The sequence below is a fragment of the Patella vulgata genome, chromosome 3 (assembly GCF_932274485.2).
Source record: "Patella vulgata chromosome 3, xgPatVulg1.2, whole genome shotgun sequence".
Classification (NCBI taxonomy): domain Eukaryota; kingdom Metazoa; phylum Mollusca; class Gastropoda; family Patellidae; genus Patella; species Patella vulgata.
This window is the reverse complement of record NC_065881.2, coordinates 24215527-24330821: the sequence shown is the minus strand read 5'-3', so window position 1 is coordinate 24330821 and position 115295 is coordinate 24215527. Positions and strand designations below refer to the sequence as shown.

The 115295-nt window shown below is 34.4% G+C and overlaps 3 protein-coding genes and 1 long non-coding RNA gene across 6 annotated transcripts; 2 read left to right on the top strand and 2 right to left on the bottom strand.

Moving 5' to 3' along the window:
* The first annotated feature begins 3782 nt into the window (after positions 1-3782).
* Positions 3783-55177, top strand: LOC126816626 (protein FAM53A). 3 transcript variants are annotated; one of them, XM_050543326.1, is made up of 6 exons: positions 3783-3897; positions 23970-24233; positions 47637-47700; positions 48438-49156; positions 49787-49846; positions 51115-55177. In XM_050543326.1, exons 2-6 carry the CDS (start codon positions 24030-24032, stop codon positions 51436-51438), a joined length of 1371 nt encoding a protein of 456 aa, XP_050399283.1. In that variant the 5' UTR covers positions 3783-3897; positions 23970-24029; the 3' UTR covers positions 51439-55177. The 3 variants fall into 3 exon arrangements, with proteins under 3 accessions (XP_050399283.1, XP_050399284.1, XP_050399282.1); XM_050543327.2 differs by lacking the exon at positions 3783-3897 and adding an exon at positions 4076-4168; XM_050543325.2 differs by lacking the exon at positions 3783-3897 and adding an exon at positions 21221-21337.
* A 1284-nt stretch (positions 55178-56461) lies between these two features.
* Positions 56462-65181, bottom strand: LOC126816632 (synaptobrevin homolog YKT6). The gene is made up of 9 exons (XM_050543333.2): positions 65013-65181; positions 64041-64166; positions 63749-63831; positions 63023-63123; positions 62438-62496; positions 61108-61153; positions 60640-60705; positions 60343-60444; positions 56462-59921 (listed from the first exon to the last, which is right to left on the bottom strand). Exons 2-9 carry the CDS (start codon positions 64145-64147, stop codon positions 59886-59888), a joined length of 600 nt encoding a protein of 199 aa, XP_050399290.1. The 5' UTR covers positions 64148-64166; positions 65013-65181; the 3' UTR covers positions 56462-59885.
* Positions 65182-66432: 1251 nt separating this feature from the next.
* LOC126816627 (protrudin) lies at positions 66433-83057 on the bottom strand. The gene is made up of 12 exons (XM_050543328.1): positions 82731-83057; positions 81297-81438; positions 80691-80761; positions 80022-80193; positions 79661-79756; positions 78629-78741; positions 78352-78437; positions 77371-77421; positions 76535-76661; positions 75642-75691; positions 75096-75177; positions 66433-73374 (listed from the first exon to the last, which is right to left on the bottom strand). Exons 2-12 carry the CDS (start codon positions 81425-81427, stop codon positions 73259-73261), a joined length of 1095 nt encoding a protein of 364 aa, XP_050399285.1. The 5' UTR covers positions 81428-81438; positions 82731-83057; the 3' UTR covers positions 66433-73258.
* Positions 83058-87802: 4745 nt separating this feature from the next.
* Positions 87803-105289, top strand: LOC126816633 (uncharacterized). Its single transcript, XR_007678481.2, has 4 exons — positions 87803-87953; positions 100259-100313; positions 103359-103513; positions 104822-105289. It is a non-coding gene; the product is annotated as an uncharacterized LOC126816633 (long non-coding RNA).
* The last annotated feature ends 10006 nt before the right edge of the window (positions 105290-115295 follow it).

Sequence of the window (115295 nt, the reverse complement as noted above, 5' to 3'; positions counted from 1 at the left end):
GGCAACCCAACAGCTTATTGTCTGGCAGTTTAACTTAGGGTGCCGTTGTTTTTTCTTGGTCGAATGGTTAGGCGGTTGGGAACTTTGAGGTGTGTAAACGTATAACAGACTCTGCAATTGAACAGCGCAGTAGAAAAAGAAGTTGGCGGTAGAATAGTTCAAGAATTTACATAGGCCTTAATATGTATGGTAAATGGACAGTAAGTAATGACAAAAACATTCTGCAAAATACACCCTACCTCAACAGATTTTTTTATAGCTTGGAGAATCTCCTCGCGATTATATGTTTTAAGAGGGATTTGAAGCAAACTTTTAATAGATTGATTAGTTTGAATATGTTTTAGTCCATATATATCATTAAATCACACAGTTTCTACTCGGAAAGGTATCTTTAGAGTTTGTCTTGGATCAACTTGAATAAGAGTGTACATTATATGCAAACCAGACCTTTTCTACTTAAGGATCTTGGCTCTCAATTATGATTGATTAACCTCGAATGTTAATCCGATTGATCAAAACGTTAAATAAAATTAATGGGTGCATCAATAACAACTATATAAATTATGTGCATTTAGCCACGAATACTTCAATGAAATAAACTTTTTATCATAAGAATTCAATAAAATTATCAAAGATTTATGCAGAGATAATATAACTGATTTTCTTTATCATTATCCCTTGCAAACTTTGATATTATAATACTTTAATAGGATTGTCATTTACGTATAATATAAATCTTATCTCTAATTATTGAAACTTCTTTAGCCGACGGATTAGAAGAGTTTTATTATAATAATATCGGTTTGAAGAACATGCCACTGCTTGATCAAACACATAAAACAACAAGAATGAGGCGAAAGTCAATATTATAAAACGTTTTTATATCGATCATAAATACCAGAAAATGTATGGAAATTCAAAGCTGCAAATAAAGCATTAAACGTCGTGTAAAACTCTTTAAACGTTGGTTTCTTTGCATGTTGAACATTAAAGAACTATCTCTTCGGTATGATCATTGTTCTTGTGCGACGATCTCGAGGAAATTTTATACATGTAATATAATTTTAATAGGCTATAGATACCAATATCTTTCTTTTTTTGCGGAAAATGAAAATCGCAAACGTGTCACAATGCCATTGAAGGACCAGGATAACAAAAGAAAGCTCTACTGATATTTGGAAGTCGGAAATCTGTCTGTCGTAGTACATTTGGAGGTCACCGCCTTTTTTTTTTTATTTTTTTTTATTTTAGACATGTGCCCCATAAATCCTGTAAATAGCTACTCCACAGAGTAACTACTCCACAGAGTAAAAATACTCTGTGAGCTACTCGTAGGTCGACCACAGGGGAGGCGCCTGGATTTTCAAAACCTCTCGGCGTAATACACGATTTAGCATTGACCAGAATATTTTTCGTCAGGACGATTTACCCAATACTAATTAAATACTATTCTACCCAATACCACCGGGTGGCATACAGCCACATACACACTATAACCTCATCATTGTGAATAATGAAATGAAATGGGGTTTAACGTCCTATACTGTTTGCTCCGGACTGGGCTAATGAAGACAGGCATATGACATATACAGTGTGCTATGAGGGGAAATTTTGCTCGGACAACGGCGCTACGGCCTACTCTTATATCGAATTCCAACTGTCAAGGGATCTTTTACGTACACGCCAATGTGTACCCATGACCTCGTTTTTTCATAACCATCCGAACGACTAGTCCTTGTCAGACCCTCCGCCCTGCATCACTGACAAGGGAGGACCACGCCGGAAAATCTTGATTATGAAAAACTAACTTAATACTTTAATATTATATTTAACAAAATTATATACGTAATCAAAACTGGGTGTCTGAACGTTATTCAAATCGATCGTTTCTAAATTAATTGTGGCCATTTAAAGTTTACACGGTTTTAACACAGTAATGATAATTCTATCGTTTGTGGATGTTTGAGAAGTTGGAGTTCCGGTCCTTTAACTTTTTAGCCTAGTATAATTTTCAAGTTTGGCTTTAAAAGTTCGATTCGCTGCGCCGTGCAAATCATTTACTTTATATTTATTGGGAAACATTGTTGAAAAATAATGCCTTCCAACGCCTAGCCATACGGATCGATGCTTATCTTATAATATAATATTGAATAACTCAGGTTTTATGAACGCACATTATATTATATAGCCGGTTTGTTATTTTACGTGAAATACGACGACTGGGAATCAGCGCATGTTTTTGATTTTTTATTTTTTTCGATAAATGTGAATCATTTTTTATACATTACATAATATATACTTAGGTCAAGCTCATTGATTTGGAAATGAAATGGGGTTTAGCAGGCAATCAATCGTATACTCTTCATCGAATATGAACTTTCAAGGGTTCTTTTACGTGCACACAAACGTGTAGGCTACACGGTACTCGTCCCATGCGAATAACTATAGATTCAGTTCCTTGCCGTACCCTTTCGTTGTGGCAACCTGCAACACTGACATTGTAAAACCATGCTGAAAAACCCCGAGGATTTTTTCGGCCTTCGGGATCAAAACAGCTAGGGACTTTCTGGTTTACTTATTGACTTGATTTTATTGTAGGAATATTTTATTAACTTTTTGTCACCTCGGGGTAAACTATATATAAATGGCCTGGCAAAGAGCCCGAATGGTTCCAGTTAGTTTGTTATCTCGTTCAAAGAAAGACAACTGAATTTCCCTCAGGATAGATACAATTGTTTAGATGATACCCTCTGCCAAGCGTGAAACCCGAGAACATAAATAATAGCAGTGCCAATTAAAAACTACCGGTATCTTTTATTTTGTCGGAGACGGCCGTATCCGATGTAGAAAAATATCATTATTGTTTATTATGTTACACTATTTTTCAGGTAAAACGTGTCTTCGAAATAATAAACAAAACACTTAGCGTATGTTCATTGCCTTGAGCATTGATCGAATTGATTACTTTCCGTGAAATGAAATAATGGTGCCTACACGTGCAGACTTTTTCCTTTCTTTAATAGCACATTCTGATTTTTTATAGTAGTACCCGCTACATTAATAATATATATAGTGCTTGTTATATTTCGGAATAATTTCACACAATGACATCGGCTATGTAAAATTTGACAATTAGGACAAACATTTGAATGGCATTATAAATGTTTGAAAATACGCGTAGACAGTGTAGGCCTATTTGTTATTATGAGAAGTTGCAATCCAAATAAACAACAACAACAACAACAACAACAAAAAAACAAAAAAATCCCCCCACCCCCAAAAGAAAACCCCAACCAATAAAAGCATACACTTTGACTTTGACCATGACATTTAAATTCATTTCATATGGCACAGATCTTGATCAGACAAAAAAAGGCGCGCGCGCGTGTATTTTATTTGTGTAATTCGTTTTTCTTTCATTTTACGACTTCATAATGAAGTTACAAACATAAATTATGTCATAGATTAAAAGAAACATTAAAAACTATATTCAAATAAAAAAATAAGTTTTCGGTTAGCCATTGTGCCTGCATGAAACAGTTCCGCAAAAGAGCGTAAACATTTTCGCGCGAATTTCTCATAATAGAATTAACAAATTCATTCCGTTCTCGAAATGTATTTGTTTGAGGTGAAAAATAGATATATGTAAGTGATTCATCGTGTAAAATTCTAAAGAAAATAAATATTTGGAGTTTGATGTAAAAATTCAATAAAATGTGATCGAATTTCGATTGAATTCGGCGGCCAAGTTTTGTAACCTAAAATCTTATTGGTTGTTTCACCGGACGTAAAAGTCGATTCTGAGCACAGCTTCTGAGAAAAAAAATTATAAAAGGGCAGCAAATTGACGTAAAATTGTGGCATTTTAGGCATTGCTTCAACATTTATTTGAACAGGGTGAGTAGATTAATCATTTATCTATCAATATATGTCGTTGTTAGAAAGAAATTCGTCGTAATTTGTCTAAATTCGGTGAACTATAATTGGTCCTAGCCTCAACACTGAACAAAACCCCATTCAATGAATCTGCTTTTTGTTACTATAAATAGCCACCGGTATGTCACTGGCTGAGTAGGCCTGGTGTACTATAAACTACACTATAGTGATATTCAAGTTCTGTGAGTATAGTAAAGGGGTTTTGTTGTGAACCTGACTGAATGCACTCTCGGTACGTTGTTTACAAAACAAAGATTATTTGTTTTTGTCTTATTTGTTGATTTTATCATGATCTGGAGATTTTCCTTTTGGGGGATTTATTTTGTTTTTTAGCAGGCTGCAAACTGCTACAGATGGATTGGATAGGTCTGCTGTTTACTATCATAAGCCAAGAGACTAGTGCTCAAGAAATATTGATTTTTAGCCAGTGCAGTGTAATGATCAAATAGTATTACCTTGTAGAAATAGCTTATCAATTATTATGCTTCTATACTATTACTATTAAGTGTTATCATACCAACCTGTTTTCAGGTTAAACATTTTGGCTTGATGCCATGAATTGGGTTTAATATGATTGTGGGCCTATATCATTTAATTGATGAGAAGGCAATAATTCAAAGGTTGATACAGTGCCAGGGTATGGTGGTCATTTTTAAAATCTGGTTGGGCCAATATTTTTATGTGTTAATTGAGATTTTTTTTCCAGCTGTTGGTCTCATAATTAGGTACCGGTAGGTTTCATGTCTTATTACAGTCTACCAGGAAATTCTAAATGGACAAAAAAATGTCATAAAAATTGTATTATGCTGTAATTGTGATGTTTTTCCCTCTATTGGCACTGTTGGTATAATCACCAGATATTTGATTGTCATGGTGTCATTAAATTTCAGTAGGCCTCATGTTTTAGTTGATAAAATTGTGTCTTGTTGTCTCTTTTTATTATAAAATCTTACTTTATTAAGCTTATACTTGGTCGTACATGCAGAAATTTGTCTCACGTTTCTTATCAAATTATTAAGATGCATTTTGTTGCATCTTTTCCACATAAGTGTATTTATTATACAGTGCCATTGAACACACTCAGGTCCTCTCACTTCCGAGTAACTTTTCAGTTCCCACTGCGAGTTGACCATGTGTACTTTTATTTACACTCACTGCAGAGTAACCTTACCAGCTAAGAATTTCATAACTCCGGTCATCTCAAACGAGAAACTGAACCCAGAGTCAAACGCTCCCTAGGGATAAGTTGACCCTTTACCGAAACGACTCAGATAGATTTTACGTCCAGAACATGACTGGAGTATATCTGCCGATCAGAAAGCAAGCGTTTTGTTCTGCCTTCAGCCATTATACCAGAGTAAAAAAACCTCCATAAATTGAACAACAAATTTATACCGTTATACCGAAGTCAAAATTCTCTGAAATTTGAATAGCAAATTTAGATGATTTTGATTCCATGTAAATCACCATAATTGTATAGACCGAAAAAATATTCTGGTCCTTATACGCTTATAAAAATATGAACGTTCAAAGCTGAGTGAAAATTATTTTTACCTCGCCGAAATGAAATTCGATCGTTTATATAACGGTTTATAACCCCACCATTGTTCAATTTAGTAAGCCCTCCCAAGAGAAATGGCATCTATTATCCTATTCAGAAATAGCCCATGCCGTGCACCCTCCAAAAAAGCCAATCAAATCATTCAGAAGGCTGATATGCAAGTAGAAATGTTACGATACAAATAATTGGGCTTTCCATGACTGATCCCGACTGAGACATAAATGATGCATGTATGTCACGTTGGATAATATTTGAACCATTTTAAATCGAAATGGATTCACACTTAAGAACTTTAACAACAGACGGCTATACAATTTCATAAGATTTATTCCCGAAGGGTCCCCACATTCTTTATATTTATATCATGTGTAATTCTAGTTTTATTTTATGTCTGTATTTTATTATCTCTAGCAGATCTGTTTATCGTAAATATACACAAATTGTAAATAATGAAAATTGTACAGATTCCAGTATAGCATTATGCAAAGTGCAGATCTTAAATTGTACAAAGAATATCGGTTCAATTTATAATCTTTATGCCCTATAATAGTACGTGCAGGAAGACAAAACTACACACAAAGCAAAGAAACCTGAGGACAAGACAGAAACTACAGACATCACATTGCTAGCAATAAACGACAAAAATCAAATTAAGTGAATGCATCGAGGGGGAAGCCGTAAGGGTCCACTGTTCTGTATTGATACATGCTTTACTCAAATGAAAAATTGACAATAAAACAGGGAATAATTTGGCAATGGATACAAGAAAGATGCAATAGAAATGATGTGACTTGTTTTGACAGTGGTAATCTGCTGAATAGGGATAGTCTGCCAATTGATGTCATAAATTTAAAAAAAGATTTATAGAAAAAACCCAATGATAATAATTGATAAGAGTGACAATCCAGATATAATTGATGAAAATGCTAAAATAGTTAATAATAATATTTTAATGAAAATAGATAAGGGGAAAATAAATAACGTGTAGTGAGTAAACAGGAGCAATAACAATGTTTATGATTATGTGTGACTATAAACTACCATAATTGTAGTCGTACATTTAAATTGTCGTCACTCCAGTCTGTCGTGGGGGGGTTGGATGACCGAATGGTTAGTACGTGTGCGCTGTATCATAAGGTCTGTCATTGAGTCAACCGGTGTGGTTTCGATTCCCCAGGAGTAGGGTCACATGTCCAACCTTGTGGGTTTTCTCCGGGTCCTCTGGTTTCCTCCCACTGCTAAAGACCCCTACGCGCAAGCGAATTATTGAAATCAAACCATATGTTGGTCTCGAAATGACCTAGTTTGTGTCGAGTGGACGTTAAACCCCCATTTTTCTCTCTCTCCAGTCCATCGTCCATGATTGCTTGTTTGAGGTACCGATAGTTGCTTTTTTTGACTGCACATCTTGTTGACATTGTAATAAAGTGGACAACAGCTTTTTCATCAGTCTTTGAACTCTAGCTAGCAAGGGATCTTTTATGTACACTTCAAATTTGTACCAGCGACCTCAGATTTTCCCAATGATTGTACATTAATGGTACACATTCCTTCTTTGTCTGCCTTGCAGATGTTACTAGATTGTGACAAGTTGGAAGCAGGTTTAATAAATACTTGAAAGGGTCTTCTCGACCCACATAAAGGATATGGTACACTGTTAGTATATCGAACTGTTTATTGTGACTGAGGTAGATTTACATACATATATCAATAAAGTGAATGTAGATTGTAAAAGCTATTAGAATTGTTCATACAAGCATGACTAATTATCTTGACCTCTTTAGGTATGGACTTGTCAGTTTGAGAATATTGAGATTCTTATTGAATAATAATAATAAATCATTATTTTCTGACAATAGTTTGTATGATATTATTTTCTCCTCGCCATATGGTATGAACACATTCATTATAAATCACGACCCTTCAAATTTATGAATTTTAAATTTTCTGTATGATTTAGGTGTATATATTTCATGTTAGATCCTAATTCCAAATTTTGATGTCCTATTATTAGATTCAGCATTTCCTTTGAAGGTTCAATAAGCTCTCAAATCCAAAAGAAAACTGTTTCGCAAAGGGTGGGAAACTTTCCGGGAATTTTGGAAAGTTTCCAGGGAAACTTTCCGGGAATTTTCAGTGTCGGGAATTTTCAAATCTATTTTTAGAACTGATAAAAACCCTAAAATTATAATTATTTACTAGAATTTCCCTTTTCTCTTTTACTTTCATCTATATAAACTATTAAAACTTATTTAACCATGTCAGTTGTGTTCCAAATGGTAAAACTAAAGAGATAAATTTATGTAAATTCTGCTCTAAAAGGTATACAAAAAAATGCCAGTGTTGGGAATTTTCAAATCACATTTTTTAGAATTGGAAAGTACTAAAATTATAATTAGTTACTGGAATTTCCTATTTTCTCTTTGATTTAAAGAAGTCCGTACTTGGATTTTTACAAAAAAGAAAGCAATGTTACCGAAATGCTTTACCTCTTGGTGATATGGAAATTGATGAAGCATATGGATTCATTAGTTCCCTTGCATCACACTACAAACTTAATGAAGGCAAAGTGTTGGCTAGTTTGGCTAAATATCAGTCAAAAGAAGGATTGTGGAAAGGAGAAAGTATTTGGGCATCATCAAAATATATTTCTGCATCAACTTGGTGGATGGGACTGTGTGCATCAGAAGCTGTTTCGAGTATAGCTTCATTAATTCTTGCAATACCACCTTCATCAGAACGCATTTGATCTCTGTTTGGTACAACTCATACAAAAGTTAGAAACAGATTAACAAATGAACGTGTTGAAAAGTTGGTCTGTATAAGATCTAATTTGAAACTCTTCGAAGCTGACAACGATCCTTCCAGCACAGAAATTTCAGATATTCATGAGGATTCATCTGAACCTGAAATCTCCCTTTTATCCAGCGATGATGATGTAGATAACGATTTTGAAGATAATGATGAAATGGCAGGGTTACCTAACCTTGAGCATTAATTATAGAATGTGTAACCTGTATATAAACAATTTAACAGAACTATCTCATTATTAGTTATTAGATTTTAGTATAAATGACATATCAGATAATATGTTTCTATCTTTTAGTTATTAAAATATTACTGTCACTTGCAATTCATTAATAGCGACACAGGTTTCAATTTATGACACCAAATTGAAAATTCCCAAAATTCCCGGGAAATTTACCCTGTTTGAAAATTCCCGGGAATTTTGCAACCCTAGTTTCGCTATAACTATAGTTTCTGTACTAAATATTCAGCAAATGACATTGTGATCTTCAATGAAAACGTTTCTGTTCTGGCACATACTGCCTACTGGAAAAAAATGGGGTTGAGTGGCCGAATGGTTTGACAGATGCACTTTACATCATAAGGGGTGTCATTGAGTCAAATGGCATGGTTTCGATCCCACACTTGTATTTGACAAGGAGTGGGGTTGCATGTCTAACTTTGTGGGTTTTCTCTGTTTTCTATAGAGCTCTACGCACAAGCAAGTGAATTATTTAAATAAAACTCTGGATCATTATAATTATATCTTAGTCCCAAAATGACAACCTTTTTGTTGTGATCACCGCCTACATCAGTACACCAGTCGTTTCAGGGTTATTCTGGTACACATTACCCTTGAGATAATCAGGGAAATCTCCAAAGAGGAATGTGTTTGAGTAATTGACAATTTGGTGCAAGTTTGCCTCCAACGTCGTGGATGCCATTTGGAGCATATTTTGGAAAGAACCTGACTTTTATATAAAGTGACCAAGATAACTGAAACTTTAGGGAACGGTCGTACACTGACTGAAATTTGCTAGACCTTTGTAAGATTTAATGCAATTATTAACACAACTTTGACAGGTTATAATACTACAGCTGTCTTAAATAAATTAACTATACAAAGAAATATAACTATAGTCATAAGATGCATTGAATATATACCATATTATATTCAATAAATACACACCAAGACAGCAATTTACCTTATTTTACACAATAAATACATGCACACACCTAGAGCAGTATAAAACAGAGCAATTGACTGTATTTTACACATAAAAATACACAATAAATACACACCAAGACAGCATTTTACTGATCTGATTTGCTGTGATGACACGATTTCTCAAGGCCAAGGTACGGATAAATCGATCCTGGGCTTGAGTTGTCGCCCTTGGTCGACCTGAGCGTGGTCTGTCCTGTACAGATTGTGTATCACGGTATCTGGACCATAGCCTGCTTATGACAGACTGAGAAACATTCATCGTCCGCGCCACAACCGCCTGTGTTGTGCCGATCTGTAGCATGCCAAGGGCACGTAACCTTTCATTTTGGGTAAGCCGACGCATATCAAAATTTGTTTTCTGGTCACTAAAACAATTAAACTGATGTTTCCACCCTGGAATTCAATGCCACAATGACTGTAACATTCAAAGTCAGAGTCGTGCAAATCTTGGGTTGGACCCCCATGATGATCCCAAGCATCACCTGCATTCCATGCGGTAGCTATTGGTGCGTTTGGGCGTCACATGTAACTGGAAATGTTTCTTCTGTTAGGTTCTATAGTGACTTTTTTCGTAGTCATTTGCATATTTTAGTATTATGCCCCCAAAATCAAATATCCCCTACTTTTTTTGAATAGTATATGTCACTTCCGGTACCAATGAAACCATTAAACAGGTTTCCACATAAGCATTGCGCACATCAAATAAAATGGACGCCGAATCAACCAAATCCAGCGATATCAATTCATTTTATATATTTGTTACATGTAAGTGTACAGTACTTCCGGTGATAATGAAAATGTTCAATTAGTTTTATGAAATCAGAAATGGCATAAGGCATCACATGGTGAAAATTTTATGTAAATCAAATAATAATTGCCACTTTTGTAGACCAAAAACCTTGAAAAGTGACTTGTAGAAAATCGTCTATTTCTCTGCAACCGTACAAGTTAGAAACCATTTTTTGGTATCTGTATGATCGTGTGGGTTCAATCTATTTGTTGATTGTAATCAAATATCATAATTTTAAAAACATTATAAATCAGACTCATTTGAATAAAATATTTGTTTTGAAGGCTAAAAATACAGTTTTTGCCAATATGACGTTACTTCTGGTGACAGTAAAAGTGTTAAATTACTTGTGTGGAATCGTAAATGGCATTAGGTATCACACACTGGAAATTTTATGAAAATCGTATAATAATTGACACTTTTATGGACCAAAAACCTTGAAAAGTTACCTGTTGAAAATCGTCTATTTCTCCGCAACTGAACAAGGTAGAAACCATTTTGTGATATCTATGTGATCGTATGGGTTCATTCTATTAGTTGATTTGAATCCAATATCAAAATTTAAAAAAAAACAACGAATACGACTCATTTGAATAATTTATTTGTTTCGAAGGCTATAAATACAGTTTTTTCCCAAATTACGTCATTTCCAGTGACATTGAAAATGTTAAATTGGTTTGACCTAGTTAAAATTGACATTACGCATCAAATGGTGTCATTTTTTATGAAAATCCAATAATAATTGACTCTTTTACAGGCAAACTAGCGTAAATAGTGACTCATGCAAAATTGATCATTTCTCGGCAAATACTCATATTACAAACTAATTTTGACATAGATTCTCTTCATATGGATTAATGCTACAAGTTTATGAAAGTTGTGAAGAAATATTTTAAAATATAAAAAGCCTGAATGGGTTGTAAATAGCTCATTTTTACATCTTTTTTCACCTTTAAATCGAAATGGCGCAAATACAAAACCAAAATTAAAAAAAGCGAGTCCGAGATTTTTCGCGCCTTTTGTAGGGGCATTTATCTTGATCTATCAGGTTTGCAAAAATTAACATTTGGTAGTGTAAAGACGTTCCGACTCGACAAAATTGGAGTTTTTTGCAAAATTGCCGATAGAAAACTTTACTGGTAATAAAAAAATTGAGAATTTGCACCATTGAGCATATGAAGTTTGTTTTATAAAAATTGGACAATAAATAATTAACCTAGAACCGATAAACTGAATTAGCCAATAGCGGCCAAGAAAAATTATCAAGACAAAAAATGTTCACATTTTTGCTCAAATCAGACGACCCCTTAACCCTGGGTAAAATGCCATAAAAAATCATTCATTAATAAAAAAGTTTTTTGTCAAAATTTAAATTTTCAAAATTGGCGCCTAATATCTCCGAAGATTCGTCGAAAATCAAAAATCTAAACTACCGTAGCAATGTGCCCTGTCTCAGGCTATGTCAAAATGTATCCAATGTTAAAATCCAACGATTATTGTTAATATTAAGTCAATATTTAAGAAAATGACAACTTCGGCTATTTCGGACATTTAGCATTGTCGCAGAACGTTTGAAATAGCTTTAATCTCTAAGTCACACCCATTTTCCCAGGAAAACCGAAGACATCCAATCGATCCGACAAGTAGTTTCTGAGATATACTCAAGTGGAAAAAAAAAAAATAATAATAACTAGATCTGCATAGCAGATATCAAAGCTTTCATATAAACTTCAAAAGGGGTTATTAGAATCTATGAATCAACAACCACTCTGACGGAAGATATTCTCTGGGCTAAAAAATCTTTTTTCTCTCAGCTACGAGAGATACGTAGAATTAAACCGGCCCAGAGCCGACCGTGTTGATACGAAGCCGCTTATTTGACATTGACACATAACTGAAGGTGAATAGGCCTACCCGTCCAGTTAATACAATGGTCAATCTCACATCGGTCGACTAAAGAGAGGCACATGCTAGTCGCCCCCTACTTCCCCAAGACATTTAGTCCAAACCTTGACTCTCATACATATAAACCATTTGGTACTACATGTACATGTATTTCGTACTTATATCATATTAAACCCCTCGGCCGCCATGTTGAATCACACAGTATTTAACGTTCTATATCCTAACATCTTTATGAAATCAACGACAAATCTAAACTTGGGCACTCCAACCATTTTTATTTTTACATCATTCAGTTTTTTTTAAATAAGTAATTCTATCACAAATTATAGTGAAGACTGGACCACTAAACTAGTTACCCATCAGTTTTTCTTTGTGTTAATGCGTTCTACATTTTCAAAGCAATGATTCTTATAATGTGCGAGCCGCCATGACACCGGCGGATATTATAACTTCGATAGGCGAGAAACTTCAGGTAGCAGTTGGGTTTCATCAAATCATATAATTATGCGGTACGGCTTCACCTTTATTTCAATGGGAATTAGTTTATTATATGTGCAGTGCAGTTTTAGGTCAGTTTATGTGTAAATTAAGGGAGCTATACATAGGCCAGTAACCTTTTTGTAGTCATTTGACTAAAAAAAACTTGCGGAAAGGAACTCCGTAGGACAAGCCACTACTGTGGCAGGAGTAAGGCGGAAGACATCAGTAGTGGAACCATTTCTAAGTTAATCCCGAAGTGCGTTGCTATTGTAAGAATATATAAAATCGGGTTTCCGTTCCGCTTTTTTTTTGCTGTAGTTTGAGTAATGAGTTAGAACGTATATTTTGTAGTCAAAAAATCATTGCAAATAGAAGACCTCATCCCCCCCACCACCAACCTGTAATACACTAGCTAGCTTGTGTATTTCCATATTCCATTTCCGAGAGATAGATAGAGAACACGCGAAATATAAAGTGATTTTTCTTACAATCAGGGACCATAATTCATGAAGTTACGATTCGATATGCGCAAATATCGAAAGGAACCATATCTTTGGGTTATAAACATGCATGTCAAGTTTCATCAAAATCTTTCACTGTGAAAAACCGGGGCTAAGTCATCTGAAATCAAACAAATTTTACAATGTAGGTAGTGAAAACAAAATGTTATGTTAAGCGTTGTTCGAGGGTGGGGTGGGTGCATAAAATTCCAAATGCAAAGGGTTATTTTTCGTGCACGCCAATATGCACACAGGATTTCGATTTTTCGTCCTACCTAAAAAACTGCACGCAAAGTTAGTTGTCGGGCCTTCGGTCAAGAACCACAGACAAAGGGAGAGAACGGGGACCTCTGTTTTGCATACCATCCAAGCGACTAGGCACTAATCCTTGTACCATGGACGAGGGGACGGGCGTTTTTCGTCCCATCGAAACGACTAGACACAGATCCTTGCTAGGCCTTCCATACTTCACCACTGCCAACGGGGAACCACTTTGACCTCGGGTTTTCGTACCATCCAAACGACTAGACACTAATCCTTGCAAGGCCTTCCGTTCTGCAGCAAATGAGCCACGCTGGCCTCGTTTTGTCGTCACATACAAACGACTAGACAATGTTTCATAAATTAGTCATGTTCGCGTGGGTGGGTTGGCAGCAGAATTGATATGTACATGATAGTGACACGAGGAGGGGGGGGGAGCGGGGTGTACACAAATCACACAAATCAGAGCTTTGTAATACACGCATATACTTGATATACTAAATACACAAATGGCTGAATTTCGAGACATTTCTGGCACTCTTTTATCACATAATGAGAACACTGCATTAATTTCTATATATCAATAAAATATGCCTCAGACCCATTGTTTATTTTTAAATTTGAATTAGACTCGTAACAAAATATATTTTCTGGCAACAAATAGCATATAAATAAAACTAGATTTACTTTCTGATTATTTTTTTTAAATGAAATCATTCCAGGGCTTTTATTGACATTTCAGAAAATGTAGAGTTGGTCCCATGCACTTGAGGCCCAAGGTCCTTGAAGTTGTACAGCTGCACCCGGTGACCGATATTTATTTAACGGGGAATAAGTGATAATTCATATTATAACAGTAAATAATTAAAATATCCCATAGGGGATTATAATAATATGTATATCATGTAGGTGTGCATGTAGGTTAAAATTGTGACCTCTGTAAATAGGCCCGTTCCTTGCATTTAGTTTTAGAGTTAGGAGTGCTAAAATTGGAGAGCGAAATGGGGTTGATCGACCACTCGACACAAACTAGGTCATTTCGGGACTAACGTATGGTTCAATTTTATTTCAATAATTCGCTTGCGCGTAGGGGTCTAGCAGTGGGGGGAAACTGGGTGATCCTGAAAAAATACACAGGTTGGACGGGCGACCTACTCCTTGTCACGTACGGAAAGATACCCCAGCAGTCAAAATAGGTCAAAATAGGCGATTTCGGTTTCTAGTGTCGATGCATCGTTACGGTCAGTTTAAAAAATTGTCTTTTAAGGATAATGTGTATAGTACCAATACCTATCACATACGGAAGAGGCGATAAAATCTCTTTGCATTTCCAATTTCAAAATTAATTAAAACCAATATTAAATTCCGAAAATCCTTTTTTTGCTAAAACTCTTTTCTTTTTAATGTGATCAAAATGGGGGTAAAGCACAGAGTCAGGGGTGGTAATGGGCGTATGGTGTCCTAATTTCATGGTTTTCGGACAATCGGTGCCGGTGTCACGGCGAAATTCCACTTTTTTCCCCTCATGGAAGCCGTAAATTGACGCAAGGAGTAGGGTCGCCTGTCCAACCTTGTGGGTTTTCTCCGGGTCCTCCGGTTTCCTCCCACTGCTAAAGACCCCTACGCGCAAGCGAATTATTGAAATAAAATTAAACCATATGTTGGTCCCGAAATGACCTAGTTTGTGTCGAGTGGACGTTAAACCCCATTTCTCTCTCTCTCTCTCTCTCTCCGTAAATTGACTTGAGGCCAGTGTCCTTTAAGTTGTACAGCGGCACCAGGTGACCGATATTTATTTAACGGGGAATAAGTGATAATTCATATTATAGAAGTAAATAATTAAAATATTTCATAGGGATTATAATAATATATCATGTCTGGGTATTACAGGGTTAAAACCAATATTTAATTCCGAAAATCGTTTTTTTGCTAAAACTCTTTTTTTTTAATGGGATCAAAATGGGGGTAAAGCACAGAGTCCGGGGTGGTAATGGGCGTATTGTGTCCAAATTTCATGGTTTTCGGACAATCGGTGCCGGTGTCACGGCGAAATTCCACTTTTTTCCCCTCATGGAAGCCGTAAATTGACTTAGAAAAAAAAAACGACGAAAGGCAGGTGACAAGAACAAACGACTTGAACGAATGCAGGTATCACCTTGAAATTTTCAGGGTGCCTAGGTACCAACGTGAAAAGTTGCTCGCCGGAATTTAGTACTCATGGTACCGTTGGTTCCTGTGTAGCGCATGCGCGAAATCAAAACCAGCTAAACTCGAAAACAACCTTGTCGGCACGGAAAACATCAAAGGAGAAATTCGAATTTTTGAAATATTCAAATACCAAACATTCGACCATGATCCAGGCTATCCTCAAATGTATTAATTTCGGTAATAGGAGACAGATTCTCTAAGCCACGACCAATTGTGTATGTTTTCAAGCCCATAAATGTGGATTTTTCACTAATTTTCATTTTCATTTCAAAATGGCGTCCATCAGTTGACCTAAATCAAAATTCTAAACCGATAGATTTTTAGGCTTTCCTTCAAGCATTCAGAAAATGTAACTCTTATGTCTTTAAGTAAAATATTGCAAAAGCCGTATGGACTTTTCACATTTTGAGATGGTGGCACTTCCGGTTTGCTCGACAAACTCCATATTTTGTGTACTCATCAGTACTGTCTTAGCTAGTACAGAAAAAAAATTTCAAGGCAATCTGACCTATATTTCGTCGATTTTTTTGAAAACTTTGATCCTTAATTTCACCAAGGGGAGATAATTTAGAAAATTTCCAAGGACATCATTGAAGTCGCATTGGCAAGATCTACTAACATTCTAAATTTCACGAAAATCGCACAACTATTAAAGAAGTTGTCAAATTGGTAATAACTTCCGGTTCGAAATGACAGCGACGAATTTTCGAAATGCCAAAATCCGAAATTGCAGATTTGAAGTAAATGTTTCAAGATACTCAAAGAAAAAAGAATTAGTAAAATAGGTCAAATAGTCACAGAGTTACAGCATTGTAGGTCAAATGCATTCCTTCGTAAAATTCGGTGATTTCGGATTCGTAAAACGTTTTGAAAATATATTTAATCAACAGCCACCACCCATTTTTGGGGGGATAGGTAAAAGTTTCAGAACGATCCTATGGTTAGATTCTGAGAAATCCGATTTGTGGACAAAACACAAAAAAAAAATAACAATAATAATCTTAACAGAAACAATAAGCTTTCATATGTAATATGAAAGCTTAATAAGAATAATCCGAACAAAAACAATAGTGTTTCACACAAGCTATGTAGTGTGAAACCCTAATCAGAGCAATTGACACTATTCTACACAATAGATTATAATCTACAATATTGTCGAACTGTTAAAAGAACATGAGGCTTGTAATTTTAGTGTGTAAATAAGATGAAAAAGTAAAGTCTCCATACATGGAGCCTTTTACCTTATTTTATACACAAAATGCACACATTAATAAGTAGATTATAAATGCTTCTGAATATTTTAACTTAGTCTGGAGAAAAGAAAAGTAAACCCAATATATTTCAGATTAGAAATGACCTCTCAAGGGAGTTTATTCTCTTAAATCTGTTTTTAATGGAATTTATTCATATTGGTAGGAACAAGCGAGTCATATTTATAATTCTCTGTGTTAAGAACTTAAATAGTTTGGAATGTCAGGTAACCTCAGTTAGTGATAATGAGAGTCACAGAATTCACTGGGCACCGCAAGTAAAGTGGATGAAGAAATGCCTATTTACTTTGTCTAAAATATTAAGTACTTCGGAAATGATTGCTGGTTTTGCTTCAGGGTTATGTAACTCATTTATGCAATTTCATTGTTTAGTTGTGAGTGACTTGATAATTGCAATCTCATTTCATTATCAAGTACCGGTATGCTGACTTTTGGGACTTGTGCCAATCTCACTTGGAAAATTGAAAGTTAGTATTTCCTTTAAAAAGTATCACAAGGCTTGGTATAGTTACAGTACACAGGAGTCCTGTGACCTTACTGGGACAATGGTTTCTTTGACACAGAATTAACTATACTATAATGATATCTGGTAGAGCTACTTTAAGCTTAACACATGACTGTGTAAAGAATGTAAAACTTATTATTATTTTATAACCATTAATTGCTATTATTATATACGGTCAATAGGTGCTTTTATTTCTATCAACTTGTTTATTTAAGCCATCTTTAATATGGGGTAATACATTATTTATAGTCACTAGTCAGCAAGGGTTATTCAAAACTTGGGCAAAAAATAGTTAAACCTGCTTTCTTTGGTTGTTTGTGAATTGACAGTTAGCATAAAGATCCCACACTGAATTCCACTCACCCATCACAATTAGCGCAATATTATTAATTAACAGGTAGGTGGTACGCATTTAAAGGTACCTTTATTTAAAAACATGGAGCATGCGTGACTGAGAAATATAGAGTTTCCGAAAGGTTAAGATGATGAAATGAAATGATGTGGTCTTATGTTCTACTGTTCTGCATCAACTAATTGTATGCCTGTCTTCATTATCCCAGTCAGAGCAGAACAGTAGGATGTTAAACCCCACTTCATTTTATTTCATACAATGTGCTTTGAAGGGAGAGTTTACCTGGACATCAATGTTTCCACCCTATCGTCACATTCAAACTGTCAAGGGTTTTTATATGTGTAGGCCAATGAGTACACTGGTGGATCCTTGACAGTTGAATATTGGTGAAGAGTAGTTGGAAAAGGGTGTTAGTTTCAACACGGTTGAAGAAATGTGTTGACAATCCAATTCCTTTCTTGACATTTATGTTCTCATAAGTGGATCCAAGGAGGGAGATAAGGGGCTGGATCTCCATTCCCACTGTACAAATTACTATTTTTTGTCAACTTACTTTAAAATACAAGTTTTAACCATATTAACAGGTATTGAAGGGCAAATAGCTCTTTTCCAGGGAGATTTATCGCTCTCTTGCCCATTTTATTTCATATGTCTTCAATAGCCCAGTAAAGGAGCAGAACAGTAGGATGTTAAACCGCATTTCATTTCATAATTCTGTGCTAATTTTACACACAAAAAACAATTTCCTAAGAACAAAAAGATAATTGAAACATAATCTTATATTTTTGTATTCTCAAGTGGAAGAAAGCTGTCTGGATATCTTGGTGATATATATATATATATACATGTAGGGATCCCCTTATAGTAAATCTGCATGAAATAATCTCTAGCAACTAACTAGACAAAATAAGATTTATGTAGAGAACCTTCTCAGCATTATTTCTTGCTCTTATCTACCAGGTCATGCAATTTATGCTTAGTGGGAGATTTAGGTGGTTTCCGGAATTAAAGATCCATTCTTTGTCCGTGTTCTTGGTCAGAATTTCAAAGAATTAATACTGTAGATATTTAGCTAAGATTTGGGAATAATAGCCATTAATCAAGAATAATATCTGGATTTTTAAAACTCAAACTGGAAGTGGGACTTTAATATACTTCACTTTGAAAAATTAATGTGGTTAGAAAATTCATCTAAAATTAAAACTTATTTTAACTTTTAAATACAGTATTGATATGGTTATGATTACTAGTAACTATAACTATACTCTAATTTTCAAACCCACTAATTATAGGTTTATGATATTGTACAGTGCATAGTAATGTTTAAACCTACATTATGCAAAAGCTAAATCTGCCTATTGCAAGTCTTTCTTTAGGCCTGAAATGTTAACTAAAATTAACTGATCCAGACCATAATCAACTCTCAATGCCATCGCTAGCCTGTGATATTTACTGAAATAGTATCCGATCTGCTGCTTAACGATCATTCATGATTAAATCAAAAAATAGATAATTGAGACTATGTTTTTTTATCGTACCGAATTTAGTAATGACGATCGAGGCTAGGTCCAAAATTCAATCGTTAAATTCTCGGTTCAGAATGGATCAATTTGACAGAAATTTTCATGAAATTTCCTTAACATTATCTAGTTTTTAACTATTATAGTGAGAACTGCCAGCTCTTTATCAAATTTCCCATAATGTATCTTTAATATTATGTTCTCAGAAATGTATAGAAATATAGCACTGTGTACAACTTCACTATGGCCCCAATATAGAATATTATCAAGGTTATCAAATGATCTGCTTGTAATGTGCATCTTTCAGATTAGTGGGACAAAGAAGTCTTAGAAGGCTATCAAGTAGTAATTTGCAACTGTATAATCTTGTGAACGTTCTTCTTGAATTCTTAACTTGCATGAACTGCAGAGATGACTATTGGCTGTTTTTATTTATTGTCTGGAAACCTATCTTTTGAAACTAGGTCTACCTAATTTGTTGACATTGATTTTAGACATATCAATCCTGGATGATTTTGCTGCTGGTGGGTATTAAATCTTGTTTCAGTAATCTTGCAATTTGATTGGTTGAATACTGTTTGATTCCATACAGTCCGGATTCTAAAATATGAAATAAATATAAATAGCCATAATCTTGTTGTACTGTTAAGATGGTTTGTCTTGATTCAAATGAGTTTTATTTGTATCTTATTCAACACCTTAAATATTGAAAAGAATTCTTTAGGAATAGTTAGCTGTGTGATTATAGATTATGTTAAACAGAAGAAAGGTCAACTTCTATGTTTTCTAAAGTGTAAATTAAAGAAACATGAATTAGATAATTTAAATGTAATTTGAGTAAAAGTCTAGCATTGTATGTAAAAATGTTTCTAGACTCCCAGGCAGTATTACAGTAGAAAACACTGGGATCAAAAGTGATCAGATTTCAGTAATTAAAAATATCATCTATTAGTTGTAGGCTTTGGTTATGGGCATGGAGAATTTTTATACGCCCACAATAAACCAGAGTATCTCTCATCCTTTCACACAGAATTCATTCTGGGTTTGTCTCTGTCATAACATTTTATTTGTAAAGTTGTGTATTAGCCAAATACTTACTAGAATTGGAATAATACAGTAAGAAGAATTGAAATTGGGCTATGGAAATGTGTTTTACAATTCCAAAAAGAACACAGTAGAGTCATTTCCTATGCCTACAAGTGTACATTTTATAAGTATATTAACTAAAGATAATGGTTATGTGATAAAAACACATCAACACCATCATGAAGAATAGGCTGGCATGTACGGTAAAAGAAAAGTATAGACTTAAGATACAACTGGTATATTAAGATGAAAGTATGAAATCAATGTAAATTTTAAAGCGTTCATATTTGGACCAGATTTTTTAACATAAATTAAAGTAGAATCTTTTATTGTGTTCATTTCCGAACAAGCTTTTTGGAAAAAAGAGCATAAATCTTTGTACGGAAGGTCGCAGAAACAATTGACGTACGGATGGACAGACGTACAGACTATCTGACGTACAGGGTGACAAATATATATACACACCCAAACTCTTGTGTGGGCGTATAAAAAAGTAATTTTTTTCATCTGTATCAAAATTGTGTTCTTTGAAGCTTTGTCAATTTTTAAGATATAGATTGAAAGATACCCTGTCAGAGCATAATAAACTTTTGTGTCGGGAACCCATTGAATATTGTATTGTCATAAATTATATTTCCTAAAGATTTAAAAAAAAAGTATAAATAAAAGTTGGATGTTTGATTTGTGTAGGTGTTACATGTATAGTCTACATACTTGTATACATCAAGAAGCATGTACTATATACATATCTACTACTACTAGGTAATATAGACTGCTAGTGGTGGCAGTTTTATTGGACTGGTGCCAACATACCTAAGGAACGACTGAGACCGCGAACTACCTTTACTCATTATTGATCTGAATTTTTATAGAGTCTGGCAACAAAAACTTATTGAAAAACGTTTAGTGCTAATATTGGATTTTGATATTTTATTTCTAGTAGACAGGTAAAGTAACCTTTTAAACTGTAGCTGATGTTTTTTATTACACATATTATCTCATTTAAGCCCATAAAAAATTCTTGTGTGTATCAGTGGAGAAATGAAATGAAAATGTGTTATGGCTCATCAAGACTTGTATGTAAGCTTTCTCACGCTTTTTGAGCCAAAAATATGGTTATATTTGTTAGGAGTGCAATGATGGGAGAATTATTTGGCAGTTGGCAGACGTGATTATAGATTTCCAACTGTCTAGGAGACTTTAAATTACACATCCTATTATACACGTCGTGGAGTTCTCCGCCAGATTTGTAATCAAATCTATATGACTGGAATTTCTTGCTGAACTAGTTAGTTAAAAAGGAAAAAATAACAATAATATTTATTGACAAAAATAAACTGAAAGCGGAAATAGTATCTTTTGTTTATTTATTTATTTTGATATAATGGAATCTGGTTCTACTCCATTTTGTTTATAGAATTTAAATTTTAAATCGGTAAATCAGTTCAGTAGTTGTCTAGAACATTTTTATATGCTCATATTTAATGTGGATGTATGTTAATGTTATTGTCAACTTTATCACTTTGTTTTTCCTTCACTACTGACAAGGTGACTGAGGAACTTACTACTAGTAAGAATGTCTTTGATGCTGGTGGGTGGTAAAAGATGGACCTGACAGAAAACCCCCAGTCTATGTTTATGCTCTTTTTAAAAGTGTTATGAGTTGGAGTAGCCCCAATAAACATTTTCCTTAAAGATACATTATGGTAGATTCGATAACGAGTTGGCAGTTCTCACTATAATAGTTAAAAACTAGATAACGTAAAGGCAATTTGCTGAAAATTTCATTCAAATTGATCCACTATGAACCGAGAACTAAGCGAATGAAATTTCTGCCTAGCCCCGGTCGTCATTACTAAAGTCAGTACGATAAACAGCATAGTCTTGATAATCCATTTAATTGTTAAATCGAGAAGGAAAGTTATTCAGTAAATCGGCTCACAATCCACTTAAGATGCAGGCTAGTGATGCCATCTAGAGTTGATTATGGTCTGGATGATTTAATTAATGTCTAATTAATAATTTAGATAACATTTCAGGCCTAAAGAAAGACCTGCAATAGACAGATTTAGCTCTTGCATAGTGTATGTTTAAATTTTAATGTTAATATTCTCATCCCAATGTTTAGATTCTGATTGAAACACTTTAGAAACAGTGTTCTCGATTAGGTCATACATAATCAATCTTGACGGACTGTTACATGTAAGTCAATTTACTTGCAATAAGATCAGGTATTTCAAAGAATTTATCCTTTAAAAAGACAGGAGTTCCAGTTAAATTTTTAGTTTTTATGTGTAAAAACATATTTGGAAAGAGAGAGAGAGAAATGGGGTTTAATGTCCACTCGACACAAAGTATTTGTGTTTTGAATGTATTCTTTGAGGAAAAATGTCTTATCTGCGTTCATACAAACTGCATTGACCAACTGACAAGTGTGGTTTCAGACTAACAGATTCTCCCCAGATTACACTACATGTATATTACATTATGACTAATATATACTAATATTATTTTGTAAACAAATATATAAGAATTTCAAGAATTTTATTTTCTTCTCATTAGCAATTTGTCTAGAAATATTAAACATAAGAAAAGCACATGTGTGAATGTTGAAGAATGCTGTGAAAAGAATCTAGTTTAAAATTGTTATTAGAAATTATACATACCAGTATTTTAAAATTGTGGTTATTTTTTGTCGTAGCCCCCCTCTCTGCAAATCCTTGTGGAAACTCTAGACTGAAAAGTTATCCAACTGACTTGATTTTCGATAACTTGAACAGCTAGACTTCGCTGATTACCTGTATATTTTTTGTTTGAGATTTGTTAACCAAGAAGCCAATCAAATATTTAATCATTCCTGAGATAACTTCATGTTTTGTTACTCTTGGTCGTTATATTTTTTAGTGTTGTGTATGCTCGTGTTACCCACAAAAGTATAAATATGCAAAATCTTTGTTGACAGCTCAGATGACTTACCTGTAGTAGGTGTATGTTTTGTTGCCTGTCAAGCTATCTTATCATTTACCAAATACTTTTTGGGGCTACTCCCACTTTTAGACAAAAGGTGGTAAGGATTGACATTCTATTTCAACCATTAAGACAGTTTACATTATTTGTTTTGTTATGCCAAGTTTCTTTCTATAGCTCATCCTAATTATTGAATTCTTTCTACCAAAAATACTGTCTGGCAACATTTTATGGGAGTCAACTGTAGTCTGTAGGAACTTTGTGCCAATCACATGACTTGTAACTTCTTAGTTCTTATGCCAACTATGGACTGACCTATTTGGTAATGATCAGCCAATACTTCTTAAAGTCTTGCTAGAAGAATTAGAAAATGGAATCAGATTTCGAAACCAAGAAATGGAAGAGGTATTACATTGTAATAGAAACATCATGTGAAAGTTGTAATCTCAAGATTAGCCCTAAATATGTGAAAATATTTGACAGAAATACTCAACAAAGTCTACATTGCAAAAACTTGTTGATTGTCTTACTGACTGCATACATTAATGTCATCAGATGAAAACAAGTGATTGATTACTAATATTTTAATCAGAATCTTCTTTTTTTTTTCAGTAAAAAGCACACGAAGATGATTGATTTTAATGGTATAATGAGTTGCCTCCCCAAACCTCAATGAGACAGGTGGCAGTAGAAGTAAGTCCAGAAGATGGGGGACTACATCATAATGGCCGCATTCTGAACTTATTGTCTCTCCACTGGTGGTTCTTGGCAGGGCCACTTTTGTGTGCTATTAACATGCTAGCGTTAATAACAGAAAAACTTCAAAAACAAAGTCTCGATGAATCTGCTACAAATTCAACCAGCATCAAAATACCAGTAAGTATTAGAAAGATTCAAGGTACTTTCATTTCCTTTACATTTCCTGACAATTTAAAAAAAAAAGTCAATTGGAGCAGAAAACATGATTCACCTGTGTTTTTGCTTGTGGACGCTCTCGAGGCTAAAGTTAATATCCAATTGACCTTAAATTTCTACATAGTGTTTAAGGTTATGAAACGAAGAATCTGTTGATTCGTGATCACGTAGAAATATCTTGTGTACACTCTAGAGGCTAAAGTTAACATCCTATTGACTTTAGATTTATTCACATTGTTTAAACATACATTATGAAAGAGCTAAATCTGATTATTGCAAATCTTTACTTAGGCTTCAGATGTCATAGAAATTATAAATTAGATCTTTATTTACACAACAAGCACAAAATCAACTCTGTAGACCCACGGATGGCTTGGATTCGGCTTGGATTTAAACGGGATTTCGTTGATTGATTAAATTTTTAAATGGCGTCGTGAGCGGAGATTAACCGTTACGTTGAATTCATACTCCCGGAAATAATTTTAGATCGAGGCTAAATGATAGATTGTACGAAGCGAGGCCGCTGTTGAGCGAGGCCGCATGTCAGTCAATTTGATTAAAGTTCGATATATACGGCCTTGATATTATGTTTAGTTGTTGTTAAAATGAGTTTGGATGTCGGTATTATACACTCTTTTGTCACTTGCGTTTACAGAAAAATTATAGCTAACATCACCCCAGTTGAATTGCAGCTCCATTGGATCACTGTTCGTGAGTTACGTAGACCTACCAGTTACAGTCCAAGAGTACATGCAGGCTAACAAGAAGTCGGCTATAATTATGCCTCATTGATTTGGTCCATTCCTTTCAAACTTTCGCTTCTTATCTATATATTAAAAGTCTTATTTTTAATTTGTAGTAAAAATAAATGTGATACCAATTGAATTGCAACCCCGTTTCAAACCACAGCCATTGAAAACGTTACTTGATAATCGAGATTATGTAGGTGGAGTTAACGCCTGTCAATCAAATGATCGGAGACGGTGAAGAGAGATTTGACTCCTATTTCTAGTCAAAAGTTACAGCAGTGATAACTTTGTTCAGAATAAAGTAATTTGACTGAAATTTTCAATATATTCTTCTTTCATCATCTATTTTTGAACTGTTATAGCAAGAATGGCCAACTCTCTATTAAAATCTCCCATAATGTATCTTTAAGATCATAAGACGAAGAAGCCTATTGATTTTCAACGATTTCAGAAAATTACTGCCATAGTTCTGGGCCTTGATCACTTTGAAATATCTTGTGAAGGCTCTAGAGGCTAAAGATAATAACCAATTGACTTAAAATTTTTAAGGTCATGAGATGAAGAATCTTTTCAATTTTCAACGATTCTTAATGATTATGGAAATTGGTATTAAATATATACACAGTGTTTAAGGTCATGAGACAAAGAAGCCTATTCATTTTCAACAATTTTTGATAACTACTGCCAGAGTTATGGTCCTGGTAGGAACTGGGTTATAAAATTTTAAGCTTCCATTCCCTTTAATATAACCAGAATTCAACAAAAATAATTCTTGGTAATTTCTGAGGAATATCATATTTTACTGTATGTAATTACCACAAAAAACAGCCAATTAAGATCCCTGGGAGTCTAAAGTTTATAACTAATTGACTTTAAATGTATACACAGTGGTTAAGGTCATAAGACAAAGAATCCTGTTGATTTTCAACGATTTCCGATAATTACTACCAGAGTTATGGCCCTTGATCACTTTAAAATATCTTGTGGATGCTCGAGAGGCTAAAGTTAATATCTGATTGACTTAAAATTTTTACACATAGTGTTTAAGGTCATGACAATGATTATGGAAATTGTTATTAAATATTGTGTATGCTAAATGTTTGTATAGGGTGTGTTGTGAATGTTTTCATTTCTAACAAAAGAAAATAATTGCGACAACCCTTGTTGACTCCTTGGACAATTTAGCTGCTGAGGGCATGTTTTGTTGCCTGGCAACCTATTTTAAATAATGCAAGTAATTATGTCAACATATCCTTTCCACAAGTATAACACGATCCCGAATGTCAGTGTTACCTGCCACAGGTAAATTTCAGCGTTAGTGATTTCCGCTGTTCTCCGTGAGAATTCGTAACTTACCGCCAGTAGACAAACCGTGACATCATTTTAGTCCTTCTACTCCGAGAAATATGAGGACTTGTGTAAGACTAGAATATGAGCAGAAGGACTAAAATGACGTCACAGCTTATTATTAACAGAAAGTTATAACTACACTAGGAGAGCAGCGGAAATCTACCTGCTGCAATTTACCTGTGGCAGGTAACATTCACATTTGGGATCGTGCTATACGTATGGAAAAGATTTTTGACAAAAATATCTGCATTATTTAAAAAAATTATGAAGCTTTTCCGGTGACCTTTAAAATATATGATTATGTCCCAAAGATCTTGGTTTCTTTTGCTATTTGCACATATCACACCGTAACTTCCTGGATTATGGCCCCTGATTGTACGAAAAATCACGTTTTTAGATTGTGGATCCTCCAGAGGTCACAATTTTTATCCGATTTTAAAAACCATTTATATATACTATTCAAAAAAAGTAGGGGATATTTGATTTTGGGGGCATAATACTAAAATATGCAAATGACTACGAAAAAAGTCACTATAGAACCTAACAGAAGAAACATTTCCAGTTACATGTGCCGCCCAAACGCACCAATAGCTACCGCATGGAATGCAGGTGATGCTTGGGATCATCATGGGGGTCCAACCCAAGATTTGCACGACTCTGACTTTGAATGTTACAGTCATTGTGGCATTGAATTCCAGGGTGGAAACATCAGTTTAATTGTTTTAGTGACCAGAAAACAAATTTTGATATGCGTCGGCTTACCCAAAATGAAAGGTTACGTGCCCTTGGCATGCTACAGATCGGCACAACACAGGCGGTTGTGGCGCGGACGATGAATGTTTCTCAGTCTGTCATAAGCAGGCTATGGTCCAGATACCGTGATACACAATCTGTACAGGACAGACCACGCTCAGGTCGACCAAGGGCGACAACTCAAGCCCAGGATCGATTTATCCGTACCTTGGCCTTGAGAAATCGTGTCATCACAGCAAATCAGATCAGCGCTCGTCTTCAAACAGACACTGGTGTGAGAGTGAGTGGCCAGACGATTCGGAATCGACTGCATAGGGGTCACCTTCGCGCCCGACGTCCTCGCGTGATCCCTTGTTTGAGAGATCATCACATTCAGGCAAGACGTCGTTGGTGTAGGGATCGTCAACACTGGGATAATCGACGCTGGAGCAATGTGATGTTTTCAGATGAGTCATGGTTCACTGTTGATTTTTTTGACAGACGTAGGAGGGTGTGGCGTTGTCGAAACGAGCGCTTCCAAGACGTTAACGTCATCAGACATGATCGATTTGGGGGTGGTTCTGTTATGGTGTGGGGAGGCATCACTGTTGCTGGAAGAACGGCTTTACATGTTGTTGCAGGGCGTGTTACAGGCCAGTACTACCGGGACAACATCTTGGCAGTCCATGTTGTGCCGTTCGCACGACGTCATGGCCGCCGTTTCATCTTCCAGGATGACAACGCAAGATGTCACAGGGCCAGGATCGTTACAGGTTACCTCCAACAAGAGAACATCACCACTTTACCTTGGCCAGCACTGAGTCCCGACCTCTCCCCCATCGAGCATGTCTGGGACATGCTTGGACAGAGGTTACGTCAACGTCAACAACGTCCTGCCAATGTCCAAGAACTTGCTGCTGCGTTGCAACAGGAATGGGACAATCTGGACCAAAATGACCTTAGACGTCTCATTAGGAGTATGCCACGTCGGATCAATGCTTGTTTGGCAAACAGAGGAGGATTTACCCGTTACTGACTTGGTTGTGATGCTGTGGTAACTTTGCTGTTTGACCCCGGGTATCATTTTACCCTTATAATGGTCAGTCTGTGCCTTACTTAGTCTAACGATCATTTGGAATAAATCGATGAATGTGAACTTCATTTCATTTTGTCATTTGTTTCTTCGTCTGTTTCATTAGGTGACTTTAATAACACTTAAAAATCAAATATCCCCTACTTTTTTTGAATAGTATATAATACCACCATTACACCATAATGACAGTTGAGTTTGAATTTCGGAAAAATTAGATCGAAACTACCCAAAAAAATTACCTCTCCCTGTATGCAAATAATGTTAAAGTATGTAAAACCAAGGTTGTGGACCCTTTAGATGTCACAATTTTTATCAGATTTTGATGAAACTTAAAATATATGTTTATGTCCCAAAGGTCTCGGCTCCTTTCGCTATTTGTGCATATCACGTCGTAACAAAGTGGCCACCCCTTTACGCAAATAGTGTATTAATACATGTATATGGTATATCAAGGTTGTGGACCCTCTGGGGGACACAATTTGGATCCGATTTTGATAAAACTTGAAATGTCTGTTTATAACCCAAAGATCTTGGTTCCTTTTGATATTCGTGCATATCCGATCTTAACTTTCTGCATTATGGCCCTTGATTGTATGAAAAATCGTGTTTTTAGATTGTGGTCGCTCAGGGGATCACGGTGGCTAAGTAGGTAAGACGCTGGCTCGCTAGCCTGGAGGTCGGGTGTTCGATCCCTGCATTGGCCGAGAAAGTTCATCGCGACTTTCCGGCGTGGTTCCCCTTGTCAGTGATGCAGGAAGGAGGGCCTGACAAGGACAGCTGTCTAGTCATTCGGATGGGACGAAAAACCAAGGTCCCATGTACACATTGGCGTGCACGTAAAAGATCCCTTGACAGTTGGAATTCGATATAAGAGTAGGCCATAGTGCCGCTGTCCGGGCAAAATTTCCCTCATAGCACACTGTATGGCGTATGCCAGTCTTCATTAACCCAGTTCGGAGCAGAACAGTAGGACGTTAAACCCCATTTCATTTCATTTCATTTTGTGGTCGCTTTAATGTTCACACTTTTTATCTGATTTAAAAAAAAAAAAATGAGAATATGTCACCGTTGCACCCTAATGAACCAAAACTGCTGGACAAAATGGCTGCCCCTCGTATGCAAATAGTGTAAAAATATGGCATCAAGGTTGTGGATCATCCAGAGGCCAAAATTTTTATCTGATTTTGATGAAACTTTAAATTTATGTTTATATCGCAAAGATCTTGGTTCCATTTGATAATCGTGCATATCCAAACGTAACCTCATGGATTATGGCCCCTGATTGTTCAAACTGCCGGACAAAATGGCAGCACCTTGTAAGCAAATAGTGTAAAAATATGGCATCAAGGTTGTGAACCCTCTAGATGCCACAATTTTTATCTTGATTTTGATGAAAATTTAAATTGATGTTTGTATCACAAAGATCTAGGTTCCATTTGATAATCACACATATCCGAATGTAACTTCCTGGATTATGGCCCCTGATTGTTAGAAAAATCGCATTTTTAGCTTATGGACCCGCTAAAAATCACAATTTGTATTCAATTTTCAAAAAAAAACGATTAAATATATCATTGTTACACATCAATGAAGGTTGAATTTAGTAAAGGTCTGATAGAAACTGCCAGACAAAATGGCCGTTCCTTGTACGCAAATAATGTATTACCAAGGTTGTGGACACTCTAGTAGAAGTCACAAATTTTATCTGATATTGATGAAACTTGAAATGTATGTTTATAATCCAAAGATCGTGGTTCCTTTTGATATATGCGCAAATCAGACCGTAACTTCCTGTATTATGGCCCCTGATTGTACAAAAAATCACGTTTTTAGCTTATGGGCCCTCCAGAGGTCACAATTTTTATTCAATTTTAAAATACATTTCAATTTACCACCATTACACCCCAATGACTATTTCGTGAAATCAAATGTCTGACATCTTGGGTCAAAAGCCGCTTGTATGACCCCTGACGCGACCTTCTACTACCACCGGTCAGATCTTCATGTAGTAGAGGCCATCAAAAGTATAAAAAAACGAAATAAAGATCTGTATTTTAATCAGATTGATCTTGCTTGGGATGAAACTTAGTGTAGAGTTTGGCTGTTTTCGACAAATGCTGCATGAAACCAAACAACACTTGCAATTGAGTGAGATTATTATTATTATAATAATAATAATTGTTGCATTTATATTGTGCAACATTTTAAACTAAAGTCTTTGTACGTGTGAGAACTGTCTTAACATTTAAATCTATCTAGAAAAGATATGTCTTGAGCATAGTTTGGAAATTCTGTACGGTTTTAGCTGATTAATATTCTCTGGTAGGTTGTTCCATAAGGAAGTATCATTAATGTGACTAAAGAATAAGTTTATTTTTTGGTAACAAATTTTCCCAGTTTATTTAAAATAAATACTTGTTTAAACTACATATGATCATAGTAGGAGATTGACTTGAAGTTTTAATCCTACCTAGTCAGGGTTATGATAATCTGTCATTTTCAGTCTATTGCATGCTTTATTACCGCCATGTAATTTTATGGTTCAGTAAAGAAATTTTAAGTGCAATATGAATTTTTAATATCTAGTCTCTTCTATTCTGGCTATTATATCAATTTAAGATAACTATCATTACGGATGGGGTAGTTTTATATAATCTGATTTTACTTTTGTGTTGTACATCACCACAAGAATCAAGTACATTGTTCATGGTCTACATGTACCCTAACTACTTTATGTCATTCATTCTCTTTGTTGACTATATGTAGATAATTGGATAGGATGTGTAGGATTAGAAATTGGTAAGCTTATTATGGAGGAGTTGTTTAATATTGGATTTATTAAATAAAGCAGGATAACTGCACAAAAAAACATAGTTTGAACAGTGTTGGATCATGGATGCCGATTGAATTCACGACAACCTAGCATATTTTTATATGCCCACATTTCAGTGTGTCACAAAGCCATCTTTTATAGCATCTAACAGTTAATAATTGTAAAAAACTAACTTCCACAGAGAACACAACTTCTGAGTCCTTTCGTACCAGAGTTATGCCCCCTCTTCCGAAAACTTTGTGAACACTATAGAGGCTGTAGTTTTTAACTGATATTTTTCAAATTTGGTGGGAAGCATTAAGGTTATGAGAGGATGAACCCCATCGATTTTCAACTATGTTCCAATCAGCGATACCTTTTTTGACACTTATAAACCATTAGTCCTAACAAAGATGCATCCTTTTTGTCCCCCGCCTTTCGAAGAAAGCAGGGGACTATTAAAATGCGTTCGTCCCTCTGTCCGTCAATCTGTCCGTTCAAACTTGGTGGAGATGTTTAATAGGTCAGTGCCTTGATGGAGTTCGATAATGAGCATTTTCTGCTCAGGGTAAGCAGAGCGATAAGCAATTTGATTGGCCAAGACTTTGGAACACAAAAACTCTCATCCTAATTGATGTAGAATGTTCAAACTTGGTGTAGGTGTTTATTAGGTCAATGCCTTGATGGAGTTTGAAGATGAGAATTTTCTGCTTAGAGAAAGCAGAGATAAGCAATTTGATTGGTTGATTCTCTGGGACACAATAACTTTAGTTCTAATTAAGTGAGAGTGAGGACACTTGATGTATAGTTTTAACACATCAGTACCTTGACTTAGTACGATAATAAACATTTTGTGCTGAGGGTAAGCAGAGCGATAAGCAATTTGAATGATCAAGACTTTGGAACACAATAACTCTCCTTCTAATTGAGGTAGAATGTTCAAACTTGGTGTAGGCGTTCGTTAGGTGAATGCCTTGATGGAGTTTGATGATGAACATTGTCTGCTTCTGGTAAGCAAAGGAAAGCAATCTGATTGGTTGATGCTTTGGGGCACGATAACTTTGGTTATAATTAAGTGAGCGGTTCATTATATCATTACCTTGACTTAGTTCGATGATGAGAATTTTCTGCTTAGGCTAAGGAGCGATGAGCAATTTGATTGGTCAAGACTTTGGAACATAACAACTCTGCTTTTAATTGAGGTAGAATGTTTAAACTTTATGTAGAGAGGTAGAATGTTTAAACTTTATGTTCATTAGGTTAATGTCTTGACTGAGTTCAATGATTAACATTTCAAGCTAAAGCTAAGCAATTTCATTGGTCGATGCATTGGGACAAGATAACTTTGATTCTATCTGATAGAGAGTGATGAAACTGTATAGTTGATAATCAGTTTGATTGCTCGATACTTTTGAAAAAAATAAATGTGCTATTAAAGATACATTATGGGAGATAAGATAGCGAGATGGCAGTTCTCGCTATAATAGTTAAAAACTAGATAGTGTAAAGGTAATTTGCTGAAAATTTCAGTCAAATTGATCTACTATGAGCCGTGAAAGAAGCGGATGAAATTTTGGCATAGTCTCGGTCATCATTACTAAAATCATTAATATAAACAGCTTAGTCTCGATTATCCACCTTTGTTGATTTAATTATCAACGGCCGTTAGCGGCATATAGGAATCTAATCCAGCCAACATCGAAGGCTAGCCTTGACATCGAGAGTTTATTATGGTCTGGATAAGTTAATTAATGTCTAATTGATAATTTAGATAACATTTCAGGCCTAAAGAAAGACTTGTAAAAAGCAGATTTTGCTCTTGCATAATGCATGTTTAATTAATATGTGTCATCTATTTATTTTGGGATTTCAGCAGGGGACATCAGCCTCACTGTTGGCTTGTTTAATCTATAGATCAATAAGTAGTATGATAAATTTCTGTTGTTTTTTGTGATCATATTCATGAGTGTTTAGCTTAAAATAACGTTGATTGTCATTTGCATTTCTCAGACAATATCTAATTTTTCACAGCTTTTATTAAATTACTCAAATTGATATAATCTGGAAAACAATTAAGCGAAGATTAATTAGTATCTGTATGGCACTGGCTTGTTTTGACCATATTGTGTTTATATTATCTGCAGAGGATACCAAGTGTTGACAAATTTTCAATTCATTATATCTCAATAAATATTAAACAAATTTGAACCATTCTATTCCTATAGATTCAACTGTCCCAATATTAAAGTTTACAAGGGTTTAAAAAAAAACTCCAATTTTTATGCACCTACGTGGTAATATTTATATCGACCACAATTTATTAGGGATTTTAAAATTCATATCTGCTGTGGGCTGATGTTTTGTAGCCTGGCAACCAATCTTTGTGATATATGAGAAAGATCTCACTATTATGTTCAAGATAGAATCATTACAAATATTGTGGAGAAATTTTTAAATAATGTCACTATGTACATGTATGTTTTTGGCATCTTGAATTGTCACTATAATGGGATAATGTACACTCCTGTTACCTACATGTAACTCATTTATCATCAATTTAAATCATAAGTAAGAGTAGTACTTTGTCAAATAAATCTTAATACAAAATGTATTTCCTTCACTTATTTAGCTATTTTTAGATCGACATATTCTGAAAAGATTGGTTTTGATGTTTGCATCTGATTAATCTAAATTATGGCCAAGCCAACTTAGCTATTTTTAATATGACACTTGCCAAACAAATAGGTTTAGATGTGCTTTGTAAAACATATCTGATCTTGGCTTATTCTAGCTTCTTGATAAAAAATAGAAGTAGAAAATAATTTCGATCCATTCTACAAGTAATCCTTATAGGACTAATTGACCTGTCAGGGCCAACAGTTGAGTAATTTGTACGGAATAACCTTCTAACTCCCACTACAATTTCTAGCAAAATATTGACACAATAAAATGCAGCTTGTCTTTACTCCTGGTCTAAGCACAATATTTTATAGTTAGGCTATTTGTTATACAGACATTACCTGTTATTAAATTAATGAATCCATGATGATTAGGTTATGTAGACATCCATACCAATAAAACTGTCTTCCCAAGTAGGAAATAAATCCATTAGATTATTTGACAATTCCAGAATATTTCTACTGTGAATGTGATGCATAGAATACCAGGCCCCGAGTTCACAAAGCATTCTCAGACTTAAGTTAAGAATTTACTCAACTTTCAATCACTGATTATGAGAAATATCTTTGATCCAGAAACACAAAACTTTACACATAGTTTCTTATTGATGTATTTAATGCATTAATACAACATAAGTTTTATAAAGGGATGTATTTGAGTTAAAATAAGGCAAGCAATTTTGAGTAAATTCTTAACTTAAGTCTGAGAATGCTTTGTGAACTCGGGGCCAGAAAATGTGGCCATTGCTATATGATTAAAACGAATAAATCAATGTGTTGTAGTGTCCTCACATCCTTAATGACCCAGATCAAGTTTAGCTACATAAAAGAAAGATTTAGAACCTTGTGAACCCTCTAACGAAAATTATAATCTGATCTGTATGAAATTGTCTTGTAAATGCCCCCAATTACCTACAAAAGAATAAATATAATACAACCCTTGTCAACTTGACGGACGGTTTAACTGCAATGGTCGTTTGTTTGTTGCTTGGCAACCTATCTTTTTGGTAAGGAAGAACTCTATCATAATTCAAATTTTCTAAATTCAAGAGTTATCAGCCTTTTTATACGCCACAGTGGAACTGTGGTCGTATATTGCCTCCGTCAGTTGGTTTGTTGTTCACAATTTCTTGTGAACACTCTACAGACTACATTTATTATTGGATCAGTTTGAAATTTATATATATATATATACATGTATATATATATCGTTTACATTAGTGATATGAAGAATACTATTTAATTTCAATAGTTTCCGTTGATTACTTCTAGAGTTATGGTCTTGTCACTTTGTTGAACCTTGTGAATGCTTTAACAACTAAAGTTATTAACCGATCTGTATTAAATTTACATGTATTATTTGAATTAGCAAAACAGAGAAGCCTATCAAATTTCAACAATTTCCGTTTATAACTGCTAGAGTTCTGGCTCTTGTTTCACTTTGTTGAACCTTGTGATTGCTCTAATGACTTAAGTTATCATCCGATCTGTATTAAATTTATATGCATTATTTAGATCACAAAATCAAAGAACCCTGTTGAATTTCAAAAATTTTCATTAAAGTGCACATAAGATGGGCTTGGAAACTTTTCGGTTCGTGTAGCCATGGTTACTATATCAACTTTACGGCAAGTTCACACCAATCACACGTAAAAACGACTTTGCCAATTATCGAAAACACTCTTAATCCCCTCGGACGCCAGTGACGTCACAGTGACCGAATGCATATTCGGAATGTTTATTCCTTAATTACCTATATACAGCCGGCTTGTGTATTCATTGACGCCTTACTGATTCCTTAATCCCCCTAATTAAATAAAACAATTGACTACGGAATGATTTGTTTTGTAATTCATTTTAATTTAAGATCCAATTAGAATTTGTTTCATAATGTACGGTCGCTCTCGTTTCTCACGACAGCAATTTTAATACCCTCTAACATCGTGTGAAGACCAATCGATTGGAGATACATTTTTGTCAAAAGAGTATTGTGGTTCACATTTTCGTCAAGAGTATTTTGGTTCTAATTTCCCCGAGTAAAAGAGTACAGGGGTAAAAAGATGTGGTCATGCAAATTGTATCATAAAAGTCAAACATGATTGAAAAGCGATTTGTAAATGACGATCCGTTACCATCGTACGGCGGATTTGACTTCATTGCGAAAAAATATCTCAATATACATTAGAATTAACAGTACAAATAAATTTTGTTGGTAACCATCTAAATGGAATAACAGGCAGATTGAGAAGGGTCATCTAACTATCTTTGTGTATTGATAATAATATGACAAGTACATGTAGTGTCGTTAATATCTGTCATTAATTAATCAATCCGACTAAAGTTATACAGACTTGGGGGTCATAAATTAATTTACATCTCGGTATTGTTAGTGGGATTAAGAATGCTGATTAGGTAATTATCTTTTTTACGCCGGCCAGATCAAAGACATCACTCTAGGTGGAACGTGTGCGTAGTACCCGTAAATGAACTAATGGTAGAATCGTACACACACGTATAAAATAATTAAGTTTTAATCATCAGTTGTTTATAATTATTATTTACCCAATACTTATTGCTCGCCGGTGTTTTTGTAATCAAGTAGCCTCGTATTATTTGTTGACTGGCTTTTAAACAACATTTAATTGACTTGATATGAAATCTTCTTTATAATAAAAGTATTTTACAATTGCATTGACAGTTTAATCACTCACCAAACGGCATCAGGAACTCTGCGTATGATCAAGTGTATTTGATATATGCATGTCCGTGAATCCCATGGAATTTTCGCGCCAAAGTTTAACCTCAGTTACTACGCCCGTAGTGCATGGAACCGTACATGGCAATAAGATTCCCAACGTTGATTGGCTGAGAAATGAGGGCGATCTATGCATGGTCATCGGAAAATTCCATATTCGCTGTGAATTTCAAAAATTGGAGTTACGATAAAAGTTGTTCTTTGTGTAAAGAAATGGCTATTATTATTATATATAGCTAATAATGAATATATCGACAATTGACTGGCACCATTTGTATTTCTGTACTTATAGAGAATAGTTTGGGATATCAAGTATTGCGGGGTTATCCAAATTACCGGTAAATGCGCTAATTGCTTAGGTCTTCTTCAGTTGTCACAGGGCCTATTTAAACAATGGCACCTTAAATGGATCTACGGCATGATACGGCATTTTAAATTCACCTTAAAATATTCCAATCACAAATGTCTAATCTATATCAACGCAAGACGATAATTCAGTGATTATGATTATGCCAGTAATATGTTAATTGGACCAACACGTACATACTTGTCAACTGGTGGTGTGTATTGCATAGATAATGTATATAGTATGTGTAGTGCCTGTGACGTCACCAGCCAATCAACCGGATTAAGGTTGTAATTGAAAATTTGAAAACCGTTTTTGGCTTTCGGATACTTAAACCTCAATAGCTGAATTAATTTTAATCAGATTGGCTTGAACTTGCCGTAAAATGGATATAGTAACCATTGGCTATAAGTACATTCAATTAAGATTTTTAATCTTATGTGGTCTTTAATTACTTCTAGAGTTACAGCCCTTGTTTCACTTTCTTGAACCATGTGAATGCCCTAATTACTAAAGATATCCTCCAATCTGTATGAAATGGATATTCATTATTTAGATTAGTAAAACGAAGATTCCCATTGAATTCAGCAATTATTTCACAGAGTTATGGGCCTTGTCTCACTTTGTTGAACCCCTTGTGGAAGCTCTAATTACAAAAGTCATCATCCGATATGTATTAAATTTAAATGTATTATTGAGATTAGTAAAACGAAGAATCCTTCTGTTTCACTTTGTTGATCTTTGTGAACATCTGTATGAAATTGATATCAGTGTTTTGTAAATGCTCCTATTACCAACAATAGCATGAATATAAAACAACCCTTGTTGACTGATCGCACGATTTAGCTGCTGTGAGTGTATCGTTTGTTGCCTGGAACCTTTCTTTTATGTCAACATTGATGTGTGTTTTATATTCTCTTCATTTCACAGTTTCATATATGTGAGGATTTCACATTTTCACGATATCACAGCTGACTCGCAATTGAGTCGATTTTCACATAGGGTTCACAAGAATTGACAAAGTTCACTGTTCACAAAAGTTAGATTAATAGTTCACTCACACATTACACTAATTCACATACAGTGTCTTGGTACAAAAACAATCTCACAATCCCCGTTTAAGGAGACAGCCTTACACGTGTTTCTTTTGGATGGCCGAATGGTTAGCATGTGCACGCTGTATCATTAGGTTTGTCATTGAGTCAACTGGCATGGTTTTGATTCCCCAGTTGTATGTGACAAGGAGTAGGGTCGCCTGTCCAACCTTGTGGGTTTTCTTTGGGTCCTCCGGTTTCCTCCTATAGTAAGACCCCTACATGCAAGCGAATTAGTGAAATATAATTGAACCATATGTTAGTCCCGAAATGACCTAGTTTGTGTCTAGTGGAAGTTAAACTCCATTTCTGTCTGTCTCTCTAGAGAAAACTATTGTGGTCCGTTTTGAACATTACACAACATAATTGAGAAGACTTTTGAATTTCAGCTATTTTTGAAATAATTTCCATAGTTATTATCATTGAATTTGTGAATGCACTGACAAAACTTATATTCTGATTTATTTGAAATTTATATGCATTGTACAGATTAGTAAGACACTGAAGGCTGATAAATTTCAGCTATTTCTTTTAATTAAGAGTTGTGGCCCTTGTGAATGCTCCAGCAACAAATTTATCACCTGAACTGCTGCATATTTAATTTCATAAATTTCCATAATTCCATTATGAACCTTCTGTTACATGCATTGTCAAATGTTTAGTGATACCAAAAAGCCTGTTGATTTCAACAACTTATGTTAATTACTTCAAGAGTTATTGCCCTTGCAAACTTTATAGAATCTTTGAGCACTCAAGCGATAGTCTAAAAGGGAGAGAGATGCTTAGCAGAATTTGTAATATTATTGTACAGTAGGGCTGGCAATCGATATCAATTTTAAATATCGATATCGGCAACCATTTCGGCAATATCGATAATCAGAAAATTTGAAGTTTGAAGAAATAACTGTATGCTAATAATGCATTTAAATATTATTCATCAAATTAAAAAACAATTATGATCCTCAAACTATGTTTTCTTAATGTTTGTTTCGTTCACAACTTATCTGATGGTGTTATTAACAAAATAGTATTCCCAGCTTCGCGCTTGCCATCAATTACTGTTGACAATTTTCCTCGGGCGCTTATCACAATAAATAAATTTCTATTAAAATCGAGGTATTTCCCCTGAACATTAATTATTCATTGTCAGTGTTGTAAACGACCGCAAAAATTACCGGCACGGTGGTTGTAACTAAGTCACCTTCCACCTAAGTACCACTAGGATTTTAGTGTGTGTGTGTGTGTTTAGCTTTAGCGTGTTTTCAATGATATGACAGTGATTATTTGACACAAAACATTCCGTTAAACATACATTATGCAAGAGCTAAATCTGATTATTGTAAGTCTTTATTTAGGCTTCAGTTGTCATTGAAATTATAAATTAGATCTTTATTTACACAACAAGCACAAAATCAACTCTGTAGACCCACGGATGGCTTGGATTCAGCTTGGATTTAAATGGGATTTCGTTGACTGATTTAATTTTAAATGGCGCGTGAGCGGAGATTAACTGTAAGTTACGTTGACGTAATACTCCCGGATTAAGGCTAAATGACAGAGTGTACGAAGCGAGGCCGCTTTTGAGCGATGCCTTAACAAATGACATCTAAACTATTTAAAGTGCAATAAACTAAACACAGATAATGATAAATTATACAATTCCTGGAGACTGTGTGATTACTAACACAGACGGACAGGTCTTCTGTCTTAATATCAATAAAAATATTGTTATTTCCCCAATAGGCACGACGCCACTGGTGTATACCTATAGATTTATCATAATTGTATTATACTATTATGTCCTATATTCAATTGATTTAATGCATGCCCAAAATACAAGTAAGAATGAAAATTTACCCTCTCACTCATTTTGTCCAATTGTTATAAAAATCCAAAAAGGTAAAACACAAATTCGGATATGATGACAGCAGACAATAGACAGCAGAGATTATGTAGGTGGAGTTAACGCCTGTCCATCAAACGATCGGTCATACTAAGAATCACTGAAGATGGAATTCAATCTCATTTCTAGTCAAAAATGACACTGGTGATAACTATGTTCAGAATAAAGTAATTTGACTGAAATTTTTAATATATTCTTCTTTCATCATCTATTTTTGAACTGTTATAGCAAGAATGGCTAACTCCTTATAAGAATCTCCCATAATGTATCTTTAATTTCATTTTATTGAAGCTCCTTTATTTTTTATACGAGTATCGATATCAAAAACTGAATATCGATATTTACCTGTAGTCACCGACGATTATCGAATATTTTTTCGCCAGCCCTATTGTACAGTAAATACTATCTCAGATTTTAGAATCCAAATTCCCCCGTAAATAATGGTATTATCATTAATAATTTTTTGCACCCTCATAAAAATGTAGCCTTGAGATAAATATGCATATGGAGTGGGCTTGTGTACAAGATAATTATTACAATAAGCCCACACTAAATTTGTTTTTGGTTTAAATTTGAAAGCGTGGGTTAAGTTCAAGGATGTTGAAATTCATTTGATTATCTAGGCCTTGATGTAGGTTTAGTGTAAGAGAAGGCTATAAAGGTTATAGATTTAAGGTGTGACACATCAATAGGAATCTGATTATCGAATATATAGCTTAATAATTGTACCAATTACATTATGGCTTTACAGGTAAAGTGTATTAAAATTTGGTGTTGTGCAAAGATATATGTCTGATTGTTATTTGTGGGATTTGTAATCACTTGCAAACTTCAATATTGTAAAATTTGAATCTCTGGAAGAAATCAATTCTATTCAGTATTTACAAAGATATGAATAATATGATGGATTGAAAATTTGTTAACATTCAGCATTCTCTGCAGACGATATTAATGGGATATGATCAAAACGAGCCAGTGCAACCTATAATTTTCACAGTCCTCTTTAGTAAATTAAACAGTTTGCTGAAAAATGTAAATGGTGATCAGTAGCCTATAGATCTGTTGTCTTGGTCATTGAAATCTATGCAGGAATATAAGTTAGGTTAGGATGAAGCCTTTATAAATTTTGCAACGATGTCACAATCCTGGGTGGATATGTAGCACTTGTGACTGAAACCTTACTCAACAACCTTTATGTGAATGTTTGGTTAACCATAATATGAAGGAAGCCAGTCATATAATTATTGCCACTGTTCATGATTTCTTTCAAAATTAAATGGTAAAATTATATTTGACTATTTTCTGTCAACGTTATGGACACTCCAGAGGTATAATGTAATCATCCATTATAAATTTAAACAGTGAAATGAAGAATCCTATTGATTTTCACCAATTTCTGGTAACTACTTTCAGAGTTATGGCCCTTGATCGAAAAATCTTGTAGACACTCTGTGAGCTGTTATCGCTCTCTACTTCAATCAGTAAGATAAAGCACTTTCTTTTATTTGTGTCACTTTTCCAATTCTTCAGTTAGAGATCAACCGTACAAAAATTATTTGTTTGAAATTGTATTTGGATTGTGTTTACTGGTAACCAGTTCTATCACATGTAAAATTGGTGGACACCAGGGCATATGATAAGAAAAAAAATTGATTCGCAATTAATGAATGTTTATAAAAAAAATAAAATCTGAAAATTGATTAGCAGTTCCTCTTTGTTTGAATAGTAAGTAAGTAAATTTTCTTAGTATTGAAGGATCTATAAAGGTCATAATTTCTACTGATATATGTGATACCGCTTGTCATATTCCCTGGTGGACACCAACATTAACCTTGTGTCAAATTATTGGAGTTGTACTGTGTAAAAGCATGTGAAATATGATTTGATATGAAACAAGTGAATTTTATCAAGGATAGATCAGTACAGTAAGATTACCTGTTTACAAACACAATGTAACCTAAGTATTTCCTATAATGTTGTTGACAGTTAATAAACATGATACCGGTATTAATACTTCCGTGAAATGTTTGCATAAAAATTCATTACATTTCATTTTCCCAATTTTATCCAATTTTTAGCTGATTTCAATGCATATTATTATATATTTCCTGTGAAATGAGATATTGATTGACATTGAAAAAAGAATAGTAAAATATCAGTTTGAAAACCTTTGAAAAACAATTTTAGAGTATTTTGCATGAGCACTAGTAGGTAATAAGGAATAACTACTAAAGGATTCAACTTTCCAAATACACGCTGTTGCGATGGTGAAAAAAGGAATCCATATTCCCCATCCTTTTTATGAATCAGAAAGTTCCTAAAATGGCCTAAGAAATTAAATCAGTTTTGTCTGATTAACCGGGCAGTCATAAGATTTGAGAGAGAGAGAGAGAGAGAGAAATGGGGTTTAAGTCCACACACAAACTAGGTCATTTCGGGACTAAGATATGGTTAACTTTTATTTCAATAATTCGCTTGCGAGTAGGGGTCTTTAGCAGTGGGAGGAAACCGCAGGACCCGGAGAAAACCCACGAGGTTGGACAGGTGACCCTAATCCTTGTGACGTACAACCGGGGATTCGAAACCACGCCAGTTGACTCAATGACTGGCCATCCAACCCCCCTCATAAGATTTGAGTTTGGCTAGAAGATTGATTTTGACAATATTGTAATTGTCATCTTGATATATTGTCCGACCATACTTGCATGTAGGATTTATGCCATTTCTCATATGATATTGATAGATAAATTATCAATGTTACTCACATGTCTGGAATATATTGTCTGACAAATAGACAGTACGTAGTAGTACTAGTAGACAGTCAATTTTATCTATAGTATTAAGTAAATTTGGGTTAAGAAAAGTATTGATCCTAGCTTATAATGTCAGTAATAATATGCATGAATGCATATAACTATTGTTACTTTTCTGTATTCATAGAATTTTTTGTCTCGATATATAGTTCTAATTAACTGCTCTTAATAATAGTTTTTAATCACCAGAAAGTGGTCTTTCATACTGCCTATTAAAGACTCTATATTAATTATTTGTGCCAGAATCGGTTCAGTAACCCACAGGAAAAGAGAGAGAGAGAAATGGGGTTTAACGTCCACTCGACACAACTAGGTCATTTCGGGACTAACATGGTTTAATTTTATTTCAATAATTCGCTTGCGCGTAGGGGTCTTTAGCAGTGGGAGGAAACCGGAGGACCCGGAGAAAACCCACGAGGTTGGACAGGCGACCCTACTCCTTGTCACATACAACCGGGGATTCGAAACCACGCCAGTTGACTCAATGACAGACTTCATGATACAGCTCGCGCACTCTAACCATTCAGCCCCCAGCCCCCCCCCCCCCCCACAGGAAAAAAGATTAACCTTAAAATAAAAAGAATGCATCATGTTTACAAGGATATAAAAACAGATACAACATTGAAATGTAATTATTGTTGTCACCCAAGTCTGTTGTCCACAATTGCTTGTGACCACCCTAGACGTTATCATAACTGACTTATATATAACTGACTGAAGGAACAAGTGATAACAGATACACGTTCAAATTTCAGCTTAGAGAAAAATAGAAATGGCCTGTACATTCCCTTGTTTTTATATGCCCACATTTAAATGTGGTTGTATATTGTCGTCGCCCCCGTCCGTCCGTCCGTCTGTCAGGCCGGCCGGCGTCCACAATTGCTTGTGGACGCTGTAGAGGCTAAAGTTAATATCTGATTGACTTTAAATTTATACACAGTGTTTAAGGTCATGAGACGAAGAAGCCTATTGATTTTTAGCAATTTCCGATAATTACTGCCAGTGTTGTGGCCCTTGATCACTTTGAAAAATCTTGTGGACGCTCTAAAGGCCAAAGTTAATATCTGATTGACTTTAAATTTATACACAGTGTTTAAGATCATGAGACGAAGAATCCTATTGATTTTTAGCAATTTCCGATAATTACTGCCAGTGTTGTGGGCCTTGATCACTTTGAAAAATCTTGTGGATTTTCAGCGATTTCCGATAATTACTGCCAGAGTTATGGCCCTTAATCACTTTGAAAAATCTTGTGGACGCTCTAGAGGGCAAAGTTAATATCCGATTGACTTTAAATTTATACACAGTGTTTAAGGTTATGAGACGAAGAAGCCTTTTGATTTTCAGCGATTTCCGATAATTACTGCTAGAGTTATGGCCCTTGATCACTTTGAAAAATCTTGTGGACGCTCAAGAGGTCAAAGTTAATATCCAATTGACTTTAAATTTATAATCAGATTTATAATCAGAGGCCAAAGTTAATATCCAATTGACTTTAAATTTATAATCAGATTTTAGTTTATTATAAATGTTTCATTACCGAAAATTCAAAATATGTAACAACTCTTGTTGACTGCCCGGACGATTTAGCTGCTGTGGGCGTATGTTTTGTTGCCTGGCAACCTAGCTTTATTCATTCTATACAATACTTAATAAAAACATGGTAATACACAGACTTTTTCTATTTTTTTTTTTTCGTTTTCTCTTATCTAGTGACAGTCAATTACTTTTATAAATTGTCAGATATCTTCTCACCGACTCATTTAACAACTTTCAATCTTGAAGGAATTATCAGTGAACTGAAATTCGACTGTGTTATCCTTGTTACTTCAGTCAGTTATATATAATTTATGCTACAACTCAAACACTGATAACTTCTATTTTTGAACTATTGTAGCAAGAATGGTCAGCTATAATTGCTATGATAATGCTCATTGAATCAGATTTTTATATGCCCACATTTTCATGTGGACGTATTATGCCGTCGCCCCTGTCCGTCATAATTTTTATCCGATTTAAAAAACCGTATTATTATATCACCGTTACACCATAAAGACGACTGAGTTCGAATTTCTTGAAAATTGGCCTAAAATTGACAGACAAAATGGCGTAAAAATATGGTATATCAAGGTTGTGGACCTTATAGAGGTCACAATTTTTATTCGATTTTGTTGAAACTTGAAATGTAAGTTTATAACCCAAAGATCTCGGGTCCAGTCGATATTCGCGCATATCAGACCGTAACTTCCTGAATTATGGCCCCTGATTGTGGACCCAACAGAGGTCAAAATTTTTATCCGATTTAAAAAAACGTATTATTATATCACCGTTACACCCTAAGGACGATTGAGTTCGAATTTCGTGAAAATGGGCCTAAAACTGACAGACAAAATGGCTGCCGTTCGTTCTCAAATAGCGTAAAAATATGGTATATCAAGGTTGTGGACCCTATAGAGGTCACAATTTTTATCCGATTTTGTTGAAACTTGAAATGTAAGTTTATAACCCAAAGATCTTGGTTCCTTTTGTTATTTGCGCATATCGGACCGTAACTTCCTGAATTATGGCCCTGATTGTACGAAAAATCGTGTTTTTAGCTTGTGGACCCTATAGAGGTCATAATTTTTATCTGATTTAAAAAAACATATAATTATATCACCGTTACACCATAAGGACGACTGAGTTCGAATTTCGTGAAAATCTGCCCAAAATTGACAGACAAAATGGCCGCCGTTTGTTCTCAAATAGCGTAAAAATATGGTATATCAAGGTTGTGGACCCTATAGAGGTCACAATTTTTATCCGATTTTGTTGAAACTTGAAATGTAAGTTTATAACCCAAAGATCTCGGTTCCTGAATTATGGCCCCTGATTGTACGAAAAATCGCGTTTTTAGCTTGTGGACCCTATAGAGGTCATAATTTTTATCCGATTTTAAAAAACGTATTATTATATCACCGTTACACCCTAACGACGGCTAAGTTCGAATTTCATGAAAATCTGCCTAAAACTGACAGACAAAATGGCCGCCCCTCGTTCTCAAATAGCTTAAAAATATGGTATATCAAGGTTGTGGACCCTATAGAGGTCACAATTTTTATCTGATTTTGTTGAAACTTGAAATGTAAGTTTAATTGTGCATATCGAATTGTAATTTCCTGAATTATGGCCCTTGATTGTAGGAAAAATCACATTCTTTTTAGCTTGTTCTCTATCCATCTCTCGAAAATGTGGGCGTATTCTGCCTGGCAGCCGCTAGTTTGGTCTACAAGCGTCTTTGATTCGCATTTAGTAATTGAACATACTAACACATGGTACAATTTTAGGGATTCACAATTACTGAGTTTAATACTAAGCGATGTTTCAACGAGGGTAGTCTTGTCTTTATCAAGCAAATGATCTGAATCAGATGGCTTGAAGAATTTTCATTAATTCAGATTTTAGCTCTACCAGAATCTCATGGCGAAATATGTTCTGAAGTTCTCACTAATTTCTATGGATCTGTTATTGTTGTTTGTAAATAGTATTGTTTATTGTTTTATTTATCAAGATGTAGATTTCTGTGTATTAATGATAGGTAAACATTAAACAAAGTACATTCCAGTTGTAACAAGGTGCCAGAAAGTTACATGTATGACATATGACTAATACCAACAAACTATATCCACATAGCTTTTTATAGCATTTGTCTGCATACTTTTATTAGGGCATCCGTTTCCAGAATGTCAATTGTGCAAGAAAAGTTAGAACCATACATGCATATGATCTTCCTTCCAACAATCATAGTGTTGCTAACATTTACAGGACATTTACCTAATCTTTATATAGGACATTTAATCAATATAGGACATTTAAACAAAGGTAATCGGTATAAGACATTTAATCAAAGGAAATCGGTACAGGACATTTAATCCAAGGAAATTGACATTTAATCCAAGGAAATCGGTACAGGACATTTAATTGAATATAATCCTTAAAGGACTATAATCGAAGATAATCTTTAAAGGACTATAATCGGAGGTAACCTTTAAAGGACTTTTTTCTTTGAGGGTACTCTTTTCAGGATTTTTTGTCAATTCTAATCTTCCAGGACAATTAGTCAAAGTTTATCTTAATAGGATGTTTAGTTGAATGAAAGTCTTAATATGAAATTTAAAGGTTATCTTTACAAGAAAATTAGTTACAGGTATTTATTATAGGACATTTAATCCAAGGAAATCGACATTTAATCCAAGGAAATCGGTACAGGACATTTAATTGAATATAATCCTTAAAGGACTATAATCGAAGACAATCTTTAAAGGACTATAATCGGAGGTAACCTTTAAAGGACTTTTTTCTTTGAGGGTACTCTTTTCAGGATTTTTTGTCAATTCTAATCTTCCAGGACAATTAGTCAAAGTTTATCTTAATAGGATGTTTAGTTGAATGAAAGTCTTAAAATGAAATTTAAGGGTTATCTTTACAAGAAAATTAGTTAAGGGTATTTATTATAGGACATTTAGTCAAAGGTATAATTGTCTTTATAGGACATGAAGAGTTATCTTTATAGATATTTAGTGAAAGTTAGTCTTTATAGAATTTATCCCTACACCCTATGTTATTTACATTTATGTAGGTACTACTTTGTTGGCAAGGATGTCACATATTTCAGTCATTTCTGCCAGTCATTGTGAAGCTCTCATGAAAAATGTCCATCTGAGGAATCCATCTGTAATTTTGCATTTCAAGAAATTAAGATGATTAACTCGAAACTCAGATTAAGACAGCCGGCAAATATAAAAGGCAGTTTGCCTTTTTAAAATGGATTTTTTGTCTTAAGAATTTCAGTGTTGTAACTTGATATGTGTAAACCTGAAAGGTTAGCACAATAGATCAGTATGAAAATATTACAACAAGCTTTGTACATATGTATAGTATGAAAATACATATATTACCATTATCATCAGCAGTTTTCAACAAGGGTGTATATTAACTAATAATATTTGAAGATATTTTATAATCTTGTTTCTTATTTATTGATTTTTAATGTATTTCAGATATCTAATGATGACAATACAATAAAACCGGTGACTACAGCAGTGGATAGTTTATCAGTCAAAGGTGAAAAGATATTTTATTCAGAGATCTAAAGAATAAAACATAAAATACTGTTGGATACTGTGCAAGCATGCCTGTACTGTAATCATTGTGCAAGAGTGCGTTGGGTGGCCGAATGGTTAATGCTTGCACGTTGTATCATAGTTTCGATTTGACGGTAGTATTCCTCCCACTGCTAAAGACCCCTATGCACAAGCGAATTATTGAAACAAAATTGAACCTTGTTAGTCCCGAAATGAGCTAGTTTGTGTCGAATGGATGTTAAACCCCATTTCTCTCTCTCATTGTGCAAGCCATGCAAGTTAGTTTACATGGGTTTGTAAAACTATGACATTGACAGGAAAGGTTTCTGTGCAGTAGAAGTTCAGTCTTTTTACCAGTATGGTCATGGCTTTGTTCCCATGATTGTAACAGGGTGTTCGAAATTTAAACAAAGCACTTCTGTGATGAAGGCTTAATGATACTTTTGATTTTTATTAGACGCCCAATTAAATGTCTGGATGATAAAAGCCTTTCAGTAGATTTCATGAAATTGTTTCTTTATCGCACGTGGGTTTTGATTGGGAAGCTAAACTATAGTCAACCAATCTGAACCTACACGTTACGGACTGTGCCATGTGAATCAATCAAAACTGAAAAGTTCCAGAATATTGGTATAATTTTACTGATGGAATCGGCAAGAGGATAATGTAGAATGTAAGTAATGGGAATACTCAATAATTATGTCTGTATCGTTTCAGGTAAAAATGTGTGGACATTATCGATAGATACAAGTAACCATGGAAACAATAAACAAGATGGTGGCAAGCGGGGAGAAAGAAGAGGAAGTAAAGGGATCAAATGCATTTCGACCAATCAGAATATTGTCTGTGATACATCACCGAGCACACCAAATGCACCACCACCAAAAAAACATTGTCGTTCACTCTCAGTTCCCCCCAATCAGGGGGATCCGTATTTCTTCGGAACAACTTTGTGCAAACCGATACCAGTGTATAAAGACTTTCAGGCTCTGTCCGCTAAATTCATGGCTCAGGTGCCAGGGGCTAAAGCATTTACGAAAAACTTTATGAGTTCTGCTTCACCAGTCAGTGTTGACAGTGGCCATGTGACATCTTCAGACTTTCAGACACCCCCTGGGTCTCCTGTTCCCCGACCAGCGTCCGCCATGAGTGAAATATCTCACAGCTCCTCATGGTTTGATCACAGTCCGTATAAATTTAACCGTTTTGAAATTCTACAGAACCGAAGTCTTTCTTGTGAGGATCGAATCTCGAGCAGACCACTAGGGGGTATTAGTAGTCCTGGCCCAGATTCCCTCCGTTATTCGTCACCTCCCCGTATCCACAGAATTCCTCGATGTAAATCACAGCCATGTGTTCTACATGATCGAAAATATGGTAAAAAACGACGTCACGACTATGACAGACCTACTCTGGATTTTACTAAAATGACGCAGGTTGGTTATTTTTATTATACACCCATATTTTATTTGTGACATTGTTGTAAAGCTATTCCAGGGGAGGAACTCTATTGAAACATTGTAAATGCTCGACAGGTCAGAGTTTTTAAAATTCTGACTTGTCTATCATTCTGCACAAAGCTATCCATCTACTTCATACATCAAGAACAAATATCTAGCATGGATACATTATAATTTTCTGGATTCCTCTATCCTTGTTTCCCTCTTTATACGCCCACATGAAAATGTGGTTGTACTTGTATATTGCCGTTGCCCCTGTCCGTGCATGAACACTGTACAGACTACATTTATCATATGATTGTTTTGAAATTGATATATGTTGTTTACATCAGTGAGATGAAGAATCTTCTTTAATTTCAATAATTTAAATATGTGACAACCGTTGTCAACCGCTCCGATGATTTAGCTGCTGTGGGCGTATGTATCGTTGCCTGGCAACCTATCTTGAATGAAGATTAAAATTCCAAGTATTTAGTGATTTGTAGAAGGAACTTGTTTTACTTTTAAGTTATCTACAAATATACCTAGAAATTAGAATTTAGTATTAGTCTTAATAGTTGTCTTAATCCTTTATATCACTGTTCCTCTTTATTTCATATATTTTAGACTGCGTATGGTCAGTTGGGTATATCTAAACCAATACCATTTTCACCTTCCATACTTCAGGTAATTATTTCATGCAAGATATTTAAGTGAATACTAAATTACTTAAACATACTATGCAAGAGCTAAATCTGCCTATCACAGTCTTTCTTTAGGCCTGAAATGTTATCTAAATTATTAATTAGACATTAATTAACTTATCCAGACCGTAATCAACTCTCAATGTCAAGGCTAGCCTTCGATATCGACTGGATTAGAATCCTATATTATGCAAACGCTCATTGATAATTAAATCAAAACAATGGATAATCCTTTTAAACGTACTAACTTTAGTAATGATGAACGAGGCTAGGCGGAAATTTACAAAGGTGATATCTCGGTTCATAGTGGACCAATTTGACTGAAATTTTCAACAAATTACCTTTACATTATCTAGTTTTTAACTATTATAATGAGAACTGTCAGCTCTTTATCTATTCTCCCATAATGTATCTTTATTAACAGAGAAATGAAAATGAAATAAAATAGAGTTTAAGGCCCTACTATTCTGCACCAACTGGGTTGATAAAGACGGGCATATGCCATACAGTATGCTATGAGGGAAATGTTGCCTAGACAGCGATACTACATATTCCTGAAGCAATGGCTTGAGAAATCCCTCTCTGGCTTTGCTGGATTAGCTTCTGATACTTGCGTTTTTGAGGGAGTGTGTCTATTCTTTCCGTTCAATCAAATCTATCCCCAAGCACAGCAACATGACAGCCCTTTGTTTAATCTAGGGTCTTCCCTTAAACTTTGGACAGTGATTTAAGGTATTAAAAACGGTAACAGTGTTGTTTGTCTCAAAACAATATTGTTTACATTATATCCGTGTTGATAGCCTCATTTGTCACACAATTAGTTTTTCTGCAATATTCTGATATGCACTGGTTAACTGGGCATAATAAAATCGTGAGTCATGACGTAACGTTATGTAAACATATTTGGTCCAATTTGGAGATCTGTTGAAAGCGTAATTATATTTTTACGCAGTTAGCTATTGGTTGTTAATCAGACTATTGACCAGTCATAATTTGGAACAAGAATTTGCTTTCTTTACAGCAGTGACTAGTGGGATTGGCTCTAATCAAACGAAACACTGCGAGGAGTATGTGATACTACGGCATACTCTTATTTCAAATTCAGACTGTCAAGGGTTCTTTTACGAGGAAGCCAATTTTCTTCCAAGTATTTCAACATTGCAGTAGATAAATTCACATGGAGAGATGTCGGAAAGACATCCTATGTTTTCATAGCTTCTCTGTTCATGGCCCTTGTGTTTTATTTTATAGAAACGGTCACACAGAGATAGAGATGATAATGACCTTGTAATGAGACTTGTGCCAATTGCCAGTTCACCACTGGATACAGACATTCCATTTAAGGGACTTGATAATTTTCCTACAAGTCCTATCGATGAAGTCTCACAGTCTGAACAGCAACAAACACCAACGGGAAGGGGTGCATTTCAAAGTGCAGCTTACCAGGAACCTGTCGATTTCTTAGCTGACAGTGGATTGGATGATTGCGATTGTCATGACAACCAGATTGATGAAGATCGTGAAGTTATTTTCCCTTTAAAAGACCTCGACATGGATGAAATTGAAAAACATTAAGTTTAATTTTTCTACTCAGGGAAGAGATGTTGATTGTTTTTTGATGACATAAGACTACAAGGGAGGAAAGATAAAACAATATTTTTACACAAAAGATAAAAGGAACAAAGAGTTATTTTCGAATTATACAAAAAAAAATCAGATTTTATCCTGAACAAAAATATATGAATTAAGATTTAATTGAAGAAACTATATTTTACTGATTGGAGTTCAATGTTTGTTTTTTAAAGGCAAGTCTTGGCAGCATGTGTTAATAGCAAGTTGTCATATCTCAATAATGCATCTCTTATAAAGCAGCTAAATCAAATGAATTTTAACTCAAGCCGATGATTTTTGACTTATTTGTATTTTTATGAATTACGTCAAAGAATGCTACATGTAAATTGCTTGACTTTTCTCAGACAGGGATTTGAATATTTTGTTTTATGAAATTAATAAAAACGATCTTTGAATTATTAAGAAGTTCTTAATGAAATATTATGAATTATTGTCATACAGTGATGACCTTATTTAAACTGCAAGAAAAACTCACAAACAATTAATACCTTGTATGTTGCTTGCCATGTTGTGAATTACCTCCCCTTATGACTCTAACATCATTGTTGTACTTAGTGTTATATCAAAATGAATTTTGGAGAACATATTTTCCATGGCTGACAAATACTGTATGATATATTGGTATGAAAGTTTTCGTGGAGGGATATGTTTTGGAAAAGAATTGTAATGACTTGAATACATTCAAACAGTAGTATAGGATTTTATTGATTTGAATTTCATTATGGCCATTGAAATCAAGGGAAGGTAACTAGAAATAGTTGTGATATCTAAAAACCAATTTACTTGTACATGCTGTTAATTAACCAAGTTTTAATGGTTTTTATTTTTTTTTGCGATAAAACTACTTACTTTTGGTATTAAAATCAAGGCATTATTAATTACATCCTTGTACAAAGGTAGCTTTGTTTGTTTAGTTCGGTATTTAAATTGTCTATTCAAAGCTAACTTTTTCACTTGCATATAGCCATAGTTTGGTAAACATTTTCTAATGTTTTTAGATCCTTATCACAAATATTTGTAGTTTTAGAATTAGCAATTTGTTAAATCAGCATTTTAACATCCATCTGTAGATGTCACCATTGCAACAATACCACTATTTTCATAGTAACAAGGTCATATTGTCCTTTTAGCCAACTGTGATTCCTATATTCTGTAGAAATTATTCAGCTCAAAAATCTTTTGTCAAGGAGATTATGAATTTTATCCTAAATGTTTGGTATTTGATAACTTGTACTGCCTTGCATGATGGCTTTGACTAATACTGGATTGCTGATGAAAAGATCTGATCAGTCAATTTACATGCATGTGTAAGAGCATTGTAAATACATAGATATTACTAAAATGTATTTTCTATGTAAAACATATTTACCGGTGAACAATAATAACCTTGAAACCCTTTCTGACAATTTAACAATATTTCGTTTCTCTGAAGGACATTGTTCTTTAAACTTTTCCTGCATAAATCTGAGGTTAAGTTGATAAACACCTTGGTTGGACGTTTTGACAATAATAGAGTTGTTGTGTTTCTACAGAGTATATGTTTATTTAACCCACCCTACACTCATCATATTGTAAGATAACTTATATATACATCAGTCAAATTAAATTGTAAATATAATTCATCCATTTATAAACCATTTCATGTCTTCTAAACTACATAGAGGCTCCATTAGGGTGTTGAAATAGTTGAAAACCAGAACCATTGATATTGTCATTTGGACATAATTTATGAAAATCCAATATTCATGGTAAATGAAAGGTTGCAAAATTTGCAAAAAGAAAGAAACTTAAAAAGGTACTATTGGAATTGTTAGATAAGTTCAGATACTTGAGGATTGACATCAAGTGTTCTAGAAGAGTAAGGAGAAACTATTTGGTGGAATGAGTCTTGGCTTGATTTATAGCCTCATTAAAAATTGTTTACCCGTATATGAATTTAGTATCTGATCGGTTATCCTTGATCTATTTTCTATTATGTTCACTCTGACAGAGCCTCTATATGTATATAGTTATTATTATTTACTATGATTAAATAAATCATGCCTGTATTATATTATTATTGTTCATGGATGAAAACATATGTAATATGTAGATCTACGTGTACATATGGTCAGGTACTAGGGGCAATTTTCATTTAAATATGTCAAAGAGATATAAACATGGAATCTTTATTTAATCTCATCAATGAATTTGAAAAATTGAATGCATTTATGGGGTTCCATAATTTAATAAAAAAAATGTCATGTCAGAAAGAGACAGTTGGATCGTCGGCCATAATTTTTATTGTAGGGAATCCCTGGTAAAGCAAATTAATTATTTTTAAATGAAAATTTCTCCTTTTACTTAAAGTTGTTAGAATTTTATTAAATAATGTTGAATACTTAGAATAAAATAGTTTGAAAAAAATTGTAGTTTACAAAAAAAAAAAATCTTAAAAAATGTAGTTAAACATAATTTACAAACTTTTTTAAACTTCTAAAATTCTGACAAATTGCTGAAATAAATACTGCTTAACAATACTTTGACGAAGCAAAACTTTAAGTTGCTTATAAATTATCGTATGATACTGGAAGAAGACATTATTTAATAAAGTTAGTTTAGATTATAATCAGCCTCAGGTGTCCTTGATATGGACTTATATCACTCAATCTGTCTGTCTCTTAGTTTATAATGCCCAGGCTAGTTTCATCAAAAATATTGATATGGATAAACCAATTCTATCTGTAAGCATAAATCAGAAAATACCCAGTTTGTTTGGCCTTTCTAATACTAAAGCTCTAATATTTTATTCTTATGATACATGGTTGGATTCCACCAAAGAAATTTTAGACCAAGCCCTGTAAAAAAGCCCAAGTACATGTAGTTATAATGAACAGACATCATTGAACATAGCCACAAATGATATAAACCATTTTCAATAACATTTATTTTCCATCATACAAGCCTTAAAGGCTCGATGCGTCATTTGCATTTTCACTAAAATATGAAATTCTCACGGCCTAATATACGCTAAATATGTACTCAGATTGATTATTTAACATTTAATTATGAAAACGAAATCAAAATACCAATGCTAATCTCCTGGCTTGGATTCAATTGGATTTTAACTAGGACTGTCGGGATTTCTCCACTACCAATTAAAGATGGCGGTGTCTTGTTACATTAATGCAGCATAAATAAATGAAATTTGTAAATACTGAACAGAAATAAACTATTTTTGCACTGATATTCCTATTAGAGATTAAACTTTCCCAATACTGTAGTTTGCAAGGGATTCCTATAACACTAAAGGACGCATTGAGCCTTTAATATAGCTACAAACGATCTGAAAAGTATTTAGATTAGTTTCAGCAACGATTACAAACTTGTCTGCATACATGTTACCTCAATATAAATATTTGATGAATAAACTATTTTATGAAATGGTGTTCATATTTTAAAAATGATTATGGTTAAAAAATAAAATGGCAGTAAAAAATTAAATATTTTTGTAAAAATGATAAAAGTTACGATATTTTCACCCATTGTTTCTTTTTGTTATATTATGTGTCTTATTAATGAATTAGATTAAAATTAAACAGTTCGTGTAATTTAAATGTTTCCATCCAGTCACATATGTCTTATATCTGTGGTCGGGAGTAAAAACAGATTACAAGAAATAAAGAATTTTTTCGTTACTTGATTTTTTGTTGGATGTTTTCTGTATCCTCAATTTTAAGAGCGATTTACGTAGAAAAATGTATTGAAGAACTGTAGAATGGAATGGGATTTAATGTCTCTTCAACACAATACCTCGATCATATGGTAATATTTGGGGGAGTTGGATGGCTGAATGGTTAGCTCGTAGGTGTAATTCTCCGGTTGTTCTTGACAAGGAGTAGGGTCGCCTGTCCAACCCAGTGGGTTTTCTCCTGGTTCTCCAGTTTCCTCCCACTGCTAAAGACCCCTACGCTCAATCGAATAATTGAAGTAAAATTGAACCATATGTTAGTGCCAAAATGACCTAGTTTGTGCCATGTGGACGTAAACCCATTTCTCTCTCATATGTCCACCACCTGTCTGTCAGACTTTTAGAACACAATAACTCTGCTTGTAATTGAGGTAGAATGTTCGAACTTGGTATAGGTATTTACAATGTATTAAGTTAATGCCTTGACTGCATTAGATGATAGCACTTTCTGCTTTGTATACGGCCATGTGGAAATGTGGTGGTAAATTGGCATGTGGTGGTAAATTGTCGTGGCCTCCGTCTTCCATAATTTCTTGTGAACACTCTACAGACTACATTTATCATTTGATCGTTTTGAAATTGATATGTTAACATTAGTGAGATAAAGAAGCCTATTATTAATTTCAATAATTTCTTCTGTAGTTATGGTCCTTGTTTCACTTTATTGCACCTTGTGAACACTGGAACAACAAAAATTATCAGTCTCGCTGTTGGCTTGTTATTTCTATTGTGAAAGGAGATATTTGCCTGGACTCCTTTGTTTTTGAACTGCAAATGTGTATTCCGACATTCAGAGCAGATGGAATGGAGAGAGGTCTCTGATAACCTGCATGTATGGAGAATACTACTGGTGTTGTGGTTCTTTATAACCATGTATAAATGAAACTTACAGAAATTTGACTAAAATCAATGTTAGAGTTGCAATAATGATGAATTTGTGTCTAGAGGAGGGAACCGTTCACACAGAGCATATCTTTTTCTCCAACATTTATTGAAATAATGACAAATGTGCAAGGCATTGCCACCGTTTTGGGCTTGCTCCACTCGAATCATATACATGTACACACCCCTTCCCCAGCTCAAATTCCTGAATACACCCTTGACATGATAGAAATAACTACACACAACCAATAATATCAGGTATGTAGAAGAACTTAGACCAAAGTTATTTTGTCTTTTTTTTTTTAATTGTTCTTGTTGTTAGGCATTTCATCCATCCAAAATGTTACAAATGAATTTGACAAAGACAATTTATTACAGTATTTACAAGGCATACATTCTGTATTACACAATATTACATTTAAACAAAACTTTTACATATTACATGTAGCAGTATGTTGGGGAATAATAAAATATAATTTGGGAATATAAATAGCTCATACACAAAGTCATAAATATCTACAATACCCAAGTACATGTAAATGTGTATCTTAACAATTTCCTGATATTATGACATACCTCTGATGCCTTGAGATTAGTGAATATATCAAGAAGTCAAACAATAGGTTGGGTCAATAGCCTGATTGGGTCCAGACTAATTGGTTAATAAGCTCTGCATGCCCCTATCAAGCCACAAGCAGGTTCACTTTTCAAGTATGTCAGCTAAAGTATGTGATAATACCTTGACATTGTGAAAAACTAACTTTCTTCAAATGAATTACATGTTTGAAGATTTTTGTAATATTTCTAAATTGTTGATTAATGTATTTTCAGATGTTAAAAGAAATAGAATTCTATTATACAGCATAGGTTGATCATGCTCCCGTGGGTTACACTTGTATTCAGATTCAAAATAAATAGAAAAGTCTACTATTATGATAAATTAATATTCAGATAGTTCATTGCCTTGTTGGCATTACTGAAATGAAATTACTATTTCCCACATGGATTCATGGAAAATATAGTTCACATAAAATACCATCTTCAGAATATCAAGGTATTGTGTCATACATCCAATATCTCTGTTACCGGTAATCGATTTGGATCTATCACAGAAATTGTGTGAATGTTGTACAATTAGCAATTTCAATCACATCATTGATAGTTATGGTACAAATCAATGCATATGGATGTTCTTGCACATAAACAGTTTTCATATTTTGTAATACCATGTACTGTAAAGATAATAAAATACACTATTCTTCAGATTTACAAATAAAATCGTCATGCTTCATTATTTCTAGTAATACAAACTGGCATATTATATTTGGACGTCTATATTATATTTACATGTAATGTAATCACATTCTCGGTATAATTCACACTTCTGCTAGCTGTGAAAGTGTACAACTTACTCTTAAGATGAAATAACATGTTGTAACAGACATTGCCATACAAAAGGGACATCATCATACACAGTGGCTACAAGAATTTCGTTTCCCAAAAAAATGCGATAATTGGAGGGTTTTTTTTAAAACTTAAAAATAGGATCCATTAAAATTATCTGGCAAAGAAAAGGTATTTTTGTATACAACCAATGACTGAATATTGTGTTCTCGTCCAATGTCACAAAACTTTTTGCGGGAGAATCATAAATTACACCAAAACTTTCAACTGTACGTACACATGCAGACAAGCCATAATGATACATTTAATAAGATTATTGGATGCATGTAAATCACACGTACATTTGACAAGCATATTGTAGTGATTTTCAGCACTATGATATATTAAATTCAAACACATGCCGTATTACCCTCATTTCAGACATATAAATAGATGTAGAAATATTCAATTTGTTCATACCAGACATTAAATGACAAAGTATTAACATAATTATTATGTATATAACTTACATAATTAAATATAATTCTACAATGTCAAGTGTTCATAATACATTTACTATATTTTACTGAACTTGACTGGGTGTCGAGACAATTACATAAGATCAAAATTGACCCTTATAATTTTAGTACAGTTTTAGTTGTATTACAAAACTGTTTCCCATTTATTTATCAATTAATAAAGTCTCTGATTGTCATGTGAAAATTGAATCTCTAAAGGGAATTTCAGCCAGAGCAACCTATGATTTTCACTTAAATATTATGATTGGTCTCATTTTTAATCTGACTGAATTCAAGCCAGGAAATTGTGTACTATTGATATTTGAATACATTTACGACAATATTCCTAAAAATGCAAATGGCGGACAAAGATTTTAAGTCATTATTTGTTTGTTGTGAAATTATAAGGATAATGTGAATAATGCTAAATATTGTGAAAATGGCAATTACAGTGTATCGGTTAAATACATATATTAAATAAATTTATTAAGAAACACAAAATGCAAATAATAATAAAGAGATAATGTTAAACAAAGTTATGAAGAAACATAAAATTAAATACTGAATAATTTAAAATAAGCAATTACACTGTTAAATGTTATTCATGTAGTTGTATTTTTAAGAAATGTTAAGTGGCTACTTATTTTGCAGTCACCTGTATAATCTTAAGATGGAGTCTGAGACTATGGAATCAAACGTTAAAATCACATATAAACCTAACTTGTACCTACTGGAAAAGGAACGAATATATTTAAATTTTAGTGTTCCAAAACACATGGTCACATAATTTAACTAATCATGTTAAAGGGGCATTATGGGAGATTATAATAATTATAAAATAGGTAACGTAAAGAGAATATGCTGAAAATTTCACTCAAATTGCTCTACTCTGAACCAAGATATTAGCGATTGAATTTTAGGCCTAGTCTCAATCATCACTACTGAAGTCGGTACGATAAAAACAATGTCTCGATTATCCATTTTGACGTTAAATCATCCATCACAAAATTGATTCAAATCCAGTAAATAGGATGGCATCCAGAGTTGATTATGGTCTAGATAAGTTAATTAATGTCTAATTAATAATTTAGATAACATTTCAGGTCTAAACCAGTAATTGATATTCTATATCAACTTCTAGTGTGCAAAAATGTTTTTTTTCTAAATACAAAGAATTTAACAAGCAATGTCCTAGCCTTTTAATCTGTAACCAGACAATTTCCTCTTATTTTGTGGAATAATAGTTTTAGAAAATATCACCAAGACACAAAATAATAGTCTTAACAATCAGATGAGAAATATAACTAAGGTGAAAATGTTTTGATTTTAACAATGAGTCTGAAAACTTGTTATAAATATTAAAACAGAAAAAAATTAAGAAAAAGAAAAAATTATATATTCTACAATTATTACATATTTTGGATAATTTTTGTCAGAAAAGATAGCGTGGTAAAGTTTTCAAATTTGTAAGTTTTCAAATCAGTTCCAATAAAAATTGCTACAATTTCAAATGAAGTCAGAAGAAAACACTATTTATCAAGACGACAAACCTAAACACAACTGTGTTCATTCTATATTTAACTCGTACATACATACTCTATGTACACAAACATTGCAATTCAATGAAAGATTTGGTAATATGATCATACTTCAAAGCTTAGTATTAGCAAAAAGAGCAATTTGAATACACCAGGGTTTTCAAAAGGCTTCTAGTAAGCCACGATTATTGACCTGTTTGTTCAACTAAGCCAAGATTGTTGACTTGTTTGTTTTATTAGTTTTTGGTAATTTATAATATATTTGTCTGATACAGACAACTACCAGACATGATATCTTAAACTTGATAGAGAAATGGAGGAAATAAAATAATCATAGGCTCATAATATTACACAACAGGAATTTGTCTTCTTGGCCTGAAAGAAAGAAAATTATGAAATATTTAATATATGTAAAAAAAAAAAAAGTGACACTTTACTCAACAAGTCAGAAAAGGGTCATTTTAATTTCTTTTAAAAATTGGAATTGAAATAAGAAGACTTCGTCCTCAACTCCCTGCACAGTTGGACATGTTTTTGAAGGTATGGGGATAGACGATAATCAGATACCCCTCGTGTACTTATAATTATATAATATATAGCAAATAGTATCAGGATCCCAATTATGAGATATATGTGTGAAAAGATCCATGTCATACAACATTCCTATAGATTTTGTATGGAATATACATGGGTGTCCACTTGAAAGGCATACACTTCAGTACCAAATAGGTACAGTATCGAATCAATAATGGTAATTTAATATACTGAAAAAAAAAAGTGGTAAAACTATACTTACTGTTTTATAGAATGTTTTTGACTGGGTGCTCAAACCTTCAGATTTTTCTACTAGATCATCCAGTTTTTCACCTCTTTGTAAAACTGATTCCATCGTATTGTACTGAAAATGACAACATAGACAAGCTTATTGAAGAATACCATCATCAATTACAATATAATCTTATGAACAATTTCTTAGTTATATACTTGAATGCTCTTTAATTGATTGGCGAAACAGATGTTTTACATTTTGTTGAGAATGATGCTCATATTCAGACTAACAAGGTTAATTTTTCGTTTGTTTTGATAAACTTACCAAGATAATTTTAGTTTCATCCAGATCTGACTGTATTCTAGTCATAGCATCAGATTCTTTAGGATTCTACAAAAAAGAAACAATATAGTCATATTTATCATTGTATTTTATACATAATGAAAAGGTCTCCCTGCTATTTCTTTAGAGAGAAAATCTGTGGGGGAATCGTCAAGTATAAAGAAACATTAATATTTTTGGTCTGATGCAATCTAACTATACCAACATATCGATAGTCTCTTGTTTATCAACATAAGTTCATGGATATCGCATTTATCTTTTATCCAGAATGCAAAGACTCAACAATCCTAAGTGGATTTTAAAGTGATATAATAGTCATTCGGAGCTTTGACCCAATTTATTTTACTGATTCTGGGAAAACAGATTTTTTTCAGCCCAAAAGCCCACCTGGGGAACTTCATATTACTGAAGACCTACCATAGAATTTTTAGATTTTAATGTTTGACAGACCTGATATTTCTGTAAGTAGTCTGGTAATGTGGTAAAATTGACTTCACTTAAAAAAAAACATGAACAAAATTAAATCAAAATTGAGACAACAGATTTATTTAATGTAAAACTACTTCAAGCATTCAATGTAATAAATGGATTTTCAAGAGGAATAGCATTAACTAGTAATAAATCAGCAGATTCTATCTCTGTAAACACAACTTTAAAAACAAAAACAGCACTGAAATGCAAAATATCTTTAGATTCACCAAAAAGGATGCGAAAAGATTTACAAATGGTAATTAAGTCATGCACTAGTTTAGATTAGAAAATGGTTATTAATCTACATAAACGCTAGATTTTGTTAAGACTTTTTCTGGACAAATTAATGAAGGTATCTTTAAATAACATGACCTGTGATCTGGCGATTTTGTTTTGAGACATGGTTTATAAGTCTATATGCTTTCTTAAAATTTTAGACCAATAGGTAGACCTGGGCCGGTTGCTCAAAACTAAGTTATTTTAACGATCCGTTAAACTCTAACCGATCGTTATCTTGGTAACTTGTCGTTTGTTAACGGTCCGTTAAATTTCTGTTGCTGGAAAGTCAATTTCATTATCCGTTAGCTAACGGATTCATTAAAGTTAATCCAAGAGAACACTGTTTGTTCATTGGCTGAATTTTAAATTTTTGAATTCAATGTACATGTATAACAACTTCATAGAAGTTAGTATTAACAAGAAACTGAAGACAGTGAGACAACAAACTGCAGTCTGTTCACAAAACTTGATTAAAGACAAAAAGATAACTAGAATTTACTACAGAATACACCATAGAATACTTTAATTTTTCATTTAGAAATTTTAGCATAAATCTGTAGGAAAAATTATGGGATTTGCACTACAGAATTATGGGGCCATTATTTCCTACAGGCCTCCAAAATTCTGTAAAATAGTATAGAATTTCATCCTATAGAAAATGAAATAGGCCCGCATCGCCCAACCCTCTAGAATTTTATAGAAAATTACATAGGTACAATGTAATCTATGACTTTTTGCTACAGCCAACTAATGCCATCATTAAACAGATAACGTAGACCAACACCTCAGTTAAATATAACGCGAAGTTAACTACATGTTCAACAGTTAACATTTCAAAATCAATGTTAAATTAAAATTAGTAGAGGTCGACATCCATTGAACCTAGAGAAAATGGTTGACATTTCAAAATTCAGGTGAAATACAATTAGTCAAGATTAGTAGAAATCAACATCCATGAAATGAAACTTTAAAAGATTAGCCATTAAAACCAGAAAAATTAAACAAAAGCATAATTAATCAATCTAATCACCTTTCTTTTAAAACTGGCCATTGTTGTTTGGAAATCTTTGAACTAAATTCATCTAAAACCTATGTAAATTAAAAGAATATTATACAAGTTACACAATAATTTTATCAAGTCAGAGAATGGCAATGTCATTTACTTCTTGTAGCAAAATGTTTATCATAGGTGTAAAACAGGTGTCAAATCTTATACTGATAATTGGTATAATATACCATATTATATGGTGCATAAAAAGGGTAAACTCAGCCTTATGTATTCTGACATCAACAGACTTATCAATAAGAGCTTTGTCTTAAAACATGTATTTGGGTAACAAATGTTTGCTCTCTCTTTTCTATTCGTTTTCTTATTGTAATGGTTTTTGCTCTCAAGTCTGAATTTTTTAGGTTAATTTTAGGAGTAGACCTTATCTGACAAAACCTTATATTTATGTTCTATAGTTCTCCCTGTCATCCAACCATTTACATTTGCTAATAATATCAATCATTAGAGACAGTGTGTGTCCAAATTGATTGATTTTTGCTCTACTTGTCGTTTACTGCATAACAACTACTTTACTAAATTCATTAAATTAATGAATATGTTTATTACCTTATTAATTAATGTATGAGCAACACGCTGAGGATATTCATGATCTGCTATAACAACACCAGCTAAATTATCACTGCGGACTGATACATGACATATATAATCTGAAACGAATAATTAAATATCATTTATTTATAACAAAAACAACACGTAACTTAGTAGTTGTTTCAGTGATCAATAGAAAGCTATTAATATTTTCTTATATTAATATGCAGTTCTATACTGTTCTTTTAATTCAGAGTTACCCAATCAGAAAGTATTGGTATGAATTTCAGCAGCTGATACCAACTTGTTGAAGTGCCCCGTTATCATGATGTGTTATCAAAATACATATTCCATTCATGTTTGTTTCATAACTTAATGTTTCAGATCAAGATGGTCCATTTTAGAGTTTATCATAGATTTATGTGAATTGTGACCAGTTTTAAAGCCCTTTATATTGGAAATCTGACAGAAAAGAGTAAATACAAATGTTTAAGGCCCCCGTAAATTTGTACAATGTCTGAATGAGTCTGCTAGTGGAAAAAGGTGGGAAACCATTGCTCTAATTTGTATGTAGTGAAATGCTCCAGGCTCTAGTCTACAGGTGTCATGTAAAGAAAGAAGTATGCTTACACTTTGTGGAAAGCACAACATCCCTTGGGAAGCCGACATAGATAATAATTTTTGTTGTGCGTAAAACATTCACAGTTTTCTTTAATATGTTTTTTAAATGACATAATGCAATACCTTGTTCCTTAACAGATGCCCTTGAACAAACTGCTGTTCTTTCAACTATAATCTTACTTGTAAATTCCATAAACTCCCTGATGCTAAAAATACACATGTTAAAATTATACACTTATTGGATTGCTAAAATATGGCATGATCAATTCAACAGTAAGTGCTTTTAATTAATACGGTGAACCAATTCTTGATAAGTAAGCTTACTTTTTTAATAACACATACAGTTTAGATTGCATTAAGTTTAATGTTCTGTTATTTATCTCATAATTGTATTCAATAATTATCATAACCTTACCTTCCTCTCTGGAAATAACCAAAGGAAGAAAGTTCATGGGCACATTTAAGTTGCTGAACTTTTCCATCAGGTGATTTATACGATACAGATAAAGAAAACAACTTCATATCTTTTTGGTTTATTCAACTATAAATGAAAACATTATGATAATATTAGCATGGAGAATCATCAATCCCTGTTTGACTGTCTTTGAACTGAAGGGTACGCAGTCCAGACTTGAACATATCGACATAGGTCATACTTGTCTGTCTGTACTACTATAGTGAAATGAAATGGGGTTTAACATCCTACTGTTCTGCTCCAACTGGGCTAATGAAGACGGCTGGAGCATTATAGCTGACAGCGACCCCTTGTTTGTGAAATAGCTTTATTTCAAATGTCCGCTTCCACTAAAGTGATATCGCAATAACAACCCCTTCAGCGGTACTGAAATATATAGGATATCTATGGTAGTCTACAGAGATGGTACTATGTAGGCAATGCTGATGCGTTGCAATTTGGTTAAAAACACTGCTTGATTGATAAACTTTACTGAAAATATTTGCAGATAAACGAAAGTTATGTCTCACTAATTTGGCCGTGTATGTGTAAAGATACTATTAAATTAATAAAGAAATTTAGTTTGTCAAGTGGAACTGAAGGCAGTAAAGGCATCCAATCATATTAATCATAGCTAAAAACAAAAATCAGTTATAACAGTTTTTAGCTGGCCGTCAAACTGACACTATGAGTATGACAGAACACGCAGAACAGCTGTCGGCTTACAATTTCCGATTGAAGTCATTTTCAAACAATGATAACTGAATTCACAGAGAAACAGATGTCGATGTTATGATTTGGAACTCGCGAGGAGTAGATCTAAAGAAAGCTTGAAAACATTTTTTTCTTCTGAAATTGAGATTGACTGAAAAGTGAAATAAAAAAAAATGAACCCACACATTTTTCAATGAGATTACCAAACCCTTTACTTACACGGATAAACAATAGTTTAATTTTCCTATTGGGTTAGCTCCAGCTTTTATTGAGAACAATATGACAACGTCTGTATGATATTTTGTAATATAACAAAAATAGATTTTAGTGGATGTTATTTCGATACAGCTTGGCGATCGCCACACAAACAGGATATGACGTCATTGTCAGTTTTGTAAAATTTGTTCTTCATAAATGAAAGGAAAAACGATTGTTAGTTGTCTGATGATTGATTCCAAAATGGAAAAACAAACTACCATAAGCCTTTTTTTACATTGTTGAAAATTATATAATCCATATGTATTTTAAAGCTGAATGTGTGTGTGACGCGATAAAACAACGCCTAAAAAAAATCAAAACATCTGAGAAAAAGCCGCATACCAATGATCTAGTTAATAATAGACGCTAATCATTTAAAGGGAACTAACTCGATTTTCTTATCCCAACCCACTGGTTCAGACTAGCAATTCTTTCCCCATTGACTTCAATGTTAAACTATTTATGACATTTCTTGGCCTATAACATTCATTTGAAAATTCGGATGATCACAGTCTATATAATCACAAAATGTCATAATCATCTGATAGAAGTATTAAAGGGGGTTGACCATCTTGATTTTTTGCTGTGTCCAGTCAAAGAAATCTATAGGCTCTGTACATGATTTCCTTAATTCTTGTTACCAGTATGTTTCATTCCAGATCCTGCCACCGCAAAATCATGAATATTCACCAAAACCTGACAGTGAATGTAAATTCAAAAACTCTTCTTTGATCGTAGATCTTAAAATCAACAACCATTGTTATGGAAATTGGGGAAAAGGGAGAAAGAGAGAATTGCTATAAACAGTGGATAAGGGGAAGCAATTACTAGTCTTTGATTAAAATTAGTCATCAAAAAAGCTACAGTATTAAACAGGAGCTTGTCAGACCCCTATTGTGTCTCGAAAAATACAGCTGGCCATGCTAGGTCTAAAATTAGTGTCAGCAGTGTAAGTTTAAAATTGGAGCTGCAGCAGGGTCTTTACTCAATTTTGTGGAGGCGTGTTAAGTGGAAAACCAAGGTTCACTTGTGAACAAATCTGTGTACACTACAAGAAACGTGTGACAAAAATAAAATGTGGCTTAGTGTTCTACTTTTCTGCACTAGCCTGGCTAATGAAGGCTGTTATACACCTGGACAGCAGTGTTTCTACCTACTCTTCATTGAAGTTAAGAGTCCTTTAATGTGCATGCCAACATGTACACAGGAAATGGTCATATGTCCCATCCAAACAACTAGACACTGTTGCACGTCACATCCTGCACCACTATCATGAGCCATTGTGGCTCCCCAAATGGCTGATGGTTGGAATTCAAAAATCAACATATGTAAAATATCTGCTGTCCTTATATATGATGAAAAAAAACCCAAAACAACAATCCATGCTTGAAATATTTATATTGTGATTTTATAGGATAAAAAACAATACCGGTATACATTAGATCATATAACATTAAACATACTGACAAGTTTCAGATAACAAACATATAAATAGTAAATAAACTGGTCAATTCAACCAATCAATGGCTATCAAAATATGCTAAAAACAAGAAAATAAACATTCAACATTACATAAAGGGTGTAGGCGAAAAAATAACCTGGCCTGTTTTCGTATGACCTTGACATTATATACAAGGGTTAAAATATTAATCTTAAATGGTGATAACCCTGACCTAAATGTGACCATTAACCTAAATAAATATATTGGGGTATTCCTTATTTCAAAATGCCAATATGTCTTGCTGTCACATCAAAATTTATGCCACAAAGTAATGAAATACCCAGTGCTTTAATATTCCTCATATAAAATATTAATTTACTCTAAATTGCTAATAACTATCAAATTGAATATCCAACACATAATTACAAAAATGTAAACTAATATTTCATTTACACTAACAGACTAAAAGACCACCAGTAAGGACTTTATTAGCAGACTAGACATTCTAAAACCAAAACCAAAGAAAACAAAACAAAGAATAAAAATCGAAAGATCAATGTTTTTCAATACAGTACAACAAAAAGTGTTAGCTAAGTAACTCCCAAAATAAATGTAGTATCCGGTATTTGGAAAAAGAGAATGCATACCCTGCCTTGAGCAAGGGTACAACAAGAATCTTATTTTAGATTTTCTCTAAAAATAAATCTGCTGAAAAAACAATATGATAGTCTAATGTACATTGGCCTTTGAAACATCAAAGTAACACATTTTAATAAGTTTACAAAACTAAAAGGTTTTCATAAATAAAATCAAATACATTTTGTGTACATGTATTTTCTTAATATATTAATAACACATACTTATGGAAAAGCAGCTACTTTATTATTTGGGTGATGTTTCGAAGTGTATTCTCTCAACATTATCAAGCTAATACAGTAATACAAAAACATGAGGCAAATATAGTAGCTGTTTTTCCATCAGTATGGGTTATAGATAATTGCTCTACTCAGTTACTAAATGCCTCTAAAAGATTATAATATATTAATATTGTAGCTAGACATAATAAATTTATCACAGAGATTAGTTTGAATTAATTGAACTAAGACTAATATAATCTATCTTAGTAAAACATTATCTGCAATCACAGTTTGATTTCAGTTTGATTTAAAACTTTTCATATACTTAAAGGTGCTGATCATCCTTTGCAGTTTTCATGGCTTAATCCATTTTAAAATAAACTCAAATTAATTATCTAACATAGCAAAATCAAAAGGTGTATTCGCATATCGGTGTTATTTTAAAAGTACAAAATGCGCAAAAAGGTGTAGTGTGAAATCCATCGTCATTCTTTGATGAACACCTGTTGTCATTACAAGCCAATTAATGGTGTTAAGAGGATCTTTTCCTAATATTTCACTTAAATTGCGTTTATAATTTTATTTGGTTGGTTTATTTCTTTTTCCCAGACTAGCGACAAATAATGTGTATATCTTTAATCAGGGGACAAGATATAACAGAGATAAAGATTCTCAATGCAGTACGGGACAGCCACCATCCAGAAATGTCACAAGTATATAAGAATCGAAGACTGATTATTGGAATTGAAAAGGCAACTCACGCAAGAAGAATTGGGGATAATAAAGTATGCGGATACAGTGATTCACCTCTTGCACACAGACTAAATTGCATGCAATGCATGTGCAATATGTATTGTATATTCACTGTTCTTAATAGGCTGAGCCCTGATCATTTTACCTATGGTATTATGTGAAACTGACAAGATGAAGTGGACATATAGTTATATACATATTAGCATTAATATAAACTGCAACACCATAACATGTATCTTATTTAGCAAAAATAAATCAAGGCTTTTATTGTTATACAAAACAAATGTATAATAATAAAACTGTGACTGCAATTGTCAGGTGTATAGCTTTATGACTAGAAAGCAGCAAAATGTCTGTAAATTTATAAAAATTGACAATTAAACAGAAAATAGTAGCTGCACAATGTGCCAACTAAATTATCATCACAATAAAAATTATTAAAATTAACAATTCGTAAACAAATACACAATCAACTATCTAGTTGTAACAAAACCATACGAATAACTAGTTAAATATTTCAAATTCTTGTTCCCACAATTTTTATTTTTACTCTTCGCCCTCCACCCCCCAAAAAACCCAACATTACCCTTTGTATTTATCAAACTTGTTCCATTAGTGTAAGAAAGCATGGCCAATTAAATATTAGAAGATAAACATTTCCTATTTCGCATTTAGAGGGTTGTTATGTGCAATTGACATGTCCTGCGATCATTAGGACCCAAGACGCGTTATTCACTTTTTAAATGATTTCGAACTCCTGAAGTGACTAGTAGGTTCGGAATAAATAGCATATTATGTTTGATAAATCTCCATACACTTGTGTCATTGTGTATATGCTGTGTAGCGTACTGATGCGGTTGCTACGCTGACTGGACTGTAAACACTTGTCATTTGGACAGTGTGATTTTTTCTTCGCCAATTAATATCTGTCCTCAGTCATATCACTTTCACCATGTCTTGTATTTTTTTTAGAATATATCATCATCACTTATTAACGGTCCGGTAGAAGTTAAACGAGATGTAGCTTTGAGGTAAATAATTTTTTGCCCACTGCAAAGCAATTCTAATACCCAGCAAATTTAGAGGGGTGGTCAAAATGCAAGCCCTATTAATAAGCCCTAAAAGAGGATCAAATCATGTTAGTCAGCCATTTATTGAAGGCTCTATTAACCTGAACAAATGATGCTTCATATTTCCTAAATATATCAATATAGACCTTCAGCAGCATCATTCCCTTTGATGCTTAATAATACTTTTTACATTGATATAGGTTTAAACTTAACTTAAATAAATACAGTTTGATCAGTATTCATATTATTAATAATATAATGAGCAATCTTAACATCTAAGCTATACCATATTTTACATGTATTTTGATATTTATTAAATTTGTCTTTTTACTGTAGACTAAAACAATACATTATAGATGTCTCATGTTTGTTATTTAAAACAAATTATTATTAGGTTTGTTATTTAAAAAAATCTGTAACAAATTATTATCATTTTTGTTAATTAAAACAATCTATGATGACAAATTATTATCATGTTTGTTATTTAAAACATTCTATAACAAATTATTATAATGTTTGTTATGTAAAATGTTCTATAACAAATTATGATCATGTTTGTTATTTAAAACATTCTATAACAAATTATTATCCTTTAGACTGTGCAATAGTATGACTATATGTAATTATATTGAATAACAATATTGTTTGAACCAAAACATTCTATAACAAATTATGATCATGATTTTTATTTTAAAAAAACAATCTATGACAAATTATGATCATGTTTGTTATTTAAACCAATCTTAGAATCTAATCAAGAAGTAATTAATTGTCATGTTTGCTGGTTTAAATATTCCCAGCATGGTCCCAACTCCCAACTTGTTGGAGACAGTTTTAAAATGGACAAATAAATAATATACAAGATTAATTAATTATAAAAGCTGTATGAGTTTTTATATATTCAAATATTAAATAACTTATATTTACAAAACAATACCGTGTGAGTATAGAAAAACCATAGGTTACTGTCATGTTTGTGTAGTTCTAAATAAATACTATAAATAAACTTTACTAATGACACCAGTCAAATTTAACTGCTGGTAATATAACTGCAATTGTATGCGCCTTTCATTGAGCAGACCTAGAAATAAATATTAGTTAGTACAGATACAAACTTAAAGATATCTCCCTGCATACAAATTGGGTGATTTGATGATATATTTGGACTAAAAACATATTCAAACTAATTAATCATCAAAAATTTGCTTCAGTTATCTCCCAAAACCTTGTATTCGCAAAGAAATACCCCTAGCTATAAAAAATCTATTTAAAAAAAGTCACACTTGTGTCACATGAATTGGCTGTAGCAATAACTAGCAATGGGTGTGAAGCCAGGGAATTCATTGCATATAAAAGACGATGTTGTCTTTAATTGCTGTTCTTTTACCATAAATATTGAAGTCTAAGTAAATTCTCAGATTATCCCCTGCCCGCGTCTTTTTCTGTGGTTTTTATATCAGAAACTGTTGTACGTTTAAGTCTCTCACTTTGTCCACGTCCGTTTTCCATCAAGTTTATCAACATATACACCAAGTGCTCTTTAACGCCAAGAGGTCACAACCTTTGACATCACTCGAGCAAGCAGCCCTTAATCGTCAGGCTGCCAATTAGTGACACCCTCTAATTTTTGTCCTGTGCACGCTACATGGGTGCTTTTCAAGGAATCCAGTATTTTTTTATTAAGATTGGATGTTTCTACTTTCCATATATACCAAAATTACTATACTTTTATTGGAAATAACCACCCGATAAATACTTTTATGGGAAATGGCAAAATTTTTAAACAGTTTGCGGAGGATTCCGAGAAAATTGAGAGTAAGATATTCTTTCCATTGACTAAGAACTAAGCCAATACAAAAACAGTATTCTCGACATATCAGTTTAAATTTTCAAAAACAGTCTTAAAAAATATATATGGTATTGGACCACTGAAATATGCATGTCTGAAATTAAACATATCTTACTTAACTAGTTGTGGTGCAATAAGACTGTAACCAAACAAATGTTTTTGTGCTAAAACAGTGTGTAAATATTTAAAATATAACTTAAGTAAACGTGGATAAAAATTCATATAGTTTGCCATATAAAGAATACAAACAACATCTTAACAATATAAACACTCATAAATAAATATACAGTCTCTAAAAACACATTAATAGACCCTTTATTGTTAAAGTCAATTTGTACATTTGAATTTTCAAACTTAATAAATTAAAGCCGCGTTTAAACGATACAATCAATCCATACAACCGTCGGATGCAACATATTGGACGACCGTTTACACGATACAATGGTTCTATTCGTTGCATGGCAACATTTATTCCTTCTTAGTAACTGAATAAAATGCCAGTAAGACGACACTTCTCATACCCGTCTTCGTGTAGTGTTGATGCCGCAGGTTCAAAAGAACCTTGCTTCCTATACAGAGTTATTAGATTTTCTAATTCAGTCCAGGATAGGTTTAGATCCATTTTAGAGGACATCAAAGTACCCGAAGCGACAGGAGAAGACATCTTTCATCAGGAATTCTGGTTGCCAAGTCAGATATGACGTCATACGACGTATGACGTTGTCTAATATAACGTACTTTGATTGGCTATTGCATGAGTTGGTCGGATGAGAATAGAACTGATCCTATCCATGCAATAAGCCGTCCATCCGACCATTTGTCTGATCAGTTGGTTGGATGCGACGGTTGCATCCGACGGTTGTATGGATTGATTGTATCATATAAACGCCGCTATAATCACAAAATTGTTTGAAAATGGCCAAAAATTCAAATTTTGAGATTTCTTAGTTACTGTGTGTATTTGTATATAGTATACATACTACAAATGAAACAAATATTTGATTTAAAAAACTTGTGACATATACAAGAATCGTGGATTGATGGTTGTGTATACATGTAGGTCGCAACAATATACTCCCACGTCATATGGGTGTATAAAAATATCTCCATCATATTAATAAAATTAAAATTGGACCATGTTCACCAGATGAAAATATAAAACAAAATTGTGATGATAAATTCTAATAAAAACCAGGCACCAAGCTTAAGTGTATATACTGGAATAATCATATGGATTGGTTTACAGCCTTGTTTAATAGGAATTGTTCAGCTTAATTTCAAAATATCTGTTGATTAAGTCAAGCAGATACACTTTGTCTAATAGATTCCATTTTATAAAGCACACATAAGACGATTTACTCTACTGAAATTACATTAAAGATACATTATGTAAGATTTAGATAAAGAGCTAGCCATTCTATTTATAATAGTTCAAAAATAGATAATGTAAAATGAATAATTTGAAAATTTCATTCAAATTACTCTATTTGCGAGCGAAGATATTAGCCTTTGAAGGTTTGACAAGACGTGTGCAATAATTTCAACCACTGTACTGGTTGTTCGAAGCTAAGTCTCGTGCCTCCATTTTTAGCTTAAATCAAAATATGATTGAACGGTTCTAATCTATTTAATATTCGAGAAATCTGATGCCATCGAGAGTTGATTATGGCCTGGATAAGTTAATTAATGTCTAATTAATAATTTAGAAAACATTTCAGGCCTAAAGAAAGACCTGCAATAGGCAGATTTAGCTCTTGCATAATGTATGTTTAATTTAACTTTACATACTGTTTGTGAAACACATCCCTGTTGATTAGTAATACAACTACAGTAAAACCTGGTTAATCTATCACCCTATTAAGTCAATATTAGAGAACCATAGAACAGGGCTATATTTTATAGCCTGGTGTCTGTATTGTTATTATATCTTTTTCTGGAATAGGAATCCATCATTAGCCTTGTTAGCAGGCTTTTCATGTTGTAGCAGACACAATATGAAAACAAAACTGTTAATTATGTGAATTTCCCATATAAATGAGAAGTGGTATCAAGTGTTCTTGAGGGAGAAGACATACCCCAGCCTCATCTCATTTTGACAAATAAATCACATAAACAACATTGACAACTAGAAACAAACATACAATATAAATTGTAATTATTGGGACTTTTGTCAAACAGGCAGTATATAATATCACTGGTTTAAGTACATATATTCTATACTACTAGTTGTTGGATGTTTAACTGACTTTATCTTTGTCTCCACTACCACCACCAACACCACTATCTTTACTAGAGGACAACATCTTGCAACATGTATTACATACTAACACAGTTTCTGTTTGAGCAGCAGGGGCTGAAAATATAATGGCAGAGGAATGGGTTAAACATTCAATCATTACCAAATTTGGGACTAACATGGTATTAATGCAGGGTTTTTAGCTGTGTGAGGAGAACTCAGAGGAAGCCCATAAGTTATGCATGCACACAACCTTACTCCTTGTTACCCAGGGCTGTCGGTAATTTTTCACAGTTGATTAGCAGCACTGCTAATCAAAAAGTCCAATTTCGTCAAATTTGATTAGCAAATTTAAAAATTGATTAGCAGTTTTTCAGTTTCAATGTAAAACACCTAAATAACAAGATATTACTTTAATTCATAACAAATATGATTAGATTCCATTCTGACTATTCTTAGATTATTTAGAACTGCCACAAGTACTTGTGACAGTTTGTGAATGTGATGTAGAAATTTAGTTAGGTCTTATGTCTGAAGCCAATTCTTGACAGTGACTTCCGAAGCCCCACTCATTTTAATTGTTATTTTTTTGTTACGTTAGAAATCTTCGTTAGAAAACAATTTCGTCTGCTTTTTATCGTGTATTACTATTTTTCTTGAATCGGACACACCTCGATTAATTAGACACACACCATATAAACAATAATGTTTTACGGGAATTTTTACTTTGATTTATCATTTTACAATACGTTAACATGTATTTATTTTTTTATATTTTATTTACAATACGTGGGGGATACATTGGATTTATTTCTTTCAAAATGAATATGATATAATTACTTGATGTCTCGCAACGTGAGTGGTACTACTTGATTCCCTATTTCCGGTTTAATAGTCCCTATTCATAGAGTTATGTGTTATATAGTATTGTGTCTGGGTAGTTTGAGAAGAAAATGTCACACGGAGAATTGAGTTTTGTTTATAAAATTTTATTCAACATTTTATACACGTTGAAAGTGTTGAGTAAGCCTTCTAGTCTTTAAAATGTGGATTATTCTTGTGTCAATATCCAAAATGACAGGCATATTGATGATTCGCAGTAACTGCGAATCAAAAATGTTAGATTTTAATTTTTGGTTAGCAACGGACAAAATGTGTGGTTGTCGGCAGCCCTGTTGTTACCTATGCCTCAGATCAAGACCACAACATTAGTGCATGCGTTACACCACTTGCTAATAACAGTTTTTTTTTTTTCAATAACATTTAGTAATTAAACTGGACATTCAAAGAACAAAATGTATTTGACTGCTATTAACAGTAATACACAAAAGAGAGAGAGAAAGAGAGAGAGAGAGAGAGAAATAGGGTATAACATCCACTCGACACAAACTAGGTCATTTCGGGACTAACACATGGTTCAATTTTATTTCAATAATTCACTTGCACGTAGGGGTCTTTAGCAGACAGAGAGAGAGATGAGATTTAACGTCCACTCGACACAAACTAGGTCATTTCGAGACTAACACATGGTTTCAATAATTCGCTTGTGCCTAGGGGTCTTTAGCAGTGGGAGGAAACCGGAGGACCTGGAGAAAACCCATGAGGTTGGACAGGCAATAAACAATAGACAGTAAATGTATTTATCAGAATGGTGTCCTGTGTATAATATATCATTGATATAATACAACAACATTTTATTATTCTTATTAAAACTGACTTTGGTATAGCTAACCATTTAGAATCAGAAATGTATGTAAGCAAAAAAGATGAATTTCCCTCTAATAACCGGGAGACCGACGGAGATATATGCTTGGCAGAAAACAACAAAATGTACTTACAAGTAGCTCCAAACACAGATCTTGGTACTTTCTGATTACAACATTTATTACAGAAATCTTTACCACAATGTCGACAATAATACTATAATATAAAAAACAATGGGGGGTCATTAGTACGGAATCAACAATTTATTATGTCTTTATCATGGTGAGCAACAAAAAACACAAAATACATGCACATCATATCACTCTAGGGTTTACAAATTTGTTGAAAATCGAAAAATCCTGACAGTCAAGTAAACGTGCCAATAGAATGAGACCTTATCTCCACTGTGTTTGATCATGGCTTTATTCACACTATATCGGGTATTGATAGGGAAAACACAGACATGGGACTGGAAACATTGTATTAAAGAACCACCATTTTCAACGGGATCACTTAATTGGTTCATTTCTGATCAAAAGAAAGTATTTAAAGAGTGTATCAACTAGTAGTACTAGTAAAAAGTTCCAATTCCACGACCACAATGGTTCCACATTGTTTGGAAATGGATTATGGGCCTTGAATTAGTATATCAACATGTAATTAGTAACTTGTTAACTTACCCGTCTTTTTAAGAAGGAAGAAAATGACACCTTACATCCAAAACAGCTTTCTATAAAACAGATTAGATGAGATTAAATCAGTTGATCTATCAACTTATGTCAATAAAATTAAGATTTTGATTCCTAAAATGCACTTTAAAACCTACAGTTTGTCACTGAGTCAAATGATGTGATTTTGATCATATGCATCAAGGAGTAGAAGAATCACCCGCGTAAGCTTGTGGGTTTTCTCTAGGTCCTCCAGTTTCCTCCCACATCTCAAGATCAGTATATAATATATTAGTTCCAAAATGTCCTAGTTTGAGTTGAATTGAAATGGTTTGTGTATAATCATGTTTGACCCATTGCAGAGATGAAAGTTTTAAGAGGACCGGTCAATATGATCTGAGGATTCTCAGAAGACAATCATTTTAATAAGAGCAAAAACTCTAATAAGTTTGCATTTGAGTTAACTTTAAGTGTTGATAATATAGTAATGAAAAGAAATGGGGTTTAATGTCCTACTGTTCATTTCCAATCTGGTAAATAAGACACAAATATGTCATGCAGTGTGCTATGAGGGGTAATTTGGCTGGACAACAATTCCGTCTACTCTTCAGTGAATTCAAACTGTCAAGAGTTTTTCTACGTGCATGCCCACATGTACATGGTACCATGGTTTTTCGTTCAATCTGAACGACTAGGCGATTCTTACTTGTCTGCCATTCTGTCTACGTGAAACAAGGCTGGAAAACCGAGAGGATTAAAACCAGGACCTCATGGTTAGTAAGCCAGTGTCATACCCACTGAGCCAATTTGGCTCTCAATATATAGCAGTGTAAACAGAAGAGATTGTATGTGGCAATTTAGAGATATAAGCTTATAATGTATATTTGTGATCAAGGTGTATTTACCTGCAGTAACTTGCTGCCGTCTACGTTTTAGTTCTAATAATCTGGCCACCATACCCGGTTTAGTAGGTTGTGGTTCTAACGGTATCATAGACTCAGGTTCAGGATACGATCCATCACATGGCTCTGTCTGTTAAAACACGGAGTTAATTTGATTCAAATTAAAAGTTATTCATGTATCAAATTTAGGCTGCATTCAGAATTAAATCTATAATTAATTGAGCAAGTCACTGACAGAGATAAAAATGTCAAAGTGGTAAAACGCCAGTGAGAGAGAGAGAAATGGGGTTTAACATCCACTCGACACAAACTAGGTCGTTTCAGGACTAACATATGGTTTAATTTCATTTCAATAATTCGCTTGCGCGTAGGGGTCTTTAGCAGTGGGAGGAAACCGGAGGACCAGGAGAAAACCCACAAGGTTGGAGAGGCGACCCTACTCCTTGTCACGTACAACCGGGGATTCGAAACCACGCCAGTTGACTTAATGACAGGCCTTATGATACAGCATGCATGTGCTAACCATTCGATCATCCAACAGCCCATAAAACGCCAGTAATAGCACATTCATTACTATTAAAGTGTTATGAAGACATATAAACCGGGGATTCGAAACCACGCCAGTTGACTTAATGACAGGCCTTATGATACAGCATGCATGTGCTAACCATTCGATCATCCAACAGCCCATAAAACGCCAGTAATAGCACATTCATTACTATTAAAGTGTTATGAAGACATATAAACTGTTTGATAATAAAAGGTACTGATGTCGTCTTTATCATACAGGTTTTGTAGATTTTTGGCATTATTTCCCTTTAAATAATAATAATACATACATCAGTGGAATCTCTTCTCTCTCCATTCACTTTACTTTCTTCTAACTCCTCCTGTTAAATTATATACAACATGTTAGAATTATTCTAACCATAAGGCCACACAAAAAATATTCTGGTTCTCAGATACCACCGCATAATCAAAAATGGGCCGTGTGACACTTCTTAAAAAAAAATAAAAAATAAGTCAACAATTTCCACTCGTTCATATTTTCTGTGATCAAGGAATGAAACTCTATTGATGGTTTCTTAACAACAGGATATGAACACTAGACTCAGCTATCAACCACGTAACCATGGGAAACACTATCGACAATCAGGAACGACACTGGATAATCAAATGTTTATTTATCGATCGAAAAGATGGTGACAATTTTACGGTCATCTGTCTTTTTTTCTACGACCAAAATGCCTTTCCTTTCCCCGAGAAATATGAAAGTGAGAGAGATGACCAAAAATATTCTCTGAGTGTAGATTGACGGCACAGTAAAATACATTCTTTAACAATAAGTACAGTTTTGATACCACGTTGATCTACTATTACTAATGGTCGCCAAAATAAAAACCAACGGATTTGAAAACATTTTCCCAGGAGTTAATGTAGATAGATGAAGTCATAGAATTATTTGGACGTTATTTCAATTTCTTACCTATTTTTTTTGTTTTTCTTATTAAGCAATTTATAATAATTTATTGTGTTTCTTAAAAATGAAAAACGAGCTAGATTTTGACAAAAAAAACCCATAAAATGCCCTCCCCAATCAATTTTTTTTAAAAGGATTGTCTGGGAACCAGAATATTTTTTTGTGTGGCATAATATATTTTTTACTGATGTCAAGTTTTACTTAATTTCATACAATATTTTGTAGATCTGAATTTCCATTGAAATATACAATAAAATGTCCTGTGACTATATACACCTATTTATATATGTCTTTGTCATCTTGTCTGATTAACCTAAAATAAATGAAGACCAGACTTTACCTTTGTTTTTACATGATCAGATTTAATACCATTTGATTCCGATGTTGTGGCACTTTTCTCATCCGCTAAGAATTGTTTTTTCACATCTGAAAATAGTTATAATAATACTGTTTGATATTTAGAATAAAGATATTTACAGGGCAATAACACAAAATATGCAGAATATCCAAATCATTGTGATCAAGGGCAGTAGGATTCTTCATCTCATGAGCTTAAACAGTGTGTATAAATTTAAAGAGAATAACCGTCTATATGGGCATATTAAACAAGAACTTACAGTTAATAGTATCCTGTTGACAGAGGAAGAACCAGTTAAAAAATAGAAAGAAGTTCCATCTTGTCGGCATGACAACCAGGCTCAAGATAAACACACATACTTCAGCATGAAATCTAACAAAATACAATTGAACATCAAATTATTTCAGATATAAGACTAATAAACCTACAATAAAACAATTAATGCTATATGTGTCACAGGTGAATAGTTATAGGAAATTGTGCTTTTGTAACATTCTAAATAATATATTATAACTAGCATTACAAAACAAACACCAATTTCTAATAAGAGGTTTATATTCCCCTTTTTTCTCCACTGAGGTGTTTGTCTACACATGTACATATACAATACTTTTGGGTGTGTTTCATGGTACAGCATAGAGAACTGGGTTTTGAATTTGAGCAGAAAAATATTAACACAGAATCAGTATCGCTTTGATCAAACATCACCTGAATCTATTGCGCATTTGCTGGAAATTCATAAAATACCCCAATGGGGAGTGGTCAATCAAAAGACATTTTGATCCATTAATAAATCAGTGAATAGACTTGTATGTTTTTGTTAATAGTGATAATCAATAGAAGATATCTTCTATCATTTAATCAAACCAAGACTCACTTTCTTAAATGGTCATGATCCAATTTAAAAAGAGAGAGAGAGAGAAATGGGGTTTAACGTCCACTCGACACAAACTAGGTCATTTTGGGACTAACATATGATTTATTTCAATAATTTGCTTGCGTGTAGGGGTCTTTAGCAGTGGGAGGAAACCGGAGGACCCGGAGAAAACCCACAAGGTTGGACAGACGACCCTACTCCTTGTCACGTACAACCGGGGATTTGAAATCACGCCAGTTGACTCAATGACAGGCTTTATGATACAGCGCACACGTGCTAACCATTCGGCCATCCAACCCCCCACCAATTTAAAAATAGTGGATTTAAATAATTTTCAGATTAAACATTTTCAGTAGAGAGTAGTTGCTTGAGATTTAGTATGATTTTTACTATCACTCTAATACATTTACTTACATGAGAGATGGTATTGTTTGCTCCCATTTTAATATTGTGAAAAATGACGACAGATACTCGTTACATTTTATCACAAAATCATGCATCTCAATCAAACTGAAAAACAAATAAGGTTAACATTTAATCAGTCAAACTTATTACTGGTAGTCTTTTTTATTAAAAGACACTAAAACAAAGCTCAAGTACTAAATCATTAATGCTGAGTAGGCAAGTGCTTAAAAATAGGCCCTAAAATTGAACAACTAAAAAAATGTTTTAATCCAGAAAATGATGAGATATGAACTAGGTTTAAACATAACCTTATAGCATTAACAAAACATCGAGTTGATGGGTACGGTACATGTAGAAAAGCGAAATTTACCTGTATCGAAATTTTCGGACAGTTTGAAGAGTATCTATGTCTTGTCCATTATAAATGCGAGGTAAACGTCTAGTTTCCGGTAAAACTTTATCTAATATTCGTGTATGTACGTGAAATAAAGACACAGAGGCAACAATTATCACAGCTAACGAGGCAATCACAAAAACACATCCTGAAATAAAAAATATTTAAAATTTTAAATGTTATTTGTTCATATTTATTGAAATCTACAAACAAATATTTAAAGTTAAGAACATGCACTAATTTGGGTCAAAATCAAACAAGCAGTTTAGGATGAATTGAAAATACATAAATTTACCCAATCAAGCTGCCCCTGTCCTGTTTTATTGTCATAAGTGGATTAGGGTACATGTGTTGCTGACCAGACCTTGGCCGATATCTATTTAGACCCTGTCCGCTGGAAACGATCCACGAGTCTCAGGATAGCAGTAACGGTACATGTATGATGGCATCAAAACCCGCGGGCGATGACTATGGTACTCATACCCTGTTGTATTAACACAATTTTCCACAGAACAGTAAGTGATATACTGAGCCTACATGTTTTAAATACCAGTATATGAATTTAAAGTTTTATTATCTTTCTGGATTTTATCTTATCTTTGACTCCTGTTAAATCTAAAGAAGATTTATTAAAACAGTACAAACCTTTAGTTAAAAGGAAACAAGATAAATTTAAGACAAGGAGTAAAACTACAGAAACCATTGGGTAGCGCCATCTGAAAAACAATAGAAAAATATTTAAATATTAACTGAACATATTAGAATGCATGATAGGTGATCAGATTAAAATAACATACAATGTACATACACACTCAAATCCCATCAAATGGTGTGGCCAATGCATGGGATAACATCATCATTCTGGACCCCTCTGCTGTATGTCAGATCTCATACAAGGTATTAATTCTATCAGTTTCAAGGATGACGCTTCACTTCCTACACATGAGCTGTTAGAGTGGAATCCAGTTTCAATCCATGTTAGTGTTTTATGCATGAGTTGTAGGATCTATTCTTGGACATGATAATGGATTGGACATAACTTGCACCACCCTCACTCAAGCTTTAATTTTTGGGCATTAGACTTGTTGAAACCATCTAGGGAAGCTTAAGTAAGGACATCCAATTAGATTTAAAGACTACTTGTATCACTTGGGGAGAATCAAAGAAAGTAGTTTGGAACATAATCATTGGATATTTACTGTTAAGGTCCTATATTCCAAAAGAAGAAAAGACTGAATATTATTATCTCACCGTCTTATGTCATCAATAAAGTAAAAACAGAAGGCAAAAGGTTCAATAAGTTTAGAAAATCGATCAACTTCAAAAACAAAATCAGCTAAATCAACACAAGTTTCTGATCCTTTCTTGTCCTCTTCTTCCATCTTTTAATTTTCTGAAATAAAACAAATAGTTCAGATATTAGCGATGTGAGCTGTGAAGGTAATAATTAAGTGGATGGATGGCAAAACATTATACATAAAATATACCATAGGAACATTTCAGTAAATGAAAAGTAAAAGTCAAGTAACATATAAACTTAAAAGATAAATTTCAAAAGATGAAAGTAAGACACAAATAAATTATGTCATACTACATGTATGTTCAAGAAATAATTAGTTCAGAGAGAGTACATTGTATTATACATGTACATATACAGGCCTGGAAATAACGGTTTTAGATGCACCTGACAAAATGTCAGACATTAATGAAATAGTACCTGACATTTTCAACTTAGTGCCAGACATGTATTAATAATGTCAATAAAAAAGACAAATCAGTGCCGGACAAAATGAGAGGCACCTAAGGTTTTATGCCTGACAAAGCCTGAATCTGTGCCTGACATTGTCTGTGACAGGTGCATTATTTCCAGGCTTGATTGTATAACTATAAGCTTGTTTCATCCTAATTTTATCCTCACTTTTATCCATATATATTACTGGATCGTTATTGTTGTTTCAGAAGTATTTAAAATTATAAGTAGGCTATATTATGATAGGACTGCAGAATAATCCTTCGGGTTATAAACTTCCTCGTAAAAGGCTTATCAACAGTTACAGCAAACATAATTTTGTTTTCTTTATAACATATTTGTGTTTGAGATTGGTATCACAGTGTTTGTAATTTTACAATTGAATGTCATATCAACAATCCTTTTTATTAGTAGCCTAATACATTTTATTCATAACCAAGCTCAGAATTATGAGTGGGATAAAATTACACACTGTATTTATAACAAAAAAGGGACCTGATAGACCTAAAGAGTGTTTCTCAAATGAAAGATAAATAAATTCTCTGCTGTTATAAAATAGGTCCTATAAATGAAATGACATGGTTTCACTATGCACATGAATGACATGGAACGGAGCCAAACTAAACTGGCCACTGGACAAAACGCAGGTGCCTTCAGAAAGAAGATACCCAATTCATTATTCCACACACGGCTAATCTAATAAATATACAATTTCAACAGACATGACTTAGAGTAAAGCAAACAATAGGCCTACTTCATTTGTGTTTTAGACAGTGCAGAGTTGGTGTTTATAAAGTTTATTCCATTTTGTACTTTTTTTTAATCATCATTAATAATATAAATTTATAATAAGCTTATTAAAAGCTTATAATTATCTATATTTATTCATAACATTTCAATAGCTAATATAACATTAACATAAACAATATACTAACAATAATAAATCAAACAATTTGACAGCTTCTGACAGTCAAAATCCAATTTGTCAATTATATGGAGGTTTGTCGTGTCGGTGTGTAAACAGGATCTCTGTGTATAGTGTATCCGATTTACTTTTTCGTCGACAGTTCAGCGCTTTCGGCAATAGGCAAACACACTATAAGATTCGTTTCCCCAATTATTTTTATATCTACGAATTCTTCAAGAATCTATCGTCGTTATGCATCATCTTACTCATTCACATACACGAATATATTAATTAAAAAAGGTAAATTACAACTTTTTGCTGGAGAAAATATCCAATGTTTTGATCCGTGTTTCGTCAGCGCCCTCTGTTTCACAAAGGGGAGGTAATCGGGTGAGGGAGCAGGTCGTTTCATCCCACTACCGGTTTATCTCGGGCTGTTTCATCCCAAATTTACACAGGTCGTTCAATCCCACTTATATCCGATCCTTTCATCATACAAATTAAAAAAAAAAAACCCCAGGTATTACGTATTTTTAATATTTTATTTATAATACATTAATAACAATATCAAGGCACTTGAGAGAATACTCTTCGAAACATCGCCTAAATAAATCAGTAACTTTTCTTCCTTACTTATATAGTCTATCTTTTCATCTACGTCCAACTTAAGAAAACCACTTGTTGTTATCGACCGCTACGAATATCTCTCCCATGCATTAAAAATCTTTTCATTTATTTTGCAATATGTTTTTCTACAATTTCAGAAATTGAACTCCTCTTCGATCATCTGCCATTGGATGTCAATTAAATCTCCTTCTTCTTTTAATATCGGGATCAGTATGTAAAAACGGATACCTGCTCCCATAGACTTGGAATTCAAACGTTTGTGCAATCCTGAAATACATTAATGTCATATTAAAGAATGTCATCATGGAATATTATTATATTGAATGTCATCATGTAAATAATATTGAATGTCATATGTAATAAGAATATTTAAAATAAACTATTAATGGATTTAAGTAGTTAAATTAACTCACCTTCACAATCATTATTCGTTCTGAACGCCATCACATAAAAACTTATTATTTAACGTATATACAGACGACTCGAACCAGGTCTGTCTGATATAGGAAACAAGTTTCCTTAAAGGATCTGTGTTTGCCATCAGACACAATTTCTCGAAGGCAGCTCTCGCACCCGATTAGATTTTATTACATACTTCGAGAAGGTATTTGTTGAGTAATAAAACCTTCTAGTAGTTTATCGATGGCTGGCCGTCCTTACCGCACGGTACAAATAAAACCTTCTAGAAGTTTATCGAGGTTCGGGTGCTTCCGGAGTCCAAAATGGCCGCTTTATATAAATGAGCATTTTGGGGATAACTAACCCGAACCCTAACCCTAACCCTTTTTAAAAGATTGAACTTGGGTCTAATTTAGTTTTTACTTCTCTTAAAAGGGTTAGGGTTAAGGTTCGGGTTAGTATTCCCCTAAATACTCATTTGTATAAAGCGGCCATTTTGGTATGAGCTCTGGCTTGTTCTGGAATTTGTTGCTTCTAGTGGTGATAATATTTGTACCGTGCGGTAAGGACGACCAGCCCTCGATAAACTACTAGAAGGTTTTATTACTCAACAAAAACCTTCTCGAAGTATGTAATAAAATCTAATCGGGTGGCTCTCATGTGGTCGGCGGATAGAAAGGGTAGAGCCATCAAACTATCCAAGGAAAACAGAGCCCTTTAATTTCACACCGGGGAACACTTTCCTGATAGCAAACCAACAACTTGGTTCGAAGTCCAGCATGCCATACTCCACTGCCGGATGAAATTTATCTTTTATCTTCAACAGTGTCCTGCAAGAACAAAAGATTGATATTATGTAAAACAATAAAAATAAGAGATTAAAATATGAGATAATATTAATAGTTACCATATATGCTATTTATTAACCTACCTCTTCATAATCTGACCCACATCCAAAGAGTGACAGCCATATCGTCCATAGGTAAAACACGGCCAAAGTTTCCAGGTGGATGGAATACCCTTGGAAATGTTCGTGGTTAGGCAGATACATATTTTCTAGTAAACTGACCGGGGAACGCGAAACAGACAAAGGGCTAAGGAAAAAAGTAATGTTTAGGTTCAAACAAAGGGGTAAACGTCTATAAATCAAATGTAGGCGAAAAATAATAAAAACAAAACAAAGATTAAAAGATTCTTTTGATGGTGATGACCCTGTTATGAACGCGTGTGTGTGTGTGTTAGTTGTATTTTACGCCCGCTTCCACCGAGGTGATATCGCAGACAATTAACGTGGCGCGGGCGAAGGCGTGGCGAAGGCGTGATCTTTTTGGCAGTATATTAGACTCAAAATTCTAACATGCTATCGTCTAATTTCTAACTTCTATTCATGTAATTTTTAACTTCTATTCATGTAATTTCTAACTTCTATTCATGTAATTTCTAAATTAAGACAATGTATAATCTAACTTCTTTTTTTGTTCAGTTTAAATTTTAATTCTGTTTCGTCTTATTTCTATTATTAAGACGAAAAATGTCTACTTTGTTGTCGCTTTACACGTTAAGCATGAAAGTCAAACAAATTTATAATTTTGATACTTCTACTTAGCAACCATCATTATGACGTCCTTTGGTGTCGCCACCGTGTGATCGGCACCATTATGTTGATACCAACGACTCGCTCTTCGTCAGGTTGAATGGTTTGGCGGAGTGTTGAAATTGAAAACAACATCGAACGTGACATGGTCTGCAAATTAAAATACTATTTCAAATATAAGCTAAACCACAATGTTGTTTAGCTTGTATTTGAAATAGTATTTGCCAACCATGTCACGTTCGATGTTGTTTTCAATTTCAGCATCGATTCCCCGGTCCGGCGGTTGTACGTGACTTACATGAATAGAAGTTAGAAATTACATGAATAGAAGTTAGAAATTAGACGATAGCATGTTAGAATTCTGAGTCTAATATACTGCCATAGATCTTTATGGTGACTTGCCTCTGCAGGTCAAGGAAGTGGAGAGATTTGTTTACCAAGTCTACTCTTCACTTCATCTGGTCCATTATAACCTACCAGCACTGAGATGGCAATTGTTCAGGACAAAACAGACTTGGAGAGATGCTGCCCCGACTAGTGCTGTATGGTTTCCCCATATCACAGGAGCAACCTTCCTGCCACTGAACAAACTGGCTGGCAGTTGAACAAATGCATTTATGTTCATGTGCAGGATCTTGCCCTGCCTGCCCCTTGTGCTGTAACTGAACTCACAAAATGTGTTTGTAAAACAGGCTGCACGAGGCGGTGCTGTTGCCGCAATAATGGTCTGCCTTGTACATCTCTCTGCAAGGGTTTTGATAGGGACTGGTGTAGTGGACTGTGTTGTATTTATTTCGTTTCTGGCTTGTTATGACTTCTTTTTGTTTTTGATATTAAACTTGTTTACTTGTAACAAATGTCAAATTTGTCTTGAATCATCTCATAACAGAATATTCCAATCACCCAAACGTGACTGTATGAAACATTTTACCATGCTTCAGAAGCCACAAAAAGTGGTACTGCGAGATATATTTCTTTAAGTTGAAATCGATCTGAGTTTAACACCGGAAATTGGTATTTCCCACCGAAAGTCAATGAAAACTACTTCCATTCGCTTTAAGTGTATCATAGATGGGATCGGCATGATGAAAAAATTCCAGAATAAACTGCAAGTCGTGAAAATCCAACTATTATTGGCAGAGATAGCCATGGCCTCGGTCAAAGGGTCCCGATTTTGCTAAGATGAAGACTTGCAAGATGCATATTTTCATTTAATGATGCCTTATTAAAATTCATTTCAAAGACAGATATAACAATAGCACAAAATTATATATACCGACCCGAATCTTCCTTTACAGCTGATGTACAGACCAAAAAGTCTTTTAACAATGTTTTATAAAAATTGGTGATTATTTAAACAGGTAAAAGAGAAAAGTTCTCTAGCATGATCTTCGTCTTGTAAAATATTTAAAAAAAAAACCCTGGTAAAAGAGAAAACTTGTCTGGTAATTATAAAAAGCTTGTAAAAGAGAAACTTGTCTAGCATATACTTCGTCTAACATAATAATGAATGAAAACGGTAACCACGTGACGTCGACGTAGTTTAATCACCGTTACTACGCTAAAATTCAACGCTTTCAGAACGGTTTTTAAGTTAAGGCTTAAAATCGTTTATAACAACAGTCCGTTTCATTTCTTATGATAACAGTCATTCACCAATGAAAGCCGATGGATTTCCCTACTAAGGCGCACAATATGTCGGGCTCATTTTTTTTTCACTTTCATATTTGTGCCATTTCGATATTTTTAAATATTTCTTCGTAACTTTCATAAACTTGTAGTATTTATCCATACGAAGACAATTTATGTCAAAGTGAGTTTGTAACTTGAGCGGTTGCCAATAAACAGGCTTGTTTGCATGAGTCACCTTTCAAGTTATTTTGAATGTAAAAGAGTACATTATTATTTGATTTTCATAAAAGTGACACCATTTAATGCCTAATGCCTATTATCTCTGACATCAAAATGATATGACGTTATTTTCATCATCTAAAATCAATATTTTGTTCTTTTTATTTTAAGAAGAGGACAGGGTCCTACAATATTCGTAATGCTTAAACATTGAGTCATCTATCGGTCCGAAACAACTTTTAGGAATAAAAAGGATTTTTGCAAATAACGAAAAATAATGGATGACTCAATGTTTAAGTGGCCCTCAGATATATGGAAGGTCACAGTCAAATGTTAGTAAGCTACACTAGTAATACTCTCATGCTATATTTGACTGTCAGGGGGGAGTAGTGAAACGTGATACAGTGAAGTAAATAAGTAGTCTAGTAAGTTTTAAATGGTCGTCAAATTATATTGGGGCCGATTTGAGAATGGGTCAATGTATTTTACCAGTAGAGAGAAAAAAAACCCCAAAACAACAAAAAAAACCCAAAACAGCTGAATGATATTCAAACGAGTACGGATATGTCAAAGTGTCTCGAAAAGTGGATTGCGAAATATTTTGCAGTAACCACATGATTCAGTGATTTTCATTGTATGATTTAGCCTTAAGTATAGAGCATTGAACATTTGTATTACTTTAAAATAGCAAAGCTATAAAGTAAGGTGTAGAAATGACAAGTATTACAATGTTGTGGATCATGCAAATATTTTGGGTCTTTGCAATCTTTCTAATAGACGGTAGGTACAAAATTTTATTGTTTCCAACAGCTCTTTTCTGAAATGTCTAAACGTCATTTGAACATTCTCTTCGCCCCAGATACCATACATAAAAACATTCCTCATAGGCGTTATGTTTAGCTGTTTGCATGAAGCTTGGATTCGCCCGATTAAAAAAAAGCTTTCGTATCTTTGGAATTTAAATGGAAGGAAATTTCATGTTGAGATGTAAAGTTAGTTGTAAAGTTAGGATAGCGAAGAAAATAATGACCGCTTCTTCTTAGATATGAATTGTTGGATTATCAGAAATATGCATTTATAATCGATGAAAATTTAAAAGACTTGCAGTTACGAATTGTGGAATGGATAATCTGATATATACGTTTATTTAGATGCGAATACCTTTGCACGTTGCGATATGATAAATAGTCATGGACATTTATGCTTTGAGATTATGTTCACAGATGAAGAATTTCTTACTTCAAATATAATAGATTTTTTAAACTCACGAAATAATGCCCCTTCAATACTTTTATTACAAAAGCCATCTATTAGCGAACTAAAGATGCTCTCCCACCGAGAAGACAACAAGCGGACAGCCTGCCAGTTTGTGACACCCTTACATTTGTGGCATGTGCCTGCAACATTTGTGTTTTTCAGAGAATCCAGTATTTTTATATTTCTAGTTATTGAAAATAACTGTCTTTCATAGAATTGACCTTAATAAATAATCCCAACCAGCATCATAATAGAAGTTGGTAAAATGTACAAAATTTGTACACGCATAATTCTAAATAGTACGCTTAAAACTGTAACCTGGTCGCATGCAAAATGATTAATCTAGTTTTACTGGAGAACGGTCAATTAAATTGCATCAAGCGCTTTTATTTGTTTTATAAAAGCAGATAACAATATCAAGACTTAAGAGAATTGACAAATAAGTAGTAATGCGTGAATCTATTCTTTGACATCTAGACATGGACACAAATGGGTAGCAACGCATATAATAATATAATATGAATGTATATAAACTGATTTACAATTTTTTCATATATAATAGATATAAAAAGTCCATCTTTTCACGTAAGATAACAACATCAATGTTGATTTAAATTGAACAATAAGTCGTGTTTGCAATGTCGATAACTGTGGATGATATTGAGTTAACTATCCGAGTAAAGTGGATAACTAGTTAAACCAGCGGCTGCCAGGCAGGATACGCCCACATTTTGCAAGAGATGGATAGAGAACAAGCTAAAAACAAACGGGATTTTTTGTACAATCAGGGGCAATAATCTAGAAAGTTATGATCTGAAATGCGCAAATATCAAAAGAGACTGAGATCTTTGGGATATAAAGATATTTTTTAAGTTTCATCAGAATCGGATAAAAATTGTGACCTCTAGAGGGTCCTCAACCTTGGTATTGCATACTTTTACACAATTTGCGTACAAAGAGCGGCCATTTTGTTGGGCAGTTTCATTTCGATTTTCCCGAAATTCGAATTCAACCTTCATTATGGTGGAATGGTGAAATATTTAAACGATTTTAAAAATCGAAAAAAAAAATTGTGACCTCTAGAGACTCTGCAAGCTATAAATGCGATTTTTCGAACAATGTAACACTATGTCGTACAGATAACAGAATATCATAATGTATATAAGACCTTTATTGAGAACATGAAATAGACACAAATCGAGAGGAGCTCTATTCCAAGTCTGACTTGCTGTCAGTAAACGTCTGCTTATAAAGCCTCTAACAATTAGCTGAGGTGGACAAGAGTGATAATCATATATGGTATTGTTTATTATCAATTATGGTGTTTGTAATTAAACTGCATATTTCTTTGAAAGTCATTGTCAGGTCAAGGTACAATGAACTGACCACTAATACATTCTCTTTGAAATTCAGTCTAGTGTTACACGCGGATCATGTGTAGCTTGTTAAAGAACATCTTGAATAAACTAGATGATTATTAAGAACGTGTCTTCACAGAAGTTGTCGAGAGTTTAAACGTCAACTTCAGTTATAGATCAGTTTTGTCACACCAGGTTACTTATTAAAAATAAATAACGAACATAATATAAACGTCAACTTCAGGTATAAATCACTCTGTTACAACAATCAGGAGCCATAATCCAGGAAGTTACGTTCGGATATACGCGATTATCAAAAGGAACCAAGATCTTAGTGTGTAATGGTGATATATTAGTGTTTTTTTTTTAAATCGGATAAAAATCGTGAACTCTAAAACAAGCTAAAAACATGATTTTTCATACAATCAGGGGCCATAATTGAGGAAGATACTACCCGATATGCCTGAATATCGAAAGGAACCAAGATCTTTGGGTTATAAACATGCATTTCAAGTTTCATCAAAATCAGATCAAAATTGATATACCAGATGTTTACATTTATTGTGTACAAGGGGCGGCCATTTTGTCCGGCAGTTTTGGTCCGATTTTCATGAAATTCGAACTCAACCAAAATTACGGCGTAACAGTAATTTATTTGAACGTTTTTTTTTTACATCGGATAATAATTGTGACATCTAGAGGGACCTCAAGCTAAAAACGCGATTTTTCGTACAATCAGGAAGTTACTATCCGATATGTGCGAATATCGAAAGGAACAAAGATCTAGAGGGTCCACAACATTGATATACCATATTTTTTTTACGCTATTTGAGTACGAGGGGCGGCCATTTTGTCTGTCAGTTTTGGTCCAATTTTTACGAAATTGGAACTCAACCACCCTTAGGATGTAACGGTGATATATTCACACGGTTTTTTTTAAATCGGATAAAAATTATGACCGCTATAGGGTCGACAAGCTAAAAACGCGATTGTTCGTACAATCAGGAGTCATAATTCAGGAAGTTACGGTCCGATATGTGCGAATATCGAAAGGAACCGAGATCCTTGGGCTTTAAACTTACATTTCAAGTTTCAACAAAATCGGATAAAAATTGTGACCTCTATAGGGTCCACAATCTAAAAACGCGATTTTTCATACAATCAGGGGCCATAATCCACGAAATTACAATCCGTACATGCCAGCATCGAAAGGAACCGAGATCTTAGGGAGATTATGGTATGGATGAGTAAAAATACAGACGACATTAATACAGATTATGTTTATTCTTCGACGTATAACATTCATACATGTTGGAGCCATCGTACTATCCTCATTACGTCACAACCGGTATACAGTCACTAATAATAATTGTAGTTACCTCCCTTACACCATTACATAATAATACATCAAGACACCACATTTCCCCTCTCCTGAAGAAATGCTTTTTTCCGACATGCAAATAAGACAGTGTACTATTTCTTATGAACAACATAATCCTTAAACCAAACAGGGTTTGATCTTACTCTTGTACTAGATCTAACTCTTGATGGGTTATTAACAAATGAGTCGTTTGGAACATTGCGTGGAACAAATGGTACATTATTCGGATTAACATTATTTCTATTAATAGCATTATTAGGTGTATCAAAATACATATCAACACCATTTTCCCCCTCTGTTTCAAAATAATTCCCATAGAAAGGTGATATATATTTAACATTCCATTTTTGACCATTATCTAAAATATATGTGTAAGAACCTATCCTAGATCGGATACGAACTGGATCTGTATATTTAGAATGACCTTTTGGAACATACCAAGGTTTCTTTATGCGAACAATGTCACCTATTTTGAAATTTCTTGTAAGAACACCTTTACGTTTATCAGTGTAAGTCTTTCTTAGGTTTTGCTTATGACAAACTCTATTATTAATTTCATAATCAGACAAAGGAGTAGGAGGTTGTGTAACAAATGGAATATCTAATAAAGTTCTCATATGTCTACCATGTAATACAATAGATGGAGATTCACCAGTAGTACAGTGACGACTGGAACGATAGGTACCCAAGAATTCTGTAACAGCAATACTAATATTCTTATGTTCAAAACGAGCTGCCTGAATAACTTCAGAAAGAATTCGATTAAAACGTTCAATTTCAGAATTTCCTTCCGGATAATAAACGGAAGAAAAACGGTGAATAATATCTCTCTTTCTTACGAATTCTTTAAATTCGTGGGAGGTAAAGTGAGGACCATTGTCTGTAACAATTTCGTCAGGATAACCCTAAAGACTAAAAATACGAATAAGAAAATCAATAGTAGTAGATGTAGAGATATTTGAAGTAAAAGCTAATTCGGGCCACTTACTACGATAGTCAATTAATGCAATAACATATCGTTCATGAGCAGACGCGGAATAATCAGGTCCAACGAAATCTAACCCAAGTTTGGACCAGGGTTTGTCTGGAATGCGAACCGGTATCATAGGTGAAGAACGCGTTTTAGCAGACTTGTCATTAAATTGGCAAGTTTGACAACTTTTGATAGTTTCTTGGACATGAGTATCCATTTTAGGCCACCAATACAAATCGCGGAGTCTTTGTTTGGTTTTAACAATTCCTTGATGGTCGGTATGCGCCAAATGAACCAAGCGATTTTGAAGAGCATCTGGAACGACGACACGTGTACCACGAAATACCAATTCATTATGAACCGATAACCTTAACCTTATGTACAAAATCTTTAACATTACCCAAGTTATTACTAAACAATTCGGGAAAATCAATAACATTTGGATCAGTAGATGTACAATTTTCAAAAACATTACAATTGTCAACCACGTTACGCTTATCTTCGATAGGAATAACATCTGTTATAACTGTACTCATGTCAATAACAGTATTTGGACTTTTAGAAGACTGGGTAGTACAATTACATGTTAACGTAGAACCATCAATATTAATACCTAAAGCTTGGATAATATCTTTGCCTAGCAAATTTGTACCATTCTCGACAATATAAAATAAACATTCTGAACTTTTACTATTATATTCTATAATTGTGCGAAAAATACCAAGAATTTTAATGGAATGTGAAGTGTAACTTCTAATAGAGGTTGCAGCACAAGATTCGATAGATTGTCTAATATAAGACTTGTCAAACGTATTCAAATTCATTATAGAAACATCGGAAGCAGTGTCTACGGTCATTTGATGAGGAATTGAGTTGATAAATACTGTACACTCAACACTGCGTTTCTCGGAGCTATTGGAATCAGTAGACAGAACCTGAATTCCATCTTCAGTAGTAGATGAAACGGTAGGGTCATCAATCTGTATCATGTTGACACGGGGATGTTTACATACGTTGGCGTAATGTCCTTTTCGATTACACCGTTGACAAGTAGCAGTCTTGCCTTGACACTTTGGGTAATTTGCAAGGTGTTGTGGGGAACCACACCGATAACAAAAAGTACTGGAAGATTCGGATTTACTATGTGGAGTGTATTGAACAGGAGCCGATGGAAGCTGTCCAGATTTATGTTGAAATTCTGTAGATTTCTTCACTCTCCTATCTATCTTGGCACAATTTGGTTGAAACTGTGGAATGTATTGTTGAGTTGAACGATTAAAAGATTTAGCTTCACGCACCGCTGTCTCAACTTGTGTAGCTAGTTCTATCGCCCTTGGAAGCGGAACATCAAACTCCATGAGTAGACGTTCACGGATACGTGAGGAATTTGTTTTCTCTACTAACTGGTCTCGTATGTTTTCATCACACTGTGCACCAAATAAGCAGTTGGATGAAAGGTCACGAAGTGTAGCAACATATGCAAGAACGGACTCACCGGGCAGTTGAGCTCGGTTGCGGAAACGATAACGTTCAGCTACAATGTTGATTCTAGGTCGGAAGTAATGACGTAATTTGTTGAGGCTATGTATGTAGACGTCTGCATTAAAACTTTGATGGTCGCCTGGAAAATCTGGCAAGGTGTAAAATATTCTCTGAGCTTCGGCACCAATAGAATGTAATAAAATTGCTTGCTTACGTTCAGAATTTAGGGTATCGGATCCGGAGGCTACCATGTAATTTGAAAACAATCTTTCCCACTGTACCCAAGGCATAACCAAATTGCCGGGATTGGCTTGAAAAGCTGGAGGCTGTGAAATCGATGAAAATTGGGCTGGAATTGCCACTGGAACGGGAAGATTTTCATTCTCAGCCATTAAGTTGATTATTTAGTTTCTCCTCGTCGCCAAATATGGTATGGATGAGTAAAAATACAGACGACATTAATACAGATTATGTTTATTCTTCGACGTATAACATTCATACATGTTGGACCCATCATACTATCCTCATTACGTCACAACCGGTATACAGTCACTAATAATAATTGTAGTTACCTCCCTTACACCATTACATAATAATACATCAAGACACCACAGAGATAAACCTATATTTCAAGTTTCGTTGAAATCGGATAAAAATTGTGACCTGTAGAGTGTCCACAAACAATTGTGAACGGATGGACGGACGGACAGTGGCGACGACAATATACGTCCACGTGAAAATGAGGGCGTATAAAAAGGTTAATTAAATCCCAGTATGAAATATTGAACGTTTGGTGTATACGCATTTTTATCTCGGCTGTTGTGGAAATGTCCAACGCTCAACCTCATTTCATTTCACAATAAAAGTACAACATACACTGAAGAATACATAATAAGTGAGCCATGTTTTAAATATTGTTTGAAACTATTTTGTTTTCATCTTTTAATTCACAAAATTTCTTAATAATACACAGCAATATTAACCTGACCCAACAACAGGGTCGGGGAAATTCCGCAATGATTGCAACACCTTTCTGTTTTACTTGTTTACTGTTAATATTTCATCACCTATTTGTTACGATTATATTCATTCTCATATACAAAATAAACAACAAAAATGTATTTTTCATACTTATTGATGAACACAAATGAATTCTGTATTATAAATTTATTTTTCTTGGACAAAAATACGTCGATGGCCGCTGTTCAAGTTACATAAACTTGCCCCCGTTGCCCCACCAGTTGGGGTTTGGGATGGTCTTGAGTGTCACCCTTCGAGCTCTTGCTGGCTGGTCACCTCTGGCTTATGGTCGTGGTTTCGATCCAAAGTGTGACCGTATGTGGCTTGGAGATATGGGCGCCTTTCTCAGCCACGTGGATTTACTCCAGATACTTCGGTTTCCTCCCATAGCAGTTTTTTTAAATAATTTATTTACAAAATTATGATTACACTCATATATACATGAAACAATAGTATGGTATATACAGAGCAATATACAATTTAATATAGCATAGTCACTATTGTATAAATTATACAATCGTATATATACAACAATATCAAAAGTATTATATATACATAAATATTTACATAATATCTTATGTAATTTAGTGGTCTGCCTCTCTATATCACCCAAGGATCTGAGTGATAAGCGTTTGGATAATTGGGAGAGGCATAAAGTTTCCTCAGTAAATACACTTACAGAGTGAATTGTGGGATGTCCTGATGGGTGACATAGGAGTTAAGGTATGTAAGCGGGGATTGATTCACGGTAAAACTTGAGCAGTTTTCTAAATAAGCTAAATACGTTATTTTTGGATTGTTTGTATTTTTCTTATGTAGGTCAATTATTTATAGTCGAATAAAGGTCATAATTTGTATGGTTAAGTCATATAGAGTTTTCTAACGCGACCACGACACGAGGGGATAGATAGTTATGATTTTATGGCCGCGCTGTAAAGTTTGTGGGTGAACTGTTTTGCGGTATTTTTTATGTCGTCGGCTTCTAAGAATTGGTCCTAATTATATAAAAACAAACAGGGTGGGAGTTGTGTAGACAATTAGTATTTTATTTATATGAATAAAAAAGGTTTGACAGTGCCATTTAATGAAAACAAAATAAATAAGGTGCCTAGTATAGTGACCCCTTTGCGTACTTGTCTGCGATATCACACTCAGTGGAAGCGGAAATTAAACACGACGAACAACAACAGCCCCACCCCTTCATCAGTTTTCTAGGGTCCTCCCTGTAGCACTAACTGATTACCATTCAAATACGAATGTGTGGACACTTCTCTGAAAAGCGGGTTGCAAAACAGTAAAAGCCATTGCTCAATAACCACACGCTTCAGTGATTGACAATAGATCATCGGATTTTTGTATTACCTTTTAAAAAACCCACAACAACCCCACCCCTTTATCAGTTTTCTAGTGTGAACCAATTGGTTGATATTCAAACACGGATGTGTGAACATTGCTGTGAAAAGCAGGTTGCAAAACACTAAAAACCATTGCTCAATAACCACATACAATGATTGACAATAGATCATTGAAATTTTGTATTACTTTTTAAAACCAGGGGCTGCCCTCTAGAGGGTTCACAACCTTGATATACCATATAATAATTTACACTATCTGCCTACGAATGGCAACCATTTTGTCCGGCAATTTTAGTCCGATTAATGGTGATATATTCAAATATTTTGTTTTAAATCGGATAATAATTGTGACCTCTAGGGGGACCACAAGCAAAAAAGACCAAAAAAAACCAAACAAACAACCCCCCCCCCCCCCAAAAAAAAAACAACGCGATTTTTCGTACAATCAGGGGCCATAAGTCAGGAAGTTACGATCCGATATGCGCAAATATTAAAAGGAACCAAGATCTTTGGGTTATAAACATGAATGTCACGTTTCATCAAAATCAGATGACAATTGTGACCTCCAGAGTGTCCACAAGCTAAAAACGTTTTTTTTTCGTAGAATCAAGGTCCACAATTCCTGAAGTTTCGATTCGATACGGACTCAGACTAGCAATTATTTGCCCATTGACTTCAATGTTAAATGACTGTAACATCACAGACTGTAGCTTTTTGCTCAACATTCCGTTGGTTCCAATCTTTATAGGCACAATGGGGACAACATTTGGCAATCTCCTCATCATAATTTTGTAGGGGGTTGACCATTTAGATTTTTTGCTACACGGATTTGAAGTTGACAGGGGTGAAAATCTCACTTCCGACACAATGATTGCTCTGCAGAAAGACACTTTACACCCCCTATCCCTCCGCTGTAATATCATCAGTATTACCCAAAACTGCTATGAAATTGCAAATTTGATCCCTTTTCTCCAATTCTAGACCAAAAAGTCAACCCAAAAATGCAGGAAGAGGGGAGAAAAAAATTAAGGGAAAAATTGTCTATTTATAACTCGCACTACATGGCAGTTTTGGTCTGATTTTCACGAAAATTCGCACTCAACCATCATTATCGTGTAACGGTGATATTTTCAAACGGTTTCTTAAATCGGATAAAAGGTGAGCTCTAGAGCCACCACAAGCTAAAAATGCGATTTTTCGTACATTCAGGGGCCAAAATTCAGGAAGTTATGTCCCGATATGTGCGAATATCAAAAGGAACCAAGATGTTTGGGTTATAAACATGTGTTATAAGTTTAATCAAAATCGGATCAAAATTGTGTCCTCTAAAGGATCCACAACCTTGATATACCCATATATTTAAACTATTTGCGTTCGAGGGGTGGCCATTTTGTTCAGCAGTTTTGGTCTGACTTTCACGAAATTCGAACTCAACCATCATTATCGTGTAACGGATAAAAATTGTGAATTCTAGATGGACCAAGCTAAAACGCGATTTTTCGTACAATCAAGGGCCATAATTCAGGAAGTTACAATCCGATATACGCATGCGCGAATATCAAAAGGAACCAAGATCTTTGGGTTATAAACATGTGTTGTAAGTTTCATCAAAATCGGATCAAAATTGTGTCCAATTTTAAAAACTGTTTAAATACCGCTTATAAGTGTTACACCATAATGGTGGTTGAGTTTGAATTTTGTAAAAATCGGATCGAAACTGCTCGACAAAATGGCCGCACCTTGTACGCGAATAGTGTAAAAGTATGTAATACAAGGTTGTGGAATGTGGACCCACCAGAGGTCACAATTTTGATCCGATTTTGATGAAACTTGAAATACATGTTTATATCCCGAAGATCTAGGTTTCTGTAGATATTACACATATGGAACAGTAACTTTCTGGATTATGTCAGACTGTAACTTCCTGTATTATGGTCCCTGATTGTACGAAAAATTGCTTCTTTTTTTTTAGCTTGTTCTCTGTCCATCTCCTGCAAAATGTGGGCGCATCTTGCATGGCAACCGCTTGTTTAACATTGCAGTCGACATCGAATGTTAGTGCTACATATTGGTTAATAATCTATTTATATCCATTAACAGTATGATTTCTATCCCAAACTAGAAGTCTTTGGGGTTAGTTTTTATTGTTGGTATTTATTTTAAAAAGTTTGGATACTGGTAAAGCCTCGGGAATAGACAAAATAATAATACAATACTGAAAACTTGTTGCAATACATTGAATAAACCGCTTTCACTGCTATTCAAGGGGACATTCACGACCTATCTCCTTATTGAGCACTATTGGAAAAGTATTTGAAAAATGCATTTCTAAATATATTTATAACTTCTGACTTAAATATAAACTTTTAACCCCTTCCAGTCCGGATTTACGCCACAAGATTTATCCATATTTGAATTGTTCGATATTAACGATTATATTGCAAAAGCATTAGACGATGGCAAGGAAGTTAAGTCTGTTTTCTGTGATATCAGCAAGGCGTTTGATCGTGTTTGGCACCAAGGATTAATACTTAAACTAAACGCAATCGGTATACGAGGTCAGCTTCTTGTCTTGATAAAAGATTATCTAACCAACCAGGCGATACAGACACAAATTGGTTGTTTTGTATAAAATCGTCAATAAGCTCGTTCTCCAATACTTAACCAACAGTCAGTTTTAATCAAAGGCTCAAGATAGGAAGAACAAATATTGGAATCTGGCGTGCCCAAAGGTTCAATCCTGGGCCCTTTACTGTTCCTCGTATATATAAATGATGTCGTTAAAGGTATTGCACCCAACATTCGCCTATTCGCGGAAAATACGTCAATGTACATGATAATTGAAGAAATAAATTCATGTAATCAAATTCTTAATTATGACTTGGGGAAGATTTTATTCTCGTGGTCTCACAATTGGAATGTCCTGTTTAACCATAACAAAACTGTCCGTATAACCTTCTCGAGAAAGCTCCAACCCGCAAAATTCAATTTACTCTTTGGAGATGTAACGGTGCACGACGAGCCAAATCATAAATACCTTGGTCTTATTTTTCAAAATTCATGTCATTGGTCCGCACACATCGATTTCATTATCAAGAAAGTAAGTAAAATATTCGATTGCTTCAGAAGTCAGAAATACAACCTTTCTCGTAAATCCCTGGAAATAATTTACAAATCGTTTATCTTGCCTAACTTTGATTATGCAGACGTCATATGGGATAATTGCACAAAGTACGAAAGTAAAAAAATGGAAAATCTTCACTTGGACGCTCTAAGAACAAGTTAATTCGCGGCACTGCACACGATAAATTATACTCGGAGACCGGCTTCACCTCATTAGAAACCAGGCGATACAGACACAAATTGGTTGTATTCTATAAAATGATCAATATGCTCGTTCCCCAATACTTAAGTTTACCTGTACCCCCTAAAACCCGTAATATTATTCCGTATCATGTTAGAAATGAAAATCAGTATCGTACTATACAATGTAATAGTACTGATTATAGTAATTTGTTCTTGCCTTCTGTAATCAGATATTTGGAATAATTTATGAGATCACATTAAGGCCTCGCCGACACTTCAGAGCTTCAAAGTAAACTATCATCCCCAGACCATAGCGTTCCACCACATTGTTACTATGGTAGCAGAAAGGAATAAATAAATGCGCTGTAAACTGCGATGTTCTAAAAGTAATTTTAATTTTCCCAAATTCTTAATGCATGTATTAAATAATCCATCAGGTAGATGTGGCTATAACACCAGTTCCGACAAATCAACTAAGTAAAAAATTTGTATATGCTGTTCATGATTTTACGAAACCAAGCGCTTTGACTTTTAATAATTAATAACTATCAATTCCAAATAATGAGTTTTTTGTTATCACCCTGTCTACTAGTGTTTCGATATAGTTTATTCTAATTTTATTACGGATCTTACAGTTTTATTGGAGTCCTTTGTACACTAGATTCCGACCACCACACATCGGTTACAAGTAACAATAGCCGCCCAAGATTTTGAAGTAACGAATTTAAACTCAGCAGTCGAGTATCGACCCTTTCTTGGTCCTGATGCTAGCTAAAACTTGATTATAATCTTTCTCAAATCTAATTATATTTGTAATCTAACCCCATATACATGTATATTGATAATAATATATGTTTATATCATTTATGTATCTTGCTTTTTGGGAAACCGACTTATATAAGCCATTGGTTTGTTTCGGTATCCCGTGAATAAATATGGTTCAACTATTTCAGATGTTCTTTGTCGTGCAAAATTCCGAACCATACCAGTCTACACTGGACCAAACTGGTAAGCTGATACCATTTACTTATGAACCTGGGCCTTTCAGTAATGACAGATTTTGTCATTAAATCATATAAGTGGCCATTATTATAAATTAATATTTAGTATGTATAGAAAATGGTTATAAATTATACTGTTGTCATTAATTAGCAGGCGTGTAGCTAGCTGTAAAAGATTTCACTACTGGTGTAAAAGCGTGACTAATTATAACACCAATCACTATTGAATACACAAACATGGACAAAAGGAAAAAAATTAAATTAATTATTTCATCCACAATATATGATGTGAGATACTCATTATCTTAATTCTTTTAAAGTATATTTGGTGAAAAAATGTCGTTTTTCTTCCATTGAGGTAGAGCATAAATAAAAAAAAGACCCACACATCTACACGATATTAGCTGCCGTCATTTTTGTATGATTTTATATACTTTGGGTATTAACCACTTTTTTTTATTATTTTAAAAACATGTATCATCCCCAGCCCCTTATTTTATTTTAAAAACTTCTGCAGATATTAACCTTTCTGTAATATTTCCTTAACCTGATATATTCAAATCCTCTTTCTGTATTATTTTATAAATCTCCCATATTAACCACTTTCTGTATTAATTTATTAGTCTCAGATATTAATCTCTTTTTGTATCATTTTAGAAATCCCGTGTCTCTTTCTGTATTACCCCTTCCCTGCTTTGTTTATTATTTTATACACCCCAGGCATCTTTCTGTGTTATTTTATAAACCTCAGATATCCCCCCGCCTTGCTTTGTTTATTATTAAATAATCATCAGGTATTAACCCCGTTCTGTATTAGTTTATAAATTCCAGGTCTGTTATTCAGATCCTATTTCGTTTCGTTTTTTTATAGTTCAAAATTTCGTTTTACTTGTCTTTACTAGAGATGCATTCACACTGGGGGTTTAATCTGAATTGAATTCAGAATAAAGTCTTTTTCCGGATTTAGGCGTCACAATCAATTCGCTAAAATCCGAACGGAATCTGAAATAAGGATTATTTTCCGAATTCAATCTGGAACAACTGTTTCGAATCGGGTTATTGGCAGTCACGATTTGAGAGTGGCGCGCTTGATTCAGATCAACGGGTGTACCGGAACCGAATAACTTTGCGCGCACGTTCACTTCTACTTCCATTTTATCACATGGGAGGGAAATCGTGTGTTTATGAAACTGGTGTTTATGGCAAACAACCTCGGTACGGTTTGGGGTAAGGCGGAGAGGCTTCTCCTTCTCCAACTTTGACGAGATGACGACGTAGAGGTGCAGCTGCAGGCCTCGCATCGCAACCAGACAATATACAGAAGGCTGGCTGATCTTCTGGCAGCCCAGGGGTATCAGAGGACGGAAGATCAGTGCCGGAATAAGCTGCAAAAGACTTAAGCAAGATTGGGCCAAAAAAAGAAAATAACTCAACAAATCTGGCACCTCTGGTCGAAATATATTTAATGACGCGGAGTGGAATATACTGGATTAGGTATTGGGAACTAGGCCAATTCACAGTCCTCCTCACGTGGTAGACACATTGGTGATGGTGGTGGGGGAGGGGGCACAACCACAGACGCAGGATGATGAATCTGAATCTGGAGATCACCATGACGATGATGGTGATGATGATGATGATGGCGATTATGTCCTGAACCTGAACAACACCGCAATTTAAGCAGACAAGATGTTTTCCATGACCATGCTGTTGAGTTTAACCATTAAGGATACGCCCACAGAAGCTAAGTCGTCCGTGCAGTCAACAAGGGTTGTCGCATATTTTTTCTTTTTGTCAGTAATGAAAACATTTACAACACACTAAATTCTGATTACGTGTTCTGCCCTATACTAACATTTAATATTCAGCTCCAGGCGTCTCGAGTCTAGTAGAGTCTAGACTCTAACATGTATTATATATAGTCGGATGAACATGACAAAACATTTATTATCTGCCTTATGTATCTTTGGTGTTGAAAGGATTTTAATTATGAAATCAGAGCCATGATGGCTCAGTGAGTAAGACGAGGCCCTATGTCAGTGGTGCAGGACAGAGGGCCTGACAACGACAGCTGTCTAGTCGTTCGGATGTTACAAAAAACTGAGTTCTAGTGTACATATTGGCGTGGACGTAAAAGATCACCTGATAGTTGCAATCCGATATAACAGTAGGCCGTAGCGCCGCTGTCCGGGCCAAATTTCCCTCACAGCACACTGTATGGCGTATGCGGATGCCCGTCTTCATTAGCCCAGTCGGAGCAGAACAGTTGGACGTTAAACCCCATTTTATTTCATTTAGTATTATTTCTCGGCGTGTGGTGCACGGAACTGTGGGTAGACATTCGCAGCGAATACAAATCAAAAGTTATATTTCCAAATACCCACTAGAAACATCAACACTGATTGGTTAATCAAATGCCTGACGCCACAGGACCAAAAGCCGCTCGTATGGCCACTCCAACTACAACCGCTTAGATCTTCATGTAGTGGAGGCCATCGAAAGTATAAAAAAAACGAAACGAAATATAGATCTGTATGTTAATCAGATTAATTATTGTATAAACCTCCGATATTAACCTCTCTGTATTATTGTATTAACCCCTTTATTAACCCTCGGTATTGAATTATTTTATAAAACTCATGTATTAACCCCTTTCTGTATTGTTTTGTAAAACTCAAGTATTAACCCCCGTCTGTATTATTTTATAAAACTCAGGTATTAACCCCATTTCTTTATTTATTAATTCATGAACATCGGGTATTTTAATCCTCTTTCTGTATTATATTTTAGAAACCTCAAGTTTTAACACCACTTCTTTGTTGATTATTTTATAAATCACTGGCATCTTTCTGTGTTATTTCAGTAACCTCGGGTTTTAAGAGCTGTCTGTATTATTTTATAATAGTAATCTCACTTCTTGGTTTATTATTTTATAAACCCCAGGTAGTAAACTTTTTCTGTATTATGTTATTAACTTCAGGTATTAACCTCTTTCTGCATTATGTTATTAATCTCACATATTAACCTCTTTGTATTATTTTATAAATCTCAGGACTATTGGATATATCGTCGGTGGTACAGTAGGTATGATTATATTGGTAATCGGCTGTTTTTGTAGTTGTTGTAGATCTTGTAAAAAATCCACAGGAACCACGGCCACCCCTACAGCCACCACCAGCAACGTCTCCTACATTCAACCACCCAAAGGTAAGCTCGCTCTCATAATGTTGTGTTCGATCGAGTATGAACAGGCCATCTTATCGACCGACAGAAATTATTCTTATCGGAAAGTGTGATATTTCTACCTACCACGGAAAAATACAGAATCTTTTTTTATTTTTAAATAACAAGCATACATTAAATATTTCTGCGGTTCATATAACTACTATCTAAAATTGAAAAGATTTCCATAGAGATATTTAAAAAAAATAATTATTTTCATAATTTGAGTTTGATATTTCTTAGGTCCACCAAACGTCAACTATAATCCGGCGAAGCTTCAGACGGTTGGATGGTTAGCACGTGCGTGCTGTATCATAAGACCTGGCATTGAGTCAACTAGCGTGGTTTCGAATCCCCGATTGTACGTGACAAGGAGTAGGGTCGCCTGTCCAACCTCGTGGGTTTTCTCCGGGTCATCTGGTTTCCTCCCATTGCTAAAGACCCCTACGCGCAAGCGAATTATTGAAATAAAATCAAAAACATATGTTAGTCCCGAAATGACCTAGTTTGTGTCGAGTGGACGTTAAACCCCATTGCTCTCTCTCTCTTTCTCTCTCTCTCTCTCTCTCTCTCTTACCGATTGGCACGTCCAACAAAAGTTTCTCATAGAAGTTGACTCGTGTGCGGGTGTACTTTAGTATGGTTTAATATGGATAATAAAAATAGATCTGTATAATCTTCTGCAATTAGTGTGGCACTTTATGGTTTAGGTCAAAATCAAGCATTTGATTGGATTGATCTGATCCCACAAAACAAATCAACACAAAAAGCAAATTAATGGAATCGACATTTGTATTGTTGGCCCAAATCAAAGAGGTCGAGCCAATAAAATATGCTATAACGATTGATAAGGATTAGTTATCTGTATTTACAGTGGCGGATTAAGCTCCACCAAGGCCTGAGGCTGCAGTTGCTGGAGGGCCTATTTAGTTTTTAAATAGGGCCTATTTAAAATGGCGTGGGCCTAATTAATTTCGGGTCACGGCCTATGTTGATTCTCGTTGGGCCTAAACCCAACCCCCCTAACATTCATTGTCTATGCGTTTTTCATCGTATCAGACAAGTCTAAAAAAATTTTTTTTTTACAAAATCTTTGGGCCTGAGGCTGCAGCCTCATCAGCCTCACTGATAATCCGCTACTGTGTATTTATATGTTTTACTAGAATGCTGCTAGGTGTAACATTGTTCATGATCAAAGATTCATCCAATTTAAAACTTGTAAGATGTTGTTCAAAATGTTGTAGTTAAGACATAAATGATTTTAGTATATTTTCGTTTTTGTCTGTCTCACAGGACAACCAGGAGCCTACGATAATCCAGCCATGATCCAGTCATCCCCACCTTACCAAAATACCAACAGATCAAAGGACATTGGTACTGATTCTAAACAGTAATGTGCATTCATAACGGATGTATGATGGCTTAATAAACACAATATTATCAAGAAATCCAGCTACATAAAGCGTTTTTGTTTTCTATTTCTGTTCCTGCTTCATATGGAGTCGGTCAACTAATTATACAAGTTATTTATACTAAATGCTCTTCTTCTTTTCTGCTTGCTGTTCGTGAATATTAATAATTTTGAGTTGGATGGATCAGTAGGCAAACAGACGCCCAGTTAGGGAATATCCTATGAAAAAGTGCATTTCAACTACAGGTTCAACTACCCGAACTGCCCAGGGTTGGATTAACAGTATGTCTGTTTTATATAATGTGCATATTGTCTCTCATAATTATTAATAAATTACAGTTTTTTTTAATACTTTGTATATCTTATTTTTGAAAATGTACTTTTTTTAACTGGTGGGACGCTAATAAAATACTTCAACTACTACTACTACTACTACTACTACTCAAACTTCAGTTTTGATCCGTCTTTGCTGGTTCAGTGTTTTCTCGAGGCAGATAATAATTGTGACCTCTAGAGGGACCACACGCTAAAAACGCGATTTTGCGTACAATCAGAGGTCTTAATTCAGGAAGTTACGATCCGATATGCGCTTATATTGAACGGAACCGAGATCTTTAGGTTATAAACTTGCATTTCAAGTTTCATCAAAATCAGATCAAAATTGTGGCCTCTAGGGGGTCCACAACTTTGATATACCAGATGTTTACACTATTTGGTATGTCGATCCCTTCCAGAACGTAACATATCTGATCAAACACTAGCACTATATTCAAATAGGGGTGTTAACCATACGTCTACCAGTATAAAATATGTGACGTTTGGCATGAATGCAATACAGGCCTAATATGTGAGTCATGTTTTATAATATATTATTTGAAACTAGTTTGCTTTGATCTTTTAATTGACAAGATTTCTTCATAATGCACAGTCTTTATTAACTTATTGCATTAGCCGAGCTGGGAAAATTCCATGGTGATTATAAAACTTACCTAAAATAAACAATACTACCATCGATCCTATAGTCTACAGGGTGATCAAAATTAAAGTTCACAAATAGAGAAAGACAAATAGGTTGAAGAGGTATTAGCACTCTCAACAAGAAAATTAATATCATATTTGAAATGACTCAATTATCGAAAGTCCAAACACTGGCCTTCTAGAGTAATGCATTTTGATCAGAGTTCTCGTAAATTGAAAGTTTGAACATTGATACCAAGGCGATGGCTTGTAAGATTTGTCTCAAAGTTTGCATGCCGTCTACTTCGAACGTGCCCGATGTCTTAAAGTTTTGTTTGTTATATAATTCATCACTTGTTATATGACTATTATAGTCATATTCATATAAACAACACTAGTATAATATTATGTCATACGTCTTCATGGGAGTAAATGTGGGATGTGGGATGTGGGGTGTGGGTGGGGGGGTACACCCCCCAGGAAAAAAAATAGTCGGTCGCAAAATAAGAGCAGTCAGTATCAAAATAAGTGCTCACTGCACACGTCACGCTACTCACGCAAAATTTTAGTATAAAATAACCTTTTCAACTTAATGTGTTTCACTCTTATTCTGTTGTGAGTATGTAGGTCTAAGAACAAAATTTCCCCCAGGGAGAAAAATAGTCGGTCTCAAAATAAGTGCAGTCACTGCAGTCGGTCTCACAATTATGCATCGCCGTCTTAAGGAATTAATGAGGTAAACAAATAATGCCAGAATAGATCCCAAATACTAGTTGGTCGCAAAATCAGTGCAGTCGGTCGTAAGATATGAGCACTCTCGTCACTCTCCACGCAAAACTTTAGTATAAAATAACCTTGTCGACTTATCACCGCAGTCGGTCTCAGACTAAATGAATTAATGGGATGTTTTCTGACCATCAGAATTCTGCAAAATCTCTCCCCAAAGTCCAGGGCATTTCAGAGACGAAGTAAGCGCCCCATTGAGGTAAAGTTCCCTCAGGCCCAGTCCTCAAAAATTAAAAGCTCAGTTACATATCGGCGCTCAATTTCATTATGCCATCATTCTTCAACTCCTTCTCTGTCTTATACTATCTCATCACTATTATATTCAGAGTTACAGTGAATCGCGCAGTTAGTAGTACCACTAGTGAGTGAGTCGTGGGTCAAAAGACTGTACTCACAAAACAGGCGACATTGACAGATAGGCCTCAAGATTCTGTCCCATTTCTTATCCTCTCGTTAACGAGAATTTGGATTCATTTGCCATGACATTGACTAAAATTGTCAGGCTCAGTCCCAAAAATTAAAAGCTCGGTTACACATCTGAATTTTTTTCGCGCCTGCGGCGCTCGATTCCATTATAGCATCATTCTTCCACTCCTCTGTTGTCTTATACTGTCTCAGCACTATCATATTCACGGTTATACTGAACTGCCTAGTTATTTTAGTAGTACCACTGGCACTGGTGTGTGGGTCGTGGGGCGTCAGACTATACAAAAGTTATGTCAACTCTTGCAAAACAGGCGGAATTGACAGGGGCAGATCTCGAGATTTTGTCTAATTGACTCACATTTCTGGTCCTCTCGTCCACATGAATTTCTCCCAGCAATGACCTCAAATGCCAAGATATTGACTCAATTTTTCAAATTTTTCTCAGGTTGCTCAGTTTTATAGGCACAATCATATATGAAATAAACTTTATGTCAACTTAAATAAAACTGCTTTCCAGCGAGACAACGATCGGCAAACAACTATATAATTATACAATACCATCTATGTTCTACCGGGACGCTTAATGTTATAGCCAGTATTTTGTTGACATTCATTGTGGGGTGGGATTGTTGCTGGGGTGGCGCCCTAGATTGGACCCCCCACCCCTATCTATATCCGCTAATGCACATGGCCCCAACAAAACTGGCACCTGTTGTGTTCGGCTCCTGACTGCGTCACTCGTACTAGGGGTATGGGCATCAGTCGGTCGCATTTTGGCTAAACACCCCCCTCCCCCCCAAACAAAATCGTTATGTACGCCCCTGTACCTGCTGTTTAATACACAGACGGATTCTCTGGCTTAAAATCCTTCGATGCTCAGGCTTCGTTTATGGAATTTGCAGAATAGTCTCTCACCCATGAATGATCAATCATTTGTATGGAAGATCATTATTGTTAAAATCATCATTAACATGAAACCCGAAAGTAATTTAGACAACTTTTTCTAGGAGCATAGATATAAAAAAATACTGTATCTCAAAACAAGATGGAATCGACCCGTATTAACCTCCACCCCTAATGTCGAATCAGTTAACATGCTATAACGAGTGGTAAGGTTCAGTTATCTGTATTTATATATTTTTCTAGAATGCTGTTGGTGAATATTACTATGGCGTATGAAAAAAAAAAGATTTTCAAATGTAGGTTCATTAGACCTCGAACAATAAAAATGTTGAGTCGGACACCCCCTTTTAATATTTTGGTCACTCATGTAAAGTTTATACTCTACGACTGTTTGAAACAGATACAGGACATAGCATGAACATTGAAGTCTTCGGGGAAAGTATTGGGAGCCTTACTCTGTAGTCAGAAAGGAGAAGTCATTTACTAGAGTAAGCTCCCTTAGAACGTAGCTGATCACCATTCTCACTGGACGAATTACTGCGTGTGCTTTCGAAAAAAGGGGCGTTTTCCTCCTGTGTGTTGAAAACCCCCGATTCAATAAAATCCATTGTACAATTAAATATTTCAACAAATTAAATAGGTCTATTTCCAACTTTAGAGTTATGCCCCTTTTTTGTCGAAACCTGCCCACAATGTTTGCAATGCTTGTCATCACAAACGCGGCCAGAGTTTTGATCCATAAAATCTAATTAACATTTTTTAAGCTATGCATATTGTTTGTGAGAACTACTTGTTAGCATGATAGAGGTCACATTTTTCATGGCATTACTTATGACTAGACAGGGTGTATATTTATTTTCGGGATAATTAGATACATAATTGTAGAATTGTGGCCCTTGATTTTACGTAAAATGTATAAATAGGAGCCTGTATGTCTGAGTTGTTGTCCGAATTTCACGAAACTTAAATTTTTTTACAAACCTTGCGAACGCCATAGAGGCTATAGATTTGTGGATATTCAGCATTCTGCTAACTTTCGTTTCCGGGTTAACTCTATCCCTGTTTTTGACCCGAATCAATCATTCGAGACCGCAACTCGACGAAGCTCGCTGGAAACCACGGGGATTTTCTTGGGGGAGTCGAACTTGTTTCCGGTACACCATACCATATGTGATAAGGACCCTTCTGTTGGGCCTCAATATCAGTAGCGGATCGATCTAGAAACTGTGAATACGAGTTAGAAGGGGGAGGTCCAAATCTAGGGGGCTATCCACAATCGCAACCCACGATGAATTAATGTCAAACAAATTACTGGCAATATCACTGAGCGTCAATGAAGAACATAAAGTTGTTCACTGATCGTTTTCTCGCGGCAAAGCAGTTTTATGGAAGTTGACATAAAGTTCATGTCATACTATGATTGTTATTGAGTCTCCCCCTGAGAAAATTTTGAAAATTTGAGTCAACTTCCTGGCATTAGAGGTCATTACTTGGAGCAAATTCTTGTGAACGAGAGAATCAGAAATGGGACGATCACGAAACCTGCCTGTCAATTCTGCCTGTTTAGTCAGAGTTGACAGGCAATTTGTACTGTCTGTTGCCCCATGACACTCGCACTACAAATGGTACTACCAACTGGGCGAATCACTATAACCGTAAATATATTAGTGATGAGATAGTATAAGACCACCGAGGAGTAGATGAATGATGCATAATGGAATCCAGCAGAGTTGACGCGAAAAAAATTCAGATAACGACGCAATGAACAATGAAATAGGGTTTAACGTCCTACTGTTTTGCTCCGACTGGGCTAATGAAGACGGGTAGATAGCGATGCAGAACATACTGGGCGTTTCACTGTAACAGTGAATATGATAGTGATGACCGTAAAATACCTGATCAGAGTACTAAGTGTTGCGATACAGTGTATACATTGAAAAAAATCACTAAGATTATTTTATTCTTTCAGATAAGATAATAAAGTAACATTTGGGATCAATACTATCCTTTTGTATAATTGTGGTGTTGCTGACGTTACAAAGTTCACTGACTCCAACCGACTTTCTTCTCGCTGGAATAAAGCGCCAAGTTGCTTTGTTAAAGATGGGTTCCCAGAAAAGTATTTATCGGGTGGTTATTTCCAATAAAAGTATGGCAATTTTGGTATATATGGAAAGTAGAGATATCCAATCTTACTAGAAAAATACTGGATTCCCCGAAAAACACTCACGGAGCGTATTCAGGACAAAAATGTAAGGGTTCCCCTAATCAAAAGCCCGACGATTAGGAACTTCTGCACGCGTGATGTCAAAGGTCACAAGCGAACATTGAGCGCTTGATGTACAAGTTGATAAACTTTATGAAGAGTTAGACGTACAATACTTTCTGAGATAAAAATGACGGAAAAAGACGCGGGTAGTGGATAATCCGAGAATTTAATTAGGATTCGATATTTGTAATAAATAGTAAGCGATTAAAGACAACATCGTCTTATGTATGCAATGAATTCTCCTCTGACTCCCAAGACGTGACGTAAGCATGACCTGATTTGATCGAATTTTAATAACAGGGCATTCCTTCGCAATTACAATGTTTGAGAAGGATTTGAAGCATAATTATGACAAATTAATTAGTTTGGATATGTTTTTGGTCCATATATACCATTAAATCACCCAGTTTATACGCGGGAACCCATCTTTAAACCTTGGCTGATGATGATTCGAACCAATATCAAGTAACATCTGTGGTTTTGACTTCTAGTAATCCGACAAACATTGTTTCCGAAGTTAAAACATGCATATCTAAGTGATGGTTTCGCCCTTTTTTCTAATAATTCTCCGTGTTTTCATTCAAACTCGTCATCATATAATGTTAATTTTATTAACAAAGTGTCTGTAATCTGTCTATCACACTGTTTGAGACATAAACAGTTAGGGTTATAAGCTATTATTAACACTTTGGAGCTAGATAACTTTTTATTCTAATTGGGTGAGAGTGGTGAAACTTGTGCTATAGTTCCGTTACACTCGATGATGATCATTTCCTGCTTAGTCTAAGTATATACTTTAATTTGATTGGTCAAAATTTTGGAACACAATAACTCGACTCTTAATTGAGGTAAAGCTTAGGTGAAGGTGAATGCATTGACTTGAGTATATTTTTCACTAAAGCTAAGCAGAGATAAATAATGGGTGGTTGAGATTTTGAAACGATGTAACTTTGGGTAAGAGTGATGAAACTAGGGGTGTAGTTCCATTAAACCAATAGCTTGACTAATTTCGATGTTCAGAATTTTCTGCGATAAGCGACGAGATTGGTGAAGACCTTTGGACATAATGTTCAAGGTGTATATGTCTAGGTGAATGTCTTGACCGAGATCCACCAAGGCTAAGCAGAAATGAGCAAAGGACACGATGACTTTGACTAGGGGGTGAGGGGGGGGGGTGTGTGAAGTAAATTTGTGTATAATTTCACTACATTAAAACCTTGACTAAGTTCAATCATGAGCATTTTCAGCTAAGGCTAAGTATAGATAAGAAGTTTCAGTTTTGTATGCTTAATGCTTTAATATGTGTCAACTATGTATTTGGCGGTGACACCAGCCTCACTATTGGCTTGTTTATATGTAATATATAGTTGCTTTTTATTTATCTTGAACATCTGTAGGGAATAAACGTACAGTGAATTACTTTTTATCAGAGACATTGGCAATAATTAGATGTCAGCAGTATTCAACCGTCAGATGGTTATAACAAGCACCTGCTGTGAACGGTGCCAGATAGACAGATATAATGCTTCTAATAACTATGTAGGCGGTATTGAACAGCTAATAAAGAATTAAATAAATGTCAAAGTGGATCTCTGATCATATCAAATTTTTAGTGATTGAGGAACATAGGCTGAATAAAAAAAACTTCCAGAGATTCTATACAAAAGTACCACCACGTGAATACTCAAATAAAACACAGACAGTTTCCCGTAAAATGCCTTCATTGCGGTCAAGGCTGTGAACGAATGATATTCAATTTCCAGTGGGTAGTTATGCGATCATCCAGAAACCGAAGATCTATCTATTATAACCATTAAAGCTAATTTCCCTATGGTTACTAGTCGTCATGCTTCAGACGATTATCGCCAAGGCCAGTCGCATATTTTGCATTACTTCCTTCTTGTATCCAGTGCATTTTTGTTTGCTTTTTGAAAAAATGATTCATGCCCTAATTTGGTATTTAATACATTTATTGTTACATTTACATGTATATATTTTAAAAACACTTATGCTGTTTATTGATTACCTTCCCTTATTTTGGACTTTGCCTTACTTGTAGAAATGGAATAGATCTAAAAATCTTTCTTCGGTTTACTAAGACGGAGATTACTAAATCCGATCATGACAAATAATAAAACGTTTGTAGAATGATCCCTTTATCGTCGGGTTGCTTCCCTTGTGAAAACTTACAGCCACCCCCCCCCCCCCATGTACGTAGCATACATTTAACTGTTCATATATCAATAAAGTACAGCATAAGCTACCCCCCCCCCCCCCAAAAAAAAACAAAAAAACAAAACAACAACTATGCCTGTGATGTATTTGTGTCAAGTGGACGTCACCCGCCTTTCAAATAATAAAAAATACAAACAGGACTTCCTGCTATGGTTTCCTAATTTATGAAAATAGAACTTGCCATTTAGTTAAAATTATATAATTAACGTGTTCGTCATGATTATCTGACTTGCTTGTGTGAAAACCAATTACAGACTATTTTTATATTATTATAGATCGGAATAACCCAAATGACCATCATACCACACACTTCCGGTTAACGAGTGCAATGACGACAGAGTAATATCCGGCCAGTTTCAATATGATTTAATTGTAATACCGTAAATAGCTCAGAGCAACCAGGGAAGTGTTCTCAAGGGTGCTGTAAAATTTACGGACAATGTATATCAATTTTTTATATGGTCGAAAAATTTTTCACATGTGGGGGGGGGGGGGCAACTTGTGCAATACCCATGCGCTATTTTACAGAGTACTTTTGGGATATATTTTTTTATGTTTATATAGGACTGTTAGAACACAGCGATATAATACTACCGTAGCGTTTTGCTGATTATTTTCTGTTGTTTTATATACGAATTTTGTGATAAGGTAAATATGTTAATAAACTAGTTGATAATTTCACATTTATATCTGAATGTTTGTTCTGTTATTGGGGGGTTGGATGGCCGAATGGTTAGCACGTGCGTGCTGTATCATAAAGCCTGTCATTGAGTCAACTGGCGTGGTTTCGAATCCCCGGATACGTGACAAGGAGTAGGGTCGCCTGTCCAATCTCGTGGGTTTTCTCCGGGTCCTTCGGTTTCCTCCCACTGCTAAAGACCCCTACGCGCAAGCGAATTATTGAAATAAAATTAAAAAAAACCAAAACCATATGTTAGTCCCGAAATGACCTAGTTTGTGTCGAGTGGACGTTAAACCCCATTTCTCTCTCTCTCTCTCTCGTTCTGTTATTATCCTGTATTTTAGCAGGTTTCTTTTTTATGTAGAATACACAAAAATTATTTAAATAATACTTATTGTTCCCGTTAGAACGCCAAAGGTAGATGGACAGCCATGGGAAAACAACAAGCATAAAAAACATTTACCTCTTCATCGAGCTTTCTTGTCTGCGATATCACTTATGTGGAAGCGGACGTTAAATAAATCTATTTCACACATATCGAGCTTTGTTTAAATTAGGTCAATGTATTGTTTCCACTATTCTATATTATTTTATAAGCGCGGGATAACCAATATTCCTCTAAGCCACTAATTACAACACCTATTGTTAGTCTTTCCCTTTCACTATTTTAAATAGCTAATTCTGAACTATCCTCATAATGGCCTCTATTCATTGCCCCTAATTATGATATGGTATTGAATTAAAGGGGGCATATCACTGAACAATATATTGATATATCTGTTTAATAAATCTAATCCCCTGCAGGCCAAATGCAGTCATTTCGATCAGTACCGTGAAATATTGCCTTCCTTAAAAATATCTCGAATTAACTTGGCCTTCTTGATAACCCCGAAGCCGTAACTTGGACATGGATATTGTTATAATAAGAACCCCGCCGCCACAATATACGGTCCTGATCTGATTAGAGTAAAATAACATGCTTTCTACCACTCAGATGTTCTGTCAGGAAGATTACCAGACATTTGTTTTCCAATTGGCATAGCCCGTCAGAATCGTTCCCACAATTCACCCCAATACATAGCCCCGTATTTCATTATTCAAAACGATAACATTACTTGAACGCCAACTTTGAAGATTTTGTTACAGTACAACATAATAAATCCAGAAAACCAAACGGAATTACGATCTTATTTTAATCAAATTATCGACAATAGTAAGTTCTCTGCCGTACTCCGATATGAAGATATGGGGAAGCTGTGTGGGACTTAAAACTGCCAATTTTTATCCATTTTTTAAAAAAAAACATGCACATGTTTTATAGTGGTTTGTAACAACTACTGGGTACAACTTTCTGAAATTTAGTGACTTTGCCTCCAATACATTTTTACACGTAGCAAAGAGATCGGTATTCATATGCTTCCCACATGCAGAGTTATGTCATATGCAAATCAGGCCAAACGATTGAAGGGAACAAGGGGTCCAACCGGACCCCTAACTTATAACTCACAGTAGTGATTTTGCTAATGTGTTTGCTGCATGAAACCATATTGCGTATGCCAGAGTATTCCCTCTTTTAGCATCTGCATGTTACAAATACCAAAAATTAAATGATGAATTCCAAATATTGAATGGTTTTTGTATCAAGCTTGAATTGCGATTTAACCTCTTTATCACATAGTACACAAAGTATCAATTTGGTGAGAGTTATTAAATCTTTTCCATATGCCACTAAAATGTTTTTGGATAATAATTTAGTTGTTTTTCTGATGTCAAATATGAATGCAAATAAAAACCAAACCGCTGCCTTTTAATTCAAATATATCTGTACGTAAAAACTTGAATTATAACTGGGGTCCATATGGATCCCATGATACCTGCTCTGTGATTCTCACAACGTGAACCCACAAGGGTTAAACATATCACCGTTACATCATAATGACGTAAATGACCTTTGAGTTCGAATTTCGTGAATAACTGCCGGACAAAATGATCGTTCCACGTACACAAATAGTGTTAAAGTATATAATACCCAGGTAACGGACCTTCTAGAAGTAACAATTCTGATCCGATTTCGATGAAAGTTACAATATTTGTTTAT

Coding starts and splice junctions, on each gene's coding strand:
- LOC126816632 (XM_050543333.2), bottom strand. CDS start 64,147: ATGAAGTTGTTTTCTTTATCTGTATCGTATAAATCACCTGATGGAAAA. Junction 60,706..61,107: donor ACTACTTACAGAAATATCAG/GTCTGTCAAACA, acceptor TCTTTTTTGTAG/AATCCTAAAGAATCTGATGC. Junction 60,445..60,639: donor ATGAAACTAAAATTATCTTG/GTAAGTTTATCA, acceptor TGTCATTTTCAG/TACAATACGATGGAATCAGT.
- LOC126816626 (XM_050543326.1), top strand. CDS start 24,030: ATGAGACAGGTGGCAGTAGAAGTAAGTCCAGAAGATGGGGGACTACAT. Junction 49,157..49,786: donor ATTTTACTAAAATGACGCAG/GTTGGTTATTTT, acceptor CATATATTTTAG/ACTGCGTATGGTCAGTTGGG. Junction 49,847..51,114: donor TTTCACCTTCCATACTTCAG/GTAATTATTTCA, acceptor TTTATTTTATAG/AAACGGTCACACAGAGATAG.
- LOC126816627 (XM_050543328.1), bottom strand. CDS start 81,427: ATGGAAGAAGAGGACAAGAAAGGATCAGAAACTTGTGTTGATTTAGCT. Junction 75,692..76,534: donor ACGGCAGCAAGTTACTGCAG/GTAAATACACCT, acceptor TCTGTTTTATAG/AAAGCTGTTTTGGATGTAAG. Junction 73,375..75,095: donor ATCTGTGTTTGGAGCTACTT/GTAAGTACATTT, acceptor TTATATTTTCAG/CCCCTGCTGCTCAAACAGAA.